General features: G+C 43.7%; 1 protein-coding gene across 1 annotated transcript; it reads right to left on the reverse strand.

The window, feature by feature from the left end:
- Positions 1-34,285: 34,285 nt before the first annotated feature.
- pdgfc (platelet derived growth factor c) lies at positions 34,286-98,962 on the reverse strand. The gene is made up of 6 exons (XM_079501988.1): positions 98,142-98,962; positions 61,591-61,783; positions 53,905-54,085; positions 37,668-37,875; positions 36,883-37,103; positions 34,286-36,461 (listed from the first exon to the last, which is right to left on the reverse strand). The coding sequence occupies exons 1-6, from the start codon at positions 98,245-98,247 to the stop codon at positions 36,348-36,350; spliced, it is 1,023 nt and encodes a 340-aa protein (XP_079358114.1). The 5' UTR covers positions 98,248-98,962; the 3' UTR covers positions 34,286-36,347.
- Positions 98,963-106,561: the final 7,599 nt, after the last annotated feature.

A 106,561-nucleotide genomic window follows, 5' to 3' on the forward strand; every position in this document is an offset into this window, starting at 1 on the left:
CGATGTTTTATCAACCACCACCTGTGCTTAGTTCAGCAGAATTTAACTGATTCGTATCATCCATCAAGTGTGTCTCCTTCAACAAATTAAACAAGACATTATTGCAAACTGTGCTGCTAAAAAAGTAAAGTGTACAAAAGTTAAACCATGAATACCACCACTCCACCAGCTGCTCTCAGATATGTTTAAATCAACATTTAAAGCGGTTAACATCATTAAAGATCTTGCACAATTTTCTCTTGCAGGCTTCTGTTGAAATTGCCTCTAAAATATTGTACAACACTTCTCCCTGCTGGACATTTAAGGCTACTTCCCATAGGAGAGCTAACCATAGACTGATAGACATAGGACTCAAAGTGGTTTCTGACTCGGGGACCCCAGTTAAATTAGTTAATCCGTTTAACCACTTCAACCATAATACATCGGCTATTTGAAAATACCCGAAATACAAGCTATAATGTGATATGTTTCCGACCTAATCTGCTATTAAAAATATATAATCTAGGAAAACCTGGCACACAACATGTTCTGATGGGTGACCGGCAAAATACATATTTTTGGCGGGGTCCTGCATAAACCACTCATAGGCTACAACAATTTGGTAAAGGTGTAGGCCTAGTATATCAGACACGTAGCCAGGTAGCCTATATGGTGCTCAAACCTTTTCATGCAAGGACCTCTAACTTAATGTGTATTTGGCTGCGCCGCTGCGGACCCCCATCTAAAAGGTATATAGGTATATAATATGGTCTATATGGTATGGTACGTGTAATATGGTTCAGGCTATAATTATGTTTTGGCATCCAAAATTAAACACATCAGTCACAATAATAATAATAATTGCGACCAAAGGTTGCAGTTAACTATGGAATCCTTCATTCCCCGTCAGTGTGTTGGTTGGGCACCATCAGTGTGTTGGTATGGTGCCCAGGTCTCGTGACATCATGTGCCATCAATCAGGGATGGAGATGTGGAGACCCTGATGTCATAGTAAATGCGGGCCTGCCCCAAAGTTATTAATGCAGCCGCGCCCGGCAGCCGGCAAAAACTAGAGTTCTTAACAGGCCCGAAAATTAAGGCCTGGCCCTACCTGGGCCCTCAACAAACCCTGTATACTCAAGAGAATGTCCCCGCTACCACCCTTAGATCTCCATATACTGTATGGAGCTCATCTGTTCTGACATTCCATATGTTGATCTGACCTCATTAAGACCTCATAAGACACTCAAGACATGCTTATATGGCCAGTACAGAATTCATTCCATGTTGCGCCAGCGCTCGCCCAGCAGTCTGCCGTCAACGAGGCAGATGTGTGCACGCGACCGCTTCTCGCCCTCAGGCGTCTTACTGCAATAGTTATTATTATTATTATTATTACCACCCTTATTATTATTATTATTATTTAGTATTATTGTTATTATGTATAGCACTATGACAACAGGCCTACAGTATCGCTAGCAGCACAGCATAACACAAAATTGTAAATTACAAGGAAAAAAATCCAGGAGTCTTTTGTTTCTCTCCACTCCCTGTCAATGTCACTCTAAGTGGCTAAAATGTAACCTTCAAAGACAACATCAGGTGCATCCTCCTAGGCTAGCTACTTCAATGGGTTCATCACATAGAGTTGGTATCATCATAAATCTGCTCCAAGGAGTAAAGAACCCGTTTTGCTAACGTCCACTTGAGGGCGCTGTGACACCATTCTCCTAGCTCTTATCTCGCCAGGCTGTTACCGTTTCCAAAAGCGTTTCATGCATATTTATAATTCATAATTAATTGTTTTTGGACATGACATTGACCAAAGTCTGGACACACACACACGCACACGCACACACACACACACACACACACACACACACACACACACACACACACACACGTTTTTATTCATATAATTTCTCGGTATGTTAATGTGGATAAAATATCTGCTGTGTATAATTTCTTAGTGGCTTAAACGTTTCTGATCCAGTTTCTGAGTCATTAATGAGGACACAGGGCTACTGGGCTCAGTGCCAACTGAATGAGGTTGGCCATGTTTAGAAGGGGCAATAGGGCATAGAAGTGGGAGTGGTTTTCTGGGCCCACTGAAAAATCGCCCATTCATTTTTCCCATAGAGATTTACAAAAAATATTTATATCAATTATTTTAAGCCTTGCCATCCAGGATCCTGGTGAATCATGACCATAAAACCTTTTGATTCCTGAAACCTTTGAAGTTTGAATAATTAATTATATGATATACTACATTTAATAAATACCCTTTGTTTAGCGCTTTTCATTTTTCTTTCTTCACAGAATCAAAGGTGTTGGTCATGATTCACCAGGATCCTTGGATGGCTTGATTATAGTAGGCTATTTTTGTAAATCTCTATGGGAAAAAATAATTTTCAGGGGGCCAGAAAACCATGCCTTTATTTTTTTATTTATTTAGTCGGGACAATGTATATTAATGCACATTACATTAAAAATGCAGTGTAAATATACCAGATTTAGCAAAACATGCTAATTTCCATCTGCAGTCCCCAGACATCGAACATCAAACAGTACAAACAGGGCTGACATACAGGACATAGCATACAAATACCTAGTACATTTCAAACGTATTAAGACTATAAGAATAAAAAATAAGAAAAGATTAAACTATTATTAGGGTAGGTTTACTCTAATAAGATCTCTGATACAGCAAAAGAGACACACCTAAAATAATTATAAATGGTTGCAGCTTTGATTTTCAAGCAACCATTTTTTCAAATTGTATTTAAAGGAGGAAAATGTAGCACATTCCCTTATATGCAGAGGAAGTCCATTCCATTTTATACAGCCCTGTACTGAGAGGACATTTTGGCCGAATGTTGTTTGCCGGTGCGGCACTTCGCAGTCTCCTCGAGTTGTTGCTCTGGTACTGATTCCCCTATCAGGCTTTCGTTTGATGAATGCACTTAGGGGGGGCGGGCACAGACCATGTAGGGTCTTGTATATGACCCCAACCTGTTTGAAAAATGTAAAGTTATCAAAGCTAAAAAAATTGAGCCTCCTGAGGATGTTACAATGATGATATGAGTGGGGCTTCCTGTCAAACACCTTGAGCGCACTCTTGTAGAGCTGCTCTATGGGTTTGAGAGTACCCTGTGCAAGACCAGTTTGTGAAACAGTATTCAATGTGTGATAGGATCATACAGTGAAGATATGATCATTCAAGAGCAGACATGAATCTATAAGCCAGTCTTGAATGCTTGTCAGGGCTAAGGTTAGAATTATTGACACATCTGCATAGCTTTTTCCATGGGCAAGTACAACAGCATAATCTGCATACATCTGGACATGTAGATTATTACATGCCCACTGCTATGCTCTACTACGATATAGAACATGAATAAGTAGAATAACATATAGACTGTCAGCTTAAACATAGAGTTTGCTGGAAATATCCTGCTGTAGTCAGGAGCCCAGATGAGCATCCATGCGAGGCCAACAAACAGATGAGAGATGGTTGTAAAAGTGTCAAGATAAGCACATGGAGCCATCAGGTGGAAACCGTGAAACCAGCTGAGACACATTTGTTCCCACTGTGTGGCTTCCAGCACATTTATCTATGTGTGTCTGTCTGTCTGTCTGTAAGTAAGTAAGTACATTTTATTTATAAAGCACTTTTCAAAACAAAGTTACAAAGTTACAGTAAAAACAACAATATAAACAATCAAGTTAAAACAAGGCACAAAGGAGCAAACACAACAAAGAATAAGAGCAGAAACACAAGTTGACAACAATGATGGTCAAAATAAAAGTTCACAAGATAAAATGTAACCTAAATAAGTGAGTTTTCAACAAGACTTTGAAACCCTCGACAGACTCTGCATTTTTAATTGAAATGGGTAGGGCTGTCTGTCTGTCTGTCAGTCAGTCAGTCAGTCAGAGCAAACAGTCAGAGCAAACAGTCAGAGCAAACAGTCTCAAACCTGCCATGTGTGTCTCTGAGCTGGAAGTGTAACCCGTTGAAGGGCAATTCCATCGGACCAACATAGCAAAACTGGCCTTGTCTGAGGTTACCCTCATAAATAAGCGAGTTGTGCCTCCGTGAGAATCCTTTGGTCTGAACGCATCAAAGTGAGCAGCTGTGCCCAGCTGGGGAGCTCACAGACAGGGAGGCGGAGTTACAACTTGATGCTTGCCTCTGGCAGCTTGTTTGTAAAGGAGTTATACATTTTAGGTAATAAATGGCCCATATAGTTGCTCAATGTTCAATGTTGAGTTCATTGTTCATGTTCAATGTTCAATGTTGTTGTTGCTCAATGTTGATCAATTTCACACCTACAACTGCTAGTTTAAAACTTTGTTATCAATATTTGCTACTTCCATACAGTAGTCCTGTTATGTGTTGTCGAGTGTATACTCCACACCTACTTCAGAGACTGGTTTGGAGTACACACTCGATGCCACATAAAAAGAGCACAGTGTCTGATTGGAATCGTTCAGTAGCAAATCGTCAAAGTTGAGCTTTAATGGCTCGCCCCAGTCACATTGGGGAAAGCAATCGGTTTCTCCTCTCCATAGTCCATAGACTTCGCATTAAACCTCGCCAGCATTCTCGGAAGGTGGCAACAAAATGATGCTTTGTAATTCAACACACCTATCCTGCAATTACTTAGATTCATGTGATGAACAGGTTGCGGTTTTCAAACTGAGAACGCTTTGCAATGAGAACAGCCTCTAACCCTGCTGTGCTCACACCATCAGCTAGATTAATTTTCAATATGCACTGGGAGAGGAAGAGAAAAATGGGTGATATTACAGCTGGTGTTGAGATCTCGGGGAAGGAAACATAAAGGAAGGTCCATCAAAAAAAGTTACATGACTGGCATAAAAGAAAAGAAAACAATGCTCTGCCATTAACTGTAGATTCAAGATTCAAAAGGGTTTATTTGTTACAGGTATTATTTCATACAGGTTAATGGCATGCTCCGACCGCAAGACTGTGCTAACAACAATACATTTAACAACAAGAATAAGGTAGTAGTGATAATAAAGAATGCAATAAAAATAAATAATGTAATGCGATGAAAACTAGCTGACACCAACTCTGGAGTACTGGATCACTGCCCTTCACTCCCTCCTAGTCCTATCCAGCATCAGGGTCCAGAGCAATGCAATGTTGCTAGCTCTGCTCTCACACCGCAGTGTCTATACATACTGTAAGTGGTGTGCCTCTTTCTCCTCCTAGCTGTGCCTTGGGTTGGCTCCCACAGTGCCAGTTCACTTACCATCAGTTCCGGCTGCCGGACACAATGCCCAACCACCCTTGCTCTTCTCCCCCTGACCTTGTCCATGACCCTCCACATTTCTGATGCGGTTCGCCCATTTGACATCATGTGCCATTCATAGCATTCTTATGTAGACACCATCCAGGGGCTGGCTTTTCCGGCTGTACTGCGAGCATCTATGTCTCTGTCCCATACAGCAGTACTGATTTTACTCACAGCCACCTTTTGAGATCATCTCTAATCATTCTCTCCTCCCATACAAGGCATTCGAGGCCTTCAGATCCTGTTCCGTCTGATAGTCTAGGCACAGAGATATACAGGTATGAAGTCCTCGACTACCCCGAGCACGCTGGCAGTAGTAAAGAAATGGTTCTGTCCTCTGTTTTGAATGTCATTACCTTTGTTTTCTTGGCTTTGAGCTTGAGGCTGATTTTCCTAACCATTCCTTTCTCTGCTGTGTCCGAAACTTGGGAAATGTCCTCTGCATAGTCAAGGCCAGTGATTATGATGTACTCGCTGAGTCTTCCTCGGAAACCCGCTTGAAACCCATTTGTCTCCATTGATTGCAAGTGTCAGGGCATGGTTCATCGTCATAGTCAACAAAAAGGTGGCCAAGGTATCACCTTGTCGGACAAGTATCTCAAACTCTTTCATCTCACCACCATGGCTCAGAACAGGTCCGATAATAGCATTGTTCAATGTTACAATGCACAACCCGATTAGCTGTCGCTTCACCTCATGGAATTTCTTTGGTTATAGTCCAAAGTGATAGACAGACAAAAGACCATAAACAAGTACTAATTAATACTAACTAGAGCGGTGCCCGTGGGGAAGGCCTACTTGGAGCGATGCAAGTTGTAAATGCATACGGAGTACACCCCCTATGGAGGCCTTTTTGGGGCGGTTATGGACAATCGTTGGTCCGATAGTCTCAACACCGGCCACTGCACCCCCTGCGGTGCCCGTGGGGCCTCTACAGCGGTACCCGTTGGGCACTGGCCTACTTGGAACGATGCAAGTTGGAAATGCATGCCCCACCCAGATATTATGCATTGGAGCCTCTACAGCGGTGCCTGTTGGGCACTGGCCTACTTGGAACGATGCAAATTGGAAATGTATGCCCCACCCAGATATTATGTCTCCCTTTAATTCCCATATATGGAGTTCTTTGTAAGGCATGCCCAAATATGGAGTATATGAAGCCAGCTTGTGGAGTTCTGTGTCAGGCATGCCCAAATATGGAGTGTTGTGAGGTCAGAACAGGCCAGCTCCATATATGGACGCTGGGCAGAAGCCCGGTCCAGAGCCCGGGCAGAGGACTTTTCGGGCGGTTCTGGACAACCGTGGGTCCGATCGACGCGTGTGTCGAATTTGAAGTCGGTGGGGCTAACGGGTCTCGAGTTACGTGGATTACACACACACAGACAGACAGACAGACAGACAGACAGACAGACATTATTGTTTATGTGTTTTTTGTGTGGGTGCCTGTTTTTACCTGTCAAAATGGCCTGTCTGAAGGCCAAGGAATGAGGAGGACACCTCATTCCCTCACTAATCTTAAATTGTCTACAGTGTATCCCCAGACCCCATAACCCAGCTGAGCATCTGTTTATTGTGACACTGTGACAGCCAGGGAAGATATCTGATATAGAGCCACAGGCCCCCAGGGAGACGTCATTCCACCGCAGACTGCTGGTGAGCTGGTATCACCGACACCGACACACCCCGCTACTCATCACTCACTGCACACTATCCCAGTACACTCCACGTCACTGTGTTAGTATAATATACTTTACACTCTACTAGGCTACTATCTTAGTATAATAGTATACCATACACACCACACCATCATAGTATACTTTACTGTAATGCAACTATATCATATACAGTAATAGTATAGTGTACTTACACTACACTACAGAATAATAGTATACTTTGCTGTAATGAAACTATTATATCCTAGTATACAGTAATAGTATATTGTACTTACACTACAGTATAATATCTATACTGTAAACTGAACATACTTCTCTACGGTTCAGAGGCGTGGAGGATGACTAAGAGGACATTGCAAAGGATCCAGACATTTATTAACAGCTGTCTGAAGCGCATTTTCAAGATCTGGTGGCCAAACAAAATCAGAAGTGAAGAACTCTGGAGGAAAGGGAGTCAGGAGCCAGTGGAGAAACAGATCCTAAGGAGAAAGTGGGGATGGATTGGCCACACCCTGAGGAAACCGGCAGCTAGTACAACACGCCAGGGGAAGGCACTGACTTGGAACCCCCAGGGGAAGGTACTGACTTGGAACCCCCAGGGGAAGGCACTGACTTGGAACCCCCAGGGGAAGGTACTGACTTGGAACCCCCAGGGGAAGGCACTGACTTGGAACCCCCAGGGGAAGGCACTGACTTGGAACCCCCAGGGGAAGGCACTGACTTGGAACCCCCAGGGGAAGGCACTGACTTGGAACCCCCAGGGAGAGAGGCGGAAAGGACAGACCAAAACCGCGTTGGATGGAGAAGAGTGGTTGATGGCCTATGCTCCACTGGGAGCGACGGGCCTAAGCAAGGATGGAGAAGAGTCGTTGATGGCCTATGCTCCACTGGGAGCGACGGGCCTAAGTAAGGATGGAGAAGAGTCGTTGATGGCCTATGCTCCACTGGGAGCGACGGGCCTAAGTAAGTAAGTAAACTGAACTTAGTAAGTAAGTACATTTTATTTATAGAGCACCTTTCGAAACAATGTTACAAAGTGCTGTACAGTGGTCAACAAGGCAAAACAATCATAATAAAACAAGGGCAAAAACAAAAACAACAATAGAAAAGCAAAACAATGAAGTGCAAATATATCAAGTAAAACACATCATAAAATGCTTACGAAATAAGTACGTTTTTAACAAGTTCTTAAAACCGTCGACAGGGAAGGGCGTTCCACAAAGTGGGAGCAACCACTGCAAATGCTCGGCCCTCCTTAGTTTTAAGTTTGGTTGCAGGGATAATCAGAAGGCCTTTATCAGATGACCTGAGAGATCTCGTATTTTGCTTTGGATGCAGTAGTTCGGAGATGTATAGTAGAGCCAGCCTGTGTAATGGCTTATATGTTATTAGAAGAATTTTGAATGGAGTGCAGCAAGCACTGGTGTAATGTGAGATCTGCGGTTTGTGTTTGTGAGAATCCTGGCAGCTGTGTTCTGTACTAATTGACTGTAGTTTATGAATTGAGGAGGAGCTGAGGGTGGTGTAGAGGCCATTACAATAATCAAGACGGGAAGAGATGAAAGCATGAATGATTCTTTCGAGGTCTTGGGAAGTGAGGATTGGTTTGCTTTTTGAAATGTTGCGTAGGTGAAAGAAACAGGACTGGGTACATGTGATTCAAGCGGTTGTCAAAAAGGACACCCAGATTTCTAGCGGAGTCATTTATATTAGGTGCCAATGGGCCTAGAGAAAGCCGAATGGCGTTGGCAATACTTTCAGGGCCTATGACTAAGATCTCTGTTTTGTTGGCATTGAGCTGTAGGATTGTATTGTATTGTATTGCTGTAAGACAGTCACATAGGACAGTGATTTTATTGAATGCACTGTGGAATGCACTTCCCGTTGCAATCAGAACTGCAGCATCACTCCCGATCTTCCGCCGTAGTCTGAAAACCCACCTTTTCAGACTCCATCATGGCCCATAGCACTTACCCTACCCCCTTAGACAGCACTTCTTAGACTTATATAGCATTTGAAACAGACTTATAGCATGTCATGTAGACAGCACAATAAGTGCATTGTATGTAGTCATAGCACTTCATACTATTCATAGTATATATGTACAGCATAGTATAGCATATATGTATAGTTTATATGTATAGTGTCATTATATAGATATGTTCTAGTTATAGTTTATATGTATAGTGTCATTATATAGATATGTTCTAGTTACGTTCTTAGCTTACGCATGTTTCGCGAGAAATGCATTTTACATATGTGATGTATTCCCATGCTTTTTGTTCTTGCTTAATGTAAATCGCTCTGGATTAAGAGCGTCTGCTAAATGCCTAAATTGTAAATTATTGTAAATTGTAAATTGTAAATTGATGTCTTTTAGCTTGAAAGAAAATTATAGCTGGGTGTCATCAGCGTAACAATGATAGGCGACACCTTCAAAACTATTTACCAAGGGGTAGCATATAAAGAGAGAAGAGGACTGGACCTAGAATGGAACCCTGGGGAACCCCATATGTCAAGGGAGCGGAGGACGAGACATAGCTGTCAGCGGCGACAGCGACGACAGCGACTAATTGTCAAATATTACCTAAGAAAGGGGCACATATTTTTAAAATAGCTGCAAGCTCACAATGCCACATGAGTTGACAAGTTGTGACCTGGGGGGGGGGGGGGGGGGGGGGGGGGGGTCACAGCCTGTAAACTACCAGGCTAATAGTGCGTAGGGAGAGCATTCAGTACACAGTGTACGAGTGTAGTGGCATCAAGAATAGGAGTGGCATCCAATAGGCTCCCGTATCCCTGCATGCGGAAACACTGGTGTTCATAATGGGAGAAGTTGAGGAGGAGTTGTGAAGCTAAATTAAACAACAGTTTGTTTCTGAATAGAGTTGGTAGAACCGCACTCGGAGATGCGTTGCTATGCAACTGGGATTTCAAAAACACATGTGGCAGCAGCAAGACCACATTTTAAAGACTATGCAGTCTTGTGGCCATGGAAGTGCAAGGCCTGCTAACGCTTCTGTTCCTGAAGAAAAAAACCCAGTTATCTAAAAATAAGTCTTACAACTTACAAGTGATGAAGACAAAGCACTCTGTTTTGACGTCTTGTTCTAAAATACAAAAATAAACAAAAACGTGCACACGCATGCACAGATGTATGCATTCGTGCACACACGCACACACTCACAAACTAGTCTCTCTTGTTCACAATGTGCTATGTTGCCTGTAGGTATAGTAGCTAGGCGACGACTACTGGGATGCCTGGGAGCTGAAGCACCCCTGAACAATATAGGAACACAATTAGCACCCCTGAGCTTCCCTCCCCATGACTGTGGTTTTGTTACACACGATTAATTTGGTCAAATGCAATGCAATGCAAATGATGATGAACACTGGTGTAGCTTTCTTGTCAGCTGCCCTCAATAAGGTTGTCAGAGGATTCAGTATGAGTCAGTATTCAGTATGAGTCCTGGTGGTTATATGACTTGATGGCACATACCATCATAGCCACAGATACAAATATCAACTCGCAGCTGTAAAAATCCATCAACGTGATTTATTATCTGAATTTTCAGGAGACAAATTCCTAGCTAGGAGACACAGGGATGTTGTGTGCCTTGTAGACAAAAAATATGGAAACGTTTTTTCCCCCTGCAGTGTCTGCTTTCTGATTAAGTAGTTTCACAAACAACTGACTTGGCTTGGGAATGTTAATTCAGCAGGATATAGCTAAGAATAGAATAAATATTTTTCCCATGCACAGTATGACTTCCCCAGAATTCATCCGTAGTTATTTCAAAATATAATACCACCACCACCACCACACCATACCTTTCGACCCATTGCAATTAACAACCTCTTAAATCCTCACTAATATTCCAACAGCATACTGTATGTGAATATAATATTCAACATAGAGTGGTTTCACAGATTGCATGGATTGGTCATCATCAATTCCCTCTGACCAATACGACTCAGTTTTATAAAATAAGATTTGACGTCCCCTTTGAGTGATGGCTCATTGACGCACTTCCTCCTGACCTCTAATGTATCTGTGAATGTTGTATTTCAAAACCAATCCTACAATGGAAATATATTTCAAAGGAGCATTTTGATCCCTGTAGGGAAAATCAGGTGTCATTTTGTCATGGTTGTCCAGTATTCACTAGAATGTGACAAACTTTTTTACCCAAAGAAGAAATACATACATTTGAAAACACACAGTTTATAAAAAAGCGTGTGTGTGTGTGTGTGTGTGTGTGTGTGTGTGTGTGTGTGTGTGTGTGTGCGTGCGTGTGGCGAATGGCGGATGAGAGAGTGACGTGATGAATGACGCCAGCGGTCTTATAAATACACATCATCCATCTCTAACATCAACACTGACCTGATAAATAATCAGTTCATTAAATATGTTACCGACCTTCTATTTTTATTTTTCCTCTCTCTCTACCTCACCCATGCTCATTCTGCCTGCCTGCCTCCCTCTCTCCATTAGGTCCTCCTTATAGGTCATCAAGTGCTGGCCTCCTCGAGGTGCCACAAATGAATTAAGCAGCTTTCTGCTTTTATGGACCAATGGCCTGAAACAAGCTCCCATTACATACAGTATAAGACCATAGCTTTAAAAGCCAGCTCAAGACCAACCTTTTTACTCTTGCTTTTAGTTGATTCCATTTTCTTTTTGTTCCTGCTATTTTCTTGTATTGTTTAAATGTTTTATCTTGCCTCCTTTTAATTAATTCTTGATCATGTTTTTGATCTTGTTTAATATTGAGTTATTTTCCTTTTGTTGATCCTTTTTTATGTAAAGCACTTTGTTCTGCATTTATGTCATGAATGGTGCTATATAAATTCATGTTTATTATTATTCCTGTTGCTCTGCCTTCCCTCACTAAAACCCCTCTCTCTCTTTACTCGTTCAAATTAAACTGCAATTCATCCATCCTAACCCTTCCCCACCTGATGTAAGATCACTTCCTCCATCTCTCTCTGCTTCTCATAATCTTGCTCCGTAGATACTATACATGTCCACCACTAATATACATTTTAGGAATAGGACTCACAAAGTTGTGAATATAAAATGCCTAAATCTCCGATACCTCTGCATGTGGGAACATTTATGACAGTAGATTAATAGATATTTTGTATTTTGAATGTGCCATTTCACAGCATGATAAATAAGAGCTGCCTGTCTCCTGCTATTTGCAGATGGTATGTAACACCATATCGAAAAATGTGTCCCCGTAATATCTATTAATCTAGTTATGTCCTAAGAGTTTTGAAAAAAATCACACCCGTGTGAAGTAAGTGGTGCAACTCCGTGTGGGGGTCCCCGGGGGGGTGGGGGGGCGCAGGCCGCCCCACGTCCGAAACGGTTGAGAAATGACAGTGTTACCGTGTGGGGGTCCCTCTACTGTACCCTCTACTGTACTGTACTGTCACTACTATACTGGCACACCCAAAATCACCATATATACAGTTAATATGTGCGTGTGTGTTTGTGTGTGTGTTAGGTTGCGCACAGGTGGAGAAAAACAACCATGCTGTTTTCGTGCTCAGACGCACCCAGCCAGCCACCCACCCAGCCACCCACCCAGCCAGCCACCCACCCACACACATAGTCACTTAAGGAAGTGGTTGCACCACTTAAAAACATGTGTTGCTATATAAATTATATATAGACAAAATCACCCATTCAATCCCGGATTGAATATCCTGATGTTCCCAAGTGCACAGATATCAGACATTTTGTATCCAATCGAAGTTAAAGGTCACTCATTGTTCTCCCAGACAGCGATAGTGGCCACAATGCAGGAAGCACATACTGTACATGTTTCCCTATTCATCACACTCCTCATACGCTTGATGTCAGTGTCCAGGATCGAACCCAGAACCTTGTCAATTCAGCAACAAGCAGAGCTCTACTGACGGGGCACCTGCAGGACAGAGAGAGATGAATTGAATACATAGGACCAAAAAGAAACAGGTCTGCAGGACTTTTTTTTTTGTAATATTTCTAGCCTTAATGTCAGCCTTATCATGCTGTTTACATTTCTGACTAATAAAGTACTGATCAGTTCAGATTGAGACAGAGAGAGAGAATGACAGAGAGAGGGGTAGTGGGTATTCAACAGTCTGAGCAGTGAGCAGTCTTTGTGGGAATATATCACCAGATTTCCAGATTTTACTGGCCACATTCTTCAAGTCTCCTCAGGCACAACACTGTAATGCAACAATCATTCTCACATCAGAAACTTGTGTCATCATCTCTGCGATATTGTCTAATATCATCATAGAAACAAACCCTGATGGATTGAGAGTAAAGACGTGAGGCAGAGTCTGTGCCAGATCTGAAGTCAGCCGGGGTCGTCTGTCACCGTAAAACGTTAAGATGAACGACTGTTTGGCGCGACCATTCCCTGACAAAGAACAGTTTGAAGCTGTAAGATATGCAGAACAGATGTATTTCTTTGGTACTGCAATCAAAAATGTATACCTCATACTTCTCCTCAACCAGAAAGCCATTTGAAATTCATTACAGGGATAGTTTACGTCTGACCCTGAAGCTCTACCATAGCTGAAAATCTGAACTGGAAAAATATGGAAAACATAAAATTATGATGTATCTAGAATTACCACAAGGGATTTGCTTTAGTCCAAAATCATTGCATTCTGAGAGACTTCTGTCTTTTCTCATAAGAAAGTATGATACAGTTTTGTAATTTTGACCGCTACAAACCCCCTAGCTATAAACGGCAAATTCTCCCTGCTAGAGTTTCTTGATACTGTCGACCATCAGAATTATTCAGCACTCATTCATTTCTATTTCTATTCTATTATTCCAACAGTGGGATGCATTCTGCTGTTTGTCAGCTGGCGTGCATGTAGGGAGCATTACCATTTGTCAAACAGGGGCATGGAGGAGGTACATAAAAAAAGTGCATTAGCGTTAGCACATATTTTCTCGGTGCAAATGGAATAATTGATTAGATCCATATATCACTGGGATTAAGGGTCAAGCACAGGCCTGGGAGCCTGACAAGGCTGGACAGGGTGATAAGAAGAGTCTGACCATCCTGAAAGGAGGCTGTTCTGTTTAGTATTAATATAAATGTGCCCAGAGTAACTAGTGATCTGTGGCTGAAATTATGAAATATGAAATTGATTTCCTTTTTTTTTTTGTTAATTAGATTGCAACATGCCGCCATATGAGAAGGCAGCTGTGTTGTTGTCCCCCGACCTTGCAGTTTTCTGGTATTTAGAGGTGTAACGTTTTAATAGGGAATGAAGGAAAGCACTGTTTTAATAAGGAATGAATATAAGTGCTTTTTTAAGATTATCTAACTCTTTTGAAGTAAACATTTATAATGATAAAACCCATAGTGACATACATACTCACTCACAAAGTCATACCATCTCTTCCTGAAAAGGTATTGACCCTAGTATCTAGTAATACTATAATAGCATAGTGTGGACAGTTACCTCGCATCCTGTGTAGATGTCATAGAAAGGGTCAATCACTGCCTGGGATCTAGAAAAGGCGATAATAGGAATATGATGAGGGATAGAAACAGAAGATTGGAATGTGCTCTATGAATAGTGTAGGTGCACACAGTATGTATTCCTATGCCTTTATACTGTCTCTGGCAGGCTGGATGACACCATGCCATCGCTCCTGTCCCATCCGGGGACTGCCAATAAGTCTGACATCCCATTAGTCCGACCTACGTGGCCGGTTAAGACTGAGGTTAGTGTTAGCCACCTATGTGGCCAGTTAAGACTGAGGTTAGGATTAGCGACCTACGTGGCCGGTTAAGACTGAGGTTAGGGTTAGGGTTAGGGTTTGGGATAGTGTTAGTAATCGGTCGGTCTAACGGATCAGTCGGAACAATGACATGTGTGAGTGTGTGTCAGTGTGTCTGTGAGCAGTTAATCTCTGGCACTGATTGGTGTGAAATTGTGAATCTTTGCATGCACACTCCCAGTAGGCAAATGTTTCGAATCTTGGTGTTGTGTTGTGTTGTGTTGTGTTGTGTTGTGTTGTGTTGTGTTGTGTTGTGTTACCATACACTCCAGTAGCCCTCACAGGGTTGTTGCCCAGCAACTGCAGTCATATTCTGAACTAGTTGAGTGTTCATGTGAGATGCTGACAGGTGTGTTGGTCTAGCCTGGTTAATAAACCAGACCGAATCAGCCGTTGGCAAAAAAAAGTTGCCTACCAGCGGATTTCGGTCTGGCGAGGCTCAGTAGCACGCCTCTTTCCTACAATCGAGAACAGGTCGGACCAATCGGGACACGGTATGCAATATGGGCGGGCTTTGGTACAGTGACGTTCAATGCTTGAGACCTTTGACTGACAGTAGCTCTGACCAATTGCGTCAAAGAGAAAATGTTCCCCGGGAAATGAAATCCAAGTGGAGCCAGCCCAGACTGATATACCGCGACAGTGTTGTGTGATATTAGTCTGGCTTATTAGCCAGGCTAGTGTTGGTCCTCTCTACTTGACGATTATTTCACTGCAACCTGTTCAAACTAGATAACACAATTCTGTGTTAAATCAGGGTGTGTGTGTGTGTGTGTGTGTGTGTGTGTGTGTGTGTGTGTGTGTGTGTGTGTGTGTGTGTGTGTGTGTGTGTGTGTGCACGCGCGAGTATAAAACAGCAGTGCAACATCAACTGAAGCATTAAAAAATACAGTTGTTTATTATAAATACAATGCCTTGTGTGTCTAATGGACGAGCTTGGTCACTTAACGATAACAATGACCCCTGCGTGTGTCATCTATCCTGTGCTCATGGGTTAGTTGACCCCTGAGTGTGTCATCTATCCTGTGCTCATGGGTTAGTTGACCCCTGAGTGTGTCATCTATCCTGTGCTCATGGGTTAGTTGACCCCTGAGTGTGTCATCTATCCTGTGCTCATGGGTTAGTTGACCCCTGAGTGTGTCATCTATCCTGTGCTCATGGGTTAGTTGACCCCTGAGTGTGTCATCTATCCTGTGCTCATGGGTTAGTTGACCCCTGAGTGTGTCATCTATCCTGTGCTCATGGGTTAGTTGACCCCTGAGTGTGTCATCTATCTATCCTGTGCTCATGGGTTAGTTGACCCCTGAGTGTGTCATCTATCTATCCTGTGCTCATGGGTTAGTTGACCCCTGAGTGTGTCATCTATCTATCCTGTGCTCATGGGTTAGTTGACCCCTGAGTGTGTCATCTATCTATCCTGGTGCTCAATGGCAGAGGAAGATGTTTGCATGGCCTCTTCCCCCGCCCATGCTTATTTCCATAGCAACCGTATCTCAGAGACTGCTGGAGTGTGTCTTTGAACACAAGAGCGGCGAGGCTCTCCTGCACCGTTTGATCCAAAAGGCATTGAAACCACTTTTTTCAGAAGCATAGTCTGAAACAGATGCAACTAGAAAAAGTTCCCCTCGGGGCACAGGTCTCCACCAGGGCAGGTCAGGTTGTGGCCTCCTGGTTGTGAAAAGGGTGCCATTTCTTCATACGCCTTTGATGGCAATTGGATGATTTGAGGCATTTTGTTCCAAAAATGTGTTTTGCAAAAATCAACCTGTTGGTGGCGCTATAACAGGCCAATGTGAAAAGGGTGGGATATATTCCTCAGCCTAGTAAGAAAATGTGTGAAAGATTTCACGTAAATTGCACGCTGCGTTCATGATTTGAGGCTTTTGTTCAAAACGGGGCAATCTTGCAAACTGTGAAAGCCAATTATAGCCAATTAGGATGGAATATGAAATATCGGACAGATCCGCACATGACCATAGAGATACTGTGTAACGATTTGTGAGATTTTTGGACAGAATCTGGAGGAGTAATATCAAAAAATGTGTTTTACAAAAGTCGGCCTCCTGGTGGCGCTATAAAAGGCAGATGCGGAAAATGCAGGTCAAAGGTTTGTCCTTGGCCTCTAGGGAGTGTGCATGCAACGTTTCACGCAGATCGGTGCAGTTTTAGGTAAAACATGTGAAAAGCTGCCTCATGGTGGCGCTATAACAGGCCGTTCTGGAAAATGTGGGGCAGAGGTTCATCGTTGGCATCCAGGGAGTGTGTGTGCAAAGTTTGGCATCGACCGGGTTAACGGTGCCGGAGATTAGCTGGCAACAGACGGACGGAAGGACGGACACACACACACACGGACGGACACACACACACGGACGGAGTGCAAAACATACTCTCTCCCCATGCCTTCGGCCTGGTGGAGACAATTATCAACACCGTCGACAACACCACGTCGTAGAGCCACCATATCAGTGGTTCTCAAAATGGAGCTGGGGAAACCAAAGTCGCCTTGAGGTGGTTCCAGGGGGTCCCCAGAAAAACGGCCGAGCTGAAGGACCGGTCGCCCATGGTACGTATAGGTTGGTCTTGGGGGGTTTGAGGAGGTTAGAACAGAGAGTGCCTTGCCTGAGATATTTTCAGATGGGGGTCCGCGGCCAATCACATATTAATTTGGGGCTTTGTGAACCACTGCACTTTCATATGGTGAAATAACAGTCAAATGAACAGTCTCTCCCATGGATTGGCATGGAGGCTGCCCTGGTCCCCGTTAGGGCTGCCACTATCAATTACTTTCTTAGTGATTATCCTATCGATTACTTTTTTCATATGTTATATTTCTTTGCTGTCGGGGAGAAATTTTTCAGGAATTGTTTTTTTCTTTTTTAGGAAATGAAGAAATCCTTACATTTTTAAAACAAAGCAATACTGCCTCATCAAAGTTGGTATTGTGACTCAATTACTTGCATGAGAGGGGAGAGGTGGTGGATGTTTGAGACAGTTTGAGGGTCCAATGGAGTTAAGAGGTTTTGAGGGTCCAATGGAGTTAAGAGGTTTTGTCCGAAGCGCTTTTAAAATACTTTTCAATAGTTATTGTCTTTAACCAACACAAAGGGTGTTCAATTCAATAGCTATGAGCATTGATTTATGGAAATAAATAAATAAATATATATATCCAAAAACATTGAGTTAGGTGGTTTTCCTCCCGACAGCGACAATTTGTTATATACAGTAGGCCTATCAACATATCATTTTATACTTCACTGTATCCACCCCTGTATAGTGTCTGGCTGTACATTCTAAGAGCTGTATAGTCAGTAACCTAAACGACCTAGGATGTGATCTTTAGGTCTTTAGGTGCATACAGGTCAACAATGAGCTGTATGCACAGCCTTCAGTGAACAACAGGGGGCAGTAGAGACTAACATCTTCCCTTTTCCAGTAAATCCCAATAGTAAAAAATATATATTTCACAGAGGCATGTTTAAAAATGTGTCCCTGGGATTGACTATTACATGTTAGATAGATAGATTCTCTGTGTGTGTGTGTGTGTGTGTGTGTGTGTGTGTGTGTGTGTGTGTGTGTGTGTGTGTGTGTGTGTGTGTGTGTGTGTGTGTGTGTGTGTGTGTGTGTGTGCGGGTGCGTGCGTGCGTGCACGCGTGCGTGCGTGCGTGCACGTGTGTGTGTGTGTGTGTTTATTTTATCTCTCTGAGATAAATCTCAGAACCCACATCTAGCCCTGCTGGTTTACGATCAGATCCCACTACAGACATACTCCTGTGTCTCTCCTGCTACAGGTATACTGTCTCCCTATCCTACTGTCCTATACTATACTGTCTTTCTCTCCTACAGTCTCCCTGTCAGCTGTCCTACTGTCCATCTCTCCCACACTGTCTCACGCTCAGCTTTCACTGTCTCTCCTACACTGTCCCCCCTCTTAGCTTACAGTATGTCTAACCAACGTAAGCACCCCCACCGCACAGTCTTTCCTATCAGTCTCCCTCTCACCTTTGCTACTGCTGTTTCTATTTAAAACAAAATCACACTCGTGTGAAACGAGGGGCGCTCTTATCATCACACATAATCACATTCCGGCCGATCACTTTTGGCGTCCTCACTTTATATCCTCAAATTCCGTGCTCAGCCAATCAAATCATCGCTATGGGGTAGGCCTACACTCAAACACACAAAGCTGGGCATAGGAGGGGCTAGCACCCCTCAAGAATACTAAGCAAAAAACAAACAAACAAACAAAAAACAGTTAATATTAAGCACACTGCTTAAAATGTTGTTGGTGTATTTCTCATGAGGGAGAAACCCCATATTTGGCTGCTTTTCTTTTGGAAAAACAACGGATAGAGCCGTTCTGTGGACCTTGAATGCTTGGAGCTCTCAGCGGCCGGGGGCGTGGAGGAGTTTTGTTTTAATATCTCCACTCTGGAATTCCCTCTGAGGAAATATCAGGGGTCCAACAGCAGATGGCTCACTGTGCGTTCGCACGCTCAGAACCAGGGGTTGGGTCCTTTTGATCTAAATGAAAACACCAGAGGCTCAAGCAGGCAGCTAGCTAGAGTATACATATATCACACACAGACACAGAGAGACCTACGGTACATGACATCATAGCTGTGTTGCAGGGAAAGCGCTCCATAAAACTGCCACTCTCTGCTGTCACTCTCCGGTATCAAAATCCATCAATCAAAAGCATAAAGGCTTTAAAAATAACACATTCCTATGTCATCATGAATGACCATTACATTACACCGATACGCGATAGTTCCAGATCTCACCATGAGACTTTTCAGCTGTAGGCCTACTCTCGCAGGCAGGCAGGCAGGCAGGCAGGCAGGCAGGCAGGCAGACAGACAGGCAGACAGGCAGGCAGGCAGGCAGGCAGGCAGGCAGACAGACAGGCAGACAGGCAGGCAGGCAGGCAGGCAGGCAGGCAGGCAGGCAGGCAGGCAGACAGACAGAGGAGTGAAAGAATCAGGACCTGTCCCCATCACCAACAGGATCCCCCCCCCCCCACACACACACACACACACACACACACACAGCCCTGCGGTGCGTACCTTCTGTCGATCAGAGATGTCGATGTGCATGGGAGGGAATGCCATGGCACGTTGCCTTGATCCATGTCTCTGCCTTCAGTGCCTTGGCATCGCCACGGCGACCGGTTTGGCGGTCTCTATAGGTGGAAATCCGCAGCGAGCAGGTTGCCAACACAGTGTCTGACTCTAGTCCAACAGCACACCACGGGCTTCCTGCCACAGTGCAGATCTGTAACGGAATCCGAATCAGAGTTCATGTTCAATGTGAGACGACTCAATGATTCACCTAGCTTGTAGAGTAAATGAGCGGCACACTGCTACAGTGACACATTGCCCTTAAGGACTTGAACCCCAGCATCCTCACTCTTGGGGGAACATTAGCCAATGTAGACAGAAAAACGTGGGCGAGAACCAACTCAGGTTTACTAAGTCTAGAGACTTTAAGTGGTTCAGCCCTATACTTTGTCGTACAAGAAATTGTGAAGAGGGTACATAACTCAACTCAATGCATCATATTTTCACTATAAAAATAAATAAAAGTGAAAACCTTTTGGAACATTTCCACCTATAATGACATGCCCAAAACAGGGATGCCATGGGTCAATGCGGCTAATGACAAGTAGCCTTAATGATCTGTAAAAAAATTCCCCTCTATTTTCCTTGTATTTTGTCCAGTGTTATTACGTCAGTGCCAATGAGACTGAACGTATAAATGAACTATTTCATGTAGTTGGTGCATGAAAGTAATGGCAACATTGTTCTCGCTCAATGCTATTTTCTAATGAAACACTGGGGGAAAAAAGGAAATTGCAGCTACTGTAGCCCACAGACGTGGAACCAACTTAACCTTGTAAATAGTAAAAGACCCATAACTTTAACCGCAGTGTTGTTGAGTTGAGCGTTGCAGTCACTCTCATACGTCATACGCTGATGCAAAAAAACCTCAGATCCACACGGAGGTGAGCTTTATCAATTAGATGGAATGAAAATAATTGTATGGCTGTAAAAATAATTACAAACCGCCTCCTTTTATTGGTGAATTGAAAGCCGAGCCAGGACCTCAGGGGCCAAACAGCTCACTAAAACTCACTGGGAGCCAAAACATTAAGAGCCCAATAAAAAACAGGCTTATTTCAACTGTAATTAGCTGCAAATACCTCACCTCATCACCTTCAGATGCATCTACTGCCCTACGAGGACAATGGTAACTATCTTGTATTGTGTCTGTGTGTGGCACACCACATGTCTCTTCCAGATAGGGCACGAGTAACTGTCTGTTTCCCAGTTCCATCCATCTAGGTAAATCAAAAGCTTTGCCTTCCAGCTCAGCTCGGCCCTCTTCACCACAACGGTCTGGTACGATGCCTGCATTACTGTGGACACCCGCACCAATCCAGTTGTCCATCTCACGCTCCATTTTATCACGCACCATTTTACCCGAAGATAATTGAACTCCCTCGCAGCAACTTAATCCCAACCCGAAAGGGAGGCGGTCTAGTATTTGCAGAACCATGGCCTCAGACTTGATGGTGATGACACTCATCCCGTCTGATTCATACTCAACCGCAAACCACCCCAGTGCATGCTGGACGTCACAGTCTGATGAAGCCAACACAACCACTTCATCTGTGGACCCCCTTGAAAATGAGACTCAAGGGGATTATCCTCTAGTTAAATGTAAAAAAAAAAAAAAAAAAAGAAAAAAAAGAAGCTGCATCATCCTCAGACTGGACACTCTCATCCCCTTGGTTGTGCCTTGAGATCATGTCCTTAAATATCACAGACAGGATCGGTGATAAGGAGCAACATTGGCTGTGTCCAACCGCCACTGAAAACATGCTTCACTTGAGAATACGGACACAGCTCTCTGGTTATACAAGGACCGGATGGCTCGTAGCAATGACCCCAGTACACCGCCCGCAGTAACTCCAAGCCCACAAAGTAGACTGGATGTACAAAATCTGCTCCATCTACGTGACAGGCACAGAAGGCCTGGCCACTGCTCCTAGCTGCTGCCTCTACAATGGAGCACCTCATAGCTGGCTGCCTGAAGCCCACCTGTGTTCCACCTGCCACTGTCTGTTTTAGCAGGAATTGTCCCGGGCGGCCTCTGATGGCTGCTACCTGCTACCTATGGCTGCTACCTTGCCCTGCAAGGAAAGCCCAGAACTATGACTGGCACATCCTGCATGACACCACAACAACAACAGTGGTGCCTCCAAACAGACTCATCACAAGAGATGCTCTGTTGAGCTCATGACCATTACCATAGGTCGCCGGCCGACAAAATCCATCGCTACTAATGACCCCCTCACACACACAACCACACCACCACATAACTACCAGCACTTGATTCCACCTCCCAATCAACCTTCAAAGGCTCTGAACACATACAGGTGTTTTCAGTTACTCGATCTTGCTGATTACACCTCTAGACTAGCCAGGTTGAAGCTGGGTGTCGCTATGCTAACAATTTCATGATGTCACAAAAACCTGTGTGCCAAAAAGAACGAAAACAAGGTAAATTGGCCTGCCCTTAAGAGATGCAGAAAAAGGAGCTGTCAATCAAACCTAGTTTGTGCAGGCCCACACAGCCCTGAGAAGTATAATCAGAGTAACAGAAAACACCTGCAGTGCTTAGGGTTTAACCTTTGCTTCTCTTCATATATCACTTGTTTCAGAATTATATAAAAGCAGTCAAAAGAAAAGTATATCCCGGAGAACAATAGGTTTTTCTTAAATATTTTCTGGCAATATATATCCAGGCTCCAAGCCTCCAAAACATATTTAGGCAGAACAGTTAGTCAGTGGAATTAAGTCAAAATGCAGAGCAGCTGCCAGAGAAGCATGACCCCTCGCAAACCACAGACTGGCACAATGATTCATTTTTCATTTGCCATGCGCTGATCCAGGACCTGCTGACAATATAATCCTCTGCAGAATGTCTCAGTGGACAGCTGGCTCAGTCTGGACACGCTGCTGCTGAAAATCACAACACTCTTGTGCACCGCAGTGGTGGGAAAAGTATACTCACAATTGTTACTGAAGTAAATGTATACCAATACTGCAATGTAGAAATACTCATACAGGCAAAGTAAAAGTACTACTCATTGTGCAGAATGTCCCATTTTAACTTTTCAAATGTATAAAAGTCTTTTGAAAATACTACAATGCGTCGTGAGCTACAAGCTCACGACGCATTGTGAACTTGTAGATGTGCTATTTTCAAAATGTATATAGGGCTGAAGTGTTTAATATATATGTTTTGTAATAATAATCAAAGTAACTAATACGTTATTAGAAATAACTAATGTTTTCAAATACATGTAGTGGAGTAAAAGTACAATATTTGACTCTGAGATGTAGTGCAGTAGAAGTAAAAGTATTGGTAATTGGAAATACTCAAGTAAAGTGCAAATACCTCAAAATTATACTTAAAGTACGGTACTTTAAGTATAAATGTAGCGGGCTACTTAATTAATTTCCACCACTGTAAAAACAACACTCTTGTGCATCGTTTCACTTACTCTGAACCTGAAATGCATCATCTCCTCCTGAACCTGAAATGCATCATCTCGTCCTGAACCTGAAATGCATCATCTCCTCCTGAACCTGAAATGCATCATCTCCTCCTGAACCTGAAATGCATCATCTCCTCCTGTGTGCTGTTGTAGTTGTTGGCCTATACTGCTCTGAAACTGAGTCGCTCTCATGTGGCTTTATTTTAATCATCTATTACTTTATCCACTGGTGTCTCCTGAAAATGACTGAATTTCTAATAATTTCTTATCTAAAACCCTGTTGAATAACTCGACGTAGATAAAACATGGCGTTCTTCATTCCGGAGAAGCTGAAGTCTCTCTGTTGATGCGTGCGTCGCTTTCATCTGACAGCAATCATTGCTGTACTGATCCAGGACGGACACGGACGGACATAGACACACAAGGTCGGGTCTTTGAGGCTTTGTTGAGGGACTGGGTAAAGTATCTGATATGCTTCATATTTGGTGAATCCATAACAGTTTTATATTGGACTTTTGATGTGTATGATGTGAGCCAGACTTCAAAGAACAGGTTTTATGAGGAAGACCACATCAGGCTGATACGCAATAAAAACCCACCCATTCCAACTAAACACTGCTATGATTCGGGAGGGAAAGAAAGTGGAAAACTCGTCCTGCATTTTTATATGGAGCGATGTGTTTGGAAGATTTTGAAGATCAAAGGTTGTTTTATTACAATGTAGAATGAAAATGGGAGCAGGTTGCATGAGAAAAGCGTTTCATCAGGAGAGCAGCGGAGTGCCTGGAACTATAAATTACCATGCACAGATAGGTTCATATCTCTACCATCAATGTGATGAAACAATCACATGGTAATGTGATTGCCACAAGCCAGCTCTAATAGAGCAGAGCAAGGCATCAATATAATACAAAGGTAGGGGAGGGTAGTCTTGCGTAATCTGGTGACGCCTAAATTCAATTTAGGGACTAAAACTGGGTGGAAACAATTCAGGGAAAAAAACTATTACATTGCAGAGCTAATGAAAATACTTTGGGGCAGTCCTTCACACTGGGTGACTGGGATGGTAAATGATTTGTTATCAAATAATTTAGCCGTAGATTTGTTAGCAGAAGTTCCTGCCTCTACATTGAATTTTGATTCCCTCAGACAAATTGGGAGGTGGAGGTCTGGCTACGCGAGACTGGGTAGGCCAGGGGTGTCCAAAGTGTGGCTCGTGGGCCAAATGCGGCCTGGGGAAGAATTTTATACCTGAATTGTATTATGAACAGTATAATTTGTCAGGATTCCTTGTTCCTTGTTGTCTCATTCTGAAGGAGTCAAAGAAAGGCTATTTTATTTCATTTTTTACCTTGGATGTCTGGTTATATTTGCTAATGTAGTTGGGCCTTGCGTGTTTAAATATTTTTTCTAATATGGCCCCCTTTGAAAAAGGAACTACGGGGTAGGGGGTTCCATTTATATATGTATATGTGTTCTGCATACTTGGCTGCTGTGTCGCAAGACAAATTTCAGTGTGAACTGACAATAAAGTACTATATCATATCATATCATATCATTTCCAATGTAGCTCAATGGATAGTACCACTGTAAAGTCTGTTGGATAACATTTACAGGAAGTTGATCGGATCTCGTCGGTGCAGGTTTGGAATGAACCATCAATTAAGACTATACATTAACATTATCTGGAGAAGCACCGGCTGAGGAGGTAGAGTGGGCGCGTCACGTGGGAGGGTTTCTGGTTCGATTCCCGGCTCGTTCTGTTTTTGTTTCGAAATACTGCCTTTATGGTTTCTTCTCGAGTGTGAATAGGTGAATGTAATGCACATTGAAAAGTGTTTTAGAATAGATCATATATAGAAAGGCAATATGTTTCTATCTGCATACACCCCAGAATGTATCATTCTGGATTCTCTGAGGGTGGGATTCAATATCGCTGACAACTAAACTGGATAATTGAGGAACGTGCTGGATGATGGACGAGATGAGATCTGTCAGGCAGAGCCCACACACAAGCACAGCATTGCAGGATGCGTTGCACACACACATCTCTACATGTCAACGCAAGCACATCTCCACCCACTTAATTCACAATTCCACACATTGTGGCTACATTCATATTTTTGATGTCCAGGAAGCTCAGTGGGTATAGCACTCGCCTTTGGACCACACGGTCATGGGTTTGATCCCATGCATGTCGGGTTCTGCTTGATGTTTCTTCCTAAGCGGGAGTTGTTCGTTGCCACTGTCGCAATATTGCTTGCTCTGGGTGGATCTTTGTCGGTTTTCTGCTCTATATGTAAAGTGTCTTGAGACAACTTGTTGCGATTTGACACTTTAATAAAAATGTAATTGAATTTAATTGAATTGAAATGCACCGCTAAATCAGCGCATGTGTAGCACAGCATTGGTGTCACAAGTCGTGAGTTAAGTACTGGGAGCTGATGGTAGGTAGGTGTTGCGCTCCACCTTAGCAATCCATCTCCCGGGGGGAGGCAAAGTAGTGCCTACAATACTTGAGGCAACTACATGCCTGCTATATTATTATATCACAACATAATGTTATATCATTGTCATTGACCATATCATTGATCCTGGTGACGAACGTAGATTCCCGGTCAGGAAAACTTGGGATTCCCTTCTCGCGTACCAGTGGGACATGTCCCGCTTAACAGCGCAGGTACACCACACGTACCAGTGGTTGGGAACCTCTGCATTAGACCACAGACCCCAATTTGAACCACCATCTCTGGGATCTACTGTAACATTCTCTGTGTTAATTTGACACTGAGAGCGTACTATTTGGTTCCATAATCCATTTGTACACTCTCGGTCGGTGCTAAAGACCCATAAGGGTCCATTTGGCTCCTAACTGTTAATCATGTAGCTCGGGAGCCCCTGGAACCCCCTCAAGGACTCCACATTGAGAACCAAGACAACGAACATTACAAGGAACCGCTTGTAAAGAGTAAGAGGAGTCAGAACCACCACACTGACAAATATAATTTAGAAATGCTCGAGCAGGGAGAGAATTAACAACAGAAACACTGTCAGTGTTTCTTCATCTCAATCTCATCTCTCATAGAGCCACCACCTCAGACCCACATGGTTCTGGAAGCTCCACTCTCCCCCGAGAGGAACCCAGCTGTTGGTTGACGTACATCAAAGTAAACACAGCAGACAGGCCTCTCTGTGCAGAGAAACCACCAAGCATCATTTGAATGCCAAAAGAGGGAAGAGAAAAAGAGTAAAAAAGAAAGACATATTTATGCGCGGGCATGGAAGGCGCTGAGTCGATTAAAGACATTGGCGGTGAGGACAAACGCTTGGCGTCCGTGTTTTCTTTGGCCTCCCTTCAAAACTTCCCATTGCCCACCACCATCATGTTTCATAGACGCTGGTATGCTCAAACAAACATTCGCTCTCCGCTTTTCAAAGAGAAAGAGCCTTTGGCTGGTCTGAGTTCTTCATCAGGTTATGTGATGGTAAGAGTTTATTTTCGCCTCTCCCTTGGGGCATACGTTGAAATACTTGTCCTCTTTGTGAACAGGGGAAAGACACACGTATACTGTAGCAAAGAGGTTGACTTTATCAGTGTCCAGACCTGCTTTGGTGCATTTGTCATCTGAAAACAAAGAGGATATTTTAAGGTTTAGTCTTTAAATCCTAGTTTGTTTGATGTGGGGGACAGATTTCATGCCAACATAAACAGACATTTGCTTCCGATTACCGTGGTGACGATGCTATCGGTGGCTACCAAAGACGGGTGGTTCACTACAGTCTGCGTAATTATGAGGGACGTTTTGTTGATTTTGGGAATGACTGGAAAGAGTCAGAGCCCATGGAGGAGAGAAGAAGCTGCCCCCTTCGTTTCATCAACACAGAGTTGGTTTTCCTTAATCTGTACACCTCCGCTGGCAGACTGTAAACTGACCCCAGCTGTGTGTGTGTGTGTGTGTGTGTGTGTGTGTGTGTGTGTGTGTGTGTGTGTGTGTGTGTGTGTGTGTGTGTACACGTGCGTGCGTGCGTGTCCGCGCGCACACACGTGCGTGCGTGTGTCACTGACCACATCAGTGAAGTAGGTTTTAAGGACTGGCCCTGCAGTGCCCCAACATGAATGGGGACCTTTACTGAAGTGCTGACTAGGATCTGTGTTGGTCTTACATGTGGTCTCTGACCCTGGTTTCAAACAGGGGCTGAAAGGAAAACAGGACGTGTAAACCGTTTGACTTGGACCGGTGTTCACGTGACTGAAGGTAAGGCGTTTAGTGTTTTGTAGAGCCGTGGGCAAGCCCAGACATGTAGGTGAAGAAAACAGGGCTTTTACAATGGCCTCATTGCAGCACATTGACCCGTGTGTTGACCTGGGAAGATATCTTACTGTGAACAAAGGATGCAAAAAATACTTTATTATGGAAATCTAAATCTAACTATAATTTAAAGGTACAGTGTACAGTAGGGTGAGTGATTCTTGCTCTGTTAAATGCTCTGTATTCTGATATTACTCATTGCTATGTGTTTGTGTTTGTTCAGTAACAGTGGTATGGTATTCCCATCTCTCCAGCTCATGCATTATCAGCTCTTGATACCAGCTGTATACAATCAGGAGACAGAATCTATGGATACAGGATGAACAAGTGAAATTGGAAGTAATGACCCAAAGAAACTAGCACAGACAAAATGGAACACTATCAAATTGAAGCTGATAAATGGGTACTCTCCTGATTGGCTGAAATTGGCAACCTTCCCTGAAAATGTATTTATGTTTATTAAACAAATACAGTACCGTAGCAATGATTACTATCAGAATATAGAACATAGTCCTCTGGGGTGGGGGGGGGGGGGGGGGTGGGGGGGGGGGAAGACACTCCCTCGACACTGTAACAAACCCTTTTTCTGAAATTAATATAATTATATAAAAGTTAAAAGTTAATTAACAAAAACCCTTTTGTTTGAATCAAAACACTACTAAGTTATTGTACAAAGTTAATATTGTATTTCTCACATTGTTGTAGGTGTGAAATCAGGTGGATTTATCTGGAACACTTTCTGTACACATTATTAGCTATGTTACACTAGACACGTAATATCCTGAAATAAGGCTGTTGTCATAAGTAACATGTTATCAAAAATATCTTACCTGAAGTTTTATATCTAAAGTAAAGCATCATGTTTATTCATAGCATTTCCTCTTTGAAATGCAACGCCAGCTTTGTACTGAAACCTGCACTGAGAATTAACACAGAGCTTAAAACTTCAGATGTTTCCACTGGAACCATCTGTGTGTAAAATGCATATTCAACAATCTTTTACATTCTCAGTGATACAGTTTAGCCTGCAGGGCAATCTGCACATTTCTTGACAGCTTTGAAGATAACAGAAACATGAAATTCTATTATTCGCTTTTAACATTTTGAATGTCTAACTATTCAGAAATTAAGAAACTGTGAAATTTTCTTTTTTCCTTTCATTTGTTCTTTTTACAAAGAAACCAATCCAATCCTGAATAAATCTAAAAAGTTGAGACACACAGAGAAGGACTCACAGCAATGATCATTTTCACCAACGTTTCACCGCAAACTCCCACTCAACTTCCTCCTGTAAAGCCGTGACCTCTGTAGCGTGGGGAAAGCATCTTGAAATAGTGAGGCTTCTTTTTCCCTTTGCTACTGAAATAACACTACGTACTATAGCAAAGTCTAGTTTAAATACGGTTCAGGGGGAGTTTTCCTTTGGAAAGAATAACAAATGGCATTAGAGGCCATTAGTCTCTGTCTAGCATGTGACAGAGAACCTCTGTGCGAATCTCTGAATGAAGTGTGGACTGTGGAGCACAGCCGGCCCGCTCTGAGCCTCGTGTCCTAATTGGGTGATGAAAACAAGGAAATCACCCTGGTTGTGTTTGTTTTGGGCTTTAAAGGTTTTAAGTTTAAAGTCGGAGGTTCATGTACGTCACCGGGGCAGGAAGGAACCTGGCCTTTGGTTCCACTATAGAGACAGACAGAGCAATGAACTTCACATGGATGTCAACAGCTGTGCGTGTTTGTGTGTGTGTGTGTGTGTGTGTGTGTGTGTGTGTGTGTGTGTGTGTGTGTGTGTGTGTGTGTGTGTGTGTGTGTGCGTGAGTGCTTGCTTGCACATTTGTGGGAAACATTGGGTTCCATGGCAACTGGATCATACAGTAAATGACTGCGTACTGTAAATGACCTCTGGCCTTAAAAGAGAGGGAACACATATGTCAAAGAGGCCTTTATTAAATCTGTCAGGTGTTTTATAATGTCTGCACAAAATTTAATAAAGGCCTTTTACCTAAAAAAAGACTGGACCTGGATTCTTTGTGCCTTTTGACATATCCTTTTTCCCCCTCTCTCTTGAACATTATTCCCTTCTATGGTGGTCTGAGGGATATATACCAGTAGCATATTCCTCCTGTAAATTCCTCCTGTAACATATTTTATTATTTTATTATTTGTTTTACCTCTGACCTTCATTAATGATTTCCTCTCATGGCTAGATGAGCCTTAGGACATATAGGGCTATAGGCTACCCACAGACGTTTGTTAAGCCCAACACACACCGTCTGTGAAGTGGGTGCACAGCGACACGGCACAGTATTGCCGCGCGTCATAGCCGCACAGCAACACCCACAGGACACGGCGCGCTACCGCGCGGCTGGCCAGCCAAGCCCACGGATTCACGGATGGAGGCCGCACGGCAACGCCTGGAAAATAGAACAGCAGCGTATCGGAGCGTCAGGCGAGGCGTGAACGCGCGCCAGCGCGCGTCTGACGCCGCCGGTGTGGGATAGGTTCATTGAAAATAACGGAGGCGGCTGTTTTGACGCGCGGCGTTCACAGACGGTGTGTGTTGGGCTGTAGAGGGTTTCAACAACTCAGGATGCTCAAAATGGAGGCAAAAAGGTGGCCAAAGTATTGTGCTGTCTCTGCTATAATTGGCAGCTGCCATATATGACAGAGATGCTGTTACTTATAGGCCTACCCACAGAGTAAGTAGGGTGCCGAGCCATGAGGCCCATAGGGCAGGAGCCTATCTCCTGTTTCTGTAGCGTGAGGCAGCTTGATGTACAAGTACACCCCCTGGACATGACGCTAGTATGTCGCAGGGACTTACCCCCAATCCAACCCACAGAGTACTGATATCCTTATTGTATCACAAAGACATACAGTATGCCCCTTTAATATTTTTTAAATAATTTTCTCTCCTTTAAATTATTGTGGACATGAATACATTGTTAAAATGTGTGTGTGTGCGTGTGCGTGCATGTACTGTATGTGTATTGTTTATGTGACACAGAGCATCAGCTGTGTGAGCGCTCCCTGTCAGATCTCATCAGCTTTGTGTGGTGTGTTTGTATCATGGTGTTCTACAGTCTGGTGTGTTTGTATCATGGTGTTCTACAGTCTGCATCTTCCAGAACCGTGCACCCGTTACACTATTACGTGGAATTACTCAACTGAGTGCTTGCTTTTGCTTTCTTCTTCAAGTGTTTGTATCATGTACGGACAGTACACAGTGACATCATATTCATTCAGAGACCACAAATTGCCATTAGCGGTCTGCTCAGATTCTACAATTGTGAACTAGAAGCTTGCGCTCCGCATAACGCCACGCATCCATGTTGTCCCTGTGAATATCGTGTGTCTGAGTCAGACACACACAGACAAAGTGTACATTTTGACCGACGGCAGACCATGGCCACTGAGTGACATCACACGTCACTCACACCACCATATATTGTCCATATATGAAGATCACGACACTGACCTCATCTAACCCTGGATAACCATACATGGAGAAGACTGGATCATCACCTAGATCAGCATATATGGAGCCATGCCATCAACTCTACATCTGACCTCAAACCCTTAGATCTCCATATATGGATCTGACCTGTTCTGACATTCCATATGTTGATCCTCCCCACCCGTCCTTCCTGTTCTGACATTCCATATGTTGATCTGACCTCATCAAACCCTGTACACTCAAGACACGATTCATATGGTCAGTATAGAATTCTTTCCATATGTTGATCTGAACCACCCCCCCTCCCCCTCCCCTCATGACAAAGCGACAGTGCTAGCTCGCCCAGCAGTTTGCCGTCTGCCGCCACCCAGGCGGATGCGTGAGCGCGATCTCGCTTCTCGCCCTCAGGGCGCCTTACTGGTAAAATAAATGAAAAAGTAATATATATACATAGCCTACTGTACAGTATATTAGCACCTTTCTAGATTGGCGAAATGTGTCCTCCCAGGCTCCCACCATAGCATGCACCTCGTTTGTTATAGGTCAACAATTCAACACAAAAGCCTCAGGAGATGATTTAAATAAACACCAGCTTCTGGATGGAGGTTGATATACGGTATGATTGCGTGTTTATTTATGTGCTTTATGCCGGGTCCTTTCCTGCCCATTCTAAGGTTCATAGGGAACGTGAAGACCTTTCATCTCCGTGTGGTTAAATGAAGTGGTTTAACGTAGCACATAATGAGGAGGTGAGAGGGACGAGAGGCCATCATCCACGCTGAACGGGGACACATCTGTCAAAGTCTTTAACCTGTACTTAGTATGAGGCCCTCGGCCCGAACCGCACGGCTGAAAAACCTTTCCCCGAACCTACAGTATGATTAATACCAAACCCAAATCAGCCTCGTACCGTTCGTTCCCAGCGACACAGCTGGGCCCGCTCTCAGACCGCATCTCTAGTACTACCCTGTAATTATCAAAACATAACATGGGCCCCAAACAATTTAGCCTTTCCTTCCATAACCCCGCACCAATTAGACTCCCATGCTGGAGATGTCATCTGGAGAAGCCCGCTGTATTTCCTCCACCGCGGTTATAAACGACCCGGGAATTGGAATCGATTCTCCTGCCGGCATGCATGTTGAAATTTATAGTTATTTGCCACTTAGGGAAGATGGACTGGTGCTGCTGCAAGGGCTGATGGGATGGTTGCAATGAATCTTCAGGGTTCCTCGTTGTAAATAGGTTACTAGACTGGCTTACAGGGGAATACCAGTTCTGGCTCATTCTCCTCCTGATCACACCTATATTTGGGGTGCAACAGATAATTGAACTATTATCAAATAGACATTTGATAGATTATCGCAAAAGCAGCCCGTATACACACAATTTATTTTAAATGTTTTGAAAACAAACAAAAGTTTTTTTTTGTTGAAAGTAGCAGGAACTTAGATTCCTTTAAATCTAGTTTTCTGACTCACCTCTCCCCATCTCTCACGACAAGCCTTCGTCAGCACGGCATGGTGATGTGCTGAGTGGGAGTTCAGTGTAAAGACAATACAACTAACTAGCTAACAAATGATGCCTTCCCTCTGCAGGGAAATCTATCAATAAGTATTTAAAGAAGAGGCGAAATTGCTCACTGTTGGCCTTCATTTACTTCATTTGGGGAAAATGGCATATTTTCAAATTGTTTCAAGCGAAAGGTTCATACTGTACAACAAAGCCTTTAGTCTGACAGTGACTTTGCAGACAGTTAACAAACAAGATGGGTGTAACTCATTGTGCTACAGGAGAAGCAGATTTGACTCATGTGTACAATGACGTCTTCTATTTTACATGGCAGAATGAAATTAATCAACGAATCACAGATCCTCTGGACATCTGGACAGTAAGCAGGGGGTGTCAGTCACTGGACTTTAGTCACGCACGCAGACACACACACACCCACACACACACACGCACACACAGTTGTGTGTTAGATTAATGAAGTTTCCTCTGCTGAAGAATTCCGTGTTTAATATTATAAAACCACAGCAGGCGGGACCTGCTTTCCTACAGGAGCATCTGGCCTCTCCATGGACGCCTGCCTGGCAGGGTGGACCAGGGTGGACATGACATCACTATAACTGCCTGCCTGGCAGGGTGGACATGACATCACTATAACTGTCGCAACACTGCAGGACAACAGCAGGGAACAGACAGATGAAGTTCCTACACATTTCACTGACGTGATGGGGAACTGAAAAAGACAGAATGCGGACTAGACCAGTGTTCATTTCAATGACATTTTATTCAAAAGACTAATATGACTAAAACTAAATAAAAAAATCTGTCAGAATGAACACTGGACTAGACTCAACATTGAAAACAGGCAATGTTGCCTGAAAACAAATTAAATATATAATGATAAAAGGGCAGGTGCGACGTCTGAAGCACCTGCCCCATATGGCACACCCCAAGCGAGACGTCAGTTGATTGAGAGCTTCGAGACCCTGTCAACTGGTGGGGAATCAGTAATTATGATTCAAATCTGATGTCAAAGGCTCCTGACCAAGCAGTATCTCACAATAATTATACTTTTAACTATAGGGCCTACTACCTGGAGCATTGGAAACTCTACTGGAAGGAGGCAAACAGCATCATTATCAGAGCCATTAGGATGTCAATGAGGTAAAGGTGTACCTCCTAATGCTTATGCCACTACACCTGGAGGTATCACCAACAAGCTACACCTGGAGGTATCACCAACAAGCTTCACCTGGAGGTATCACCAACAAGCTTCTCAAGCACCATGCTTGTTCCTGTAGGACAATTCCCAAAGAATAGAATCCTTTCAAACTCCAATCCTATACTTAATAACTCCACTTCACATTTTCCAAAATGCAAAACACAGATTTTTATAAATTAATTATTAGTACTACGGCTCCCCCAACACAATCTGTCCCATGGTGATGTATCATGTATTTAGTATTCAGGTAGTTTCTGATGCTCATTATTCTTTCAATGTTTTCCATTTCATCCCTAGAGGGTTCTTCTGCCAAATGACAATAACATTTAGAAATTAATTACTCACCTTCTGTATTTGTGGCATTTCTGATATTCAAAATTATTCTGTGAGTTTAGTGCAATATTTTGAAAGTGTCTCTTTGCTTGTAGTTACAAATACCCAATTAAAAACAGATATTTCTTTTTTTATTTTAAGAAACACATAAAAAGTTGTCACAAAGGTAAAGTTAAATAACTTTGGTATATGAAAAAAACTAAACATGTCCGTCACATGTGGCAACATAAAATGAAAACAATGAAAATACAAAACTAAAACTACTGTACAAAGGACACATCTTTGGACATTCTTTTCCCTTTCATTAAACAAAATAAATATCCAATAGGCTCTCCACAATGTCCAATGTGCTTGGAAGTACTTTGGGTTAGGTGGTTGATTGGACACAGGTGTTGAAGACTCCATCGACGCAGAGTCCAACTGTTCATGTACGGTTTTATCTCGATCTTCACAAGAATCTTTGGTAGAAAGAAGTACAGCTATAAAGAAAATAAACCAAAAGAAAATATTTACACATCAGTCACGTTAACCAAGCAGTTCAGCGGTGTACTGTGAATGTTTTACTCCACAGATCCATTCATACACTGACACCACGGCGCGTAATCAGCGCCTCAAACTGTGACTCCGTCCACAACCGGGGGAAGTTGTGATTTGCGCTCGTTCACTGCAATGCAATTTGCGGCCTTTTAAAAACAATATTGAGCAGAGTAGCGATTATCAAACGTAATTGCAATGCCATACGTTGAAAGATCTGTTGCCCGTGGACAAGGCACGCTACCTCCGCAATGTTAGATAGCATCGGCATAGATGTTTGTCCGTATGTGATTAAGGATTGGACCAAGTTGCATTGGCAGCCATAGAAAATTCTTACCCCAGGCTAAAACCGGATGTGACGTTTTTGGGCGTTCCTGTCTAGCTTGGTGTCAGTGTATAGAGGAGAACAGGAGTTAGAACTATAGTAATCAAAATAGGCTTTCCTCCTTTTGAGGAGAAGGGCCCGGAACCAAACCAGGTCCAAACCTAGCGCAGTATGGCTGAGTAATGGAAATAAGTTAGTGTTTTCCTCACTTTCAATGAATATGTAGCCTATTTGTTGCGATGTATGACCTATAATGTTTGTGTGCGTGTGCGTGCGTGTGTGTGTGTGTGTGCGTGCGTGCGAGTGAACGAGAATTAAATCATATAAAAATACAAAACCATACCTGAAATGCTGAAGAGCGTTTAATTTGAAATGACCGTACAGGAAGTGGCCAATCAGATTGTTTAATGTGACAGAGTAGTAGCCACGTACAGTAGCAACCGTTTCCCTCCCAAATATTATTACACTTTTAAACCAGCCATTGTTGTATAGATATAATGAATCAAGACTGAGCAACATGGCCCATTTCTTACTTAAATTCAATCAGACAATGTTTTTTTGTTGGATTGTGAAATATTGTGAATTGTGAATATAAATATTCTTTCAGCGCAAGCATTTTTGGTCCCATAGTCTGGAGGGATGATTGCTCTGCGACTGGTTTGTCCGTTACTAGGCCAACCGGGCCAACCAATGCTGTAACTTCATCACTCATTGACAGATTCAATCTGTCAAGGTCCCTGCACACTGCTGCGTTTTTTGACCTGAATATCGGAGCGAATTTCTGGTGTTTTTTTCCACCCTTTTCTTATTTCTTTTTTTAAAAACGCACCAGTCTGCATGGACCTGATCCAAGCTCCTTAAGATCCCATGTATATAGGACTGGTCCGTGGTTCATCCAAAAAAGGTCCTTGAATAAAACGGACAGTTTTTCCAGATACTCTCAGCCCACGTGGCACCTGACCTCTCAGAGGATGGGATAGAAGAATTGCCTATGCGAGGCTGAAGAGTTCTTAGATAACACTGTTTTAGTCACTCCAGGGGCCTTATGTCTGTCTATTGAAGGCACTCGGAGTGGACTACAGGTAAACCCACAGCAGCCTGATCCATCAGGAAGATTTATTCACTTCTGTCTTTCTATCATCCAATTAGTGAAAGGACAACAGGAAGCTCAGCCTGATCTCATTAATTCCCGATGGAACCGGACAGGAAACGGCTGGGGGTTGATTGGGGTTGGCGGTTGGGGGGGGGGGGGGGGGGGGGATGCTGAGCTTCGTTTCTCACTGTCCCCATGGGAGACCGGCAGACACGGTTTTGAGATCAGTCCCAGTCGTCTTTGCAGACACAGTCACACTCCTCGTGGTGCTCCAAGGCCACGTCGGTCATGGTCTTCTGCAGGCCTCGTACCCCACTTCTGTGTTTCAGCAGCAGAACCTGGCACAAACAGAGGCAATAGTCAAAGTTTGAGACTACTTGGTTGCACTATGTGCTGAAACAGCTGATCTTTGTAGAATGGCCAATGTATGCTGCCAACCTCTTATGATGGAGTATAAATTAAGCATTACTTCGCTTTACTTCAGTCTTATTCTGTCCAAATTGGTAAATATGGTTTGAAGTCAAATACATTGCAGGAAATAGACAAAGAATGTAAACTTCAAAGACCAAAAAATGATCCTCAAGCACTTCATGGGCGATGACAGCGCTAGTCAAAAGTCTTCAAAGAAATGCTCACAACCAAATTAAAATGCTTCTTTCAAATGAATTCAATGTTCATGTGAGCAATCACTTCATGAGAGCTGATGTCATCTCCTTTTCCAGGACTGCAGAATGGATAACAGCCTCTTGTTGCTCCTACCTCGTGGTATTTCTTGGTGACCCTGGAGGGGACACACTGGCAGTCAAAGCAGCGATGGGCACAGCAGGCACAGTTTCCCCCACAGCGTTTCACCAGGAGGCAGCTCGGCCAGAAGATGACGTCGGTCCTCCTGAGCTCCTCACGCAGGGCCACGGAGAAGTTGCGGGGGGTGCAGCTGTAGAGTCGCACCTCCTCTCTCAACAGGTTGAGGTCAGCCCCTCCTCAAAGACCCCAGGAGAAAGAAATCATTCAAATCACCTGGAATCTCAATCACACAATTCAATTCACAATCTATCCATCATAATTACTGTAGTTGTATCTTACTTTTTTTGAGGACCGCTAGCACCTCCTATGTACAGCTTTTAGGGTTTGTGTAAACACAAACATTGTCCTAACAAACATTGAATGCAATTGACAATGAATGGCCAGCTTTGAGTGTTTGTGCAAACACAAACATTGTGTAAACACAAACATTGAAGACAAAAGTGAGGACGCAAATTGTGATTGGCCGTGATTGGCAAATTGTGATTGAAGAGCGCCCCTCACTTCACACAGGTGTGATTTTTAAATAATGAATTAAATCCACCACCTGCACAGGGAAAATGTAACTATCTTGAAATAAATAAGAAATTTAGATTTAGATTTAGATTTCTGACCCTGTAAATATATTTAGCCACTCAAACATAAATTGTACATTGTACTGTACATTGTTATATATTTTTTAAAACATACGTTTCTATTCTGTAAGGGCATATGTAATCTGCCAACCATCAGGTATGTCCTACCTCTGGCTTTCTTGTTATGGATGAAGGACTTCCCCAGGACATGCCAGCTGGGTTTGTACAGCTCCTCCATATCCAACTGCCATCGCTCTGGCTCCAGGTACTTGAGGACCTCTTCCATTGTGCCTAAACTTGCCACGGCCTCCGACAGATCCTCCACATTCTGCTGGGATGAAGGAAGCACTGCTGGTACCTCTGGCTCTGACATACTCTGCACCACAAGCAGAGAGAGAGAGAGAGAGGGGAGAATATAATTTTTATAATCAGAAGAGGCTTTTATTGATAGTAGATAGTGGAGCTACAGGAAACAGGGAGAGCGAGAGACGGGAAGTGACACACAGCAAAGGTCAGGATCAGGATTCGAACCCACAACACGCTGTCAGGAGGCTGCATTAGAGCCTATATGTGGTTTGTGCCTGGACCGCTCTCACCCAGAGAGACTTGTACATATTAATGAGTGAGCAACGTCCCCTGTGAGGTTGCTCTGTTGTCGGTTGTACAAGCTGACCTTTCAGGTCACAGCAGGCAGCCACGGACTACCTCGACACCTGTGGGAATTACTGTAATAACAAGGGGATTTAAAAGACCTAATCTGTTGCACCCAGCTGTGTGATGCCCAGTGAGTCCCAGATGTCAACATGTCTCCATCTCTCCTTCACCTTTAGAGAGAGAGAGAGAGAGATATAATCCCTCCATTATTTTCACTCAAGAGGACACACTCCATGCCGAACCCTCAGTCAGGGTTGTTTGCATGAATAAATGTTGCTAAATTGGCAGAGTGACTCTTTTCTTTGATATAAATAATACTATTTGATTGACACGTACAAGGCGTCATGGGAGCATGAGCAGAGAGAAAGCAGGTTGTTTGATCATCGAAAATATGACGCACTTCAGCTGAGCCCGGAAGCCTTTTAGAGGAACAATTGCATAGAAGAGAAACAGATTCTTGGAAGATTACAGTGTGTCTAGGAAACTATTACAACTAAATTCAACATCAACCAAAAGTAATAGAGGAATAACAAACATATGTGTATAGCAAGGCATTGCCGGAGTTTGGGGTTCCATTCCCTGTGTAGCTCAATATGTAGAGCTTGTAACTATTACTGCTAGAACTATTTGGGTCCACCTACACCTACAATATGTTACACCTGGAATGCATACATTGATGTTCAAATCATTAAGAGACGTTCCGTTAAGGCTGGTATCGAGTATTTTTTGGGGATGATTAACTCCAGTGGGTTGTGGGTCACTTGGGAGGACAGATGTTTGTTTTTATTAGGATGACGACCATGGAGAAGAAATGACCAGAGCACTTTGATCCGCCACACAGCATAGAACACAGAGAAAGCAAGTGGAAAACCACAAGATATTTCAGCTCAATCTGACTCAGGAGAGGGACAGGGTTAAGTTATCAGAGTGATCATGTTCCTGTGAGCTGTCATTGTCACTGCAAATAATAGCCACCAAACAGGAACTAACATTCACACTCTGTGACAACATAATTCCATGCAATAGGCTACATTCGGAAATTACAGTCAGTCAGCACTCCTTCCCACTCCAAACCTCACCTCAGAGCTGGCACTGAATAATAAGAAAAGAACAGACCCAGCTACACCACAGGCCAGAAAACGACAGTTCGTGACAGCAGCATGTTGGAACAAAGATCTCTGACCAACTCTGATGATGCTGCTGCCACATACAAACCACTTTGCATGATGTGTTATGGCTTCATTTTGCACGCTATCTACTGACATGAAAAGCTCCAAATTGTTTGATATTGCAATATTAATAGAAAATATTGTCAATCTGACAGTATGATCGAACAACAGTTTGAAATAAAGCTCAGAAGACGTTGCAGGATCTCCTCCAGGGGCAGAGCTGTGAGTAACGCACTGTGATTCCTATTAGACGAAAGTCTTGGCAGAGTCCTGACCGAGAGGCCTGGAGACCGTTAACAGCTTGAAAACGTTGACGGAACAGCACTGCAGGCCTGGCTTCAGAGCCTCAGATGCAGCAGCCAAGCGCCCATTTGGAGACGGATCAAAATGCTGTCCATAACGCTGTAAGTAGGAGATGGGAGCTCCCACATAAGCTATTTAGGAACAATGCACTTAAAAATTAGACCACCGTGTCTAACCACTGGCCTGGAGTCAGTGAAATGGTAAGGTTTGACAGAAAGATGATGGACACAACACATAACTATGGAAAGGAAAGACAACTGTACCCAAGTGATGGGTTCGAAGCGATGTTTATTTTTTATTTTTCTGGCTGAATAAATACTTTTAATCCATCAGATTGCTTTGTCAACAAAGCCAGTAGAGGTGTGTCAGAGTTTCAATGGGGGGCATTAAGCTGCAGATGTTCATCAGGATCATAACCATGTGTCCACTAAAACACCCAGCATGGCAGCTGTGATCCTGACACCATCATTAATGCATATTTCTAAATGGCTTGAGTGGTCTCATTTTACTCTTAATGTCAAGTAAACCGTTTCCATGTGTCTCTCTATAATAGCGTAGGCCTGTTAATGAATTGTTTGAAGTACAAATTAACATTTAGAAGGAAGACACTATTCTTCAAATTAATGCCAAGATAAAGTTTATGTTGACCGACCCAGGTCTTTTCCGACACACCTCTCGTAGTGTACGTGTGCAAAGGTCATGCTCATTATTCAAGCACTGGTTAAAAATGTTATAATTGATGTAGTGATTGAAGTCAAGTAGGCCTACCAGTGGGCACTGGACTACTCGGGAGTGATGCAAGTTGGGAATGCTTCAAGGTTCAAGGTCTTTATTATGCATGCCCCACCCAGTTATAAAATACCCTCTGCATGCATTGTCAGAGTACCCGTTGTACCCGTCTGTATATCTGTGTCCCTAGTGCCCATGCAGTTCTGTGCCAGGCCAGCCTATGACGCCACTACGTGATATTGAACACACTTCATATATGGGGTCTTGCTGTTTTATTTATATTATATTGTACCGTCTGTAGTTTCTTTATGCATCCGTCTGTCCCCTTTTATGCTCATATGGTTCCCTGATGTCATCAGTATATATGGGCATATGTGTTCTGGACAACCAGATCTCTATGGCCATCATTGTCGGATCGGCGGTTCTGAACAACCGCCTATCCGACCGTCTCGCGCTGAGCCGATCGGTTGGAGCATTGCAACGTGTCGCATTGCGACATGTTGAGCTTGTAGTTGTGCTATTTTCACCAAATGTTTGCCTGCCATGTCCAGAATAGGGATGCTATGGTTCACATGGTTAAAGCTGGAGATACGCAGATTGGTTCCCCCTATACCATGAATTTACAAGCGAACCAATCATAATTCACATGGTCTAAAAGCTAAAACTTTGACACATACAGTATTCTGTCTTGCTGTCCAGCTGCTCTGCTTGTGTGACAGGGGGTCTTGCTGCTTTAGGAAGGTTAGCGGGCTAGTGGGTAAGGAAAAGCATTTTACAGTTTGAATCTTTGCTTGCTGACAGATTTGTTTCACTGGGAATTAGAAGGGGTTCAGTGTCTTGACTGAGCAAATCACTGAAGTTCTGATCTACAGTATGACAATGCATGTTAAACAATAATCGATGAAAGCAGATCTGCCAAAACCATGACATTACAATAAACAACTAGAAAAAGTGCCCTTCTGGGCACAGGTCTCCACCAGGAGGATAGGACTGTGTGAGATGTTTGGCAAAATGTTTAGGAGTAATATAAACATGTTTGCCTTTGATGGCAATTGGATGACTTGAGGCATTTTGTTCCAAAAATGTGTTTTGCAAAAATCAACCTGTTGGTGGCGCTATAACAGGCCAATGTGAAAAGGGTGGGATATATTCCTCAGCCTAGTAGGAAAATGTGTGAAAGATTTCACGTAAATTGCATGCTGCGTTCATGATTTGAGGCTTTTGTTCAAAACGGGGCAATCTTGCAAACTGTGAAAGCCAATTATAGCCAATTAGGATGGAATATGAAATATCGGACAGATCCAACTTGAGCACATGACCATAGAGATACTGTGTAACGATTTGTGAGATTTTTGGACAGAATCTGGAGGAGTAATATCAAAAAATGTGTTTTACAAAAGTCGGCCTCCTGGTGGCGCTATAAAAGGCAGATGTGGAAAATGCAAGTCAAAGGTTTGTCCTTGGCCTCTAGGGAGTGTGCATGCAACGTTTCACGCAGATCGGTGCAGTTTTAGGTAAAAAAAATGTGAAAAGCTGCCTCATGGTGGCGCTATAACAGGCCGTTCTGGAAAATTTGGGGCAGAGGTTCATCGTTGGCATCTAGGGAGTGTGTGTGCAAAGTTTGGCATCGACCAGGTTAACGGTGCCGGAGATTAGCTGTACACAGACGGACGGAAGGACACACACACGGACGGACGGACACACACACGGACGGAGTGCAAAACATACTCTCTCCCCATGCCTTCGGCCTGGTGGAGACAAACAGCACTGACACATGAGATGTCCCGACTGAAATTAAGTTCATATTTTTACATTGCAACTTCGCTATCTTCAATAGACTTTTATCTCTGTAACTTTCACTGAGTGGACATTCATCTCATCTTTAACCCCTTGAAAAACAAAAACAGATTTTGTTCTATTCCCTGGACCATCACTAAAAGGTATTTCCAATTGGATGCAGGCTGTGTGGATCTTTTATTAGGAAAAAGAGGAACACGTAGCCAGGAGACCTTGTGGTGAGACATTCAGTGCTCAGATGAGAGTCCTGGAATGGCCCGGTTTGAGCCCAGACAACAGTCCAGTAGAAAATCTGTGGATTGACCTAGACAGGAAGGTGCATCTGAGGTTCCAGTGAAATTGAGCATGGACCTCTTGAGGCAAATAAGAATGGGAGAAAGCTCCTAAATCCAGATGCACTACAGTTGGTAGAAAGTTTCCCAAACAGGCTCGCCGCCGTTATCAAAGGAAAAACCAAGAGGTGTTTCTACTCAGGAATAATTGAAGGGTCTGCACAATATGCAACTGAGGTATTTGCTATCAGAAATGAGTAGCCTTTTGTTTCTACCATTGTTTTACTGGTTACCATATGCAGATGAAAAGATGTTTTCATTACAGTCCTCAAGGCCGTAAAATAGGTTTAAAGGGTGACAGGGTGTTCAGATTTTAGTCAGCCAGACAGCCACTTTATGTGCAGCAGTGAAAAATACTGTAATCATGAGCATACATAATACATTCATCTTTCACAGGACTGCAAATATACATTTGATGAGGAATAACCATTGACAAGGACAAAAAGCAGTTAGGTACATTAGTGTGTACGTACAGTATGATAATCATATGTCCAAGCTGTTACAGTAGACAGAGTTTTTGTTTCCAACTGTGACTTTGTTTGTAACGCGTGTGCTTTTATTGTGGTCTGCATTTCCTTTCAACAGCATGTTTTGTGGGAAAATCACAGTGACTGGGGAGTACTGATCTATGTCTCATCACTGTAGCCCAAGTTAATCTACAAATTAAATGTTTGGGATTATTTCAATCACTTATGTTTAATTACTTTTAAGTACAGGTCATTATCGTGTATATCACAATAATATTAGTTTAACATTTATAGGTGAAAGATTTAAGTTGTTTTTGATGTCCATTTGTCTAGGAGTTCACGTTGGTTCCTACCCTACTTTGTTTTAGAACGGACACACATGAGTGTAACAGCACTAGGGTGGCGTGCTACAGTACATGTATGAGTCTAACAGCTCACTAGGGTGGCGTGCTACAGTACATGTATGAGTGTAACAGCACTAGGGTGACGTGCTACAGTACATGTATGAGTGTAACAGCTCACTAGGGTGACGTGCTACAGTACATGTATGAGTCTAACAGCTCACTAGGGTGACGTGCTACAGTACATGTATGAGTGTAACAGCTCACTAGGGTGACGTGCTACAGTACATGTATGAGTCTAACAGCTCACTAGGGTGACGTGCTACAGTACATGTATGAGTGTAACAGCTCACTAGGGTGACGTGCTACAGTACATGTATGAGTGTAACAGCTCACTAGGGTGACGTGCTACAGTACATGTATGAGTGTAACAGCTCACTAGGGTGACGTGCTACAGTACATGTATACGTGTAACAATATTAGCTCACTAGGGTGACATGCTACAGTACATGTATGAGTGTAACAGCACTAGGATGACATGCTACAGTACATGTATGAGTGTAACAGCACTAGGGTGGCGTGCTACAGTACATGTATGAGTCTAACAGCTCACTAGGGTGACGTGCTACAGTACATGTATGAGTGTAACAGCTCACTAGGGTGACGTGCTACAGTACATGTATACGTGTAACAATATTAGCTCACTAGGGTGACATGCTACAGTACATGTATGAGTGTAACAGCACTAGGATGACATGCTACAGTACATGTATGAGTGTAACAGCACTAGGGTGACGTGCTACAGTACATGTATGAGTGTAACAGCACTAGGATGACATGCTACAGTACATGTATGAGTGTAACAGCACTAGGGTGACGTGTTACAGTACATGTATGAGTGTAACAGCACTAGGGTGACATGCTACAGTACATGTATGAGTGTAACAGCACTAGGATGACATGCTACAGTACATGTATGAGTGTAACAGCACTAGGGTGACGTGTTACAGTACATGTATGAGTGTAACAGCACTAGGGTGACGTGCTACAGTACATGTATGAGTGTAACAGCACTAGGGTGACGTGCTACAGTACATGTATGAGTGTAACAGCTCACTAGGGTGACGTGTTACAGTACATGTATGAGTCTAACAGCTCACTAGGGTGACGTGCTACAGTACATGTATGAGTCTAACAGCTCACTAGGGTGACGTGCTACAGTACATGTATGAGTCTAACAGCTCACTAGGGTGACGTGCTACAGTACATGTATGAGTGTAACAGCTCACTAGGGTGGCGTGCTACAGTACATGTATGAGTCTAACAGCTCACTAGGGTGACGTGCTACAGTACATGTATGAGTCTAACAGCTCACTAGGGTGACGTGCTACAGTACATGTATGAGTCTAACAGCTCACTAGGGTAGCGTGCTACAGTACATGTATGAGTCTAACAGCTCACTAGGGTGGTGTGCTACAGTACATGTATGAGTGTAACAGCTCACTAGGGTGACGTGCTACAGTACATGTATGAGTCTAACAGCTCACTAGGGTGACGTGCTACAGTACATGTATGAGTGTAACAGCACTAGGGTGGCGTGCTACAGTACATGTATGAGTGTAACAGCACTAGGGTGACGTGCTACAGTACATGTATGAGTCTAACAGCTCACTAGGGTGACGTGCTACAGTAGAGCAAGCAAAGGAGTGAAGTCCAATGTCTTGCTGTTTTGGTGTTGATTAAAGAAGAGTCTCCAAAGAGAAATTTCAGACTGCTTATTTATTCACCACAGGCAAGAAGGCCAAATCAAGGGAAAAATAGGGTTACATCTAACATCACCATCAACTCCCCACCTTCCACCCCCATTGACCTAGTTTACAAGGGTGTGATTACCTCGTTGTCCATTGCCTTTATTCTCTCAAGGCGCGACCACACAGATGTATTTATGGGGACCAAAATGGAAGGTTCATCTCACTGTGTTGAGATGACAACTCCAAAATAGCTGGGAGCCTTCTTGCAAAACAATATCCACTGCTTCACACGGAGCACAAAACCACTTCCCTGCACCACAAAAACCTCGAGGAAACGACGAGGTCCACTGTGCGTGAAAAGCCCTTTTTGTTCACAAAACCCACACACTGTAATTGAGGTCGATGTATAAAAACAGGCCTCCATTTTACCATGCCAGCTTTGAGACTCGTTAGGGGCGCTGCGAGGCTCTGCCGGGTGCTGCCATCTGCTCTCCCCCTTCCTTCAATGCCCTGACTAACAGGCTGCATCACATCCTCTCCCCCTTCCTTCAATGCCCTGACTAACAGGCTGCATCACATCCTCTCTGCTCACTTCACATTTAAGACATTGAAGCCCATTGCCTATGATGACTGATGAGTGACTTTGACTGAATTTGACAGATTTGGAGCATGCCAGCAGAGCTGACCAGCCATCCCGGGGGTCAGTTCAGATTTGGAGCATGCCAGCAGAGCTGACCAGCCATCCCGGGGGTCAGTTCAGGCGGGGGACCTGTGTTGCATGTCCTTGACTAACACTGGCCCTCAGTTTGCTGGTCTAAATAAAGCAAAAACGGCTCTAAAAAAATGGCACAGAATCCAGTTACAATAAACAACTTGCAATTGACTGTATAAATGTCTTGAATAAAATGAACACTGACAGAGCTGGTAGTGTGTGTGTGTGTGTGTGCCCACGCTGTGTGTGCGTTGGGGCAGGATTACCGGGGTCAGCTGCCAGAGAGTGACATTTGTTCAGCTTGTGTCGTGCCCACAGTCCCCATTCCGACAGACCTCATCTCTTCTCGCTGAGTGCTTTAACAACCTCTTTGCTTCAGCTGTTTACTGTAGCCTTTTCCTTTCAAAATGTCACACACACACACACACACACACACACACACACACACACACACACACACACACACACACACACACACACACACACACACACACACACACACACACACACACACACACACACACACACACACACACACACACACACACACACACACACACACCCACCCCTTCTGGCCCAGTTTTAATGGAAGTGGTGAAGAAGAGGAATGACTGTAGGGTTTATGTTTAAACCCCTGCGTGGCATGGGCCTGCAGTCACTGCTGGTAGCACGCTGTGCTAGCGTAGTGTAGCATATGCTGCAGTACCGTAAGCAGAAGCCTGAACCAAGAGAGGCCAAAGAATTCCTTTACGCCCCATAATCGCACCTTTTCCTCATTTATCTCTCTCTGTCTCTCACTCTGTATTTCTCTATCTGTATCATGGTCTCTCTCTCTCTTAATCACCCCCCCACTCCTCTCTGCCCCCAAGTGTAACTGTCGGTGGCCAAAGGTTGGGGACTTCAGGGTTGAATTGGTTTCTTGTTGTTTTGACCGAATATCTCTGACCATGTCTGAGAAGTCAAAGTGTGGCGAGAACAAGTGACACTTGCAGGTAGCCAATTAGTAGCTTTTGACCCCTTGTGGTGCGAGCTGCCGCGTCGCCAACCCAATCGCGATCTGTTTTGCATTTCATTCCACCTCTTCCTCGATTTCCTGTTTGTCTCTTATCGAACATTAGAGCAAAAAAAAACTGTTGAGTGCTGAGGCCGAAGATGCTGCCTCTCACAATTATTGTGACACAATATCAGTGTATCGTTACTTTCTAAAGTTACTTTGTTATGTTACTGGATGACTGCCATTACAAATAATCCCATTATATTACAAGATTACCCACTGAGAAAAGTAACTTGTTAGATCATTTTTTGATTACTTTTACGTTACGCGACAATTAAAACCCATTTTCGAATGCTTGTGCCTGACGTCATTGCGCCGCCTTATCACGGCCCATATTGCTTAATTCTATGGTTAAAAACAAGAATGATATACAGACAATATCCCCATAGTATGCCTTTAGTCTCATGTGCTAGTATAATTGACATAAGGTATGTCACTTTAATGGCACTGCACAGGTGGTGGGCGTGTTCACTGGGTCTGGGGCGCTGCCACACTGATATCATGTTCACTGGGTCTGGGGCGCTGCCACACTGATATCATGTTCACTGGGTCTGGGGCGCTGCCACACTGATATCATGTTCACTGGGTCTGGGGCGCTGCCACACTGATATCATGTTCACTGGGTCTGGGGCGCTGCCACACTGATATCATGTTCACTGGGTCTGGGGCGCTGCCACACTGATATCATGTTCACTGGGTCTGGGGCGCTGCCACACTGATATCATGTTCACTGGGTCTGGGGCGCTGCCACACTGATATCATGTTCACTGGGTCTGGGGCGCTGCCACACTGATATCATGTTCACTGGGTCTGGGGCGCTGCCACACTGATATCATGTTCACTGGGTCTGGGGCGCTGCCACACTGATATCATGTTCACTGGGTCTGGGGCGCTGCCACACTGATATCATGTTCACTGGGTCTGGGGCGCTGCCACACTGATATCATGTTCACTGGGTCTGGGGCGCTGCCACACTGATATCATGTTCACTGGGTCTGGGGCGCTGCCACACTGATATCATGTTCACTGGGTCTGGGGCGCTGCCACACTGATATCATGTTCACTGGGTCTGGGGCGCTGCCACACTGATATCATGTTCACTGGGTCTGGGGCGCTGCCACACTGATATCATGTTCACTGGGTCTGGGGCGCTGCCACACTGATATCATGTTCACTGGGTCTGGGGCGCTGCCACACTGATATCATGTTCACTGGGTCTGGGGCGCTGCCACACTGATATCATGTTCACTGGGTCTGGGGCGCTGCCACACTGATATCATGTTCACTGGGTCTGGGGCGCTGCCACACTGATATCATGTTCACTGGGTCTGGGGCGCTGCCACACTGATATCATGTTCACTGGGTCTGGGGCGCTGCCACACTGATATCATGTTCACTGGGTCTGGGGCGCTGCCACACTGATATCATGTTCACTGGGTCTGGGGCGCTGCCACACTGATATCATGTTCACTGGGTCTGGGGCGCTGCCACACTGATATCATGTTCACTGGGTCTGGGGCGCTGCCACACTGATATCATGTTCACTGGGTCTGGGGCGCTGCCACACTGATATCATGTTCACTGGGTCTGGGGCGCTGCCACACTGATATCATGTTCACTGGGTCTGGGGCGCTGCCACACTGATATCATGTTCACTGGGTCTGGGGCGCTGCCACACTGATATCATGGTGTTCACTGGGTCTGGGGCGCTGCCACACTGATATCATGGTGTTCACTGGGTCTGGGGCGCTGCCACACTGATATCATGTTCACTGGGTCTGGGGCGCTGCCACACTGATATCATGTTCACTGGGTCTGGGGCGCTGCCACACTGATATCATGTTCACTGGGTCTGGGGCGCTGCCACACTGATATCATGTTCACTGGGTCTGGGGCGCTGCCACACTGATATCATGTTCACTGGGTCTGGGGCGCTGCCACACTGATATCATGGTGTTCACTGGGTCTGGGGCGCTGCCACACTGATATCATGGTGTTCACTGGGTCTGGGGCGCTGCCACACTGATATCATGTTCACTGGGTCTGGGGCGCTGCCACACTGATATCATGTTCACTGGGTCTGGGGCGCTGCCACACTGATATCATGTTCACTGGGTCTGGGGCGCTGCCACACTGATATCATGTTCACTGGGTCTGGGGCGCTGCCACACTGATATCATGTTCACTGGGTCTGGGGCGCTGCCACACTGATATCATGGCGTTCACCTGGCTGTCACTAGAGTATGGAAGTTGGACAGAGCGTGGGAGAAGACAATTTATGTTGAGCGCCGTAAACACACCTTCACCTTTACATCCACGTTTAGGTATATAGCTAAAGCCTGGGAACTGTTGTAACCTTTACGTGTGGTGAGTGAATAAATGGTCAAAACTTACAGCTGGAGTGGACCTGAACTAACTCTCATGTTTAGCTCCTCGCGGCCGGCCTTTTAAACCGCCATAACAGCTCTTTCTTTATTAACGAATATAATTAGCCACAATTGCCAGCCTACACTTAGGCCTGGACAGAAAATCAAGAGTGTACAGAGTACAGCCAATATGCCATGTAATGAGGCCAATACGGCCATATACTGTAGGCTACAACATGTACGCCTATTTCCATTTAACAGCAAAATAAAAATAAATCAAAGTACTTGGGTAGGCCTCTCATTAAACACTCTCTTGTGCACGATCTGAGCGCAATCAGCGCAGACTTAGAAGTATATTTTAACAGCAGGCTGCCACTATGAAAATAAAACACCGGCTCAGACATACAATTCAATTGAATTTCACAAGTTGTCTCAAAGACCTACAGTAGGCTAAAGCCTTCGAAATGAGGACAATCAGGACATTTCCACATTGGTGACAGTCACAAATTAAACGCACAGAACCACTATGTAAACTAAATATCGGCTTATGCTAACAACAAAAAGTAGCCCGACTTCTCAACATGCCTATAAATAAAATGCACAGCTAGGAAACAATATCATACATACTGTAAGGCTGTAAAAAAGTGCAGAGGCTTCAAACTTCACAGCATCAACTTTACAAGAAAGTGCGTATGGTTTTCAAAACACAGGTTTCTCAAAAAGTGCTCCAAGTTTCCTACTGGCTTACACACTCGCGTTAACTCACCAAATCAATGCGTAGCAAGTTACTTGTCTAATCCAATGTATCAAAGTTGTAACGGAGGAGAAGTAGTTTTTCAAATCTCGCGTCTGCCGCCATTTCGCTTGAATCATGAATGAATTAGTATTATGAATGAATCAGCTGGCTGCTGCTGCACAGGCACACATACCCCTTCAGGACGTGATGGGAGCAAAATCACACAGAAGGAAGGAGGAAATCGGGGCTTATTTATTTTTAAATCTTGCCAACAAAATGAACAGGGACACATTATAGTAACGGGATAACTTTTTTGGAAATGTACAGTAACTAAGTAAAACTAACTCGTTACGTTACTCCGTTACCCAAAAAAGTATTCCTCTTTATATAACACCGTTATTTATAACACTGTTACACCCAACACTGCACAATATAAATACTGTGGTCAAACGAAAAGACAAAAAAGAGACAAAGAAAGCCGTCCTTTCATGTCCTACCCAGGATGGATTCAAACCCAGGCCTCCATAATGAGACCATATTTCAGAAGGTATCCCTGCTTGATCAGGGGAGATATATGACATTCAGTCAGTACCATTTACTGCCACCTAGTGTACATGTACCAGTAGGTGTCCTACGGTCCTACGCAACTGCAGGATCTAAATGTCTCAATGGAAGTGTAGAAAGACCATCTCCAACCACTTCAGATAGTGCTAGTTATTCATTAACATACAGATTGGCTGAAATAAGGTTGAATTCATTAAAATAAGTTCCAGATTGCAGTTTTAATGTTAAGCTTTTAACAAGAGAGTAGAGACCACATTCAGGCTTCCATGATACCTCAGGGCTATACATACTGTATTTAGAAACTTGTTGAAACACTCACTGCCTCATTGAAAACATACATCTTCTTGAGCGGAGAACTCTGTCAGTAAGGTTCTGCCATGACTTGCTGTGAGTTTGTTGACAATGGAAGCATGAGCGCTCATTCTTACTGAGCCATGCTAGCTGCTCAGATCTCTTAAACTGGAAGGTTGTTTGGGTTGAGGGAGAACTCTGTGATGTCCTGTAGAAAATACAACACATTCCTCCCCCTCTCGCCTCCCTCCTGGTCCTCCCTAAATCACATCCCAGTTTTATAATCTTACTCCTCTACTGGCTCTAAAACAGCACCGTCTTAAAATAGACCCTTTTATTCCTTTACAGTCTGTTATTTCCATGACCTTACGACTGAGCAGGGCTGATGACTGATATGATGTGTGGTACATGAGGCATTTCCATGTCCAACAGATTATAGAGTAAGTTTGAGATCAGTGGGACTTAAGTGACACACATTTTTACAGGAATCCTATCATTCTGTTGAGGGAAGTGAGTGAGTGGACTTCCAGTGTTCTGCAGCTAGAGCTTCTGCTGGAAAATCATCACTAGCCTACAAAAACGATGAGTCTTCCGTAGACTGGCGGTGGATTTCCAGCATGAGCTCTCAAGACCCATTGGGTTAGATCAGTGTTATATCAGAATTTCACATGGCCTCCTCACAATGGAAGCATGTGTTGAGGATATGTACAGTAACGGTATGGCCTCCTCACAATGGAAGCATGTGTTGAGGATATGTACAGTAACGGTATGGCCTCCTCACAATGGAAGCATGTGTTGAGGATATGTACAGTAACGGTATGGCCTCCTCACAATGGAAGCATGTGTTGAGGATATGTACAGTAACGGTGTCGGTGCTAATCTGGTACAGGCATTGTTCACACATTTTCTTTTAATACTGATATGCTTGGTTAAGTTTCATCAAAATATAGATACTCCTGGTAAAATATTACTCAACTACAAGTGAAAGTTTCTCAGTCAGACTTGCAAGTTAAAGTACTGGAGTATTCAAAATTACAAATTACAAAATATATATATTTTTTAATATCAATACAATGCTGTATTGAAATGTAGACATTTTCAACAACATCATTAGTATCAAAAATACAAAAACTCGTACTAATGTGCAGATACTCAAAATATTTAGTTAAGTAACAGTACTCAAGTAAATGCACTTTGTTTTAGGGTCTGTCCACCGCTCCTGGCCACCTTCACAAAGCCAGGAGCCCACAGATTGCTGAGGGGCCCGGTTGTTTACAGAGAGCTTGTCAACAGAAGTGTAACATGACAGGTTAAAACATGGCACTCGTCACTTTGGTTTATCTCTGGGCTTTTGTCAGGGAGCGCAGCAGGACAGAGAGCTGTGTGTGTGTGTGTGTGTGTGTGTGTGTGTGTGTGTGTGTGTGTGTGTGTGTGTGTGTGTGTGTGTGTGTGTGTGTGTGTGTGTTCTTATGAATGATGAAAGGAGAGGCAAGAAAGATGAGGAGAAGGAAAGATGAGATTAAGGAAAGGTGAAGCCAAGGGCAGATAGATAGATATTTGTGTAGTATTAGTCTATTTAAATATGCTCATTTGTTGAAGTACCACCAATTGGGACACTCGAATCACTCAAAGTCAAGTCTCAGCATAGACTATAACAACAAAATAATGGACATAGTGACCGTGACATCACCCATAGGTTTGTGCATGTGTTCCCATTTTTAAACATCAAGCTCAATTTTACTGTCACCATCTTGGATATGAACGGCATTATTCATTCTTATTAATTTATATGTTTATTTGGGAGGGACAGCGCATGTTTAATGAACACAACACAAACAAAGCTGTGTAAAATACACAGGATTTTGCAAGAATGCTAGTTTCCATCCCCCTTCCCTCAAATATTATCCCTTCTGCTACCAGAAGGCATAGCTACCAGAAGGATAGCCAGACCTAATAACATGCCATGCTTTATCATCACTTTACTCTACTCATCTTTTACTCTAAATCATCTTTTACTCTAAATTCAAGTCACCACATGGAGTCAGCGGCCTAATTGAACTGGACGATGATACAACTTATTGGCTGAGGTCCAAATTGCCTGTGTAGCCCTACCGAACGACTCTAAATTGGACCATGATATGAACATGTGTTAACGTGTATCGAAGAAGGCTTGAAACTAGGCCTTATTTTTGCAACCAGTGGTGTCTCCCCCTGATGGCCATTAGTGGAGAATGCAGGTGTGTAGGTCACTTGTTCAGACTAGTGATGGGAATTATTATTTTCAGTATACTCAGAGTGGTGTAAAGAGTGAGTGGCAAACAACTACGTTCACTTCAATGCACCAGTTTTTAACCAGATTGTGGAGCCTCTCAATAGTTCCCGGAGGTTACGTTGCACTATGCAGCAGAATAGACCATTTGTGATGCATTTTTAAAAAGGTGAAACGTTCAGATTGTAGATTTATCATAACATCTGAATCAATTCAACATGTAAATGGAACTATCTGAGGTCTACGTGAATTACATGATTGATCAAGAATGTGTCGTCACCACTTTCTCTTTACGTGACTCTGAAGAGTACTGACTCATTCAAATCAGTTCACAAAAAGTTTGTTTCTAATGGTTTTTCCACCAGTTGTTTCAGTGCGTGGCTGGAGCTCCACCTGCATACCCACTCCCTGAACTGACATGCAGTCCAACGTGAACGGGGACAGGTCCTTCACGCAACACGTCCCCTCAGCCTATGGGATGTAATAAACTCTACACACTGGCCTGAATGGGATCCATCACAAGCACTGCATATATTAGATTGAAATTAAATGTATGTACTCGTGTTTCAATACTGTAAACAACATGTTTACAGTATTTTAAAAGTCGTCTGATGAATGAATGGTGTGAATGCTTTAAACAGAGAGGAACGCCCCCCACCATCTGATGAACTTCCCAGTGGTCTGATACTATACTAATTATTAGATTAGATTAGTAGTGTGGTTGTCTCGTTATGCTATTATCAAACATAGATGATATCAAACATATCAGTCTACATTTCCCAATGGGTAATGCATGTAACTAATTCAGCCCCCCCACCCACCCCCCCTGCAAACTACCGTGGTATAACAAGCACATGTAGCAGCACTCACCACAGGGAGAAGTGAGTAGCGAATACAGAAGCCAGGTTCCGACGGGAAATACTCGTCTGAGATGAAGCGGATCCTGATCTGACTGCCTTTAGACGTGTGACCCGCTGGAACGGACTGGGATCCACACCAACGACCCAGGATGGTGTTCTCAGTTGGGTCCTCAATCTCCACAAAGTCATACCTGGTAGAGAGAGAGAAACACACAGAGAGAGAGAATGAGGAGAGACAGACATATTCCTTTTGTGTTGAAATGACACCCAATTAATTTAAATGAAATGTCTGTAGATGTCTGACTCAATGCACTCACAACACATGCAAGGAAGACCACTGTAAAAGGGTAAATTAAAAGAAACTCTTAATTATGTGGTTCATTGTGCATGTACAGTTGGAGGCCCTCGATATTGTCCTTTTCTTTTTGCTGAGGTTTGCGTGATCTGCGCAAAAGGACAGTTAACCCATTTTGGGCGGGAACCCCTTTTGGTGTTTTAAACATGTTATAATTTAGCTATTGAAAAATAGCAGATCTACAAGCTCATAGCGCGCCACCAAGTGGCGCGCTACGAGCTTGTAGGTCTGCTATTTTTGAAAAATCGTGAAAATATTTATTTCAGAAAACTGGAGGATTTAGAAGGATTTTTTAAAATTTTGAGGTCAGGCCTAAATGGGTCAAATGATAAGGGACAATATCGGTGGCACCCAACTGTATGCGGGCGTATCTGTCTGTCTGAGAGTTCAAGATGTTTACATGTTTACATCCAGGTTTTTACATGTTAGTCATTTATCTAACGAGTGAGTTGTAGATCCGTGACACAACATCCTGTTCATTAAAGTAGATGACATTTCCCAAGGTGTGTTTTTGTCGCACATAACCATATGTGGCATGACATCATGTGATGGTGAAAGTTCCCAAAGCTTGGCTCATAATGATGAGGTCAGTTTTGTCCCAGTTAAACCCTGACAAGCCTTCTCTCCTCACCGCAAAGCTATTAGCTTACTTCATTGAGTTACTAGCTGCTGGAGAACAGATGTTCAGACACCAGCCTTTTCATTCGTTTCATTCAGTCTGGCTTCACCTCCCATTGAGCCTCTCATTCACCTCATCTTATTCTACTACTCTGCCACCAATATGTGGAATGCAGTCTGACACCATCCCTTCTTTCAAAAATAGACCTGGAAATCCGGATTTTCAGACAAGAAGATGATGGCCATCTTTCAGGAGACCACAAGGGGAGGTATACTCACTTTCCCATAGAAAGGAGATGGCATTCACTGTCGTCATTTTTTTCTTGTATACTACTTTGTAGTGTTTTATATTTGTTGATAAATATGTATTTTAGTGTTATTTTCATGCCATGTTGATGAATTGAAAACATTTGACCACAATAGAAACTGCACTCTGACGAGTGCCTACTTGAGCGTTGCACACAAGTAGGCCATAAATGGCCTACTAGTGCGCAAGCAGAGCGTGCAAGTACTGTCGACCGCTACGAACTTTCAAATCTCAGCCTCTCTGTAAAACATTGAAATTAAATACTGAAGTCGGGTTATAACTGGCTGTCAATGGTGACGTAATTACGATATGTTTCAATATTGGTTGGGTAACAGGTAACGTATGTATGTATACATGTATGTAAGTTGTAAGTTGAAAGTACTATACTGTGGTCGGCTGGCATTTTAATGCGTATGCTCGGAGGTATTTGGTGACGTAATTAAGATATGTTTCAATGTCGGGTTATAACTGGCTGTCGATGGTGACGTAATTAGGATATGTGTCAGTGTTGGGTTGAATTAAAGGTAATGTCTGTATGTAGGCCTATACATGTAATCTGAAACCTATCTTTATTACGTCACCATCAAAAGCCAGTTATAACCCGGCATTGATACATATCTTAATTATGTCACCATCAACATCAGTATATATACCTCATTCGCACCAGCACGACCACAATACTTGCGCACTCTGCTTGCGCAAGTAACGAGTCCCCACTTCATTACTATTTTGTTATCATTTTGGCCTACATGTCCGACTGTAGCTTGTGCCGTTTACATTTCTGTCTAATAAAGTATTCAATCAATCAAAAACCTCTAAGTCATTTTCTCATGTATCCTCATCCGTTCTCTCATTCAGTCTCTTATTCACCCTCTCATTCAAGCTCTTATTCAACCAATCCATCATTCACCCTCTCATTCAGACTGTCACACAGGCTGTCATTCAGCCTCCCATTCATTCGCTTCAAATAAGTGGCTTTGTTTACATTTCACTAAATTGGTTCAGACTGGTTTCAAGATAAAAGCAAGCAGTACAAGTGCAGCACAGACTGCAGCTGCTGTGATGTTAAATAAACTGGGTGGGGTTGGGACTTCCTGACATGGATGCCTTTGATTTGGAAAAGGTTACGCAGGGAGTCACTACGAAGAACAAAACAAACTTTTAGGAGAGGGCAAATGTCCACACTGTTTTGTGTATAGGATATGGCTACAGAGATAAAAAGACGTTTCCTTTCAAATAAACATTCACAAAATGAAGAGTGCCCTTATCCAAACCATTTAACCCATTTAGACCTGAGGCCGATTTTAAAAACGCCTTCTAAATCCTAGGTTTAAAGAAAATCTCATATATCTTATATAAATATAGAGTATAAAAGAAAAAAGAAAGAAAATCCTGTTGCTAAAGTATACACAGCAACATTACAAAAAAAAAAAAAAAAAAAAAAGATGCTTTCCCTGTTTTGAAGGAATAACGGATAGTAGTGATGATTTTTTTCATAACCCGTCCCGCTCCGGGAGCCAACCCGCCCCGCAAAACAATATCAAAGACCCGCCTGCCCCGCAACGCGTAAAAAGAAAAAGTAGCCTACCGACTGGCTTTTCAACACCCAGCAAGTCCAGTCCATTCAATTGCTTTCGAGAGAGGGGAGAGGGTTCTGGGCCATTTTCCCATTCAATCTGTGCAGCATTTGGTTCATAATGTTCCGATTGTTGTAGCCTAACTTGTTAGGCCTACTCACCCTATAGACCCTCTGTTGTAGGAGGCTACAGTCAACAGTAGCCTGCTAAATAATAATAGGCTGCTTATTCATTCAATGACCAACGGATCATTCCCTGTGCTTGTTGTTCCGCTGTGATGTTTGATCCAGCGTATCCTGTTCTTTTGAGTTTAACCATGTTCAAAACAATGAAATAACCAATAAAAATATAGGCGACATTTCATATGGCTTCTCCAACATCCGAACAGTCGGCGTCATTATCTTTCTAGCCAGGACTAGGCTACAGACAGCAGATGGAAATCTCAAAACAATAAAATAAGCAAATAAACATGGCTAAATTTCATATACCAGGTGGGCGAGATAAAGAGAGAGAGAGAGAGAGAGAGAGAGAGAGAGAGAGCGAGAGAGAGACAGAGAGAGAGAGAGCGAGTTGTGTTTACAATCAGTTGATGAAACGGCATGAAGCAGCACATTCAGCCCCACACAGGTTCGGTTTCAGGATAGACAATTCATATTTCCCTGTCTTTTATAATGGTGTGCAATACAGGAGAGAACATTGAACGATGACTACAGTGAGTGTCCTGTCCTACAACATTACATGGGACATTGAGTGAGTGTCCTGTCCTACAACATTACATGGGAAATTGATCGATGACTACAGTGAGTGTCCTGTTCTACAACAGTACATGATCGGACATTCAAATCAAGTTGCCGTGCAGCGCGGGGTCAGGATACATCAGGATAGGCTAATGAGGATATCATTGGCAGCTGTGCATACTTGATCAAATAAGCAATAGATTTAACAAGCTAGATGATTTCAGGCGGAGAGAGATGGGAGAGCAGGAGAGAAGGAGAGAGAGAGAGAATAGGAGAGGGAGAGAAGGTACCGGAATGCATTTCTTCCCCCTTTTTGGGGGGGTTTGACCCGCCGCGCTGAAAACCTTGACCCGCCGCCTGCCTGTGGGTTAACCCACGGGACCTGCAGGCAACGGGCTGGCCCGCGCATCACTAACGGATAGGCTTTCCCGGTCTTAATGTGTTAAAGAGTAAAGACGACAACACATTAGTCTTTCATAATGATCATTGGGTATTACGGTTCATGTTTCTCCAGAAAACGTTACAACCCATACATACAACGCATATAAACACAACCTGCTTTGTTAACTCAAACGTATTATAACTAAAATATTGGCTTAAAAAACAAAACAAAAAAAAACAGCTGATGGGAGTATGCTAGAGTCAGCCTCTAGTAACAGCAAGGCTGAACAGATGCTATATTTCTAATCATTGTCGGCGTAATTTAATTTAGTGATGCTATATCTTTCATTTGAGCATGGCTAGGTAGCGTTATTGTCATTTTGAGCATGGCTGGAGAGCCAATCATAATACTTGGCTGGAACTATATTACATAAATATGGATTACATATTAGTGGAGTCTTTGGTGTGTGCCGTTATGCTTCAGAAGGAGACAGCAGCAGTGTGTCTCTGTGATCAGCTTCCATACACAGCCTGACAGATGGTCCATTAATAATGTAGGAGGGACACATTGTCACACACAGACATGTGTCTCAGATCCTCAGTGTTGTACCGCATGTTTACAAATGTCCTGGAATATATACAGCTACCTGGAGAATGGAATCAGATCAGAGGGGGGGGGGGGGGGGCTGGGGGGGTAGAGAGAGAGAGAGAAGATGGGGGGCAGAGTAGAGAGAAAGAGATAGGGTGAGGTATATACAGTAGAGATAAAAGAAAGGGAAAAAACGGATGGAAAGACAGCCAGCCAGACAGACAACTGTTTTTGATAAAAAATCAGCATACTATTTGCAATTTACTATTCCAAACGTTTTCATGTCCACATTGTATTGCATTCTAGACAGTAGACAGATCTGCACTGAAAACAGTCTTAGCTGTACGATGTGCCAAAACTCTTCTGTTGCTGCCATGCCAACCAGCAGCAGACAGACGTGTGGACTCTGCCCATCCCACGCATGCACGCATAAAGCTGAGATGTAAGAGTGTCTGTGGTTGACATTCAATCTGTGTGTGTGTGTGTGTGTGTGTGTGTGTGTGTGTGTGTGTCTGTGCGCGCGCGAGCGAGCGGAGCCCCTGTATACAGTATACTGTACACCCCAGCAGCAATGAACAGCTCTCTCCCACCAAATACTGTATTTATTACTTTGTATAGAACCATGTATCATAGAGAACGGTTTTAGCTGCGACCATGTATCCACTACAAGTCTTGTCGGGTCGGTCAGTCAGACCAAAATGTACAAACGGAGAGCTCATCACGGACAGCATGCTCTATTTTCCCATGATGCAGAGTTCGGCTGCGGGTTGTCTGTCACTCACTCAGGGACAGTAGGTCAGAGAGCGGTTCTCGACTGACCACAGCATGTAGAAAAACAACAACACAATGGTCGTCGGGTTTGCTGACTGCTGAATATGCTGTTGAATTAGTTTTGATAACATAACGATAGTTCTGTAGAGGCAGTAACACTGTGAGCGAGTGACATCAGTGGGAATGCACTCTAAACGTGTGCTCTAAACGTGATCGGACTGAAATATAAAGTACAATGAAACAGAGGCCATGAAGAGCAGATAAGAATGTGTGAATGGAGAGAAATAAAGAGAGAGAGCGAGAGAGAGACTGAAATTGTGAAGTGATCGAGACTGAGACAGGAGAAGAATGAAACTGAAGTGGGAGAGATAAAGACTCTGAGATTACTTTTACAATTCAGGCATTCAGCAGACACTCTTATTCACTCGACTTCATAGACAGAATGAAGATTGCGTGCGTGACTGCGTGTGTGTGCACACGTGTGTGTGTGTGTGTGTGTGTGTGTGTGTGTGTGAGAGAGAGAGAGAGAGAGAGAGAGAGAGAGAGAGAGAGGAGGGGAGGGGGGGTAAGAAAAGAGAGGAAGAGACAGAGCGAGAGAGAGACACACACAAATAGTGGAGATGTTGATACCGTAGTTTAGACATGTGTGCGCACGTTGCTCTGCCAGCTGTGTGTTTTGGGACCTGTTCAAAATGCTGAGCCTCGGACCAGGGAAAAAAACAAAACAACAGTCAAAATGTGGTTTCTGGAGTGGTAGACGTGGCAAGGACTCCTGTGACCCTGGAAACAGGAAGTTGTAAGTGTTCCTCTATTAAAGTTCTTTCAGAACATCTGGCGACTGTGGTTTAGTCCCAACCCACATGTTGAGAAACGACTGCAGAAACCGGCCACGTGCGACTGGAGATGAAGCATTGTGCAGATCCGTAATAGACGTATATATCCTCGTCCTCATGAAAAGTTATGCAGAAAATATTCATGCCGAATATGCACAGGCTTCAGTCCAGCCTTATGTGCATAATAAAAAAACATAATAATAAATGTGCTGGAACTCAGAGATAACTAGGCGACTGTGGCTCAAGAGGTAGAGCAGGTCGTCCAATGATCCATGGGTCGGCGGTTCGAATCCCGGCTCCTCCTGTCTACATGTCGAAGTGTCCTTGGGCAAGACACTGAATGTATGTGCATTACATGTGTGTGAATGTAATGCACAATCTATGTAAACCGCCTTGGATAAAGGTGCTATATAAATGCACCATTTACTAGACTTAGTAACACAGGTAGCTGTAGCGGCACACAGTCTGGTCCACCTGTCACCTACTACAACAGCTTAAACAGTGTAAACCTGTCAGAGTGATTGTTGATGTAGGAGCAGCGCTGAGGTCATGGCGTCCATCGACACCCTGTCAGCTCTCTGGGGACACACAGCTGCTTTCCATCTAGACAGCCAATAGGGGGCTCTGCAGGAATGGCTACCCGCACAGCGTGCAACTCAGCGCCTCTCACCTCCACCTCAACTCCTCTCGTCTCGTCTCGTCTCTGGTCAGTGTTGATGCATTGACAGCAGAGCTGTAGGGTTTAATTCAGGGAGGATGAATCGATCATTGGACCTCATGGATTCCAGTTTCATGGCAAGAACAGATAACAGCCTAGGGTGTGTGTGTGTGTGTGTGTGTGTGTGTGTGTGTGTGTGTGTGTGTGTGTGTGTCTTAATGCACTCACTGCTTATGTGTGTACGCCACAGCATTCAACATACGTTTTATGCTGGGACCACTTTGTGTCATGCTGGAGAGAGAGAGAGAGTATGTGTGTGCGTGTGTGCGTGCGTGCGTGCGTGCGTGCGTGCGTGCGTGCGTGCGTGCGTGCGTGCGTGCGTGCGTGCGTGCGTGCGGACGGTTAGCTAGGAATCCTGTGTGACTTTGGAGAAATCCCATGGCCTCGTCTAAAAAATAAAAAGTCGACTACATCAAGTAAATGCTGTCCTGCTTCGCTTAGTCGCCAAACAAATCACAGGGCTGGCGAGGGTTTCAATATTAACCAGCTGCTACGGTCGGCCAGGCAATCTCACAAATGGCCTCGCTCCCACTCTAAATCTTTGAAAATGGACTACAACCCAGCAGGGCATATGTCTCTGAGATAACACAGAACACGCGGGCAGCATGACAACAACTGGGGCAACCCCCTGAGATTAGAAGCCAGTATCTCTCCAGATCTACCTGCCTATTATATGGATCTCTCTACCTCTGCCCGTCTTTCTTTCCATCCGTCTACCTCTTTCTCTGTCTGTATGAATGTCAGTCCATCCATCTACCCATCTGTCTAAGAATCAACATATCTTTCCATTCCATACTGTACGTTACATACTTGCAGATTCCATCCTCAGGGTCCTCCAGTCCAAATCGCTCGTCAAAGGCCAGTTGTATCCTCATGTTGCTGTTGGCTACCAGCCTCCAGACCAGTGCAGTGTTCCTGGGGTAGGTGTGTGGGTAATCTGGACTCTGCACCATTCCCTCTCCAGACACCGTTAGGATCTTCTCCTGGTGGGAGTCCTGAACGCCTGGCAGAGAAACAACAGTTAGGATCCACCCAGGAAGACTCTGTTATTATCCTACTGTATATCAGAACAGACGTCTGCGAAAAGGATCAATCTATCATCTAAAGGTCACTCTGTCTAACAATTTATTCCATTAATGTTTTTGTCACAAAAGAAAAACATATGCACATGCACACACACACACACACACACACCCACACCCACACACACACACACACAAACACTGTTGGAAGTTTGTTAGTGGTTCAAACAGATGACTAACCATATCCGCGGCACGCTCTGCACGAAGAAATATGCATTGAAATGCTTGATTGCGGTTTTATTTTTGCCATGCGTTTTCAGTGAGGAAACACCAGCAGCATGATTCATGTTGACTTCATTCAGCTTGCGACAGAAAGGAAAACACTGGCAGGTTCAAGTTGGCTCTGAGAGCAGAGCCTGGACACGATCAGAAGAACCAGGTTCAGAGCCAACACTGGAATTCTGGACGCTTCCAAGGACAATATTTCTGACCTGAGAAGTGGTCTGTCCAGTAGCGTAAAAGTACTGTAACTAAGTACACTTTGGTACTTAGTAGAACGTATAGACCACACTATTGATTTAAATAAGCAAAGAGAATGATCTTACGCTCTTATGTCTGACATTTTGCAGCTTCGTTTTAACTTTGTTTCAGGATAGCTGCCATCCCACCAGATGGCCAGCAGATGGGGTTGTTGCCCGTGCCAGCCGTATTTGTAATATATGTCCCAAAAAGTAGCGGATGTTTACATCAGTTTGAACCGGAAGTGAAAGTCGGCCAGGTCACAGTAGTGGAATTGGGCCTGTCTATCCGAGCGATCCGCTTTTTTAATCATAACTAAGTCAATCTAAGCTCTAATCAAGCGCCGAATATCGCATTTTTTGCAGATTATGAGCCATAATGCATAAAGATGGCTTGTGCGCGTGCACACTCGTGCACGCACACAAGCCGTCTTTATATGGGGATTTTTATCCGTTTTTACGTGATCGCGGCTTGGCGCTAGCTAAAAATGCTACAACATGCTAAATTTGATGCGAATCAACCGCCGATTAAACAAAACTCGCCTTTACGGCTATGGCATGCTGGACAGAGTAAAGGTAAGCTCACTTAAAAGTCAGTACTGACTGAAGTCGTTCATACTTATCAATGTTGGATAGCTAGGCCACAATCCAGCTCCTTACTAATCCTTCCTTTACACCAGCTTTCATATCAAGATCCAACTTGATGAAAGCTCATTCTCTTCACCTGGCATAGACTCCAATGCCGCCTATCAGAAATATTAAAAGGTATAAAACAGACATGACACGCTTTTTCTGATTACATCAGATTGCAAGTATTACTTTGATGTTTTCATTTAGAGCTGGGTCCACGCCAGGCAAGACCAGTCTGACTGACAGAAGAGCCGACGTAAAGAAAAACAAAACCCAGGCAAGACTTCTCAATGAACAGACTCTTTCACAACAGCCAGGAGCTCTGGCACCCAAAACAAACTGTGCCTTCCTCAAATAATACACACCTTGTTTGGGCAAAGCAAACTTTTGCAAAGCCATTCTTCCTTGCACTCCTCACAGGTAGCGAATGGATGTTTTGTGCAGTATTGACAGAGACGCGAGGGGTTTCCGTGGCCAGAGTGCGCCTCAGGATCCGGTATTTGACAAGGCAAACCCTCCGTGATCCCATTCATAGTCATCCACCAGGCTTCTCTCTCTGCAGCCAAGCGCTCTTTTCATGTCTTTGCAGAATTGATTGAAAGAAAGGAATAAATGGTTTTATTGCCCTTTAATCAGAGCTGCAAGTAGCTACAGAGCACCGTTTGATTGACTGCAGGGTCCTCTCACTTCTGTTTTCTTGCTCAGGAGGCAACAAGCTGATAGCTTATGTATTAGAGTCTGGCCTTCCATCACAACATGTTTTTAATTACATCCCTATTACAGGGGGCTCCAACATATAGGACCCATAAAGTACATAATGATTAATGTAAAAAATATATGCGATGGTTGAATATATGACCCCAGATGTACTGTACACTACAGTGAGTGGAACAGTAAGTATAACATATGGTTTTAATGTAAGCGTTCCAACAGGAAAGAAAATCCCCCCAACATACCGGGGCAGTTCTACATAGACACATGGTTTTTGGGGACCCACTCCTGAGCATATACTGCCTTGGGAAAAAATCAGTTAAACGTTGAATGGAATGCTTTGTTATTAAGGTTGTAATTAAAGGGGGAGAAATGTGAAAGGAAAATCTGAGGTTTGCTGCTGTGGCGAAAAAGAGAAGAGAGAGAAAAAACTCCAGAGATGAATGAAAAGAAAGTTAGACTCAGATGAAAAGGTATAGTCCACAGACCTGCATGAAATCATACTTAATCCTAAAAGTCTGGGAATATCTTGTATAATCCTGAAGCACTCATCAAGTGTAATTGCAAGAGGTGGGTGAACAATGTCACCACATTCCTCTGCAGGAATGAGCCGAGTGATTCTGTGGTTTCTTTTGTTTTCCAAGCGGCGACCGTTTACAAAAAGAATAGTACCTCTCCCTGAATACCCGTTTGTGATCAACACAAGACCCACGAGGCCGCAAACCACACACACACACACACACACACACACACACACACACACACACACACACACACACACACACACACACACACACACACACACACACACACACACACACACACACACACACACACACACACACACACACACACACACACACACACACACACACACACACACACACACACACACACACACCCCTATTGAACTGCTACTGGTTTTTTGTTTCGTTCTTTCGTCTCCTAAACTTTCTCTGTTAATATAAAACCTCATGTTCAGCCGCTGTACTAACACACAGTCTAACAGTCGGATCCAATTCCAGGCCTTGAAAGTCCAAGTTGGAAATGACCTCACTCTCAGGGTTAACCAGTGTTGTTCTGTGATCAGACAGCGCTCCCTCCACGCTGAATCACCTCAAACATGACTTCTCCTTGACCTACTTATTTTTTTTTCTGTGAGGAAAGTAGAGCCGGCTATTAGGAGAGGAAGTGAGTCTGAATAAATAGGAGGCCGAGCTGTACAGAGCTACCATTGTGCTTTGTTCACACGTTGGTGGGTGAACCATTCATGCTGTTAAACATTAACTTCCCCACAACTGAGAACAGAGAACAGTGTGCAGGCAGGGGTCTCTGGAGAGAGAGAGAGAGAGAGAGAGAGAGATGCACACTGGTACAGTAGGAGAACAGAGAACAGTGTGCAGGCAGGGGTCTCTGGAGAGAGAGAGAGAGAGAGAGAGATGCACACTGGTACAGTAGGAGAACAGAGAACAGTGTGCAGGCAGGGGTCTCTGGAGAGAGAGAGAGAGAGAGAGAGAGAGAGAGAGAGAGAGAGATGCACAGTTGCACACTGGTACAGTAGGAGCACACAAAGACTTCTGCTAGAATAATGTCTGCACACTCCTCCTGGGACTAATAAGAATATTACATTTAACCACTTAAGCCCCATTTTATACTTATTGCTAGTTAGAAAATAGCAGATCTTTTTTTTTTTTTTATATATTTTTTTTATGGAGGGACAGACAGTAGGCCGACAGGAAATGGGGAGAGAGATGGGGGGATGACATGCAGCAAAGGCCGTCGGGACCGGGAGTCGAACCCGCGGCACACTGCCAGACCGGACCACCAGCCAAGGCGCCTGGACCGCTGAGCCATGGCCCAGGCCAGAAAATAGCAGATCTAAACGCTCACAACACGTCACAAGTGTGTACTTAAAATAATCAATTATCAATTAATAACCAGCTGCTGCCTTATATCTCCAGAATTGTGCTATGAAATGTAAATATCTGTATTTGTGTGTGTGTGTGTGTGTGTGTGTGTGTGGAAACAACAACAGGATCTGTCCAGGTGACTAACTGTGAGAGTGTAGCCTTAGCCTACTACAAATGGAACCAAAGGACCCTTTTATAACAAACTCTGAGACTGTACAAATGGACTGTTATGGGTCAATTTGGTTGTATTTGTACACTCTCAGGTAGGCCATTCTCCAAACCATAATATATCGCACCTCACGCACAGCTGTCGGTTGTACTGTATGTTGACATCGGCATGTGTCGAAATCGCGGGGGTCTGCGTGGGGGTCCGTGGGTACAGCGGGGGTCCCCGCGGAGGTCGGCGCGGGGGTCCGCGGTAGTCTGCGTGGGGGTCCGCAGGTAGAGTGACTCGCTGAGTCGCTGGGGGAGGAGGGGGACTCACGCACCGTGCCAGCGAGGGCTAGTCAGATCAAGATACCGTCGTGAGCTTGTAGATTGGCTATTTTCTGGAAAGATCAGGGGAAAGATGCAGCCATGCAGGCACTGCAACACTATCCCATTGGCTGAGAGGTCGGCTAGAGGCAAAAAGTGTGGTTGCCTAAAGACGAGGCAGCCAATGAGAAGAGAAGTTGTCACTACCAACCACAAGTTGTTGTCAATACCAACCATAAGTTGTTGTCAATACCAACCATAAGTTGTCACTACCAAGCCTATAGAATGTTGCTCAGTCTGCTTTGCAGCTGGTATTGCTCTGTTCTTAACAAAGAAAGCGAAGACAATTGCAAGGGGTTTACGCACGCACACGCACACACGCACACACACACACACCTGAGTAAAAGCAGAAAATTACATGCTGCATGTTTCTCATCCAAGAGCAGAGAGTCTTGTCCAGCATTGTGTCAGGAGGAGAACTACAATAACCTCAACTGTTGCATTCATATTAAATCATGACCTTGTCCCATTACAACCAAGCCTGGGGTCTGCTGGTTTATCTGGTGTTCATATTCTGTGATAGAGCAGACATAACTTTGGCTTCAGGATCATTTAAATACACAGCAATTCTCAGAGCAAAGGTCTAGCTGCTTTAAACATGAGCTCACATCAAATGCTAGAAGGGGAGAGTTGGCCTGTATTTCTCCATGTCAACCCTGACTCCAAGGTAAGTCACTGTATTTCTCCATGTCAACCCTGACTCCAAGGTAAGTCACTGTATTTCTCCATGTCAACCCTGACTCCAAGGTAAGTCACTCTTAAGTTGCCATGCCATGCCTCGGAGTTCCTACCATGAGGCGTACAGTATGTGTCGGTTTTCTTTAGGGGGGCAATTATAATTTTTCACACATTAGATCCCAATGCCACACCGTTGGCCTCAAATGCGTCATACATCATCTGTAACCAGTCATGACAGATATTTCCTCTCCTGTAAACGACAGGCCAGCTGCCGTGACAGTGACACTAAAACTAAATTGTTTTTAATGCTGGCCCCATTGTTGCCTCATGATCAAAGCCGGACGGAGGCTTCGGAAGCCCCTGAGGGGGCGGAGCTACACCAGGCTCCTGTCAGTTGATGAAACTGAGACCCAACAATGAGTTGTTATTTTTTTCCCCCAGACCGTACGATGGGATGCAATCACATCTGGGCCTTGTTAGGCTGTGTGCAGCGCGAGTACAGGTGCAGTAAATTCCCGGCCCTGCTTAGGATATTTACTGCCGTTGGGCTTTTTACAGTCGATGTGGGTAGAAGAGAAAAAAGTGAGGTCTGAAACTCACCACGGGAATCTTTCATGCCATTAAAAAAAATGTAGCTTCATGAGACCACTGGGGGCAGTTCTGTAGTGGTTTAGTCTGCCAGACATGTTATCCAGTACTAAACAAGATGTGATGAGTCACATTACAGCTTCAAATAATGTCTGCTGTCTAATATAATCTACTGTCTCAATGGGTGTTGTGTCCAACGTATAGTCTGCCACCATGACAAATTGGCAGTTCATTTATTAAGCAGTGTGTATACTGTATGTACTGTACGTGGCATGCCTATCGGTTGTAACCTGAGCAAAGACACAGCTGCTTAGCCAGGTTTTACAAAGACAAGGCAGTGTTCTCTCTTAAAACCTTGGAAATGTTTGACAATAAAAGACCAGAGGGCAAATATTAAAGCCAATTTAATATCAAAGACAGTTTGACTGGCAGATTGAATCATCCCCCATGGCTCTGACTTCTGTCAAGAAAGGATTAATCAGGATTTACCTCCATAAGGGTTTTATTTATCCGGCCAGCTCACGTGGGCTTTAGGACCGACTGGCACACGGTTATTTCCTAGTGATCAGACACACGTATTCACAGAAATTGTTGACTTATCTGCCCTGGCTGCTGTGGTAACGATGTAACAACATGCATAGGCGTGCCTAACCACTTAATTAACGGTCCATTCTGGGCGGGAACCCCTTTTGGTGTTTTACCCCCTCAGGCCGGGAACCCATTTTGGGGTTCTGTACAGTATGTACAGTATTCAAAAATGTAAACATTTTGATGCTGCTATATAAATATTTGAAGTTTTTCAGAAAACGTAGGTCAGGATTTAGAGGTTTTTAGAATCGGCTTCAGGCCTAAATGGGTTTGAGCGGAGAAGTCCATCAGGGCTCTATGCTAGTGTATTTTGTGTTTTCTGTTATTGTGGCGAAAGCTTTCGCTGGAAATAGGCGATCGACAATCTCAACGCGTCACCACGCGATGCGTTGTGAGCTTGTCGATCTGCTATTTTTTGTGAAAGTTTCGATCCCCACGATAAAGGATGCTGGGGTCGTATGATAGTAACGCTTAGTAAAAATAGATGATCAACAAGCTCACAGCGTGTTTCATTGAACACACATTGTGAGCTTGTGCATCGGCTTGTGCATTTTTCCGCGAGTGACACCATTGCCTGTATAAGTAAGGATCCATTTGTTCCCATTTGTATGCACCCAAAACCAATGCATACAAAACATGAGCGCTCCACATTCACATTCTCCACGGGAGAAATACACATCACATACTGTACATGTAAGACATAATATAGGACCGTATTTTTCCCCACACTATGGTCATAACAAACTAGAAACGTGTGCTCCTCTGAGTACAGCTCTCTGCCAGGCCTGGTCGCCTACCCAGGGGGGGTCATGGGGTGCAGCCGTGGATGCCGTAGTAGGGTAAATAGATTTTGTACGACAGACACGGTGCAACTGTTAATGTTTGTGGCACCCCTATGGGCATAAGTGAAAGCAGTTTTGGAGGCGTGCTCTATAGAGGCCTCTCAACATGTGATTCCGATTTGGGTATAATTGGATGTTGCATTCATCATGATGATGATATACGCCGTTTGTACTGGAACTACAGTTCAGAAGTTGTAGGCCAAGAGGTGAAGCAGCCTATTATGGGTGCAGTACGTAGTTCAGACTAGTCATTGGTCCAACAAACGACAACCCACCTCAAACCCTAACCTAACCATAACCGCAAGCACGGGAGCAATGCATGTCGGACATGCGGACGCATGTCGGACTAATGCGCCGTCGGAATTACATGCGGTCTCCGCCTATTATTATAGCGCCACCATGAGCTGGACCAATCGGTCACCTCACAGTTACACACACAAACACAGACAGACGTGACACAGACACGGACAAGGGCACCCCCGGCACCGCTCTGGCCTGCAGGAGATATTTAACTTCAATGAACACTGAGAGAAACAACGGGATAAAGAGCAAAATTGGGAGTATGTGAGAAGGAGAAAAGATGCTCAGTCAAATTTGTTCTTGAGTTTAAATACCGGAGTACAGTATCCAACAAGTATATCCCAAAATACAAATACTCAAGTAAATTAAGTCGATAAAATAAAATAAAAAAGTTAAAATATAAATATACTTGTGACATGATAGATATGACATCACTCTTGTCCAAATGTGTAGTCGGGGACATTCATATTGGCCTCCAAGTTGTAGGGTTCTCGAAATACCCATAACCTGCAGGGACGGTTGTCTGAGATTAGAAATTCACACAAAACATTCAAGAGATTTAGTTATTTGGCCTGCTGGCAGCTTGCACAAGACATTTGGCACTGATCAGTGGTTTGGTAGATTAGCCATGGACAGACCGACACAAAACGTGGGGAACATAGAAACTGTACAGTACATGTACATACATACATACATACATACATACACAGACACATAAATACGCATATAAGGAGGACATAAGGACAAACACACTTCTAGACGGCTCACCCCTTAGGCGTCATGCCGCACAGAGACAGAGAGAAGAGAATCGTCAGTGGTTTACAAAACCACTGATAGCTGCTGATGTCCTGATGACATCAGTGACCGGTACAGTGCTCAGTCATAAGAACACCTGAGCTCCAGTACCCTCTCAGCAACAGGTGGCTGATCACAACCCCTTAAATAACCTTTAACTAATGGGGCCAGAGGTCAGAGGGAGCCGTAACCTCAGAACAGGCACTAAAGGGGCCCGCCGTCTCTCCAGACTCCCAACTAAACCAACACGGTGACAGGAGGGGCTGTCTGCTAGCTTATCCTCCGAACGCTCCGCCAAACATCTGCAGCTCGGATCGGATGACCCAACTTGACACCACAACACCGCAGCGAGGAGCCGTAATGAGTGCATGTATATGTGTGCATGTGCATACGCTTGTGGTTTACGTGGGTGCGTGCACATGCCTGTGTGAAGAGTGAAAGTGAGAAGAGAAACCGTGAGACTTACTTCAGTTTATGTTTCTCAGTCAGAACACAGAATTGGGTCATGACATGTTCTGGGTCACAAATAAACAACAACATCATCAGAGCAGTGCTGTGTTATTTGATACACTGGGTTCTGGTTCTGTGACATTCAATTAAAAGCAAAAAAATCTGTTCAAATCCTGCTCATTTTACAATGAATACACACTGACTGGAAAACCTCTGCACTGAATTAGGTGCAAACACAAAGCCCAGAAATGGCCTGAATAACTTGTACCAGACACAAACTGGACAGTGTTTTCTAAAAAAGCATCCCAGATGTCTGTTAGCACCCGTCAGCCCAATAGAGGCAGTGCATGTGCTGCAGTGGACAAAAAACCCCCCAAAAAAAACATACGTGACAAAATTAAATTGAACTCTCTCGACACTTGGGCTTTTGGACGTTCTTTCCAACGACCAAGTCTTGTCGTGCAGCAGTAGAGGCCGTCCTCGGGTTACAACGCTTCCTCCGTCCCTCAGCGCTTTAGCCTCAGCCTCTAATTAGTGCCTATATGCTGGTGTTTGGCACTGGAAAAGGAAGATTGTGTGTCCGTTTTGTTCTGTTGGCCCACGGCCGATCCTTTCACTATGGAAGTCTATTTGTGTTTGGGTAGAATGTGTTGACCCTCTGGGACGTCATGTCTCCTCCTGGAGCCTGGACTGAATGCAAAAGTCTGAAGGCGGGAAGAAAGGCTATTTCTATATTTGTGTTGTACAGAGTTGAACCCACATTTGAGCTACCAGTCACTACGTTGCCCCAAAAAGCACACAGACCCTGTGTGGAACCAGTACAGATCACAAAGCTTTCCCTGGCAATGTTGCAGTCAGGTGGCCAATCGCTACAATTTACACCTCAACTGTCAAAGCCCTCGCAATAGGCTGGCAGAAAAATAAACAGGGTAGGAGACTTTTCTTACAAAAAGCAGCAAGGCCCGCCTGACCTCTGGGACATGCCTGCCACTGACAATACCACGCCTTTAAATAAATAAAACTCCTCTGTCCACAGCTGTGGATGGCAGGCTCCATGACTCGCTTTGTAGTCCCATCTGTGAGCTGGACAGCTGGAGGTTTTGGAGTAAATTACTGTACAGTTTGAGCTGGAGAGAGCCAGAGTGGGCAGCTTTGCCTTTCCCAGATTCCCAGAATCAGCAATTAAGGCTGATTAGAGATAAAGGTTTGTTGCATGGAAATCCCACTTGATTGGCGATTGCGGACGAATTTGTACATGCCTCGAGGTCTAGATGAACCGTTTAGAATAGCCATATTATAGTTAAGGCCTTTTAACAAGTAGGATTTGTCAGTTGTGGTTTGTTAAGACAACATTCAAAGTTGGCTCCACTTCCCCGGCTCAACTACAACAATAGCACACAACTACTGCCCAAGGGTTGGTGTCCAGAAATCTCCCAGTCAAAGTAAAAGACAACAATACAGGCACAGGGAAGGGTCTGTGCAGATACAGACACCACCACACATGTTTATACGTTTATTATTTATTTAAAGGAAAATCCTTTAAACTAGATCCGTCTGGAATGCCATGAATGTGAGTTGGCGTCTCAGTGAATGCTTGGTTGTAAATGAGGTAATGGTCACAATCCCACACCCTAACTCCTCCCATTTCCACATTAGGCTAATTATTAACTGTAATCACAACTTAAATGATGACAAGATAAGGGTAGGAGACCTTTTGGCACTGAGTGGACAAACAGCCATTAAGTGGACAATTATAGCCATTAAATTAAATGGCACGTGCAGCATATCAGGAGCCTCAACTAGAAATAAAAATACCACTATTAGGTGATTTTGTTAAATTAACCTTCAGCATAAAACAAAATGGGAATTCTCAACTGCCCTTGATTCTTGGAGCCAAGCATGTGAACCTGGGCCAAACTTTAAAAGGTTTAATGGGATTCTCAGATGCAGTTAAAGTGAATGATTCATCTGAGGCATTAAAGGAGGAGACAAGCATAGTTATACGTTTCAGTCGTATCATTTAAAGAATAATATAGAGTGGCTCCGCTGCTTTCCTTCTTCAGAGATTCTCTAAGAGATGCTGATCGATTTCTTTAAGAGAAGGCAGGGCTTTAAGCTTCTTTAATTACCAGTTGCCCTGCCAAGCCCTCCTCTAACCTCCTGACCTGGCTGTCTAGGGATGCATGGGGAGCAGTGTTGGCCTTGCAGACCCCTCCATAATGAAATTCTCTCGTTTTTTCCCTTTAACCTTAATTTACTCAGAGATCATTTGCGGAGCATCTGTGCTTTTTGGCAGAAATGCCGCCCCTTCAGGCTCATGCATGTTAAAAGACGGTCATACCCGAGACCGCTACCGTTCTATTATGTTTCCTGCCCTGCTCAACGGCACATTGATACTAAATGTCCAGAGAAGGTATATGCTCTCCTCCTTGTCTTATGGCAATACGTCAACATTTTGAAGTCAAAAAATGTATTTGATGTTAAGTCGTCACTGTTCAGACACTGTTTTTTTGGGTTACGGCGAAAAGCTGCTGGTTTAAACCGCCCTACGCCAGCGGCAGGGATGCCCATATTGGCCATATAAATGCAACCTTTGTGTCCATATGTCCATATACTGTATGACATATCTGGCTGACAAGTTTGACATGAGATGTCATCTACAGATGTCAAAATGATATATACTTTTTCTTACTTCAAATATATTGATGCATTTCTTTCAGGCGTAGACAAACATCAGATTCTGTTAGCATTAATATGAGACCAGGTGGGATTTGGACCTGCCACCTCCCGGAGGCCACAGGCTTGTTTGTCTAATTATCAGACAAACCTCATGCCTCCAAACTAAATCTGTTCACCACATTCCTTCTTGGATGCTAAAGCCAAACCCTCCGGTCTGCACACACCATTGCAACAGCTTGCCACAGGCTTGACTTCATAAAACCAAGCAGGTTTGTACCTGGCTCTGCAGAACTGACAAAAAATAAAAATGTGTGAATTTGAAAAATTGGATAAATCTATGTTTTTGACAGTGAATGTCTGAGGGCGGGGCCTTACTGCCTGAAGGTTCATTCAATATGAGGAGCTTGTATTGTCACAATGCTGATGTTAGTGGAGATTCTCTCAAGGGGCTTCATTCATTCCAATGATCAATCATATCAATATAAATATAAACAAATTAGATGGTTTAACATTGTTTGGTGAACACAGATATTTACTGTTCAAGTTGGAGATATCAAAGTATATTATGTTGTGAAATGTTATTACAGCATCACAAAGAATAGCATATTAACCATCTTTACAAGATGCTAGACAGAATAGGTTTGTGATGCTCCTACAGTATTAAATAGATATAAGCACGCATGTAGGCACACACACACACACACACACACACACACACACACACACACACACACACACACACACACACACACACACACACACACACACACACACACACACACACACACACACACACACACACACACACACACACACACACACACACACACACACGCCTATTTCACAGGTGGCCTTAGAATAAAACTATGATAAAATTATCAGAACTTGAATCCAAGAGCTGCATAACTCCCACAGGATGCATTGCAAACTGCTTAAAACATCACAGTGCTTATAATTTGTATGTGTAAACTGATGCTAAATGGAATATTCTTTAGCAATGTGGGACACATAAGCCATCTGCACAAAGCTCACAAAATGCATCGCATTGTGAGCTTGTAGATTGGCCATATTCGTAACTTTTCATGTACAAAATAGGGCATTCATGTATGAGGAAAATAATGAAATATGGAGATTAATGTTTCTGCCCAACAGCGACAATAATGTACATTATTCATCATAAACTGAAGTCTTGCTATGGATGGATGCCACCCAACTGACTAAATGCTATTTCTGCTTGTGTGAAGTGAATAAACACCAAACACTGTAAAACAAAATAAAAGATAAATAAATAAATAAAATAACTGGTCTCCACAGGTCATTAAGTTTCTATCCATCTCTCATTTGTCAAAAGGTCTCCTAGTCCCAGACCTCCACTTCCTCTCCTCTACTCCTCTCCTCTCACTTGCTCATAAAGCAGCTCTTCCATCATCTGTTTGTTCCCCTCCAACACCCCCCACTACTGCTGGAGGCAAACAATATCAGAGGAAAACAATTGTATCATTTTGCGTGTAGAATGAGTCCCTACCAGCTGCTAAAAGCTCCGATATGATCTTTGGCAAACGTGAATATTCATGAGGCTGCACTAGAAAGGAACAATAGAGGTCTAATTATGTCCCAAGATGAACGGTTATGAAACTGCGGCACTCAGGAAGTAGTTGATGATATGAGTGGGTGAAAGCTGCAATTATTTGTTGAGAGGTAAATGAGGACCCTGATCCTGTGAGTGACCCCTCCTCAAATGAAGAGATTGATTATAATGTATAATAGGGACATGAGAAAGATCATGACTGTAGATTATCTCTGGTCTCTCCCCCATGCCGTATCCCTCTCAGCTTTACAACTCTCTGTCTCTCCTACACCGTCTCGTCTTAATTAATTACCCTCTAAACCACTTCGGGTTTTTAAGCAAATTGTGTTTTCTGTTTTCAAGGTGAGGAAAACATGACACTGAAACATGACAAAGCTTGCAATTTAGTTTATAAAACAAATATGCACTATAACTCTGCTTTGCTGCTCTAATATTGTCTTGTCTGCCATTACTTTTGAACTATAATGACCATGTCTATCCGTCCACCACTTTACTCCCAAACAACTAGGGATGTCCCGATCACGTTGTTTTGCTCCCGATCCGATTCCGATCATTTGATTTTGAGACATACCGATACCGATCTTTCCCGAGCCGATCTTTATATTTTTATATAACACTTATGCCATATCACAATAGCAATCAGCCTGCAATGACATGCATAAGATCTGGTCATCCCAGCTTAGTAAAAAGTAAAAAGTAAAAATATTTAGTACGACCGTTGAGCCGATTCTACTCTATGGCTCCGAGACATGGACACTTTCAAAGAAACTAGAGAAACGGTTGGATGGCACTTACACCCGCCTTCTAATGAGAGCGCAAAATCTGTCTTGGAAGAGCCACCCATCGACTAATCTAATATACGGCATAATATACCTTCCCCGTGTTTCTTCACTAGTCTGATCTAGAAGAACACAGTTTGCCGGCCACTGCTACAGAGCTGACAATGAGGTTATATCTTCCCTTCTTCTCTGGAGTCCTGCCTCAAAGCAGACCAGAGGTAGAAAACTGTCGTTCCCTGATGTCATCGCTAGGGACACAGGCATCAGTAAGCAGGAACTGGGGATGGCAATGAAGGACCGGGAAGTCTGGCGTGATATTGTGAAATCCACGATCTCAACCGCGGTCGAAAAATGATGATGATGATGATGACTACAGACACCTATCCCATCATGCATAGCGGGGGTTACATTTCCTTTGTTTTCATCATAGTTTCATGTCTTTCACGCCTCTGAATGTGACTAGTCTTTGTTTGATGATCTGACTGGGACCAGAAGGAAAACAACTGGCATAAACACAACAGTTATTACAACATCTCATTGCTTATACATCTTTCTTTGAGATTTACATTTACAATTAAAGATCCAATCTTTTCTCCCCGATTACGATCTTTTGAAAATCATGTGATCGGAGTCGATTTCCGATCTCCTTATCTGATTGGGACAACCTTACAAACAACATATCTAAAAAACAACTTGACCGAGCCTTGGAATTTGCAGTGCACCTCAATGCTGCCAAATTGATAGAACTACAGTACTGATATTGCTGACCATTGAGGCCATTGCTTTCCATGACACATTTTGCGCTCAGCAAGGATTGATCCTACTGATTCTGGTGACCAAATAGTCATTCCTCTAATACCACAAGTACTTTCCACTTGCACAGTCGCACACAAATGATCTCAAAATCTGAGATCGGCTTCAAATCTGCCTAATCACATCCATGGTTCCAGGAAGATGGAACCAAATTATTCTGCCCAAACCCGACCCTACCCGACAAAATAAATAAAATGTATTCTAATTAGTCGGCCCGTTGAGAGCTCTAAGATGAACCCTAATTATTTGAGTGACCCCATTATCAATCCTTTAGTTTCACTCTCAGGCCAAAATATCAACTTTTCACGCAAGCTAATACTGTAAGTACACACATTTTGGTAAGCCTGAGGTTTTTCCTCTAGCACCACCCTAGAGCCAAATTCCAGTTAGGTGAAAGGAAAGGAAGAGCATGAGGGGTTACCATCCCAAGGACTGTAAACATGGGACTCAATGCCTCCCTGCTTGACACTCAGCATCAATGGGTTGGATTGGGGGGTCAAATCTACTAATCAAATGATTCCTGAGCGCAGCACGGCTGCAGCTCACCGCTTCTTGGCTGCAGCTCACCGCTCCTTGGCTGTGGCTCACCGTTCCAAGAGATGGGTCAAATGCGGAGAACACATTTCACTGCGGTAACGTGTGTGACAAATTGTACGACTTTGACCAGCAAAGTGTTTACATTCTGCAAGTAAGGGCGATGTCGCGTCCACACATCCGCCTGGGTGACGGCGGACTACTGGGGCGAGCGCTGGCGCTTTGGCATGGCGGGTCAGATCAACATATGGAATTAATTCTGTACTGGCCATATATGGAGCGTTTCTTGAGAGTACAGGTCAGATCAACATATGGAATGTCAGAACAGGTCAGCTCCATATATGAAAATCTAAGGGTGGCAGCGGGGGCAGTGTCTTGAGTGTACAGGGTTTGATGAGGTCTGGCCATATATGGAGCGTGTAGAGTGTACAGGGTTTGATGAGGGCCCAGATAGGGCCGGGCCTTAATTTTCAGGCCTGTTGAGAACTCTAGTTTTCACCGGCTGCCGGGCGTGGCTGCGCTTCACTAATAACTTTGGGGCAGGCCCGTCTAGAGTTAGAATGGACAGGTATCAGTCAAAAGGGAGACATCAAAGAGGAAGGACGGGTGGGGAAGGATCAACATATGGAATGTCAAAACAGGTCGGCTCCATATATGGAGGCCGGCTCCATATATGCAGATCCAGGTGATGATCCAGTCTTCTCGATGCATGGCTATCCAGGGTTTGATGAGGTCAGTGTAGTGATCTTCATATATGGAGACAGCCATATATGGAGCGTGTCACAAGGCGTGACAGACTGAAGGCCATATGTGGTGGCGTGACGTGTCACAAGGCGTGAGGGACTGACAGCCATATATGGTGGCGTGACATGTCACGAGGCGTGAGGATGGAACGACAGACGGACTGACATGTTTTTCGCAATAAAACTTTAGGGTACTGAAAATGTCCGGGTTCACAATGGGTTCTATGGGCTGGCAAGTAGACTATGGAAGAGATGTGTGAATGGTTATAGTACCTCCAGTCCATATATCAAGTTCATAAATCATTTTATCAAACAAAGGACCTTGAAACCTTTTTTAATCAATAATATAATAATATTCTGCGCGATGTGGGACCTCATTTATACTACAACACACAACAAAATACAGCATGTGATCTTTAGGGGAATACATTTAGACAATATTAGCTTGTTTGTTTTAGGAATTACGTGTTTCATAATAATTAAGCCTCAAAGCTTCTTCTTGAATAGTATTGACAAGTCAAACATCTAATGTTTTTCAAATATTTGCTGCTGGATTAAACTAGTTTAAATCTTAATCTCATAAAAATGGGGGGGGGGGAGGGGGGGGGAATGGAAAACGTCAGTAAATACAAATGCTTTGCACTGTTAAAGCTTAGAAGAATCACATTAACTCCATATAATGGAACAGTTGGCACCAGTAGTTTGCAGAGTGATTCCTCCCATCAGAAGTGTTCATACTGTCACATGGGACAAGGTCCGTCACCACCGGCGACATACGCCAAGAACACGCACACACACTCCAGAGAACTAGAGCTGGAACCCCGGACGAAGGCCTGTCAACAGGTAAGGAGGGAGATAAAGTATAGAACAAACTTTGGCTGCCAGGGATGGAAAGTGAAAGACGGCCTGACAGACGGAGAGGCGTGCGATGGATCTGCCTCAATGATGGTGTCTCGTTAGCCTGGCGAGGTTCCCAGGTGCTTCTACTGCTGTCATCTGCACGAGCGCTAATTAAAAACAGTCGGGCAGATGTTAGCTGCAGAAGTGGGAGGGTCGAAGAGGAAGGAAGGGGCCTCGACACCTTTGTATCTTACCAGTTGACCTGTCACACACACACACACACACACACACACACACACACACACACACACACACACACACACACACACACACACACACACACACACACACACACACACACACACACACACACACACACACACACACACACACACACACACACACACACAGAGTGCTGTCATCACTAATGCTTCTCCGTGAGAGGCATGAAAGATTTGAAGGCGTCCTGCAGAGACATACCTGAGGTGTGATTCATTCGCAGAGGGTTTCCACAATCTGGTCCGGCCTTTTTCATCCATGTGAGGTAAATCACGTCTTTTGATCGTGTCGTATTAATGGTGCCCGTTAGCCTGTATACAGTAGAGTACAGTAGATTGTAGCACACTGCCAGAGTTGGAGGATTGTTTCCCAAGGGGACTCCCCACACCAAAGAAGGGTTTCTCCATTATGCACTAAAAAGTGCATTCTCTGCTCACTGATCATCCAAACTATAGCATGGCATCTGCATTCTGCAGACCAATTCACTAATGGCAATTATTCTGGAACCTCTCTGTTATCAACAGGCACAGACCAAAGTATGCAATTGGATAAACCTACAACCAGTCAATGAGCAATGTAACGTGTGACGCAGTGTTGAGCGATGGGACATATTTAACATACTGCAACATGCAGATATAAGCTGTGATGGTGTAGCATGAATGAATGTGTGCAGTAAGAAAGTGAAAATACAAGGTGTTATTAGTCACTGAGACTCAGTCCCCGAGGGGTCCCCAGAAGATCCAGACCCACAGGAACGCGCCCAGGGTGCCGGCCCGGTTCTGGCAAGCCCCCCCCCCCCCCCCGCGCGCGCGCGCGTCCGAAATGGTTGAGAAATGACAGTTACCGTGTGGGGGTCCCCAGGGGGTCCCTCTACTGTACTGTACTGTCACACCCGAAATCATCATATATACAGTTAATATGTGTGAGTGTGTTAGGCTGCACAACAGTGACGGTGAAAACCAACCAAACGCTATTTTCGTGCTTGGACACAGGGACACAGCCAGGGACCCAGGGACACACAAAGCTGTCTATAGGACACCCGTGTGAAGTGAGGGGCGCTGCCGCTCTTATCATCATACGTCATCATACATCTTATTCTCAACCAATGGCACATCTCCCACCCAATCATGCCGGCCAATCACAATTTGCGTCCTCAGTTTTGTCTTCAATGCTTGTGTTTACACACTTTTGTCTTCAATGCTTGTGTTTACACACTTTTGTCTTCAATGTTTGTGTTTACACAAACACTCAAAGCTGAACATAGGAGGGGCTAGCGCCCCTCAAAAATAAGGAATGGCCAAAAAAATATTTTCATTGAGAAAAGTCAATACAATGTGATAGCACTTTGCTATCATTAGTGCAAGCACACACTGTTAACCTGTCGTCAGAAACGTTTACATGTCGGGAGCGATGCGGTACAAAGTCACAAATGACATCCTTTGGATGGCAGAAGATCCACCAAGGACAGCTCTCCAAAATTCCGACTTATGGAGGTTTGAAAATCCTGCTTTGAATTGAAGTTTTAACGTCCCATAGCTGGTGGTGACGGAAGCGTTGCATAGCAACCGGAACAATGTTAAAAGCTGCCGTGGGGCTCAACCATTATACTGTATACATGGGAGTATACGTTGGGGTCCGTACATATACGGACCTAGCAAATAACGTCCCCTAGCGGTCAGGTATGTATATATACGGACATGGGAAAGAAAAGAATCACACCTGTGTGAACTGAGTGGTGCAACTCCCCTCCCCCCTCTCTCTCTCTCGGTTTCTGGCACAACAGCGCCACTTTTGCCCCTACTGCTACTCATAGTCACATAGTCACAAAGTCACATAGGTTAACACGGACATTGCTGTTCCTTGGAGTGGTTGCACCACTCAAAAAAAGCATTAAATGTGATTCAGTTTTTAGAAGATGGGAAGATGAAGAAAACAACAAGCCAATTTGAATGAAGACACGTTAGCATCAACACCAGCAGATAAACGGAATCGGGAGCCTCTTTCAAAGATGCCAAGAGCTCTGAAAAAGAGACACTTTATCATCGTAGATTCCCATGCACCATTCTGTTCCTCCATGCAGCGACCAACAATAACAGTCAGTTGTTACAAAATAAAAAACGTTTTCATTGTGCCTCATCTTTTTGGTGACCACTGACCAAATTATCAAATCCTGTTGGAAGTACAGTCACACCGAAAAAAGGAGAGGGCAGAGCCTGGTGCACTCGTAGGAGAGGGCAAGGGTTTTCAGAGGCCAGTAAAAACCCTTTGGCATTCCCTGACAGCGGTTTCTATGAGAGGTTTGGGTTTTCATCAGAGGGAGTGAGTTATCCATGTCGGCTTGAGATTTGACCTCTAGGCCACATCCGTATTAAGCTACAACAGAGACTATTTGTAGCATTAAATCCGTGTAGGCTACTGGTTGTACTTGAAATTATGACTTGAGGGGTCACTCAGTAAGCCTACTCACTGCTTTGCATTACATTTTTATATTTGTGTATTTATTATTATTTAAGTGCGTTTTACACCATTGGGGCAGCTGAAAGAATAAGGCTAAAATTGTTATAAAATTACTTAATTTATTCTTTCATGACCTGATGAAGATCCACACGATCAAACGTTGAGATGAATGAATAAATCAGTATTTTTGTACCTAATATGGTGTGTGTCTCTTTAGCCCAGCACCCACCTGTCCACGTGCATATTTTACTGTACATCCTCTTTACAATTGTGACACAATAACTTAATACACTTAAGCAACACATAGTTAATTTAATATACCACACCACACAACAAACCTATCAACACATTTGTTTATTTGAATACACTAACAGTTAATTATATTGAGATCTACTTGTGATATTATAAGCCTATTAAATTACGCAGTAACACAGACAGCTATCTTTTACCAGCATTTGGCAGCTGCAAACTGTGTTGCTCTTAGCCTGGATTATGTTTTGAATTGTTTGTCTAATATTATAGTTTTCTATTATACTTTTGTTTGTGAAATATGATCATCTGGCTGCTGCCAGTAGAATAATCCTTTGTAAATGATTATGATTAAATATGTTGCAGTGCAAACTCTTTTCAGCTAGATTGGTAAGACCAGGGTTGATTTATCAAGTTGATAACCACCCGACATTTGGCCACTTAAGAGTGATTGCCATTGTTAGGTTTAGTGAAGCTACTCAAACAACCAGATAACAAAATTACATCCTGGGTATGTTGAACTTTCTTGTTGCTTCGTGCAGTCCTCAGGTCTGCTGGAATCTGTCTGAATGGGAGAGGAAACCCGATGCATCTGCCAGAGCAAATAAAACATGAGCTTGCAGATTTGTCTGGTTCCCATGCTACATCCAAACATCCAGGTTTCCCCATGAACCCTCGCGTCCCGATTCTGGGGGTAAACATTTGGCAAAAATTGCAGATGTACAAGCTCACAACGCATTGAAGCATTGTGAGCAGACCGGAATCAACTAGTACGTATAATGTGTGTCAGGAAACACAAAAGGGTTAACAGATATTCTAACAAAAAACTATGTTTTTTGTTGCGGCTGAGCGGTCCAGGCACCTAGGCCGGTAATTCAGCCTGACGGCGTGTCACAGGTTTGAGTCCCGAGCCCGTCGGCCTTTGCTGCATGTCTTCCCCCCATCTCTCTCCCCCTTTCCTTTCTAATTACGGTACTGTACCATCAAATCAATAAAGTCAAAAACACCAAAGAAAATATCTTAAAAAAACATAGTTGCACCACATGCACTGACAATTGCAAGACCCATGAACCAGATATACGCTGTATCCATCACACAAATGATACATATCTAACAAGACGTGTCCAATAATTTAATTATTTGGAATAAAAGACAAATGTATTCTTAACCTACGAGTGACCTCCTGACATTATGCATTACTCAAACATTGTACCCTTATTACCTCCACCCACAGAGATTGGATGGGTGTTGTTTTTCAAGAAAAAAGAACTGGATTTTCATAAAACTCTGAGAATGGATCAGTAGGCTGCTCCCAAGAGATGATACACTTTTGGGTTGAAAAGGTCAAGGTCGCATCAATGACAAGATACTGGATGTCTCTTAGCGAAATAACTTGAGAACGCCAGGTGGCTGGATTTTCATGAAACTTGGTGGGAATGATAAAAAGATGAAAAAGACTTTTGGGTTGAAAAGGTCAAAGCCAAGGTCAAAGTCACAATCAAGATCAGGTTGAAAAGACATAATTAGTCATAATGCAGGAATGGACAGCTGAAGGCCGGAGACTACGTTTCCACTTGTGTCTGTCCGTGTGCGAGAGTGTGTGTGTGTGTGTGTGTGTGTGCAGTTCATATTTTTTTCTTAAATATGTCAGACACCGAGCTATAACTCTACCTAACTTATAATAAAAGTGCAGCTTTAGAAATCAACTATTAAAAAAGCAACTATTAAAAGGAGAGCAGAATTCAGCACCACATCACCGGGCTAAGAAATAATCAATGGTCCTGTGTCCTAAAACGATACATGTGATTGGCGTGTGCAACGTGTAGTAATTAGAACCAGGGAAATACATTTTGTTCACAGAGTGATGCAGAGCTTTTGGAGACTTTACATTAGTTCCATATCCCCATGCCACTCACGCCCAGGAGACTTTACATTAGTTCCATATCCCCATGCCACTCACGCCCAGGAGACTTTACATTAGTTCCATATCCCCATGCCACTCACGCCCAGGAGACTTTACATTAGTTCCATATCCCCATGCCACTCACGCCCAGGAGACTTTACATTAGTTCCATATCCCCATGCCACTCACGCCCATTGGTGGCATTCAGTTCACTCAAGATACGTTCCTTTTTATGAATGTCGTGGCGTCATGACATGTCACGACATGACATGACATGACGTCTACCTGTCTGACTGGTGAAGGAAGTGCTGTGTCGGCGTCAGAGGAAGCAGCCTGGAGGAGCAATATCGGCTCTGTCGCCAAAAACCTTGGTGTATTCTTCGACAGCTCGTTCAAAATCGACAAACACATCAGCTCCGTCGTAAAATCTAGTTATTTCCAACTCCGACTTCTTGCCAAGGTGTTAAGCCCTATCTTCCCCGACAACAACTAGAAATAGCCATCCACGCCTTCATTTCCTCACGTTTAGATTACTGCAATTCCCTGTATATTGGTCTAGATCAGTCTCCCCTCAGGCGCCTGCAGTTGGTACAAAACTCAGCGGCTCGCCTTCTCACCGGCACAAAACCTCATGAACACATCTCTCCTGTCTTGACCTCACTTCATTGGCTCCCTGTCAAATTTATAATTCATTTTAAGGTTCTTTTATTTGCTTTTAAAAGGTTAAATGGGTTAGCTCTGGTGTACCTCACTGAGCTCCTGGAACCCTATACCCCACCCAGGGCTCTCAAGTCGGCTGTCCAGTCACTATTAACACTTTGAATCAAGTCGGCTGACCAGTCACTATTAACACTTTGAATCAAGTCGGCTGACCAGTCACTATTAACACTTTGAATCAAGTCGGCTGACCAGTCACTATTAACACTTTGAATCAAGTCGGCTGACCAGTCACTATTAACACTTTGAATCAAGTCGGCTGACCAGTCACTATTAACACTTTGAATCAAGTCGGCTGACCAGTCACCATTAACACTTTGAATCAAGTCGGCTGACCAGTCACTAACAACACTTTCAATTGTTTAATCCAGGGTTCCACCGCGCGTAATACGCTAAACCCGCCATTTGTTTAATGCATTTAATTCGCCGTTTTAAAATTATTAAAAAGCGGATTTGTCCCGGACCTGGTGACGAGGCCGTCACGTCATGTACAACCAACAAAAGGACTAGGGGCGACCGTTCTTTTGCTGCCGCTGCCCCGCACCCTGGAACAACCTGCCTCTCCCCATCCGATCTGGCCAGTCCATCGAGGCTTTCAAATCTCAATTGAAAACGCACCTTTTCTCTTTGGCATTAAATCGCACCTGATCGTATTATTTTAATTATGTACTATATTGCATGTGTTTTTTTAATGATGTTCTTTTTGTCTGTGCGTCGATGGACGCTGGTGATGCTCTGCTTGTTTCAGCCTACAGGTACAGCACTTTGGTCAGCTTCTGTTTTCTTAAATGTGCTATATAAATAAAGTTAGATTTGATTTGATTTGCCTTAACCCTAACAGATGCATGCCTAACCTTCTAACCTTCTGAAACAGCTTTGAAATCAAACTGGTGACACCCATTTTGTTCCCAATTAGACATGTGTCCCTAATCAACTGGTTTGATGCCCAAAATGTGTCCTATTTCAGACACGCACACACAAACACACAGTTGCTGGAGTCATTCTAGTCCGTCGTAAGTCTGAACAGCTCATGTGCATTTTCATTCCATCTGGGGTTGTAGTAATGGATCCGTCCCAGGGGGAGTCGAGTGTAAAACACTCACCGGGCGCAGGCTACACTGCACCCAACGCCTGCCTGTGTGTTGGGAAAAGCCGTACATTCTCAAAATAGTCGATGTGATTGGGTTACGGTTCCAGCATGCCAGGGGCATATCGTTGTATATCAGCGAGGTGACATAATCCAGCTAGCATGGGACGGAGCTGTGCCACTGATTAGTGAGACAGGTGGGCGTTTTATTCCCTTTCCACCCCTCTTAAATGCATTAGAGCAGGGATATTTCACATCTCCATTTAATAATTTCTGGGGGTTTTCTCACTGGGCTCAGATGGCACATACGGCCGACACAGTGAGGGTCTGATTTCCACACATGAATTAGGAGTTCATTCAACTGAGGAACAGAAAGTAGGAATGTCACCGTGTGAATGTTTGACCTTTTGTGTGAGCTTGCATGCGTGTTGGGGGAGTGAAGGCCTGGCTCGCTCTCTGTGTGTGTGTGTGTGTGTGTGTGTGTGTGTGTGAGAGAGAATGACTCAAAAGTGGGCCGTGAGATGCAGGGTCATGGACAAAGAATCACTTTAATGGAGGAAAATTGTGTTATTTAATAGATTCGAGTCCTGCCTTCATGGCCAAAGCAAAAAATTAGGTCCCAGTGTGAAAATAGTTGAGAAGTACTACGAAAACACATGGTTGAACTTGACAAAATGTGTTATCATAAAAAAAAAAAATTATGGTAAAAACTTGAAATGAGGCAGATCACTTTCATCATGGGTATCAAGTTGATGTGCTGATTCAAGAATGTTCCGGAAACAAGTTCCTTTGAACTAGAAATGAGCAAAAATATCCACTAACTTTTGTTTTCACTCCTTTGAAGGAACATAATATTTAAGTGCTGATGCTAAATGATTTATTTTCCAGTGCAGCCATGTGAAGAGAGTGTTTAGTATGAGTTCTTCTTCCTCTGATGTTTCAGTGCTACATTACAGTTTGGCGTAAATGCAGAAACGAAAATGACATGCCAACATTACTTACTGTTTAACTGTGTCAAATAAATCCAGGAATGACTGGAATAAGGCTTGGCCAAAGGCTCAGCTGAGTTTGCTCCACAGAGCAGTAATGTTCCATGGTACACTGCCTCAAACCATTCTTCCACACAGTATAATGATGTTTTAGGTCAATGTACCTCAAAGTGACTGTTGTACATTCACAGTATCAGCAGTACATTCGCAGTATCAGCAAAAAACTAAAGTTTCACATATAAAACCACACAGGGAAACTGTAGTCAAATACATTTAGTTACCGTAATTTCACACTGGGAGCTGAATATACCCTATATAGGCCTATGCTGTACTTCGTTGACCGCAGTCCACCACCAGGGGTCTATACTGGGTGCCCTCACTTTTTTCCCCCTCTATAGTAGGCCTACAGTATAGAGGGAAACAGGAGGGGTAGAGTCTATATCTCTTTGCTGAAAATAGCCAATCTACAAGCTCACAACACGTAGCAAAGCTACATGGTTAACAGTATCATATATATATATATATATAGTATACAGACTTCATCTGTCTGCTACCTTGTTTGTGAATAAACACTGATTATTAAGTCCAAAGTGATTGTGATATCGATGATCAATTTCCATCTGTTGACAGCCGAGAGTCACACCTACCTACAGTAAAGTGTAAAACCTCACTAAATTCAACTCCTATCAGGCAGACGATGGATTGATCCCATTATTGGTTTTCTAAATTGGCACGGCTAATGAAAGTGCCTAATAACTGTGAAACGGCTCCGGTGCATCAAGCCACCGTGCTGCTCTGTTTCACACGTCAGTGAAGCTGTAAATCATGACAGAGAGGAGTGGAGTTCTGGAGTAAGATCAGTGAGCCGTTTGGACCGCATGCCATGGATGTGGCCTATTTCATACACAGACAAACTTTTCATCTCAGACTTGCTTTCCAGAAGTACAGCACATTCAGAAGATGCCAGAGTGGGAATTAAGAGAGTCTGCTAAATGCCCAAAATTGTAAATGTCCACTCCAAATGATCTACTCAGAACCAGCACCAATGTGGTCAGTGTGGCTTTATCAGAGAAGTCACAGCTGCACTGACTTCAGTTCTGGTTCAAGTTGCTTGTCAGTCAACTGTTGGGTGAAGCGATAGGAGAGTTGTTACAGGACACTCTGAAATACTTGTCTGACAGGGAGCGATGACATCTGCCAAACTATGCAGACATGCCCTCTAGGGCGTTACCAAGGTCAACTCATCATACTCCCAAACGTTTAAGTCCAAACAAATTCCTTTTGCCTTAAAACATTAACACCCATAGGACATATTTTTATATTTATCCATCCATGTAGACTGTCTGAGCATGGTTGCTGGGTTTTCATAAAGTTACACACTTTGTAGTTACTCATTTTGTACATGGGAGCTTCCCAGTATGACCACAGGCCTGCACACTTAGTTGCCTTGCTCAAAGGCAGTTGTTGGGGGGGCTTTTCATTCACTTCAACCTCAGAGCTCAGATACAAAGCAGATTGTGGCTGAGAATGTTCCCAATATATTATTCATCTTGTATTGGTAGTGTATCACTTTGAGAGTAATTTGTAGCACCAAGAAATATAATCTCCCCATGATTTGACCCAGCAGCAATATTAATATTTTAATATCTACTTCAGTTGTCAGAACCCTTGGTATTTCCACAGTTCACAAGCTTAAAAAGGCTTCTTTGCTTGCCTTGACTGACACGCAATACAAAAAAATGACTTTTGACTTAAAAAGCAAGCTTTGATGCCCTCCTTCTGGCCATCATGGACAATCCCTCTGACCCCCTGGCCTACATGACACTGTGGTAGGGTAGAGAAGCTCCTTTAGCAACACAATCTTACACCTATGTTGCGAGAAGGGGCGGGAGGAGATATTTTCTGCCTGCAGCAACTCCCTGGTTGGCTTGATCAGACTGATTAGGATGGGGGAAGTTTGGATTCAAGCCACTATAGACGTCTTGGCCTATGTCTTTCAATATTGTTGGTTGACTACAATGTTAGATGTTGTTTATTGTAATGTGTTCTTGTCCGTTATGATTTAAATTAAATTAATTTCCCACCTTAATTTCCCCTCGGGATGAATAAAGTAAGCTACCTAATACCCATTATCCTCAGTGAAGGTTGTAATCTAAATAAAGTATAAAATGTATAGGAGAGACACTAGGAGAGACATGACAGAAGCTCTACTGGTCAAATCTGCTGTATACGTTGTTTTTTCTCTTTGGGAGAAAAGATAAATCTTGATCAGTTGCCCAATTTCTAATATGTGGAAAATAAAACATTCCTCAATTCTTACTCTTTGTGCATACAAGATTAAGGTGACATATGAATGCGAGAATCGTTTTAAGTGGAGGTTACAGAGGGGAGCAGAGGAAATGATGCTAAGTGTACGTCCTAGTGAATGACAGGTAGTATTTGTCCCGACAGGTAATCTTGACTACTTTTAGGCAGATGTGCAGACGTACCCCACCCATGTTGTCTAGACTGCAGCAAGCAGACACTCTCTTTACTCCGTCAATGAGGGCCGTTTGCAGGTCTGTTTACAAGACTATACATTTATGTAGGAATATTACAGACCTGGCTGCAAGCTAGGGCTCAAAATGGCTCAGTTTATTTTCTTGTTTTTCAAAGGCCTACTTCATATGGAGAGCTGGGCTCTATGTTCCCTGCCAGGGAGTCAGTTATTGTGCTGCTGATAACACTCAATCCTCTCTTCCGCTGAACAGAGAGAAATTTTGCCCTCCAGATAAGGAAACAATGCTATGAACGTAATGACACATTGGGTTTTGATTGGCATGCATTTTGTTTTGAATGGAACGTGTTCATATAAAATCTTTAAGATCTCATGATGCAATAACAGCTCTTCAAACGGGACGACGTTTATATATAATGGAAGGTTGACAGAGACAAAGCGTGACACCAACCCTGCCGTTGCCATTCAAAATATTATTGCAAAGCTGCAACTCGATGACATTTCTCATCCACAATCTAGAAATAGTTCAGGAAGTGGGTTTGTCATTGGAGGAGAAGAGCAGGAGGGGGCGGGACACAACCACGGGAGAGGCTGAACTGATGGGAAACGGAATATAGAGAAATAAACAACATGTCAACAAAGATGGATGCTGACTGAAAAGGGAAAAAAAAAACATTTGTTTATCCTGGAGACATATCCTGAGAGAATATACCGTTTCTTCAGCGATAGGCTACCCTGCTTCACTTTCATACAGACACACAAGCATATTACATCCACGTTTTTCCCCGCCAAGGTACTGGGGCTCCTTGTGTGTGCTTTGCTTCCTTCAGGCCGTGTTGCCATGTCTGCTTATTATAAGCAACCTTTGACTTGTTTTTTCTGTAAAGTCACTTGCAAATAAATTGGTAGTTGCTGGTTGATGTTTTTTTGGGCTTGATTCTAAAGTGTATTAGTAGTTGCTTATTTGGGCTTGCTTCCACATTTCTTCACATCAAGGAACACCAGATCAATAGGCTATGTAATTATCCAAAAACTGGCAAAAACTGGCAACACAGCAAGAGAAATAGGAACTTATGCACACACAAATGCAATGCACTATGGGTTGTAAGAAAAAGGTGAATAGGCTAGGGCTGGCCTGGCTGCTGCCCAGTGTAGCCACAGCAGGCTGCTCTTTGGCCACCGAGCAGCTTGGGGTTAATCACCTTCAACCTGGCTTCTCTATATTTTGGGCATCAGGGCATGTCATTGAAAAAGTGTCTTGAAAAAATTCTAAACTTTAGAAAATAGAAACCCATGCCCTAGGTACTTTGTAGCCCTTTTTTTCGTACATTAATTCGTCGACTTACTCGGTAAATTGTCATAGCCTGGTTAAACTCAACTTTAGGGTGCATTAGTCTGATTAATGTGGTTGAAAAGAATACTTTAATTGGAGGCCATCATCTAGACTCAGTGATCAACGTATAATATAAACCAAAACGCCTCAGTACATTGATTAATCACCAGCTTGATAAGCAAACAATAGTAAGGAGTGCAGTGCTCTGGTCAAAGCAATTCTTTCTGCTCTGGCAAGAAAGAATTGCTATAACACAAGACTGAGGAGAGATACAGATGAGCAGAGAGACAAGAGGCCAGTCCGTTATGGAGGGCACGGCACTGTGTCTGTGAACAGAGTTGTATCTCCTACAGTGGAGCATAAACTTGTGACCCAGATCATTGGAGAAACTCCCTGCTTCGGGGAGAATGAACCAACACTCGCTGGCCGACATGACGAGCAACAGGCAGGCAGGCGGTGGCATGCTCTGCTTGCCAAATACAGCACTCCGCGTTCACATGGCGCTGACAGCCAACACATAGACACTGCTAGACACTGTTATCCAGGGGTCTCCCAAGCTCTGCAGAGAGAGATGGTGAGAGGCAAACACTAGGCTGTGCCAGGACTCATAGAGCGGCCTGTGTTCAGGTGAGGTGAGGGTGAACTTCGCTGGAGGGTTCACATTTCTGCCACCATCGAAGAGCCACGTAACCACAATGTTCCTTTTTTTCCTCCTTTCCGTTATGTGTTGAGTGAGTTTCATAGCACTTGAAACATGTTGCAACTCAAATCTATCTCAAATACACAACCACAGATGTGATGATACGTCTTCTTTTTGCCCCCCCCCCCCCTGAACAATTGACTCCAGTCCTTGCAGATAAGAAGTTCTGCTCTTTTGACTGCAGTGATTTTCCTTCTGCACCCAACTCATCCAAGTTTGATGGGCTTACATCAGCAATGCATAGTGGTCACTGGTCACTCACTACTGCCCTGCCTGCTTACACTGATCCACTGCAGTTCTGCTGCATTCAGAATTTTCAAACACATCTATCACGTAAATTCAAATTAAAGTCTACAGTAGGATCAGTTTTTCCCAGGAACCAGGCGTTAGTGGGCCGGGGTGGGGAGGGTATCGGAGACTTATTAAAGAATTAATCCAGATTCCAAACCCTGCTGGTTTCGGGTTCCACCGGTTTTACGGTTGTAACGTAAATTCAAATTAAAAAACATAAAGTTAACTACTATGGAAACCACTTAACACAACATAAGTGGTGATGTGAATGCCAGCTGGCCAGCCTGGTGGCTGCCAACTGCAGGGGCTGGCAGAGGCATAAACCATCGGCAGGAGAGACTGAGTAATAAACTGGACCAAAAGTGGAGACGATGATTCCTCGGCAGAGTAAAACATGAAAACATGTTGACAGTCTCCAACAGTGGAAGGATGTGGACCACTGGACTGTCAGGTGGGGAAAGTGTGTGCGTGCGCATGTGTGTGTGTGCGTACTGTATATACTGCACATGCACAGCACACACACACACAGTTAGTACAGTGCATAGCTTGAAGGAAAATAGTAGTTTGATATAATAACTGAGCTGATGTATTATGTGAATGACTGTAGTTTTGTATTATGTGAATGACTTCACTTAAGTGTGCCCTGACGGTCATGTGAATGTGTGATTTACTGTGCATGCATGAGTGTACATTAGAGAGCTCCCATAGGCTCCAGTGTCCACCCAGCTGCAACGGTTTAACCTGACAATATTATTTTCTTCCGCACGTCATCTCATGAATGCACAGTTCAGCTCAGTACATCCATACCTCCATGTATGTACTGTACAGTGTGCATGAATAACTGCACATCTCCCTGATGGCCTGTGAGCCCCATCAACTCTATCGTCTGCCCTAATCTCCTAATCCTCGTCTGAACGGCTGCTCTGTGATCACTGGCAGGTTCACTGCGTTCCGTGCCTTCCTGCATGGCTGCTGCGTGGGAATATCCACAGGTAATCTGTATCTTCTGCAAATATCTACAGACAGATCGTTTTAATAGAGCCTGGAGGCCAGGGCTGTTTGGGTGGGCCAAAAAAGACTGCAGTGCTGAGAACATGACCTTCTATGGCAGAGAGAATCAGGGCAATCTCTTCTCACTCAGAAGTGATTTCAAGTGCTGCTCTGTGAGATGCTCTGTTTGATTGTGGAACAAAGTTGTATTCAGTGGAAGATTGGGTGTTATTGTGACTCACAGCTTAATGGAAAAGGACACTAAACATTGCAGCTTGTGGGTGTTATCCCAGTGCCAGTGAGACAAGCATACTAATGTATGAGAAGCAACTAGACAGTGTGCTAATTTACCTGTAATCTCGTATGTCTAAGGCTCGTATGTCTAAGGACCGTTACTGTGTAGGGTATATTGATCACACTGATTAAACACTATTTATGGAAGCGCTGCTGCGTTAAGCTCACAGACACATTACGTCTATGGAGCTGGCAGATCTGGAAGTGAGCAAATCAAATCACGGCGTCTCCTCCTGCATACTGGGTTTCACAGCAATTAAAGCGTTGTCAAATGTTTGCATGCATGTGGCATGGCCCTCCGAGATCACTTACAACATCAGAGGATTGTGAGACACATCACACATAGGGCACAGCAGCAGACAAGTCCCCTCCACACACACACACACACACACACACACACACACGGCCAGCTCTATAGAGTCATCAGACACCTCCTGCCAAGTTTAATACAACCAGGGACCATAACTCTCCAAGCAACCACTGCTAAGCGATCATGCCTGCCAGACGGCTCTCTCTCCCCTTCTCCCCTATCATCTCGGGGCATCAGCAATTGAGTGCGATACACAACTAGAGGTGGTGGGCGTCAGAAGATTACAGCCGACCACCACAGCTGCTAGCTCATCTGCTCTCATCACATGGATGTATAGCCAGGCCCACCACGTTAAAGAGGTGTCTTTTCTGGGCGAAAAAAAACAAATGTACTATGTAACTTTCCTCTTCTTCCCTCGGATTTTAACCCGGTTTCCTGCGCAAAGTGCTGAAACTTTTACCATTGAGCTAATAGAGCCTACCTGCTTGCTCAGGGGATAAATTGAATCTTGTAACTGTGTCTAGGTGAGACATGACCTTTGACACGATCTAAATGTCTCAATAGAAGAGCAGGGTGAGAAAAAGTTATATTGTATTAACACATTCCCTCCCGTACTATAGGTGGGATTGTGAGGCCAGTGCCTAAAAAAAACACAGGAGAGACCACTTCCGCCCGACCCAGAAGTGATAGCCCTCCATATTTGAGCCACATCCTCATTCTAGGCTGTGTATCAACGCGCGATGGATTAACTCTGTTAGCGCGATCAAAGATTAGGGTTTTATAAGGTCCCAAAGATTGCAGTTTGTCTCATTTAATTTTGAGGAGAAAACGGACAAGGAAAGGAAAGCATGTCAGATCGGGATGTAGTTGTTTCTACCATGCGAGTAAAAAAAAACAATACAAAATTATATATATATATATATATATATATATATACACACTTTTTAATGCTGGATTAATGCTTAATGAAATCTCGTAATCTCGTGAATGGCACAATTGGATACAATAGCTATTCACGAGATTATCTCATTCTGCCACAGATTCGGTTAACAAAGTCTATTGGACAAAATTACATTATATACCTTACATGTCGCTTTAAGCCCTATTTGACAATAATAGCTAACTAACAGATCTACAAGCTCAATGCGTCACATCACGACATGTGAGTTTGTAGATCTGCCGTTTTCTTTTTGAACATGTTTGCCTACTTGTCACATGTATGTCACATGTAGATGGACGGTCATGGACATGAATTGAGATGAACTTTGCAGTCGGCACCGATCTGAAATCAGAAGAATCTGCAAAAAATCTGACGTGTAGAAAATATGCATTAATGCAAGATTAAATGTGAACGCCGGGGGCACGGTGGCAGTCGGTAGTGCTGTCGGCTCACAGCTAGAAGGTCCTGGGTTCGATTCCCGCTGGGGACGCTGTGGGAGTGTTCTCTCCTCCGCATCATCAGTGCCCATACCCGAGGCGGGGTTGGCGAAAGGTGTGGAGTTTGCATGTTCTCCCCGTGTCCCCTAGGGTAGGTACCCTCACAAAATCCTGCTCTCTAAACTGCCTGATGGAGAGGAAAGGAACTTGTCGGAAAAACGTATTCCTTCCACGCGCTACGTCCGCCCACCCCCCCCCCCCCAGTCAGGTGAAAAGAAGCAGCTTGGACTCCTTGTCCTCATGTATAGAAGGAAGCATGAGGTCAGTCCGCTGCCCCCCCTGGTTGGCAGAGGAAAGGCTCATACATACTCCAGTTTGTGGTGATAGGTTATCACCGTTTTAGGTGATAGCTGAACGCCAGATGCCATCCCCTGGGTCCCCAAATTACACCCCTGGCTGGTACCTTGACTGAACTTCAACCCACCCCAGCTCCATCCCTTCCATCCCTGGTTCACTACTCATGTTGCCTTGCTTCCTCACTGAAGTTGAAGCCTCCAGAAAGGAAGCTGTGAAGTCGTCCGGTTCCTCTGTGGTTCCTGGGATGGATGGGTGCTGCATGTCTCCTCACAGAGCCAGACACACGGCCGGTGCATACGCAATACTCAATTCAATGTACATTATAGTATGTCGTCGTCGTCGTCGTCGTCGTCGTCGTCAGGTGGAAACCACCAAAACAGTTCATTTTTTATTATAAAAGAAATATATAAAATAGTGAAAATAGCCGATCAGTGAGCTAGTAGATCTGCTATTTTCACTAATTGTGTGCGACACTCACGTATGACGAAGTAAGGCATTAAAATAATAATAATAAAATATGGAGTACAGTACAAGTTTCTTGCCCGACAGCACAATATGTAGTCTACATACAGTGGAGTGATTTCTACTGAGATCTACCGTCCATACACTGTAAGTTGACTCTTTAAGTTGTCAAAATGTCTCTGCACCAGCCACCAGAGCCATCAAGTTGAATTTCTGTGCTTCTATTCTAGTCAGGGTTTCTCAAAGTGGGTGCCGTGGCAACTAGGGTGTCTACACGCACGTCCAGGGGTGCCTCAGAGTACTTTGATAATATTTGGAATTTATCAATGTCACTTGCACTTTACTTGGTGCGTTCTTTTTCAGTCTACAGTACACTAAATCTCTTCACCAAATATAGCAGATCTACAAACTCACAATGTGACGCATTGTCCTAATGGAAACTGATATTATCTCAAGTTTCCTCATGACATACTGTATCTTAGGGAGAAGGTTTACATATTATGTACCGTTAATATGACAGAAGTTGCTATAAAGTAACAATGAAATTCAGGGGTGCCGTGGATGAAAAGGTTATTTACAGGGATGACCTGAGCCAAAAATGCCAAATGTATTTGATGAAAGTGATTTGATGCATGTGCTGTATTGTGTATGTACAGTAGGTTGCACTCTACATGTGTATTACAACTTAAAGAGGAATACTGTAGTCCAAGTGGAGCATCTGATGTGAAATTGTTTTAATATACATACACCTTGAGTCTCAGAGGTCTGGTTAATGGCCATCAGGACAGGAACTGCAGATTCTAGTAGACATTTGGGTTTAACAATGAAGATGTTTTTCAATCATACCAAGTCAGTTAGAATAGAGTTCTCAACTCAATGGTGAGGTCACTGTGTGTTCATAGCCTACAACATGAAATCATAGAATAGTCTATCAACAGCTGGCTCTTGATCTTTGCAGCTAGTTAAAACCATATCTTCTGCTGGTGAAAGCTATATTCTTTTAGCATTATTAACTATATTAAATTCAATTGAAACTTAATTGGTTATCTGGATTCATAGAAAATACTAGGCCTAACAAAAAAATAACACCTGTGTGAACTGAGTGATGCAACTATGCTGTAATTGTTATAGGTACTGAACTCTAGTGCAAACACACAACGCTAGCCGCCAACAGTACCCCAGGTCACAGAGCGCTACTGCAGCTGTCCACACACACACACACACACACACACACACACACACACACACACACACACACACACACACACACACACACACACACACACACACACACACACACACACACACACACACACACACACACACACACACACACACACACACACACACACACACACACACACACACACACACACACACACACACACACACACACACACACACACACACACACACACACACCTGAATTAGGCAGAGTGCAGTCTCTGCTAGACTTGAATGTGCACAGATATGATGCTGCTCTGCTTAGTCATGTACTGTAAACAATGTCGCACAGTCGCACACAAAATGTACAACTTGTGCCACAAGCGCGCGTACGTACACAAGCCTACGCACGCACGCACGCAAACATACGCTATAAAAACACGTACGCGTGTGCACAAACACACGCCAGCTTAGAACAACAAACAGTCTCATTGCCCTTGGTGGCCAGAAATCGTTAAAGGGTTGCCTATAATTATTAATTACTTGCTAGTTATGTTGGAGACACAATGTCATCTTTCCAGCAACAAATACTTTGTCACTGAACACTGACATTAAAAGGGACTTTTAAAAATCGACATAATGTTCAGAGGGTAAATTACATGGCCCGGAGCCATGCTGTATGAATGGAACCTTTTTATGACGAGTGAGGAAACTTCTCCTCTTGGGAGATGTGAAATTTCAGAGGGTTTCCCCCCCCTTAAAACATATAAGGGTACACATGAAAGGTGAAGAGAAGAACAAGAAAAAAAAAAAAAGGTAATTTCCACTTCCTAGTCTGGATAGGCTAATGCTGTTTTGAACGGAATAAAACGCCTCTATTCATCCCCTGTTTATAACTCAAGCAAGATGTGCTTTTATTATTTTGAATTGAGGGTCGACTCTGGAACTGGAAGAATAAGCAGATCATGACATGACTTGTTTTAGTTTTATTGTCCTCAGTTCTATTGTTCTACCGGTATCTAATTTGGCCTAGCCTATACTCTTTGTATTATTGAACACATTGTTCTTTTCTGATGAATTGAAAATGGAGGATGCTGATGTAAACACATCTTTTTGAGGTTTTGTCCTCAAAGTAGCAGTTTTTGTATTGACTTGTATGCTTTCGTTTGAAATGTACCCATTGTACATACTGTGAAATACAAAATTCAATCAATCAAGCCTATATACACAGTTACACTGATACTGTACATTCAAGTTTGACCCCCTTAATTAGTGTGGTTGCCCTGTCAGTCCATCACGCCTCGTGACACGCTCCATATATGGCTGTCTCCATATATCAAGATCACAACACTGACCTCATCACGTCATCATGACCTGGATAGCCATACATGGAGAAGACTGGATCATCACCTAGATTAGCATATATGGAGCCGGCGAGCAACTCTACATCTGACCTCAAACCCTTAGATCTCCATATATGGAGCTGACCTGTTCTGACATTCCATATGTTCATCTGACCTCATCAAACCCTGTACACTAGTCAAGACACGCCCCATATGGCCAGTACAGAATTCATTCCCTATGTTGATCTGACCCCCCATGCCAAAGCACCAGCGCTCGCCTAGCAGTCTGCCATCACCCAGGCAGATGTGTGCATGCGACCTCAGCCTTTAGGGCGAGGTCGCTTCTCGCCCTCAGGACGACAAATGAATTAACATATAATGACATCACCTCATGGTGGCGCTATAACAGCCCACTTTACGCTTTGGCCTATAACTACTGAACCGTAGGTCATAAATCCTTTCCATGGATTCCTTGGCTCATGATGCATCTCCCCATATAGGCCACGCCCATTTGCGTAAGGATAGATTTTCCGCCATATTGAATTTTCTTCAAAAGACACTTTTTTCGTCCACCTACAGATTGTCCAAATCTCACAGAAAATGGTACACATGATCTCTGGACCAATCCGAAACACCACAGGCAGAATTTTGATAGTTTGGCCATAATTGGCTTCCGAAGTTAGTGGGAGGGGCCTATTTTACAAAAATGTACACAAACACGAACGGAATGTCCAATACATCCGAAATTTGAATCACATGTTGCCGGTAGTTTAATCAACACAGAGCCGAAACCAATAACATTTTTATCCATAGGCGGCGCAAGGGGGGGGGGGGGGGTGGTAAATCCCCGCCAAATTACTTATGAACACAGGGGTGACATGACATTGTAATTGGCTGCCAAAATGTGTGGGAGGGGCCTATATTAGCGATTGAGGCAACCACACTGCAATTTTTCCAGAATTGCATCTTTCTAGTTGCGGCTGCTTTGGCACATAATTAATGAAAACCTGTTGAACTCACCGTTCTGCTCCTTTATACTTGGAAGGTGAAACTTGCTCATGTGACTTGATTCCGCTTCATACTGTTGGAGAAGCGACGCAACGAGGAATAATAGCGGCAGGATCATTTGGATTTAGTGGATATCACACACACAGACACACACACACAGGGCTGCAGAGAGACAGGATGGATTGTAATCACCACGCACACACGCCGCCGGTCACAACACTCCGAGGCTGCTTTGGACACATTTGTAGGCGGTAAACGTAAAGTAGAACCCACATAATCTTAACACCAGAAGCCGTGTCCCTTTTTTAAAAAAAATAAAAGGAAAAAAATTGAGGAAAATGTTTCAATTAATATTCTTCCAAATGGCAGTCCCTCAGAAGACTGCACGCTCTGAATTGTGGACTCTCCGGTGCGCACCTGTTGGGTTGATTGGAGAAGTTACGTTCAAAATAGTTCAGTTGGGTTACATAACCAATTCGCGTTTAAATCACAAACGTGTCCCGTGAAGTGCAGTCACATACCCACATGTGATACGAAATCATCTGAACACATTATATACACGCGCGCTCTTTGGCTAACGTATGCGTCCACGTTAAGCGCGTGCTCGAATCCTTCGTCTGACAAATCCCTGCTCAGACTACAATGAACCCTTACTAGAAGAACCTTAATAAAAACAGAAACGCGATACGGAGAAATAATGTGCTCCACAAGTATGAGTCCTGTTGTCTGCGGAGCTGAGCTGAGCTGTCGGTGAGAGACTGACTGCTCCAACAGGTGCTGCACATAAAGTCAAACTTCGTACCGGCGCAGGGAAAACTCCCAGCGAAGTTATTAACCATTCCACTGCTGTGTCCTCCTCCTCCTCCTGCCTCCTGCTCCTGTGAGGAACATGCACGCGCGTCACGCGCGCACACACACAGAGACACAAATGCGTATACGTACTCAAACGTTTTTTATTTTATTTTTGTATTATAGTGCATTCACATTATATGTATGTTAATATTAGATTCATCATGGTCATGCGTGTATTCACACGCACACGTTGCCCGCACACACACACACACGCACGCAGCCTATTCGTTTTCCCTTGTTCACAGAAAGATGGGGAATAGAAATGGACAGCCCATATTGGGACATAAAGTGTTGTTTCTGTTGCACTATACTTAGTGTCTCTCAGCAAGCAAGGAAACACTAGTCCACTTGCCAGCCCATAGAGCCCCATTGTGGACCCGGACATTTTGAGTACCCTAAAGTTTTATGTTAGAAATGTTGAGTATGGCAGTTAAACCTGTTTAACCTGTATATGCACCTGTTTGAGGTACTTATGTATTATGATGAATGATCATCAATAGAGAAGAGAGGCAGACATCTCCCCTTGTGTGTATTGTACGTATATTGTCTTGTTTTGTTTTCGGTTGTATGTATTGTCAATTGTCAGTCGTTTCGTTTTCATGTATGTTTGATTAAAATTCAATAAAACGTAAACGAAAAATAAAAATCACACCCGTGTGAACTGAGTGGTGTAAGGTTTTATATAGCATGATCAGCTGTGGTCTGACGTAATGTCTGACGTCCGATGTGAGGTATTATATAAGGTAAGGTATTATATAGCCTGATCAGCTCTGATCTGACGTAATGAAATCACACCCGGATGTGATTTCACAACTGGCTTTTTCTGTGCAGAAAAAATGACCATGGTTGCTACGGTCATCCAGTTCACCCGGGTGTGATTTAATTACGTCAGAAATTATTTTGAACATAGCAACCATGCTCATTTTTTTCTGCACACAAAAGCCAGTTGTAGGAGTGGTTTACACCACTCAAAAAAAGAAATGTTGAGTATGGGTCCCGAATGCATGCATTTAGAAACTGCCGAATGCTAACTTGTATATGTTGGGCAATTTTCATAATTAGCATAATAAGCTGGGGTAAAATTTCATTATGCTTTAAGTAGCATGGGACGGGTCAAACTAGGGTTTTTTCATGATTCTGAATCCATTGCAAGCATTAGTTTTGCACGAAAAACACTCATTCAGCTAAAAACGTGGCTATGGCCAAATTTAGCGATTAGTGATTTTTGTGCAAAAATAATCCACCCATGTATGTGCCTGTGTGTGAAGACTACAAACTGAAAAGTGTATTTGGCAATCAATTCGGCCCACTGGCAGAGCCTGATTGGTTGAGCCTCAATTAGCTGAGGCAGAGGCTGGAAATTGCACAGGTGAAAGGAGTTGGCCTCATAGGCCTATCTCACAGCCCGCTTTCCACGCCCACTTCCGGTAAATAGTGGTGTCTTTAACATGAGCATTTACACGTTTTTTTCTCTGGAGAATCTAAGTACATTTTCTAATGTAAAAATGTGACAGACCAATATTATTATGAAGCAAACAAGATGGTAAATCAGGTCGAACAGATAGAACAAACCTTACCTTGAGAAAACAAAAGTTGTAGACTTCTTAAATTACCTCTGTTAACATGTAGCGTCTATGGAGTGACGTCACGCTATCACCACTAACCCCGAAAGGGGGCGTATTTAGGGGGGCGGGGAAATTCTGTGAGATAGGCTTATTAGGCCCACTGGCAGAGCCTGGCCCAGGTGAAAGGAGTTGGCCTCATTAGGCCCACTGGCAGAGCCTGAGCAGAGCCTTTTGTGGTGGTTCTGGAGAACCGTGGGTCTGACTGACTCGATACCTGGCACTGCACTCCCTGTGGGGGTGTGGAACGCGTGTGTCGAATGTGAAGTCAGTGGGTCAAACGGTTCTCGAGTTACGTGCATTACAACCGTACACACACGCACGCACGATGTTGCCTTATATTGGATGTTAATGGTACCCCAGCTTATTATGCTAATTATGAAAATTGCCCAACATATGCAAGTTAGCATCCAGCAGTTTCTAAATGCTGGGGACCCATACTCAACATTTCTAACATAAAACCGTAGGGTACTCAAAATGTCCGGGTCCAAATTCTGGCAAGCAAACTACTCAACGGCTTTTCAATTTGTTATTATCAAAGCAGAGACATTGGCTGGAACAAAAACCCTCCTGTTCTCAATTAAGCTCTTCCCTCCCTCCCAGGACACCACATTGTACTACCTCTTCTGCAGTCTTTCATGTGGGTCTTCCCCTCCTATTGTTGGGGAAATCCACTGGTGTGGCGTATACCCCACCCCACAAATACGCACACACACACACGCACACACACACACACACACGCACCCACACACACACACGCACGCACGCACACACGCACGCACAGTTGCATACACACACACACACACACACACACACACACACACACACACACACACACACACACGTGCATGTTAAGTCTACAACATCTCACACAGACACAACAATCAAAGAGCGCTGCAGACATATTGAATCCATTGAGCCAGACACATGATGCAATGGCCGAGCAATTTACCCCCCACCCCCCTGATCTCACATCACTGCAGAGAGAGAGAGAGAGAGAGAGCGAGAGAGACCAGAGATGCTTGCTGCACAGAGGTATCAGAATGAGAGAGTGCATGGGGGCTTTATGTTTTTAATCAAAGTTAATGACATGGGAGAAGGAAGGCATGGCGAGCAGTGATACAGTTGTTCCATGTGTGCCGCTGCTGCCCCAGTAGTGAGGGGGTATAGAGGTACTCTTGTGTCTGTAGTGAGGGCCAGGGCCCTTTGTGTAAAGGAGGGTATCACATTCCAGCCCTGCAAAGGCCTGCAGCAGATGTCAGCACTTCCCACAGTGGAATCTCTCTCTCTCTCTCTCTCTCTCTCTCTCTCTCTCTCTCTCTCTCTCTTCCTTTTTCTCCATCCTTCTCTCTTGCTCTCTCTCTACTCACACACACACACACACACACACACACACACACACACACACTCGTTCACCCCTGGAGGTTGTGTGTCTGTTAAAGCTTGGTATTTTGTCTCGTTGTCCACGTTTGATTGCTGCTTCCACGGTGGTCCAGCAAGCGAAACGCACAGACTGATACAACGACATATAATAAACAGAGGAAATTAAAAACAACGCAGACCTTTTAGGTCACGGATAACATACAGAGACATGCCAGCCAGCCAGGCAACCAGCCAGGCAATCAGTCAGCAAGCCAGACAACCAGCCAGGCAATCAGTTAGCCAGCCAGCCAATCCATCACTCATATCAATCAGGCAAACCATCCATCAGTCAGTCAGTCAGTCAGTCAGTCAGTCAGCCAGCCAGCCAGCCAGTCAGTCAGTCAGTCAGTCAGTCAGTCAGTCAGTCAGCCAGCCAGCCAGCCAGCAGGGAGAGATGACTCTTTATGGGCATTCGTACCGCAGCTTCAAATGGAAATGTATACAATAGAAAATTCACAGTCCCTGGTTCTCCGGCTAAAATCCCATTAGACCTGCATGCCTTTTTGTGGACACACACGGTGTCAAACAAACAAGTGTCTGTCCGTATTACAACACGCATTCATCACAGCGTCTGAGAAACGATCCGGTTTGATCCCAGATGAATTGCCGTGAAACAGGAGTGAGCAGACATGTTTGCTGTATTGACATCACTCACAGACAGTTGATTATTGCAGCTTGTGAAGAAAGCGGTGACTGTGCTCTCATGACTTCATTTATAATGTAACACACATCCTGTGGCAGAACACATGGCTGCGTGCTTCTGTAAGTTCACCGTTTTTCCTTGCCGAAGATGTTCTAAAAACTAAATGAGACATTCTCCTCTGAGATTTCAGAACATTTACATTTATCATTTCAGACACAATAAACTATACAATCATGAATCATCCAATAGAAAAAGAAGAGTACAAGTATCAGATCCTACATCAGCAACATCACATTCAAACAATAGAGGAGAACAAGGAGCCATCACTACATCCGAGTGCAGATTATCATTGGTACAACTTGTCTTGTACCGTACAAGACACTGCAAGAGTGTGTCTGTATTTGAGTTGTCTATTGAAAAATAATAGTAATAAAACAAATCCTTCATTCAAACAATACACCAACATGAGATGAATGGATAATTCAACCAGAGTTTATTTATCATTAGAAAGACTAAATAATAAGTCTTATCTTATTGTTATCTTTACCCATGAAGCTTTCAGAAGGTTCAACTTCCATGACCATCAACATCCATCATCATTCCATCATCTCAGAAATGTTTGACTGAAACATTTTCTAAATATGAATTTAAGCACATGCTACTTCTGTCACATTTTACTTAAGTCATGCTAGTGTTAAGTAACACCCTCATGTAGAACAGCCACAGTCACTGTCCAAAACAAAAAGTCTCACAGTGACTAATTGCCCCATTGACCGTCTTGAAATTTGGCTTTGAGACTAGAGCCCCCTGGTGGTGCCCCACGAAACTACTGTTTAGTATTGGTCCAATACAATGGTTCTCAACTCTGGTTGGTACTAGTTCGGATGAAGGCCTCTGGGTCAACATGACCCATTGGTTTATTTCACATGGATGTGTTGCTTCATGGCTGGCTAAAGCCTGATGTATACTTTGTAGTAAGGCTGTGTTGAGATCTGTTCAGTTTGGCATACAACACTGTGACGGAGCGTAAATACACTACGTATTTCTCACTATCAAATACAGCTCCAACAAACAATAGAGAAACCCATCATGTGTTTCATGCAAACCCATTTCATGATGTAATATAGAGGCATCAATCATTACCTTCCATTTAACATGTTTCCATGCCACCTAGGCTACATTTCTAAATAGAGATCAGAGATTATCAGACCAAATATACCGTAATTAGATTTGATCATTAGCCCCATCAAACTGGAAGAGAAATCATAATAATCATCAATACCTGAATGAGAAATACCAAAAGTGCAGTCAGTGCCAGGTGTGAGTTGTTAACATGTTGCCATAGAAACTGGCTCAATGTCAGAGGAATAATGGCAACATACAGTAGGCCTATACAGTAAATAGTATCAGACTGTATCCCAATTATTATTCAACACTATAAGTCTATTTACCACATCATCTCCTGTTAGCCAGTGTCCCATGGCATCATATGACTCACCCCATAATTAATGCGTTCATATTCAGTGACTGTATCACGAACAGATGACAGTGTAGTGACTAGTCAGTCAAGAGCCAAGTGTTGAGAGCTGAGGGGTTTCTACAGAACCACGAATACATCAGGATGCCATACAGATTATAGTTGCATACCATGCACCTTTAGTGATACTGTTATAAAATGAGATTTCACTCAAATTGGTGTGCAAATACCTTGAATCTATATCGGACAAATTTCTTTTAGGCCTACATCATCGTTACAATCATGTCTGTAGTCACGTACGACGACACAAATCCACAGTGAGTTTATATTTCATGTCACAAGCGCTAGCCCCTCCAATGCATGGCTTTTGAAGATTACGTCACGTGGCAGCCAAGTCTATGGACTTTTTGATGTTTGTACAGAGCACTTATGATGCAAATAATTTGTCAGCAAAGTCTATGGACTTTAATGTTTGTTTAGGGCACTAGATGACTACCGTAAGACACCATGTGGCCTATTTGAATACAGTGGGCGCCCCTCACTTCACACAAGTGAGGGGCTATACGATATGGTTAGTAAGTGTCTTTTCATTTATTTATTTAATTCTTTCTCCTTTTATTTTCTTCAGAAAACCATAACTCCTCATGCCAGACCAGAAAGCAGACCATAGTACAGGCACAATGAGAACTGGTCACCATAACAGCTTTGGCACAAAGCATTGTATCATAATGTTGGTTGGGGTTGTTACTGCTGTGCTGACATGGAAGGAATAGGCCACCTCCACTGTGAGAACAGACTCATTAACCCTCTGGCGTCTGTCATTTTGTTTTAAAATACAAAATATGACTATCCATTTTTGTCAGGCCTGGTATGGCCCACTTTACCCAGGATTCAAACCAGACTTCAAACCCACATATGAACCATTCCATGGCATGCATTCAACAAAAAAATCAGACCAGTCTAAAGCGAGTGGTGCAACAGCACCCCCTATTGGTACTCTAAACATAGTCACATTTGGTACTCTAAACATAGTCCCATAGTCCCATAGGGACAAAGCTGTTCCTTGGAGTGGTTGCACCACTCAAAAATAGCAGACCTACAGTACAAGCTCACAACATGCGACGTGTGTTGTGAGTGTGTGTGTGTGTGTTTGTGTGTGTGTGTGTGTGTGTGTGTGTGTGTGTGTGTGTGTGTGTGTGTGTGTGTGTATGCATGTGCGTGTGTATGCATGTGCGTGTGTGTGTGTGTGTGTGTGTGTGTGTGTGTGTGTGTGTGTGTGTGTGTGTGTATGCATGTGCGTGTGTATGCATGTGCGTGTGTGCGCGCGTGACGTTGCCGATACCATACAGTGAGTACAGCATACACATGTGTGTGGTTCGGTGGTTACAGTCACGTGTATGTGCTGCTATGGATGCAGTATGTGTGAGTCAGGGTATTATTTTCCTGCAGCAATGCACCTCCATTCCAGTTTGCACACACATGTGTATTGATTTCTGTTTACAGTGGAGATGTGGGGCATGCCATTGCCAGCAGACGACCAGACTGTGTCAACCACATGACCTCCCGGGTCTGATTCTGTCCTGACCTGCATGGTTGCAATGCATGTCTTTGACACTGTCTGCCCTCAATCAAGTTCCTGTCTCTACACCAGTGGTCAACCTTTTCAGGCCATTGACCCCCCAAAATAACCATATTTGAACTGGGGAGCCCCCCCCCCCCCCATATTTGAACTGGGGAGCCCCCCCCCCCCCACACCCTAATAAGCACTCGAGATGTAAGAGTTGAGGCATTCGGTTTTCGGTTCCACAGATAAATATTGTGAAAATAGCCAATCCACAAGCTCACAACGCCTCGCTTTGCCATGTTTGACCAGTTTTTATTGCATAGTTTGTTGATTACTTTTGATGCAGTAACGGTCTATTTTTATTAAAAAGGTCTTAGGTCGTCACCCCACACACACACACAACCACACAACCACACACACGCACGCACGCACGCACGCACGCACAATAACAACAACATAAACAGCCTACAGTGGAGATGTGAGGAGCACAATGAAGAGAGGGGAATGAAGATCAATAACTAAAAGCAGAAGTCAGCAGCCAGAGAAACCCAACACCTCAGTTTGTTACTGTGAAGAGACATGGAACAGTTTACTCTGTTACTTCCATATGCCTTTTGAGGAAATTGTTCAAAATATTTTTGGAGTTCTGATGCATTGTGATGGAAATAAGCTCTGATTGATTGATTGGTTGGTTGATTGATTGATTGAAATTGTATTCACATTATGTAGAATGGGTACATTTCAAACGAAAGCACAAGTCAATACAAAAACTGCTACGAGGAAAAAAACATGAAAAGCACTAAGACTTGTTTGGAGCCTGGAGGGTCATCCATTTTCAATTAATCAGGAAGT

Source organism: Electrona antarctica (assembly GCF_951216825.1).
Source record: "Electrona antarctica genome assembly, chromosome: 1".
NCBI classification, from domain to species: Eukaryota; Metazoa; Chordata; class Actinopteri; order Myctophiformes; family Myctophidae; genus Electrona; species Electrona antarctica.

Coding starts and splice junctions, on each gene's coding strand:
- pdgfc (XM_079501988.1), bottom strand. CDS start 98,247: ATGATCCTGCCGCTATTATTCCTCGTTGCGTCGCTTCTCCAACAGTAT. Junction 61,784..98,141: donor AAGTATAAAGGAGCAGAACG/GTGAGTTCAACA, acceptor TTTCTCTGCCAG/GCGTTCAGGACTCCCACCAG. Junction 36,462..36,882: donor TCACCAAGAAATACCACGAG/GTAGGAGCAACA, acceptor TGTTTGTGCCAG/GTTCTGCTGCTGAAACACAG.